At 42.3% G+C, this 144,179-nt stretch overlaps 2 protein-coding genes and 1 pseudogene across 3 annotated transcripts; 2 read left to right on the top strand and 1 right to left on the bottom strand.

Annotated features, from left to right (window-relative positions):
- The first annotated feature begins 3,686 nt into the window (after positions 1-3,686).
- Positions 3,687-30,032, top strand: Siah1 (siah E3 ubiquitin protein ligase 1). 2 transcript variants are annotated; one of them, XM_021169894.3, is made up of 2 exons: positions 3,687-4,201; positions 28,090-30,031. In XM_021169894.3, the coding sequence occupies exon 2, from the start codon at positions 28,092-28,094 to the stop codon at positions 28,938-28,940; it is 849 nt and encodes a 282-aa protein (XP_021025553.1). In that variant the 5' UTR covers positions 3,687-4,201; positions 28,090-28,091; the 3' UTR covers positions 28,941-30,031. The 2 variants fall into 2 exon arrangements, with proteins under 2 accessions (XP_021025553.1, XP_021025552.1); XM_021169893.3 differs by lacking the exon at positions 3,687-4,201 and adding an exon at positions 25,127-25,564 and having other exon boundaries at positions 28,090-30,032.
- A 7,323-nt stretch (positions 30,033-37,355) lies between these two features.
- Lonp2 (lon peptidase 2, peroxisomal) lies at positions 37,356-115,434 on the bottom strand. Its single transcript, XM_021169891.3, has 15 exons — positions 115,082-115,434; positions 107,707-107,941; positions 105,338-105,469; positions 104,406-104,528; positions 102,644-102,807; positions 101,278-101,372; positions 97,488-97,746; positions 87,255-87,396; positions 74,635-74,785; positions 72,859-72,985; positions 68,476-68,609; positions 44,606-44,748; positions 40,392-40,599; positions 39,846-40,036; positions 37,356-37,745 (listed from the first exon to the last, which is right to left on the bottom strand). Exons 1-15 carry the CDS (start codon positions 115,312-115,314, stop codon positions 37,524-37,526), a joined length of 2,559 nt encoding a protein of 852 aa, XP_021025550.1. The 5' UTR covers positions 115,315-115,434; the 3' UTR covers positions 37,356-37,523.
- LOC115031743 (glyceraldehyde-3-phosphate dehydrogenase pseudogene) lies at positions 78,109-80,778 on the top strand (annotated as a pseudogene).
- Positions 115,435-144,179: the final 28,745 nt, after the last annotated feature.

Below are 144,179 nucleotides of genomic sequence, written 5' to 3' on the forward strand. Positions count from 1 at the left end.
ACTCACTTTGTAGACCAGGCTGGCCTCGAACTCAGAAATCCACCTGCCTCTGCCTCCCGAGTGCTGGGACTAAAGGCGTGCGCCACCACGCCCGGCTTCCTGTATTCTTTAAAACCCAGGTCAAGGCCACACAACTCCTCTCCAACATCTTGAAAATGCAAACTTCACCCCTGAACTGACTCTGTTGATTTTCTTATACAAAGGAATTGCAAGTTTCTTCTAAAAAGTGAAAAATGGTTGTTTTATATTTTCTTTTCCTTCAGTAGTGGGGATCAAACCTAGAGCCTCACAAATTGTAAGCAAGTGCTTTACTACTAAGCTACAATCTCAGATATTTTTGAAGTCTTTATAATTTATTGAGACAGGGGTCTCACTGTAGTGATAGCTGGCCTGGAACTTGTTATGAAAATTAGGCTGGCCTTGAATTTACGGGGACCGCCTGCCTCTGCCTCTTGAGTGCTGGGATTAAGGGCATGCTACCCTGCCTGGCTGACTTTTGTGAATTTGAAACAGTCTCACTAGGTTACTTTTAAACAAGAAACTGGGGCTACAAGAGCAGGACACCATGCCTGACTTGCCACATTTTGTATTTTATTCTGGCAGTTTGTTGAGATCAGAGTTGTGGGTTTCTTGTTGGTATTGTGGTACTGCTTTTGAGACAATGTTTCATTCTGTGGTGACCTGGAATTTACAATGTAGTAGTCCAGGTTGGCAATGAACTCTTACCTCAGCCATGAACCATTGTTATTCAAAGTTATATTCCATAATCCCATCTTATAAGTATCTAACTTATGCAATAATGATATTGCCAAACTTTAAAATGTCTTCTCCAAAATAAACCCCTTTTTGGTTCATTTTACATTAGTTTATTAACACTGGTGACTTTAGAACACCTTCATGTAGCCACACAGGGGTTTTCTCAAGGGGCAGGGGACTTGGGACCTCCTTAAATTCTTGGTCCCCATTCCATGCTTTCTACAAGCATGTGCTCCAAGTTCTCTCCATTTAAAGCATGTTTCTTGTGCTGGGCACAGCCTTTAATTCCAGGTAGAGGCAGGTTTATCTCTGCGGTAGAGGCCAGCCTGGTCTACAGAGCGAGTTTCAGGACAGCCAGGGCTACACAAAGTAATCCTGTCTCAAACAAAACAAAACAAAACAAAACAAAGCAAAACAACAAAGCCCTCAAAAGCCTGCATCTTGCTTCCTGCTGGGGCCTTAGAATGGCACAATTAGAGGACTGAAGTTGGGCTTATTTAATTTTTTTAGACAGTATCTTCCAATGTAACCCAAAACATCTTTGAACTTTTGGTGATCCACTTGTCTCAGTCTCCAAGCACGCCCCACCTGCCCTGTCTGGATTGGGTTTGGATCCTGACTCTGACACCTAGAACCCGACTGATTTTCATGAGCCTTCCTTGCTCTAGATCAAATGGAAACACTAATGGTAGTTATTTCATGAAGGTTTTCTTCTTTTTGTTTTTCAAGGCTGTCTTGGACTCACTGTAGAACACATTGGCTTGGAACTCACAGAGATCTGCCTGCCTCTGCCTCTAGAGTGCTGGAACTAAAGGCGTGCACCACCACGCCTGGTCAGTTGTTTGTTTGCTCATTTCATGGAATTTTTGCAGAGACTGATGAGGTAATATGTGATTTGGCACTGAGGTGCTTAAAAGTAGCATTTGATCCCATTTTCACTTAATCATCCCAGATCAGCTAAGATCCCTTCTCCATTTCCATGGCTACCTCCTGGGTTAGGCTTTCATTTTTGCCTGAACACAAGTGTTCTCTGGGGCTTTCTCCCTATCTGCTTTGTCCTTCCCTCCACCCGCATTCAGGCTTGTACACACCATTCGTATTGACTTTGGGTTTTAAAGATTTCTTACCATTCTCACTTGAGATTGAGTCTTACACCACAGATGGCCTTTGCTTAGAAAACCTTTCCCTCTCCACAGGTAAAAACTCTCATCCTTTAACCACAACCCACTTTAAACTTCAAAGCCTCCATGAATTCTCTTTTGGTGTCAACAGGCTGAGAAATATTGTCCCTTAGGAAAAGCACTAGAGTGCCTTGGTCCTCAAAGCATAGCTTTCTCTGAACTCCACAGGCCTCTAAGCCCCCAGCGACCTTATACCCCGGTGGCGCACGCCTTTAATCCCAGCACTCGGGAGGCAGAGGCAGGCGGATTTCTGAGTTCGAGGCCAGCCTGGTCTACAAAGTGAGTTCCAGGACAGCCAGGGCTACACAGAGAAACCCTGTCTCGAAAAAAAAAAACCAAAAAACAAAAAACAAAAAACAAACAAACAAAAAAAAAAAACAAAAAAAAAAAAAAGAAAAAAACCAATAGTGGAGAAGTGGATAGTCACAGGTTGTCTTCTGAATTGTTTTTCTACTTCCTTAATGTCTCTACCTTTTACAGCCTCCCCCCAATCTGGTTAATTGCTTCTTGTCTTTCAGTTTTGTGGTAGACACCTGTGTTCTCACACACTTGAGTTAGATATTTCATTAGTACCAGGCACTTGTTTCGGGAATTTTTTCTCTCACAGTGGTAGCGGTAAGTTTATATTTGTGTCTCCTGCTAGACAATACTTAAGTGCCTAGCTTAGTTTCTCAGGACTAGTTGGTAATTATCATTTGTCCAACGAATAGGAGAGTGAATGTATGACTTCCTACTTGGTAAGTTTCATGACAAAGCAGAGTTTATGATGGGTTATCTTAGACTCCCTATGTAAATCAAGTATTTGAAATGAACAAGACCACCACTAATATCGACAATCTTCATGAACCTACATAATGCAAGCTCCTTATCTGGCTGTTGAGCTTTGGGGACCAACAGATTTGTAGTATATGGTGCTTTTAATTAATTAACATTCTCAACTGTTTGGGTGTGCTAATGGTCTCAGAGGAAGGGCTACAATGAGATATTAGATCGAGAATAGAAATATCAACACAAGCACAGATTACAAGTATATTGAGGAAAGCTGAACATTCTTTAAGAACAAATTTGAGTTCTGGAAGGGGGCGCAGTTTGTGTTGATGGAAAGGCTGAGAGGAGACTTTTCTTCGTTTCTTGAAATCCCATAGAAAAAGTACTTTTCTCACAGCATTGCATTTCTACAGTTCTTCCCTGAAAATCTGTTCAGGATTTGTAAACGCCTTACATTCGGTTAACCTAGTCAGACAGAGGCATCCATCGAAAGACTAACGGGGACTCTGAGAGATGGCTCAGCAGAGGCCCTGCCACCAAGGCTGGCCCCACTTGCGCTCCACCCCCAGCACTCACAAGTCGTCCTCTGACCTCCACACAATCCCACACCACAGAATCAAATCTAAAGGCTTCTACCCCTTCACTCGCAACTGGGGATTGAGTCTCAGCCTAGGCAAGCACTCCTTACGAATGCACCGGTAACCCTTGAGAGATGAGGTCTTCATTTATTTTGGATAAAGGTCTCACTGTGAAGTCCCAGAAAACTCTACATAGACCAGACTGGCCCCAAACTTGTGAAGATCTTGCTTCTGCTTGCCTAGTGCACGGCTCCGTTTTTTAACCTAAAGCAGCAGGGTGGACAGTCCCCAACATCAGCTTCCCAGATGAGTGGAAAAGTGGACTTAAAGGCGTGCTTCTGACTGGTCAGCTTTCAACGAGCCTACCCGGAGGCGCGGCCCTCTTCTCCTCCAGGAGTGGGGTCGTGGAGGCCGCTACAGACCGCGGACCCGGAGGGAGGGCGGCGCGAACCCAGTCAATCCCACAGGAGCGGCCCGAGACAGCGCAGCCGCCTCGTGGGGATGCTCGGGACGCTGCTCCGGTAACCGAAGCGTCTCGACGCCAACCGCCACCGAGTGCCGGCAGGAGCCGCCAGCCGCTTCTGCGCGTGCGTGGCCGTGGGAAGCCCCGCCCAGCCGGGCTCGGTGCGCGCGCCCGCTCATGGCGGCCGCCGCAGTGTGTGGTACTTAGCGGGCGCGCGCGGCGAGCTCGAGAGCGCGCGGGGCGGCGGCGGCGGCAGGGAAGCCGGGCTGCCGGGCGGGCGGGCGCGCTCTCGAGGGCGGCGGCCCAGGGTGTCCCGTCGGTCTCGGCGCCGGGAGAGGTGGAGGCGCGGCCCGCGGTGGCGGCGGTGACGGTGGCGGTGGCGGCGGCGGCGGCGGCAGCTGGCGACCGGGCGCGTTAGACGGGGCCGGGGTCCGCGGCGCGCTCTCCGCCCACAGGTAAGCGGGCGGCCTGGAGGGAGGAGCCGGCCGCGGCCCGGGGAGGGCCGGCGGGTCCCCTCGCGGAGCCGCGACGCCTTTGTCTCGGCCTCTCCAGGCGGGCCCAGCCGACAGCCGCGGCTCCGAGAGGCGGAGGGCGGGCGGGCGCGCCGAGGCTACGGCCCGCGCCCTCGCTCAGTCTTTGTTGTGTGGCCCGGTGTACGGCCAACATGGCGGAGGTCAGCCGCGCGCTTCGCGGGCCGCGGTCGGGCCTTGCCTCGGCGGCTCCGGGAGGGCGGCCTCCCCCGGACCCGCTCCTTTATTGTGCGGGGAAGAACGCAGCCTCCTCCCTTGTTTATGTCGCCACGAGCGAGCGCGCGGACGCCCGCCTGGGCCGCTCCAGCCTTTAAGCCTAAGCCTTGCTCCGCCCAGCTTCCTTTGCGGGATAGTTCGGGGTCCCTCCAAGCTCCCAGATGCAACTTAGTGTGTACGCCCTGGGCCGCTGCGGACCGTCCGTTCCTGGAAAGATACAGAATTTGTTTGCCCTGGCATAAGAGTCATATTTGTGCATTCGGTAAATGAGGCCATGTAGCTGATTTGTCAAAGTCATGGAAGCCCTGAACGTGGATGTAGGACAGGGATCTTAACCGCTCTTCCTAGCGTTGAGCATTTACCATTTCTTGCTAGGCTATTGTCCAGGGTGAAATGTTAACTTGTAAAAGCGTTTGGAGCATGGGCTCCGAACTCTGCCCTCCTGCTTTGATTCCAATCCTGCCCCACGGGTTTGTGTGACCTTGGGCACGATTTTGGTGCTTCATTTTTCTAATCTGCAAAATGGGTCTAATGGAGAGTATTTGTCTCAAGCCTTTTGAGAACCGATGAGATGGGAACTAGTTGATGTGCAGAGAGCTCTTAGAGTAAGTGCTAAGCTCTTACAGTAAATGATTACTGCTAAAGGTTCTTGCCTCATAAAATACGCTTAAGTTATTTTGGCGTGGATGCGTTGGAAGTCCATAGCCCAAAATGTTTGAAATCGGGTTATATAAAACCGGGTTGGTATTTGGGTTTTACTGTTTTAAGAAATGAAAGGGTTTAGAGGACAGAATGCTATGCTTTCTGAGATGATGGAATTTTGGGATTTGAGCGATACGGGATGTGAATGGGTAAATTACTTATTTACGTGGTGGAATTTGGAAAGTCACTGAAGTTTCCTTTAAGCAGGCTTAGTTTATGGATCAGTTCACTTTCAAGGACTTCAATTACCTAACTTGGAAAAGTAGGACAGTGACTCCCTTTAATTAGTGTCGTTACCTGTGGTGTCACTGTCTCCTTCAGAAGCTGCTGAAGAGCAAAGCCTGCTGTGACAAATGGGATGGCATAGTAACTGTCTAGGAGCGGAGCGGAGTGGCTCGCTCACGTGGTGGGGAATGTGTTTACCTATGGGATAAGTTTGTGACTGGTGACTGGTAGAGGAAGATTTTCCAAAAGTGGGTTCCATAAATTAACCATACGTTTTTGTTTTTAGAAATTTAAATATCAATACAACTTGTAGTCTTTAGTCTCAGTTTTGTCCAGAGCTTTTTACTTAAAGTGGGCTTTAACTTTATTATTTGTGAATTGGTTCAAGACCGCCCCGCCCCCCCATGTTTGCACTAGTTTTGTAACAGTATTTAAAACTGAAACAGTGTAACAAATTTGGGGAATTGCAAATTTGACTGGATAGTTAAAAAAAAAAGAAAGAAAAGATTACATTTAGAAACATAAGCAATTTATTTTGCTTCAGAATATCTGCTCCCTTAAACCTTGGAGGAAATTCCTACATCAGAAAGCTGAACTTGGTGGTAGAAACCTGAACTCACATTAGTTGACAGGAATTTCAACATTTGAGAGGCTGAGGCAGGAGAATAGAAAGGTTTAAGGTCAGCCTTGGCAATCTAGTGAAACCATGTTACCAAAACCAACCAAACAAACAGACAAATAAAAATCACTATAGTCTTAATGTCTGTAATTAAGAAGAATGTGATATTCTATAAAAATTCACATGTTTCAAGCGAAGTACCCAGATGAGCTACTGATTTGAAGAGTAGGATTTTGTTTTCAATGGATAAGGTATTTTGAAAACCAGTCTTACATAATTAAGGTAACAAAACAAGTTTAGTGACTTTGCATAGTTTTAGATGACTGCTTAAATTATACTTTATGGTAGTTGATACACTAAGGTTTTAAAGACTGGAAATTCTCTTAATTGAATGTTTCAGATCTTTTAAATAAAAATAGAAATTTCTATATGCAATTTGTGAAATATTGAAATGTTTGATGTATTTCATTTAGACCTTGCCTTCATCAGATCTTTAGAATCAGAAACAGACAAATCTGAAGAAGAAAATTCCTCCTTTACAATATTGATAGTTACTGGTAGTTAGTTGTCTGCTGGCTGAGGTTGGACGAGGGTTTCCTGGAGGCTGGAGGTAGCTGTGAGCTGCCTGATCTGTACTGGGGTCCTCTGGAACAAGTGCTCTTAACTAAGCCAGCCCCCCAACCCTGAGGTAGCCGTTCTTCTGGCTGCCTAGTGTTACCAGTGTAAATGAGCTTTCTAATTAAACCTCTGAACCTGACTGAAAAGGCCTTCAGAATGTGGTCCCACAATCCTTAATGTGTTAGGAAGTACAGAGCCTTGTCTGAGCGGGCCCTCTCTATTGCTTCCTTTTCGATAGACTGTGTGCTTCCAGGTCCTTCTCTTTCTACTAAATTCACAATAGCCAGGTCATCATCAGCTGAGCTCTTTGTGAACTTTTTCCCACATGGAATCGGGTGCCATCTTTCCATGTGCCCACAATATCCCATCTCCACTGCAGTGTCTTCTGAGCTGCTGCTTTTCTCTGGTTCTTTGCTGCCCTAAATAGGCTGTAATCTCTTTGAGAGTTAGCCTTGTTCACATGTGTGTTCTTCACTCTGTTGGCATATAGTAGGTGCTGAGTAAGTCGATGTAAATGACTGGCAGTTTTACACTGACTTAATAGGCTTTGCCAGCATTACCCTAGGGTTTCACTTTTGCCCTACCTATTCAAACTAGATTATTTTGTTCCTTGAGCACTGTACATTTTTGTGGTACTTTGTGGTTGTGTGTTTTTGCTACTTTGGGATTAGTGTCTCTGAGCTTTAGTTTCCAATACCATGTGAACAGCTGTTAAGTATATTACTCTTCGAACCTCCCAGGGCCTATTCTTGAAGTGCCATTGTAATTGTGTTATTGAAAGGATAGGCCATTAAGAGACAGACCTGGATATGTCTTTTGGCTCTGTCATCTGTCAGTTGCCTGACCTGGCCCCGTCTGTTGCCTCCTTTTCGATGGACTGTGTGCTTCCAGGATCAACAGACATTGAAGAGTACACACACCTAAGATCCTTGAGAGCAGACATACTGCCTACTTCTGCATTAAAAAACAATGTACACATAGAATAAATAATCAAAAATGCAGTAAAATACTTTTAAATGTTATCAGTTACAGTCTAATGAAGAGGTAAAATTGCAAGTTATTTTATGTACTATAAATATAAAAGTAGTCAAAGGTACTGAAGTAGAGACAGAGTGGTAGGGACAACTGCTGCTTGGGGTGGTAACATTTGAAGGGAGATGAGGAACTTTGAATCAGGGGAGCAATCTAGTAAAGGTCTTGAGGCTGCAGGGATTTGGAGTATTCAAGGAGCCAGGAGAGTGTCACTGAAGTGAAGTGATGGGCTGAGGAAGCAGGCAGGTGGGTCAGATTCTATCAAGCCAGCAAGGAAATGTGTATTTAAGAGTACTGATGCTGCACCCCTTTAATCCCAGCACTTGGGAGGCAGAAGCAGGTGGATTTCTGAGTTCGAGGCCAGATTGTTCTACAGAGTGAGTTCCAGGACAGCCAGGGCTACACAGAGAAACCCTATCTCGAAAAACTGGAGGTGGGGGTGGGGGGAAAGAGTACTGAGAAAACTCAAAAAGGTTTACTTACCAGGATAACAGTCCACTGACTTTTAAAGGTCATTTTAGTTGTTTGGAAACTTGATTATTTTTTATAACCTGTGTTAGCTAATTATGATCTGGATTAAAGAGCTGGCAGTAAAGATGAAGAGAAGTAGAGAATTTGAGGTATATTTTGGATACATAATAACAGATCTTGCTGATGAGTTAGATATGAGAGGTAGGGGAAGGGAGGAATAGGATTTCTGGCTAGACTGACTGGGCTGTGTTGCCACTTGTCAAGATGAAGAAGATTGGAGGAGGTGTGATGAGCCAGGATGGCAGTAAAATTTAGAGCTCTGATGTGCCTATGTTGAGATAATCTATGAAGTCAGAGGCAGAAAGAAAACCAGAGGTATACAGTGACAGAAGCTAGATGGGGGCAAGCGGTGCATGCTTGCTTGAGTTGGAGAGAGCTGGTCCAAGAGGGAATGGTAACATTAGAAGTGGGAAGATGGCAGGCTCGATTCTTAAATTCTCAAGGGAGGAAAGTTAATGTGCAAGCTTGATGGAGGGAATATAAATATAAGGGAGTTTTGGCTTTGGTGGTTTCTTCTGTTCTTTGTGAAAGGTGAGGTGAAACCCTGGGTAAATGCAGGTATACCTGTTGTGTGTGGCAGATCAGAGGTCTAGAAATGGGTTCAGACATCTGAGGAGGAAGAAAGAAGAGCTGCTACCAACTGGCTCCTGATTGTTGTTCAAGGAGATCCTAGGGGAGTACTAAAGCAATTGAGTGATGCGCTTTGGTTCTGCTGGGGTTTTTGTTTTGTTTTTGTGGGGTTTTTTTTTTTTTTGTTGTTTGGTTGGTTTGTTTTGTTTTGGAGACAGGGTTTCTCTGTATAGCCCTGGCAGTCCTGGAGCTCACTCTGTAAACTAGGCTGGCCTAGAGCTCAGAGAACCACCTGCCTCTGCTTCCCAAGTGCTGGGATTAAGGGCGTGCGCCACCACTGCCTGGGGCACTTTGGTTCTTAAATATAAGCTTTTTTGATGACACTTTAAATAAGTAGAAATAGAAAGGTACTCAAATCCTGTGTAGGCCTTGAGTTTCCTTAAAGTGAACCACCCCCTGTTGTAACCAGTGCCCTGGGTTAAGAACACCATCAGAGCAAGAAACCCTCTTTCCTCATCTTAATCCCACCCCACAGGAGGCACCTCTTGCCTTTGAATGCCACAGATGGAATTTACTTGTTTCTGAGCTTTCTAGGAATGGATTAACTCTGCATGGGCTCCTTCCCATCTGTTTTGGTTCTTGTGGAGTTTGTTCCTGACAAGGTCACCAGCCATGACATTGCATCCCAGTACTTATGCATGGCGTGTGTGCGTGCGTGTGTGTGTGCGTGTGCGTGCGTGTGCGTGCGTGTGTGTGTGTGTGCGTGCGTGCGTGCGTGCGTGCGTGCGTGTGTGTGCGTGTGCGTGCGTGTGCGTGCGTGTGCGTGTGTGTGCGTGTGTGTGCGTGTGTGTGTGTGCGTGTGTGTGTGTGTGTGCGTGTGTGTGTGCGTGCGTGCGTGCGTGTGTGTGTGCGTGTGCGTGTGTGTGTGTGTGTGCGTGTGCGTGCGTGTGTGTGTGTGCGTGCGTGTGCGCGCGTGTGCGCATGAGAGCGCAGGCTGGGACAGGCTTTGCTTTAAGTCAACAGAAACTGCAGTTTGATAATGCTGATGAAGTCTGACCAAGTGATTCTGTTTGGCAAAGATTTTTCATTAAGTTCAACATATTGGACTTATTTGTATTTTTATTTGTACATTTTTTTTTTTTTTGGTTTTGAACAGAGGTTTTGTTACATGAACCAGAAGGAGAAAAAAATCTGTATTTATAAACAGAGACTGCCAGTGAGAAATATTTCCTTTTCTCCTTTCTCCTTTTCTCTTTCCTTTTTGGTTTTCTGTGAGAGGTTCTCTTTGTAGCTGGAACTCCTGGAACTGGAGTTATAGGCAGTTGTGAGAGGCCATGTAGGTGCTGGGAACCAAACCTAGGTCCTTTGTAGGAGCAGTAAGTGCTCTTAAGCACCAGGCCATCTTTTCAACTCCCAGTTTATAGGTTTTCTCATTTACAACATGTACTTATTTTCAAATTATGTGTCTGTGTGTGGGTTTATGCATGAGTATGCTGTGCCCTCGGAAGCCAGAGGAAGATGTTGGATCTCTTGGAGCTGGAGACACAGGCTGTTGTGTGCTGCCCAGTGTGGGTACTGGGAGCTGAACTCAGGTCCTCTGCAGGAACAGGCATGCTCTTAACCACTGAGCCTTCTCTTCAACCCCAGCCATACATATTTTAAATTTAATTTTTTGCTATGACTGAAATAGGCATTTTCTCTTTAAATGATTGATATCTGTTAGTAATTGTTGAACAGCCATATCAAAAGGAATTGTGCTTATACATTTTGATATCATATAACTTAACTTATTTGTGATTGTAGGTTCATTTGCCCCATGTCCTGTGCTGATTCTATTCTGTACCATTCCTCCCTCTGCTTATTATTATTCTTGTTGCTCTTTTGTGGTACTGGGGGTCAAGTGTAGAGCCTAAGACATGCTAGATGAGTGCTTTACCCTTGAGCTGTGGTACTGGGGTCAAGTCTAGAGCCTAAGACATGCTAGATGAGTGCTTTACCCTTGAGCTGTGGTACTGGGGTCAAGTCTAGAGCCTAAGACATGCTAGATGAGTGCTTTACCCTTGAGCTGTGGTACTGGGGTCAAGTGTAGAGCCTAAGACATGCTAGATGAGTGCTTTACCCTTGAGCTGTGGTACTGGGGTCAAGTCTAGAGCCTAAGACATGCTAGATGAGTGCTTTACCCTTGAGCTGTGGTACTGGGGTCAAGTGTAGAGCCTAAGACATGCTAGATGAGTGCTTTACTCTTGAGCTGTGGTACTGGGGTCAAGTGTAGAGCCTAAGACATGCTAGATGAGTGCTTTACCCTTGAGCTGTGTCCCCAGATACCTGCATTTTAGCAGTTGATTTTTACATGGATAATATATGGTAGTCTTACGTACCACAGTACTCTGTTATCTGGACCACATTTAAACCACTTTCTTAAGGAATAACTGTTTTCAGTTTATGCCTTTCTATCATGGAATTGTAGGCAGTTGTGTTCATATACCTTTGCCAACATGTGAATCAGTAGAAAGACCCTTGGTAGACAGTGTGCTGGATCACAGAAATATACACTTACTATTGTGGTATAAACTGCTTAAGTATGAGAGAGAGGCTTTTACATTAAGTATTCCCCAAGGCTACTTCCCCACATTTTTGCCAAGAGTTAAGACTGAAATCTTTGAAAACAAGTTTCTATATGTCACTTCCTTACTTTTTTGAACTTACACTTTGGTTGAAAAAGTTTTGTATCTAGTGTAAAATTCACAAGTTTTTGTGTTTTTTGTTTGGTTGTGAGACAGGGTCTGGCTGTGTAGCCCAGATTGGAATTCACTGTGTAGTCCTGTCTGGTTAACTTACAGCAACCATCCTGTGTCTGCCACCCAAGCATGGAGACTGCAGGTGTGAGCCACTATGCCTAGCTTCTGCAAGATTCTTGTTTTATTGTGTTAGGGATGGAACATAGGGCCTCTCAAGTGCCAGGCAAATGTTCTGTCACTCAGCTTTACAGAAGCTGGCTCACAGCCCTCTCGAGGGTTACAATTTTTAGTATTTGGTGTTTTGCCTATATGCACCAGATGCATGCCTAGTGCCTGAGGAGACCATAAGAGGGCATTGCATCCTTTGGACCTGGAGTTATAGACAGATGTGAACTGCTGTGTAGGTGCTGGGAACTTAACCCAGCTCAGGAAGAACAGCCAGGGTGCTCTTAACCCTGGGCCAGCTACAAGTTTTTAAAGGACAACTCCCTTCTTGCTTTTCTGGGACAGCAGGCTAGCTGACTATTTTTATGCTTATCTCTGTCTGTTGGTTTCCTGCTGTGGATGGACCTCCCCACTGCTACCCTTACTCTTCCCTGGTCTGTGTGTGCCTCAGCTTGTTGAGACAGGTAGCTTATAATTGGATCAACATAGTAAAAGATGGTGTTACCATTTCCCCCATACTATCTAAGTTCTATTTCTTACAGCTAGTACTCCTTTTGTTTTATGCTTTACTTTGTTTTCGGTGCTTTGCTGTAGCTATCATCATATCCCTTGCTACTCTTCTAAATGTTCAAGTCACTTGTAGGCTGCAGGTAGGTCACTGCCTTTCCTAGCCTAAGTTGTCCTTCTTAAAACTCTCTTTACTGACTGAACTTATTTTAGTGCTGTTTACTGCAGTCCTTGTTTCTTCTTACTTCATTGCCTTAGCTTTGAAGAGCGTGTCCAGTTTCCAGAGAACACATATAGATGGGGTAGTATTTCAAGACCTTGCATCATTAGTTTGCTCTCAACATAGTTTGATTTGAATAGATGAGTCTTCAAGAATTTAAAGCAATACCATATTGCTTTGTCATTGGATGTTGCTGTTCAAAAGTGCAGTGCTTCTGTGCTTTCTACTTATCCATCCAAGAAATGTTTATTGAGGTTATGCTGTGTGCACCAAGTATTGTTTTAAGTATTTGAGGTACATCGTGAACTAGACAAATTTCACCTTCCTGGTAAGGGTGAATGGTCCTGGAACAATAAACATAAGTAAATTGTATAGTATGTACAAAGTAATAATAGTCTAAGGAATAGACACTAGAGAGTGCTGGGAAGTAAGGAAAGAAGAGGGTTAAGATGTTTAAAGGTTTTAGGAACGCACAAAAGAGGGGCTAGTAGTCAGGGCACAGGTTGAGTTTTTTTGGTTAAAAATCTTTTTTTTTTTTTTTAAATTACATTTTAATGTGTGTATGATGTGTACGGGGTGTGTTCACATGTCCATGTTGCATGACAATGTGTATGGAAGTTAGAAGACACCTCACAGCATGTATGTTGTGTAAGGATGTTGGATCTCCTGGAATTACAGACAGTTGTGAGCTGCCATGTGGGTGCTGGGAATTGAACCTGGGTCCTGGAAGAGCAGCAAGTGTGCTTAACCGCTGAGTCATCTCTCCAGCTCCCTTGAATGAGGGTCTTACTGTGTCATCTCTCAGATTGCAGACATGCTCCACCATGGTCAGATTACGGTTACAATTCAAAATAGAGAAACAGGGTTGGTCTTATTAAGGAAATAATGTATGTACGAAGATTTGAAGGAAGTCAAGAAGTTAGCCATGTGGACATCTAGGAGAAAAGTGTTTGAAGACAAGGTCCAATAGAACAACCTAGCCTTGTCATGGAAGAGTAGGGAGAAAGAAGAGATCGATAAAGAATATTGCAGGCACATCATCATATTGGCCATTTATAGGATTTTAGTTTTCATTCTTGTATGAGCAGCCAGGAGAGGGTGTGGAGCAAAGGAATGAGATAATGTGATATAAAGTTGAATTGGACTAAGCTTGCTGTGCTTAGGCATATTAGTGTGGGAGACAGATATGGAAAGAGAGGAAGACTGAATTAGGAAGATATTGTAATCAATCTTCTAGGGGAGAAGATGCTGTCTTGGGCCAGATGATACTGTAAAGATGCTGAGGAATGGTTAGATTCATACTTTTTTTTTTTTTAGGAGGGGAAATAAGATGATTGTGTGCTGAAATTACAGACAGATTTTTTTGTTGTTTTAATTTGTACTAGAGAAACTTTTTACAAATTATTTTTAAAAAATTATAATTAAGATAATTTTTCCCTTTTCCTCCTTCTGTCCTCCCATGCACTCCCGACTTGCTCTCTCAAACTCATGGCCTCTTTTTCTCTGTTATGTGTGTTAAATGACACATAGATAAACCACGCTCAGCTTGTATAGTGCTAACTCTGTGCATTGTGTGATCTCAGAGTTGGCCACTTGTTACTGGAACTCAGGGGAGGCGAATTCTTCCCTGGAGACCGCCAGTTGTTTTCTCCTCTCAGCTTCCCCGATTTGCTTATAGCTCTTTTTGTAGGATTGAGGCTTCCTGAGAATCTTCCCACTTCATGTTAGCAGGTCCACCAGTGGTGTAATTTTTTAGGTCTTGTTTAGGTAGCCTTGTTTATAAGAGAGACAACATGGGTTTAGTTTCTGACATTTCTAGGAGACAGTCTCACAGCAAACTGACAAACTTGTTTTCTTCTATGTCTCATTTTTGTTTGTTTGTTTGTTTTGTTTGTGACAGGGTTTCTTCATGTAACAGTCCTAGCTATCCTGGAACTCACTTTGTAATCCAGGCTGGCTTTTGAACTCACAGAAATCTACCCACCTCTGCCTTCCAGGTGCTGGGATTAAAAGTGTGCCACTACTCCCAGATTCTCTGTCTCTTAACAATCTTTCCACTTTCTCTTCCCTTTTACTCAGTGATCACTCTAAACCTAATCCTTAGGGTGCAGGAATTCTGTTGTAAATGTGTTAGTTGGGACTGGGCACCACACAGTCTCTTGTTCTCTGCTTTTTGATTGGTTTTAGTTTTTTGTAATGGTCTGTTAGGAAGAGAATTTCCTTTGATGAGGGGGGTGAAAACACTTAACTGTGTGTAAAAGGATAAATATTTAGAATGTAGTTAGGAATTATGTTGGTGTAGTAAAGTGGTGGCTGTAGGTTTTTCCTCCAAGATCCATGACTTCACTAGTCCTAGGAAATTGGCTAGGTTTCCGGTACCAGACAAGCTTTCCTTATTGTTGGGTAGACTTCATGTCCATTTAGTGAGCTATTGGTTACTGCCAAGATAGTCATGCCACTGCACTCTTGTGGTTACTGTGTGTCAAAGGTTTCGTAGCTGGGTAGGAGTATTGGATGCTTTCATCCTTTGGAAGCTTGCATGGGCACCTTGTGGTACCAAGAAAGCTAGTCCTCAGAGAGGAGGCTTTCAGGTTAGATCTAGTCCAGGGTTTCTGGGTCCTGTGTCCGAAGTACATACTATCTTCAATAATAGGAACTTACTTTCTGCCTCTGGGAGACAACCAAGGGCAATAGCAATAGCCTGTAATGTTTGGGGGGTCTGTTGAATAGCGCTGGCCAACTCAGAAAAGGTTTCTTTTGAATGCTGTTGGGTTTTTTTGTTAGCTGCACTATGTCTTATAGGGAAGCATTGTCAGCCCAGAAGGAAATTTTTCATTTAAACCATATATGTATATTTTATTCATAGATTTATATGTATGTGTGTAGTATTGGGTAGATAGATAGTAAATGATTCCTTATTACTTTTTCAGACAGCCTTCCTGTTATTCTGTCCTCCTTTTGTGGTTCATCTCCCTCCTCCTGGGCTAGTTCCCTACCAGCACCCCTCCCCCCAGCCCTATTTTCCCATATCTTCCACCAATTCCTTGTAATCTGTTATTCCTCTCTGTTGCTCTTCCTCCTCTTCATGGTTCCCTTTACTTTCCTGGTTTATGAGGTCACTCCAGGTTTTATTTATACTCAATCTGAAGACTTGAACCTAGGATCCTCAGATGAGAGAGAGAGCAAGCTTTCGATGTTGTCTTTCTGAGTCTGAGTTACCTCATTCAATATGATCTTTTCTAATCCATCCATTTACCTGGCTAGATTCTGGTGAAGGCTGTACCTAGAGATACAAATTTAAGTTCTTAGAAATTTTTACAGAATCAGTCAAGTTACCAGTGTAAGAAAAGTGGCTGTGGGCAACTCTGAAGTGCAGGCATTTGGAGAGAAAATCAGCAATCAGACATCACTGAGAAGGATTGGTGAGATAGAAACCACCACAGTTAGTGAATAAAGTTTACAAGACAGGAAGCTGATCTGTAAACTTCGTCATATGTTGGTGACAGTTCACAACTTGCAAACAAAATGTACTGAAATATTATAGTTCAGTACATTCAGTGTGCTAAATTTATTTAAGGCACTTGTGGAATGCATGCAGTCTGGTCAGCATGCAGACAGATTGTTCTGGAGGTCAGAATACCCAGCTGGGGATAGATAGAGTTTAGTTGGTAGTGTTTTTATCTAACATGAATGGGAATGAAGCTCTGGGTTTGATCTACAGTATTTCATAAACTGACCATGGTAGCACAGAGGACCAAGGGTTCAAGATCATCCTGGTGAGTTAGAGACGAGTGTAGGTGACATGAGAGCCTGTTTCCTTTTTTTCTTTTTAAGATTTACTTAATGTATATGATTACACTGTGGCTGTCTTCAGGCACACCAGAAGAGGGCATGGAATCCCATTACAGATGGTTGTGAGCCACCATGTGGTTGCTGGGAACTGAACTCATGACCTCTGGAAGAACAGTCAGTACTCTTAACTGCTGACCAATCTCTCCCGCCCCAAAAGCCTGTTTCAAAGACAAAATGAACACAAAGTTTTATTCAGAGAGCTAAATGCCCGGTCCAGTTTGCCTCATTGGACCCAGAGAAATGTTTCAAATTCTGGTGTTTCTTTGGATTTGGGGATATTTGCATAGACTTTACGAGTAATATCCCCCCCCCCCCCAATTAAGTGTCATGTCATTTTGGATTTCAGATTTACTGATGCTTTGCATGTGTGTCTAGACATTCTTATAAAAATAAAGAGTCCTGCAAACAGCCTCTTGGGGGGTAAAGAATGCCTAAAATCAACATATATTGCATTTCATTTGTTTCACTAAATAACAGAACACAGTGCAGAGCTTACCTAGCCTAAGTAGAAAAGGCAAGATTTTCAAATATTGAGTTAGTTGTCTGACCTTTTTTAAAGCTTTCTTGAGACACTGGATTTAATAGAAAAGCTGTACCACATTGGTAAATGGGAAAAGGAAACATTTATTATTATATTTTCCTATATCCGTCATTTTAGCTTCTGAAGTTTCATTTATCTGTGACCAACTGTCCCAAAAATACATGGAAAATTCCAGAGAGAATACATAAATTTCCCATTTCTATGATGGAATCACTTACTTTCCTACTGAGTCATGAATCCCCCTCCTCTAGTTTGTCCATGCTGTATGTGCTACCGCTCCTGTAGTCAGTCAGTAGCCACCTAAGATATGCCGTCAACAGAAGATAGAGTGGTGTGGCACTATAGTGAGGGTCTGAATAATCCTGGTTATCCTTAAAAGAGGGGGCTGGAGAGAGAGCTCAGCAGTTAAAGAATTGGCTTCCCTTCCATAGGACTCAGGTTTGGGGCCCAGCACCCACATGGTGGCTCATGGCTGTTACTCTACCAGTTGCAGGGTATTTGAAGCTCTCTTCTGGCTTCCACAGATACCAGCCACACATGGTGCACAGACGTGCACAGAAGCAAAAACATTTATACATATAGAATTTTAAGAGAAAGAAAATTTAAACAAGTAGCTCAGAAACGTAAGATTATTAATACTAGCAATTAATATCTAAGAGTAGGTAGAAACTTTTCTTTAAATGAAAAGGTCAAGTTCTTGATTTAATAGGGAAGAATAGATTAAATCTCTTGATTTAATCAGAGAACACATGGAGTAAATTATTGGTAATTGGTAGTCTAAGTGTGCCTAATTTTAAATTAAACTTTGTCATCTCCAAACCACAATATGTATAGGGTGTAATACTATCCACAATTCCTGTCATCAACTAGGACTTAGACTTGCTTATGAATAAAGAAGGAAAAATATTGTATTGGAATAGTAAAGTATTTTGTTCATGGGATGCTAATACTTCATTTTAATTGTGTGTGCTGTCTAGTAGAACCAACTGCAGTGAAATCCGAGATTTGCAGGGTTCCACATACTTTGAGAACCCAGCACTGCTGGCAGTCATTTAGTTATTCTTGGGTTTGGTGTACTGATAAGAGAATATACTGAGCTAATAATGACAGATCACTTTTCCTTTGGCTGAAGAAAGACAGTAGGAAGAGGTTTAGAGGATTCACAGTGATGATGTAACATTTAGCAGGCTTGCTTCTGTCTGCTGTGCCCTCTTTAGTTGGTTGGGTTTTGTTGCTTTTAAGATAGGGACTCTGTAGCTCTAGCTGGCTGAGAACTCAGAGACTCTGCCTCTGCCTGCTCTGATTAAAGGCACATCTTATCATGCCTGGTTTACAGTGTCCTCTTGATGTGTCAAAGGGATTCCTTCAAAACCCTGTCTTTGTCCTTTTCACCTATCCTCCTCCCCCAGGAGAGGGCAACTGCTTCCTTTACAGCATGGGAAATGGAGAAGGCAATTTTCTTAGTCCTCTCTAGGCTGACTCTATGCATACTCTTTGTTCTGTTGATAGAGAGGAAGTTCCTTTATTTCCCGAGGCACAGCACCTTGTGCATAGATGGGCATGCACGCGCTGCAAGCACTGTGTTGCCACTGAGCTACAGCCTGTGTGTGTGTTTTTAAGTTTTTGAGATAGGATTTCACGAAGTTGCCCAGCCTGGCCCTGAATTCACTTTTACTTGTCCTCAGCATTGCATGTAGCTGGGATTACTGGCCAGACCCACCAGACCCAGTTACATAGGGGAAGTTCTTTTCTTCTGACAGACTGGTTCTTGTTTGAATTAAAAGTCTTCCTTCTTCACCTTATTAAGGGTGTTACTTGCTCTCCTTCCCTGTTTTGTTTACTGGACTCTTTAATGCTTATTGCGTTCTGGTATCTTCTACTTAAAAACAGGAAAGTGAAACCTCCATGCACTCTACTCTCTTTATGAGCTTCTCCTTAAGTGCTGCTCTCAAGCCACACCCTCTTCATCCTTCTGGGCGACTCTTATCAAGTTGCATCCAAGTCTGCTTTGTGGCAGTTCCCTCTGGGTGGCCTGGGTCATGGCTGCATGTGCTGTTACTATTTCCTTACCATATGATTACTGCCTTGCTAAATTGAGTAGGGGGAAACACCCCTTTTCTGCTTTCCTCTTAATAACCTTAACCTTAGATAGGCATGGGTTTCATACATACCAAGTTCCCCAGCCAGCAACAGTTGGGTGCCCTGTAATTCAGTTCTATACTCTCTCTCCTGGAAGTTTGACCCTAGGTTAAGCTCTGGGTCTAGAGGTTCACTCAAAAATTGTAGTTTACACGTCTGACCAACAATATGCTGTGCCTGGATATAAAATAGACTTTATAAGACTTCTTTCTCTGAGTTGATAGCTAGGGTGGCTCACAGATCTCTGGGACATACTTTGCTGATGTCCAATTGTAATAAATAATATTATAAATAATATATGGTGAACAGCCAGGAAGAAGAAATGAATAAAGCAAGTTAGAAGGGAAGGAGCTTGGAACTCCTGTGACTTCCTCTTGTGTATACCCTCCAGACCCTTCTACATACCCTTTCCTGGAAACTAAGCCCTGCACTTGTGGGAGTTTTGTGGAGGCTTCATTATTTCAACATGGTTGATTAAATCATTGGCCTTTTGCAATCAACCCTACCTTTAGCCAGCCAAGAAGCTCCCTTCTTTGAAAGGTCAGGTTTTTGAGAGACAGAGCTGTATTCTTGGCCACCAGCTGTCTTCTACCTAACCTGTTAACACCCAGCTTTCAGCCATTCATTAGCACACAAAGATTTCAGGGACTTGGGCACTGCATTCTCCCCTCTCCAAAGTATTGATTAGGGCTTGTATCTCTGTGCTGGATTTAGACATCCATTTCTTGATTAATTACTTCAATAGTAGTTTTCTTAAAGGTTCCTTCCATCATTATTGTTTGAGGTTTTGCATATAGTTAAATATATCTGATTATTATTTTAATACTTTCTGAAAAAAATGGGAATAATTTGAGTTCCTTGAAGAATTTAAGGAAGATAATTTATCCTAACAATGATATACATTTGAGTTTTTATATGTCTTTTACTTTGGCTTTTCTGGCACTGCCTTCTGTTAATAACTTGATATTCCCCTTTCAGTTTTTATACTTAGTTATGGACTCCATGTTGTAGCTTCCATGTGAACGGTAGTACTGGCTTTACTTAGGAGTTTGTGAAAAATACAGATGGCCTAGTGGTGGAGCACTAATTTCTCTGGAATATTTTAGGGTCCTGTGTTACTAGACTCAGGGTTTATAGCATAAGACCCCATTAAGCAAGGTTTGGTCACCCATCCCCAATAAATGAATGAAAAGAGCCAACTTAATGAAAAGCAGAGAAGGGAATTAATTTGTTCACTGTAGCCACTTTGGGAAGAGAGACAACAATAACTGACGCCTCTCCCCAACTAGAATTTAAAGGGATGGGGAGAGATGCACCTAAGTAAGCACTGTGACCAAGGTATTACCCTAACATTGTCTGTAGTCCCTGTCTTCCCTGCAAGGTCATTTGGCAAGTTGTAAAACTTCTTTCTGTTGGAGACAAGATCCTTCTCTTGTCCCTCAATGCCTCAGGCAGTTCATTTCTTGGGATTGGTTTCAATAAGAGAGAGGCAAGGCTGGCTATAATTGGGCCAGATCCTCAGCAGAACAACAAATGAAACCAAATGAGGGGCTTGAGAGATGGCTCAGCAGTTAAGAACACTGACTGCTCTTCCAGGGGTCCTGAGTTCAATTCCCAGCAACCACAGGGTGACTCACAACCATCTGTAATGGGATCCGATGCCCTCTTCTGGTGTCTGAAGACAGCTACAGTGTACTCATATATATGAAATAAGTAATTATTTAAAAATAAAAGCTATATTTAAAAGAAAAAAGAAACTAAATGAAACCCAAACGACATAGTCCAGCTTCAGACCTGCCACATTAGAGCCATGTTTTTAACAAGATCTCCTGATGGATGGAGAGTGCAGTGAGTTTGAGAGCTAGTGTTTCCAGGGGGCACTTTTTTTTCCCCTCAAGAGGGGTTTCTCTGTATAGCCCTGGCTGTCCTGGAACTCACTTTGTAGACCAGGCTGGCCTCGAACTCAGAAATCCGCCTGCCTCTGTCTCCGCCTCCCAAGTGCTGGGATTAAAGGCGTGCGCCACATCCGCCTGGCTCTGTACTCTTCTTTTTTTTTTTTTTTTTAAAGATTTATTTATTTATTATATGTAAGTACACTGTAGCTGTCTTTAGACACTCCAGAAGAGGGCATCAGATCTTTGTTACAGATGGTTGTGAGCCACCATGTGGTTGCTGGGATTTGAACTCTGGACCTTCAGAAGAGCAGTCGGGTGCTCTTACCCACTGAGCCATCTCACCAGTCCCAAAAGGGCATTTTTTTTTTAAAGATTTATTTATTATATGTAAGTACACTGTAGCTGTCTTCAGACACTCCAGAAGAGGGCGCCAGATCTCGTTATGGATGGTTGTGAGCCACCATGTGGTTGCTGGGATTTGAACTCTGGACCTTCGGAAGAGCAGTCGGGTGCTCTTACCCACTGAGCCATCTCACCAGCCCTGTACTCTTCTTTAGTAAACACTTCAAATGCTATGATGTATCACTTCTAAGAAGACTCACTCTTAATCTAGCATTTTATTTATTAACCATATTTTAGTATTTCTTCTACATAGTACTATGAGGTTCTGATAGTTTTTTTTTTCCCCCCCAAAATGAAAGCCTCAAATAGGGAATCTTGGAAGCAGCACATGCTTCACAAATTTGAGTTCCCCTTTCCATGTCAGCTTTCTGTCATGTCCTTTTTTTAACACACACAGAGAGAGCTGAGGACAACCCATTTACCTCCTTTGAGAATGGGTCTCGTTGACCTGGAGTGCACCGCTAAGTGTAGCTAGATTAGCTGGCCCAGAGGCTCCAGGAGTCCTCCTGTCTCCATTTCCCAGTGCTGGAATAGTAAGTATCTCCTCCATTTGGCTTTTTATGTGTGAGCGAGCGGTTGAACTAGGTCTTCATGTTTGCAGAAGTGCATCATGTTTAAAGGTTTTTAACTCAAATCCCTAATATAAAGTGTAAATCCATAATTGTATAGTTATAATTTTATTAGTATTTTTGCCACTTGGAATTTGAACTCAAGGTCATGTATCCATACCAATCCACAATATTTTGGAGACCTGTTGTTTTCTTAGTCTAAAAGGAGAAGCAGAGGGTTCAGTAGGAACTGTATACGTGTTGTTTTATCATAAGATGGTAGTTAAGTCCCATGGCATGAACCCTTTAACCTTAGTAAAGATGGCTGCCAGTCACCAGTCATGTGGCCATTATTTAAAAGATTTTTTTTTTTAAAAAAAGATTTGTGCCGTGCATGGTGGCACACGCCTTTGATCCCAGCACTCGGGAGGCAGAGGCAGGCGGATTTCTGAGTTCGAGGCCAGCCTGGTCTACAAAGTGAGTCCCAGGACAGCCAGAGCTATACAGAGAAACCCTGTCTCGAAAAACCAAAATAAATTAAAAAAAAAAAAAAAAAATTGTTTATTGTATTTATGGGTGCACTGTAACTGTCTTCAGACACACCAGAAGAGGGCACCAAATCCATTACAGATGGTTGTGAGCCACCATGTGGTTGCTGGGAATTGAACTCAGGACCTGTGGAAGAGCAGTCAATGCTCTTAACCTCTGAACCATCTCTCCAGCCCAAGATTTATTTATTTATTTAAAGATCTATTTTTTAAAACAAGAGTTGAATCCAGCTAGGCAGTGGTAGCACACACCTTTAAAAGTAGGGGAATCTCTGTGAGTTTCAGGATAGCCAGTGCTATGCAGAGAGACCCTGTTTTGAAAACAACAAATTGAATCTAAGTCACGTATACAGTGTATTCTAAACCAGAGTTGGATCACATACATAGTAAGTTGTAGCAGAGGCATTGAGAGATGGAAGATGCCTAAGAGTGGGGAGTGGAAGAAGGTAGGGGATTATTTATTTGTGCCGTGGCAGTTGGAAATCAAGTATGGCAATTTTTTCCATTGATCTGTACTGAGGTCAAGCTGTTTATAGTTTGAGAAGGAGGCAGAGAGGGCACCCCCACCCCTAAAACAACAACAACAACAACAACCCAAGCCACTGGAGGGATTTTCTATAAGCTCCAAAAGCTGATAGCTCATAGTGGCCCAGATGGGCTTGGGTTTAGAGAAGCTACTAGAGTTCTGCCCAAGGGAAGAGCCTACTAACAGGCTTAAGGAAGACGTAGAGTAGGCAGCTGAGAGGGGAGATGGAACTTCAGGGGGCAGCTGGGAGCAGAAGCTGCAGAGAAATATCTTAGTAGGCCTACAGTTCCTAGGGGGAGGCAAGAGAAAGCTAACTGAGCTGAGGTGGATGAAGTGTCTTTGTGACAAGAATTTCTATCCAGGGTGAACCCAAACTGAATGGCAAACATGGCAGAGAGAAAAAATTTCCAAATCACAGAGGAAAGGTGTCCCTTCCCACATGACTGGGGCCCATGTAGGGCCAGAGGAGCTCCTGGCACAAAAGTGGCATTTGTAGTAATAGTAGATAAAGCTGGAAGCTTGGGGTAACACTTATCCAGTAGAGAGAGATCCAGCAGAGCAGGGGAAAAGGGAGACAGTAAATGTCCTGGTAGTGAGACCTGGACATGAGTGTGGCAGGTCAGAGCTGAGAGTGAGGTTGAGTGCCCAGGTGGTGCCTCGGGAGGGTGTAGAAGAAAGACCCTTGGAGCTGTAGAGACAGACATTCGGGCATAGACAGAGAGGAATGCTTAGACTGTGTGAAGGAAGAAGTAGCTGTAGAATTTGGGATCAGATCTGACAGATGGCAGAAGCCAGCAGGAACAAATGATCCAGACATATCTTAGGAGACTCATAGCAGCTTGGTTCAAAGAGGAGGAGTCCTTAGGAAGAAAGCTCATATATGCCAATCCCATGATTTCATTGCCAGATGAATGGAAAAAATAAAAAAGGAAGGACATGACTGCTCATAGGTGTGGCAGAGGAGGTTTGTTGTAGACCTGAGATAGAGCATAGTCAGAGACAGGGACATCTGGGAGAGTCCTGAGAGAACATGGCCTTGAGCCAGGCCAGAGAGGGGAGAGGGGAGGGCTGGAAGAGTAAAGGGTAAATAAACAAACAAATAACCGGACCTGGTAATCAAAAAAGCTGGATTAAATAGGGAAGGGGAACTAGGAGAAGGGCAGCCAAGCCTCTGGGCTAGAGGATTTTAGGGTCAGGCAAACATACACATTAACAAATGTATATAAGCTGGAGAGATAGCTCACTTGGATTATATCTAGTGCTTGCTTAGTTTTTCAAAAGGCATGGCACCACATAAAACTAGGTATGGTGAGCAATCTCAGTATTTGCTGGGAGATGGTGAACACTGGAAGAGCAGAAGTTTAGGTCATCTTCAGGCTCTCAGAGTTCAGTGGCAGTCTGGGATCAGTGAGTGATAAAACACCCCCAAACAAAAAACCTAGCAGTGGCTACATACTCTGAAAATATTAAGACAAAATTAAAAGGTGTTAATACTATTTTTTTCTGTTTAGCTTTTTGCCAAAATGGGCTTGAGATGAACAATTGAGAAAGTCCGGGTTGCACTTCTGTTCTTAGAGATGTTCAGTGTAATCTAGTATTAAAGTAAGATGAAAATGAGTGAACACGAAAAAGGTGGGCAACTGGATGATGGGGTTGAAGTTGCTGAAAGTGGGTAAAACCCATTTTATTGGAGCCCTCACTGCCCGCCAGGTTTTGGTTGTGTTGAAGGTTGTCCTAAGCATCATGTAAGACCAGCTTAAACCTTTGAAGCTCCCCTGACACCGTCCAAGTCTGAGGTGCACAGGACTTTATGGGGCAAGGGTAATAAGGTTTGTTTAAAAACAAGGCAAGCTACTCTAGTTTAATGAGGCCAGTTAGGAAAGCTTTCCCAGAGTGGGATGAGGGTACCATCTCAGTTTGGAGGTAGAAGTAAAGTTTTACCTGTTCTGAGTGTGCTTACGATTCTCTGCATTGGAAGGGGGCGTTTGAAGTAGGTTGGCCCACAAGCAGCGGAGTTAGAATTGAGGAAAATGGTAGTTGAGACCTGGAAGTATTGAGTTTGGGGAGAATGCTTTTCACTTTATGCAAACGAGAATTCGCAGGACAAAGACCTTGCCTGGCTGTGTACTTCCCTTCATCCCTGTATGTTTGTTTCCTACCCTGAAGCCTTAAGAAAGCACTGAGATCGTGACCTCCGGAAACATTCCACTAGACTCAACTGCTACCAAGTGTACAGGCTTCAAGTTGCTGGTGGCGCCAGGCAGAGCAGCTCAGGTGGGCTGTAGGGTGGGGCTTAAGGCGAAGTCCCGCCCTCTCGCTTGGCTCTGCCCTAGCACCTGCCAGGTGTTGAAGCCTAAGCTGCAGGACGCCAGAGCCGCCGGCCGGCTTCTGTTGGCTAAGTTAGTGGAGATCACTGGTTTAAGATCACGCAGCTTGGAAAGTTGATGGGAAGTGTTGTGTCTCCTGGGGACAAGCCACTGCTGAACTACTTTTAAGACTGAATGGAAGCGAGCAGCCTTCTGTGCTTAGGAGCCCAGAGCCCAGGAGGGGCTTCTGCAGGCTGGCCTTGGGGGTTGCAGGAACCTGAAGCCTCCATTCTCATGACCTGGAAGCCTGCACACTTTCTGCATTCCTGGAAGGGAGTCCTGCTCACATGCTTGCCAACGGTTGGGACCAGGACCAGGAAGAGGAAAGGTACCAACATAAAAACAACTGTTTCTAAGAGAGAAACCAGACCGTGTGAACCTGTGGATTCTGGTTTAGGCTGCACCGCTTTGTCTGGCTCTGTGAGGTCCGCAGTGAGGGTTCAGTGGAGCTATAGCAACCCCGATTTAAAGCAAGCTTCAGGTGTGTCACGACTTCGGCAGACTTGTCCTTGGTTTCTACTGTAGTCCTGCTTCGAGGTTGAGGCTTGTGGCTCAAGATGGAGCTGCATTCTTGGTAATGGTATAGGAATTTTCTGTGCCTCTGACCACATTTTGTTGCTCATGCTCAGTAGAAATTAGTGTGCTTTCTACAGTGTTTGGAAGGTAATAAAAATGTTATAACATGAACCTGGACTTGTGCTGATAAGTGCTAGAGATATTTTGCTAGATCTAGGCACTGGTCTAGTGTTTTTCTTATGAACTTGGCTATATTGTATTTAAATATAACTGAGGTCTTTGATGTAACCACAGCTGTTTTTGAAGAAATCACTTTTCAAATTATTGTGTTCCTTTAAGTGAGTGAGCTACACTTAACACGGTGGAGGAGGCGGGAAGCCGACCACTTTGGTAATGCCAAACCCATTGTTTCACAAGTGACCTAAAATGGATAAATCATCTGCATAAAGAATTTGCTCAGGTGGTAACTAGATTACAGAGTGCTCTTTTTATCGGGATGCCTGGATCACAGGGCTTCAGATGGTGAGAGCTAATTAATTTTCTATTCTTATCCCATGGGCATGAGCCTTGTGAGGGAGGTTTTTTTTACACTGTGTTGGAGAGGAAACCCAGGGCCACAGGCAAGCTAAATATTTGTTAGTACTTTTTGCCCTTTGAACTTGAAAGTATTGCTTTAGTAACAAGAGAAGAAATGTAAACTTGCAGTGCTGCTCCTGGCTCCCTTATCGACAGTGTCTACTGTCTGCTGCAGTCTAGAACTCCAGTTATATTGACTTGGCTACATTTGTAACCACTGCTTTTGAAATGGTAAAACCTTTGCAGCAGAATGATTATAACTGGCAAGAAATGCTATATTTAGTGTCGTCTCAGGGAGTGCACTGTTAGGACACCGATTGATCTTTTGTCAATTTCTGAGACACATTATGACCTGCTGTATCCCACAGAGGCAGAGTCCCAGGGAAAGGAGCGTATTGTGCTTGGCCCTCACTATCTGGTCCTTTGTCCAGATGACTCAGAAGTCCTGTGGGTACTTAGAGTGAAAGCTGCAGCCACACGAGGGAACCCATGGGCTCAGGGAGTTCTCTGCTCATCCCTACCCAGCGTTTGGTGGTCTGTGGTGTTCTCCACTTCTTATTCCTTTAACCTTGAGATGGGGGCACTGACTGATGGGAGACAAAAATGATACCTAGCTGACTTGAAGAAAAGGACTAGATAGATAGCTGCAGGTAGATAACAGGATGGCAGCAATTCCTTTCCCTATGATGATGTCTGCGCCCATTCCCACACCACACTTCTACTAACAGTGCTAGTCACTGCTGGGAGGAATTGAACTGGCTCTGATGGTCTTTGGCATATCAACTACATAGGACTAAAGCAATGGGTCCTGAAGCTATGAGTAAACTCAGACTTGAGAAGAAATAGATGGAGGTGGAGAGAGACCAAATACATTTTATATTGTATTTAAGGTTTTCTTCTTTTAAAAAATACTTGTTTTCATTTTATGTGTATGGGTGCTTTGCCTGAATGTATATCTGCTCTTCATATGTTTGAGTGACCTGGATTCCTCTAATGAGCTGCCATTTGGGTGCTAGGATTTGAACCCTGGTCCTTGGAAGAACAACCAGTGTTTTAAACGCTAGGCCACCTCTCCAGCCTTCAGCCCTGTATTTATTTATTTATTTATTTATTTATTTATTTATTTATTTATTTATTTTGTGGGACTAGTCCTGTCAGTCCGGCCTCAAACTCAGAAATCCATTTGCTTCTGCCTCCCAAATGTTGGGAGTTAAAGGTGCATGCGACCCTGCCCAGCTGTATTTAAGTTCTTAATACTGTTTTGTAGTTCTTTATTGTTTAGGATCTTTTTTTGAAACTGGGTCTTACTATGTAGTCCTGCCTGGTCTGAAACTGTGTATTCAGACCAGGCTGACCTCAAACTTCCCGATTCCCACCTATTTGTGTGTCTGGAGTGCAGGGGTTAAACGCGTGGCCACAATGCCTGGTGTGGTTCATATTCCATTCTGTGTAGTCCACCCATTTCCAGTGCTTTTAAGAACAGAAAGGTATTTTAAACATGCTATAGAACATGTTGGGAATATGGTTTACTCATTATATAACTCCAAAAAAAATTTAACCTTTAGCTTGTAATTTTTATTTTATTTGTATGTGGTTTTAAAACCAAAAAAAATCCCTATATTTAACTTTATTCTTTTATTTATGATACATTTTGTGATATGTTTTACAAGTATTTATGACATGTATACATACATATTTATAAATGTGTTATATTTGTAACCTTTTCTCCTGCTTCTTTTATTTTCTTGTTTTTCTTTACAGAGATGAGCCGTCAGACTGCTACAGCATTACCCACTGGCACCTCAAAGTGTCCACCATCCCAGAGGGTACCTGCCTTGACCGGCACAACTGCATCCAACAATGACTTGGCGAGTCTTTTTGAGTGTCCTGTCTGCTTTGACTATGTGTTGCCACCTATTCTTCAGTGTCAGAGTGGCCATCTTGTTTGTAGCAACTGTCGCCCCAAACTTACATGTTGTCCCACCTGCCGGGGCCCATTGGGATCCATTCGCAACTTGGCTATGGAGAAAGTGGCCAACTCAGTACTCTTCCCTTGTAAATATGCCTCTTCTGGATGTGAAATAACTCTGCCACACACCGAAAAGGCAGAGCACGAGGAGCTCTGTGAGTTCAGGCCTTACTCCTGCCCCTGCCCCGGTGCTTCCTGTAAGTGGCAAGGCTCCTTGGATGCCGTCATGCCCCACCTGATGCATCAGCACAAGTCCATTACCACCCTGCAAGGAGAAGACATAGTTTTCCTTGCTACAGACATTAACCTTCCTGGTGCTGTTGACTGGGTGATGATGCAGTCTTGTTTTGGCTTTCATTTCATGTTAGTCTTGGAGAAACAAGAAAAATATGATGGTCATCAGCAGTTCTTTGCAATTGTACAACTGATAGGAACACGCAAGCAAGCTGAAAATTTTGCATATCGACTTGAGCTAAATGGTCATAGGCGGCGATTGACTTGGGAAGCGACTCCTCGATCTATTCATGAGGGAATTGCAACAGCCATTATGAATAGTGACTGCCTAGTGTTTGACACCAGCATTGCACAGCTTTTTGCAGAAAATGGCAATTTAGGCATCAATGTAACTATTTCCATGTGTTGAAACGGCAATCAAATATTTCTGGCCAGTGTTTAAAATTTGCATTTGACTTCACAGAGAATAAGGCACCCATCTGCTTGCCAACCTAAAACTTTCCTGGTAGGTAGAAGCTAGACATGAAGGTAAATAAAAAGAAAAGCTGTTAATACAGGAAACAGTTGCATGTAGTAACACTAATATATTTAAAAATAATTCAACAGTAAACCACTGAAAAAAATATATATACCCAAGATGGGCATCTTTTGTATTAAGAAAGGAAACATTGTAAAATATTTCTGAACTTTGTGTTTGTTGTAGATTGATTGTATTGTTGACAATTTTTCGGGGGTGTGTGTCTGTGCACGCATGCGTGCACGTGTGTGGTTGGTTTTCCTTTAACTGACAAGCCATCTGCGTGGTCATGGACCACTGTTTTCCCCTTGTGAGTCAACACATAGTGCTGCTGTGGGTTTGTTTTTGTTTTTTTGTTTTGTTTTTGTTTTTTGATGTGTGTATTTGCTAATTTTTATTCTAGTTTTTCATTAAATAAATTTTGACTTTCTTTTCTGTAATTCAGGTTTTTCTCACTTTTGTACCTTTTAAGTTAGTGTCTTTGATATTCATAATTGCTTAATGTCAAAAGTTTGTGTTCAGTACATACTTTCTTTTCCTTCAATCAATTTATTAGAAATATTTTTAATTTAGCCCTTTTGTGAAAATAGGAATTCCAGAAAGGCAAGGTAGCAGAGCAGCTGTCAAGGCTGAAGGGAGTGCAGGATGCTTTTGTCTCTCTAGGTTACTGTCCTACGGGAGTCACACTGTCAGGTCAGGCTAACTCTTTGAAAGGTTAGCTTAGGGAGTAAACTCTGATTTCTATAAATTAAAAAAAATCAGGCTTTTCCTCTCTTCATATGTCTTGGGCAAATCACATGTTTGAATTGGTTCTTGTATTTATTGGTTTTGCAAAAGAGTGCAGCATCATACACAGTATTTGTAATTAAAGTAAATCATTTGTTTTTTAAAAAAGGCAGTTTGCAAAAAATGTTTTTGGTCTTTTATAATTCTCATTAAAAGATTATCTGGCAAATTAAAAAAAAAATTTAATGTGTTTACTTTAGCTTTAGGTTTTTTGTTTTGTTTTGTTTTTTGTTTCCCTGGAGCTGAGGACTGCATGTAGGGCCGAGCACTTGCAAATGCTCTACCCATGAGCGTATCCCCAACCCGTAAGTCTGATAAAGTCCAAAGGCATTTTCCTGGCCCAGAGTGTATTTAGAGCAGAAGATTGTATGCTACTGTTTGAAGTGTGTTTTATTCTGAATCACAAAAAAGACTGGACATCTCTCATTTTCATTCCCACAAGGACATTAGGAATATGACTAATTAACGCTGATCACTCTTCCTTTGTAAAGAAAAGTGAGTTGTTTTATCATTTCCTAGTTCCAGTTGTGGAGTATTGACTCTGCAGTCTGATTTTCAAGTTTCTACGTACTAGTTTACCTCTACCCATCTTAACCAGCTGTATGACCTTGGGCCCAGTTTCCTAATGTAATAAATGGAGTTAAATCATTAAATCATAGTGAGTATGTGTAGGGTTAGATGAAGAACAAGTATTTAACCTGAAACACTGCTTCACAGGTCATTAGCATCCAACCAATGTGGGGTCCTGGATTTTGCCTTTAGTGTCATGTCCCTAGGTACATTCATGATCACAGCAGAAATCTGGTCATTGGTGAGTACCCAAAGCTTAGAAACTCACTGAGAATTAATTTGGGTTTCTCCTTTATCCTAATTCCAATTCTAGATCATGGAGTTTGGTTCTCTTAGCCATTTTCAGAACAGGTAAGCCTTATATTGAGTTGGTTGTCCTGAACTTATGTAGTTATAGTTGGGGTAAAAGGTAGAGTTCAGCTACGGATTACAACCAGATGTTTACTTGTATGACTGTTTAGAAAAGCTGTGTGTGTGTGTGTGTGTGTGTGTGTGCGAGAGAGAGAGAGAGAGAGAGAGAGAGAGAGAGAAAGAGAGAGAGAGAGTAAACAAGCCCTGGTTGGCCCTGAATCCTACATCATCTCATCTCAGTTCCCCAGGTGCTATGAGGACAGATGAGTGCCACAATGCTTGGATGAAAAGCAACTCAGTGTCTTTAGGGGAATGTCATTTTGTGCTTTCACTGTATTTTGCCTAGACTTTAAAATCTCAAAATGATGTATTCAGTGGAGATTCATATATTCTTCACTGTGAACTTAATTAATTTTACACATAATGTACTTTACAGTTAATTTTACAGTTAATGTATGTACTTGTTCTTGTACACATTTATTTTCAAAGTGTTGGTTGGTTATATAACCCTTACCACATGACCACGCCAGAAATTACCATTTTGATAAGTCTTGAGAAAGGTTGGTCATGGTTCACGCCTGTAGTCTAGAGCTTGGTGGCTAAGGCATCAGACTTAGGAGTTTGAGATCACCCTGCTCTACATGGTAAGCTTTTGTTTCAAAAATGGAAACATAACATGGGCTGGCACACGCCTTTAATCCCAGCACTTGGGAGGCAGAGGCAGGTGGATTTCTTGAGTTTGAGGCCAGCCTGGTCTACAGAGTGAGTTCCAGGACAGCCAGGGCTATACAGAGAAACCTTGTCTCCAAAAACCAAAACACAAGACAAAACTAAAACTTGGGCTGGCTGGCTTGCCTCCCTCCCTCCCTCCCTCCCTCCCTCCCTCCCTCCCTCCCTCCCTCCCTCCCTCCTATTTATTTTGGGCTTGAACCTAGGGCCTCATTATGCCCTGTGAACAAGCATTCCACTGAGCTGAATTCCTAGCAGAAACATTTTGGTAACTTGACCAGTCACTGTATTTTTAGCCAAGATTTTGTTTGATCCATCAAGATTTTTTATTTTTGCTACATATAAATTAGCCTATATATTCTTAGTATCATCTATCAGTATGTTTTGGGCATTAATATTTTAAGTCTTAGTATTTTCATTGTTGCTTTCTGGAGAGGCTTCAGCAGGACCCAGCAGTATGAAGGATTTTGTTTACCCTCTGGCTTTGCTAGTTTTATCAAGTAAAGGCATATTTTAGGTGTATTTACCAGCAGGTAAGGTTGACATGTTAACATTTATTAGCTATTAAATTTAAATTTAAGTCTTATATTCTTGACCCCTACAGAAGAGGAACATAGCAACATTATTTGTTCCTTTGAGATTTGGCATGTAACAGTTAACTCTTACTTACGAGTGGGTGGTTTCTGTCGGTGCCCTTGACTCTGTGGGTGTCTGAGGAGCTCTATGGTAGGTACACGGGCCCCCTCTTGACTTGGTTCTTTTGCTTTTAATCCTGTGTGTGTTGCTCAGGATCCAGCGAGGGCCTCCCATGCTGCAGCCTCGGCTCTTAATCTTGAATTTGTCATGTTGAATTGAGTCCTGGGCCACTTTAGTGTGTGTCAGTGGCCGTGGGAGTTTCCCTTTGCTTTAATGTTTAAAAACTGTGTATATAACTGTGTATATAAAGGCTCACATTTATGAAGTGTACACTTAGATGAGTTTAGTTCAGAAAAAGTAACAGTCATTCCTCATTTCCTGTCCTCAAAGAATTCTAGAGCTCTTTAAACTCAGCAACATCTGCAATGATAAATAAATAAAATGTAGAATTTTTACTCAGATTCCTGAGAGGGAATTCTGGTAAGTAATCCAGATTTAAGATCAAAAAGTGGGCTGGAGAGAGAATTCTGGCTGAGAGCACTGGCTGCTCTTCAAAGGACCTGGGTTCAGTTTCTAACACCCATGTGGTGCCTCATCATTTCAAAGTCCAGTTCCAGGAGATCTGATGCTTTCTGGCCTCCAGAGGGCACTAGGCATGCACATGGTACATAAATATACTTGCAGATAAAACACTTAGACCCATAAAAAATGAAAGCTAATTGTTGAAAATTATCAAAAAAACAAAAACCACCCATGCCCAACCCAACATTGGATCACACTAAGCACACCTGGGGTCAGTTAGTGATGTAGATGGATAAGGGTCGGATCAGAAGGGCAGAGTGAGGAGAGGGTTTATTCCTTACAGGGGCTGTCACTATTTGAATACATTATCCTAAAAAACGGTAACCCAAACCAGCACGTGGGAGACTGTAGGAGGACCATAATATTCCACTGCAGAGGCAGTTAAGAAGCCTGCCTGGGCGGCTCAGGAAGACCCTGCCCCAAAAGAGAAGTTATGCATAGTGTCATAGAAGCCTGTAAGCCTGTAAAACTAAGCAGTGTTCCACGGTGGGTATGTGTGCAAAACACAAGGCGTTCTCAGTGTCCTACTTGCCCGGTTAAGCTAGTTCTATCATTTACCAAAAGAGACATTTATCAGGCTGGCTTCACTCAGACAGTATTTAGCTTTTATACTGAACATTATAGTATATCAAGTGAAGTCTTATTGACCTTTTCCCCCTAAAATTAAAAATCTTTTTTTTTTTTTAAATCAAGCCACAGTCTTGGTAGTGCAGCCTTGCAGTACTGGCTGGCTTGGAACTTGCTAAGTAAGAACTTGGACTCACAGAGATTGGTAGGGATTAGAACCGTGACCAGCTCATCTGTTTTGTCTTTTGTTGTGTGTGTTTTGTTTTTTAATAAAGAATAATTTTCATTGTAAGGCACAGTACATTTTACTACAGCAAAGAAATGAGCGTTAGTGTTGAACCTTGATCATCAAATTGGAGACTGACTCTGCCTTTCTTGTCTAAGGAGCTTCCAGGTGCTCTCATGGGAAAGGGCTCACACAGTAGTTTCTCAATAAACAAAACTAGTCAGTAATCCCAGCTGAACTTTACATTGGAAGAATTGTCAGAATTGACACTTGTATGACTTACTAGTAGTTTAACTCATGGAAGTGTTTTATAGGAGGAGATAGAAAATGCTTTTGCCCTCATCAGCCTGACTTGAGTTGGTTTTGGTGGAGGGGATGATGTGTCTGGTCATGAAGCATCCTCCACAATGCCTGGTGTCAAAGTCTCGGCCTCCAATAGTAGTACTGAAAAGTGGATGACTGATGAACGCCACTGATTCAGTCTTTACCAGTGGATGTGTGTTGGGGGAGGGCTAGTTGGAGGAAGTTACATTGCTGGGGGATGCATTTTGGAAGGCTTTGTCTTGTCTGCATCTTCCTCACTGGCTCCTCTGCCTTTGCTGCTGTGAGGAGGTGAACAACTTTACTCTGGCATGCCCTCCCTTTCCACTAGTGTTCTGCTTCAGCCCAAGCCCATGGCCACAGTGCAGCTTTGTGTGGGATCCTGAAACTACAAGCCCAAAGAAGTCTTTTTTTCTCAGGTATTCTGTCACAGCAATGAAAAGTATTGGAAATTAATGGTAGACATCACTAACCACTGTGCCTAGGTGAGAATCAGAATGTACCGTAGCTCAAGTGGCTACACTGTTGGGAGTTGGCACTGCAAATGAAATTCTTTGTGTCCCCAGGTATGAAGAGGGTGTGTGGTATGACCACGATACAGAGTGGCTTTGTGTTTTAGAGATTGAAGTTGTGACCTCCCCAGTGTTAAGCAAGTATCCTACTGAGCTATACTTCTAGTCTAGAATGCAAATTTTAGTTGCTCTCAGGGAAGAGGAAAGAAAAATCATATTTTAGTACATACACTGGCCTGTTGTTTAGATTCATGTACATTTTATATCATTCATAATTTATCATAATCTAGTATATCCATAACTTTATCTCTAGACACTAATTGGTATGATATATTTTAGGAACAAATAAAAAGGCATTTGCCCCTAAATTTTGCATATAACATATTATGTGACTCAGGAATTCAGAGTCTCTGTAGTTTGTAGAAAAGTCTAGAGGAATAATAAATGGGCAGAACCAATTGAAACTAACCTATAAAGTTGATAAGCAAGGTACACAGCTTTGATACCTGAACATTTCTGTGCATGTGAGAATGCCAAATGGGGCTGTAGCTGGGATTGAGATGTGAATACTCAGCATATTCAAGGCTCTATTTAATCCCAAGTACAATCCTACACAAACACACACACACATACAGACACACCTCAGAAAGTTGGACAGAATTATTGTATATCATTTGTTTGGTGTTTGATCTGGAGGCAGAAGTCCCAGGTTAATCTGTTGGTAAGTTGAATGGTGAGGTCCATGTGCTCCTGCTTCCAAGATGGCGCCTCAGTGCTAGCCTCCTGGTGGAGGAGTACACAGGCAGAGTAGCTAGCTAGTTTTCTTGGGCCCTTTCCTATTGAGTGTGGAACACATATGTCAGGCCATTCTGATCACAGCACCACCAGAGAAGTTCTACTGGGCACACATCCCAAAATAATTAGAAAAGCGGGGATTTGTACATTCCTGTTTATAACCAACAGTCACAAAACAAAAGATGAATGGATAAACAAAATGTGCCATATGTATATAGTGGATGTTCAACCATAAAAGGCAAATTTGATACATGGTATTGGGATAAACGTGACACTTGGTGAGATGTGAGACCTGAGGAAACATGCTGTCACTCTCTACAGCACTTAGGAGAGTCAAGAGTGGTTGCCAGGTCTGGAATGAGGGAATGAGTTTAGTTTTTTTTTTGATTGTGCTGAAAAAGTTGTGGACAGTGGGAATAATGAATGTCACAGATGTCCCTGAATTAGATACTTGTAAGTGGTAAATCTTTGGACATTTTCTCCATTCAAAAACTCCTTCCTAATAAACCAAAAACAGTGTTAGAAAAACAAAAATCTTACTGGCAAACCTCAAATGGGCACCTTTAGAAACAAAAGATGGGCTGGAGAGATGGCTCACCAAATGAGTGCTTGCTGTTCTTGCTGAAGACCCAAATTCAGTTCTCAGTTCCCAAACCAGGCAGCTCAGAAGCACTTGTAACTCCAGCTCCAGGGGATGCCTCCCGCTCCTGGTCTGTGCGGGTATTCATATGTGCATACACCCAAAGAAAAGCAAGACACAAAGACTGACGTATGACAGCACAGAAGACGTCCTGTGACATTTCCTAAGTATTTAGAAGGCCAGTGCTGATGTCTAGGACCCAAAGAACCCCAAGCCTTAACAGGTGTTCTTTGTTGCCACCTCAGGCAGGGAGGAGGCAGAGCTGGGTGTGGAGACTCCTGGCTGGAGGCTGTCAATTGTTTCTTCCCTCCCTGTTTCACTCCCCTGAACGGCAGCATTACTGAGGTGGTTACCTCACTAAGGGTTGTGAATGTCTGTCTAGACCCACCTTTCCAGTGCCCCAGTGTCTTGGATCTGACATTTCCTCCAGAGGTTTTATTAGCAGGCCTGACAGGAGTTCAGGTTACTTGCAGAACCCATTCTCATCCAGGAAGTGTCAAAAATATTTTTATATTATCTCTTAGGTTTTGTAATGTAAGGTTCTGACTCTAGAATTAAAATTGCATTTATGTTGGATTCTTGTTGAATCAGCAATACTACTAAATTTTTTGTTTTGTTTTGTTTTGTTTTTTCGAGACAGGGTTTCTCTGTATAGCCCTGGCTATACTCACTCTTTGTAGACCAGGCTGGCCTCGAACTCAGAAATCCACCTGCCTCTGCCTCCCGAGTGCTGGGATTAAAGACGTGCGCCACCAAGCCCGGCTTAACTACTAAACTAAACTATTATTTCACACATGGACATGTTAGAAACTGGGTTCAGAAAACTAGTAAGCATAAGAGGCTGCCTTCATCTTATGGTACCTTGGACACATCATCCTATGGTCACAGGACAGGCATGGGAAGTTGACATGCTTGGAATTTGGCATAAGTAGAAGGGGGAGCAGGAAGGAGGATTCTGAGTTTAGGGGCCTTCCTAGAACATACAGCTTTTGTGGGGGGAGGGGAGCTGTACTTTGAGATTACAGGCACCCAAAGCTCTTGTGATGCTGTAATGACTGCCAGCACATGCCCCTGCCCCATATAATTAATGTTCTCATTGCTGCTTCCCTTAGCCTAAGACCTGTATTCTCATGTGCAGTCAGTCTCATCCTAGACCCCTTTAACACAAACACAAGGATAGTTGCCTAGAGTTTTGTTTTCGCTAGTTTCCCTTCCAAGTGATTGGTTCCAGGATCAGATAAAATCTACATGTAAGTCTCCATAGCTAAGAGTGTATGCCAGCTGGTTTTTGTTTAACACAGCATTTCTCTATGTAGTCCTGGAACTTGCTTTGTATAGACTAGGCTGGCCTTAATCAAGAGAACCACCTGCCTCTGCTTCTCTCCTCGTGTGCCTGTGCCATACCTAGCTCACTCAGTTACAGGCACACCAGGCACACTGGTGAGAGGGGTTCCTGGATCTCCACTTTATACTGGAGTCGGATTCAGGTTTATAGTGGGCCTAAGGGTTGACATTTCTAAAAAGTTCTTTGTTCTAGGACCACAGAATACCTCTGTCTTTCCCAGGGATACCAAACCCACTGGAGACCAGAATTGTAGGTTAAATTACTTTATTAAGCCAACATTTCTGTAATAAACAACAACTACTTAAACAGACTCATTGCTATCTTGATTATATCCACAGATTAGGGAGATTTTGCTTAATCATTTGGTGCCTCAAACCAGCCTTGCCTCGTAATTAAATTCAGCTAATGTTCGGGCCTATAGTTTGCTGTCAATGAGACCAGGTCTGGTCTTGACAGGAAAGCCACCATCAAAAGCTGCATTTAGAACTTCATCCAGGCAGCTTGCTGTAACAAAACTTAGATCCTGTCTGACGTTGCTTGGGATCTCTTCAAGGTCCTTTTCGTTCCTCTGCGGGATTATGATCTGCTTCAGTCCTGCTCGGTGTGCTGCTAGGACTTTGTCTTTAATTCCACCCACCTGCCAGGCAAAAGAAGACAACTCTCAAGGTTTCTGTTCACCGCCGAGCACCTACCTTTTACTGAACCATCACTGACTTAGACATCAGCCCACCTCCCACCTTGTGATAGTATGAGCTGGGAGGCCACTGAGGAGCTTAATGGTAACCTATATTAAAAACTTTTAAGGAGAGAAAACCTGTAACCTTGATGGCTCTCGATATTTTTTAATTGTCGTTTGCAGCCTTGTGTTTAGGTTGTTGTGTTTGGTTCTACTATTCCTAGCTACAAGAAAGAAGTTTGAAGATTTTACCATAAAGAAATGACAAATGGAGGAAATATACATGCTGACTTAAATGTTATGCAATGTGTACATGCATTGAACATCATGCTATCTCAATACATACCATTTTCGTTTTTACAAAATAAAGATTTTTAAGTTAACAAAACAGAACTGCTCTTACACAGGAAGCTCAGTGTCACAGGACTATTGTCTTCATTACCACAAAGCAAGGCTTTTGTGCCACCTAAAAATGAGAAAACTCCAAACAAAACTCCTGTAAGGTATTTGTTTTTGTTTTGTGACACAATCATTATAGATTGGCTTGGCCTTGAACTCCTAGAGATCTGTCTTTCTCTGTTCCCTGCCCCCAGTGCTGTGATTAAAGGCACATGCCACTAGTCCTCACCCCTCTTGTGGCTAAAAATAAATAAATAATAAAAACAAAACCCTAAAATCTATGCCCATAATGATTCCTTCACAAAAGATGGAGTCTAAATTCTCTTCCGCAGTGTGAGCCTGGCCTTGTGACTTGTCTGTGTGGAGCACACTATGCTGGAAGTGATGCTATGTGCAGTTCAATGATAAGGTATAAACAGAGAGCTTCTGCCTGGATTGTTATCGTGGATCACTTGCCCTACACAGCCTGGGGAAAACCCCAGGGTGAAGACGACTTGGGCCTCCTCTGCATCATGCAGCAGGTCCTCCTCCTCCTCCTCAGTTACCCAGGAGACTGTGGCCTGCATGCAGTTAGACCCTGAGCCACAAGAAGGCTGCCTACAGGCTCAGCACTTCAACACTTACTCTAGCCTAATTGGCTAGACTGTATGCTGCATGTAAGATGATATACATATATACACACACAGAGATCACATATATTTTAGTCATTTTTTTAACCAATTCTAAACAAAAATCTAAAATGTTCCCCTTTTTTTAGCCTTAGCAAGTATTTTTTAAAAATTCTATTTTTTTCTTCATGGTCCTTGCATGGTTGAATGAAAATATTGGAGTACAATAATTTTAGTGGTGAACTAAGTCTTACATGAAAGACTAATAACAAGCAAGTCCTCTGCTACCGAACCATATTTCTGGCTCTTTTTTTACTTTGAGGCAAGGTCTCACCAGGTTGCCCACACTGCTTCAATCTTCCTGTGTTGCTGGATTTTGCAAGTGCCTGGCCCCTTTAGTGAGTCTATAACCTACTCTCATCTGTGTAAGGACTTTAGCAGGGAAAAGACTATTTGCTGCTGCTGCTGCACCTCCTCCTCTTCCTTGTCTTGCTATGGCTGTCAACACTTTGTCCTGTCAGACAAGTCCTGGTACCTAGTCACAGAAAGCCCTAAGTCCTGGGTATTCCCACAGCATTTGCATGCAGGTCAGGATATGCACTGGAGCCCAGGAACCTACAGATCCAGGCAGGATTTTTGAAATTGTTTTGCTATAAATCTTGCCAATTATGGTACTCTTAAGATTCCTACAAGGTGCTAGGATGTCTCAAAGGAACTTGAAAAAGCATGGAATGAGCTTGAAAGCCAACGGTACACGCAGCACACTTCACTGCTAAGAAGAGAGAGAGACTGCAGGCATTCTGATGAACCGCTGATTTTCCTATAACCACACTGATATTTCTTTCCCCTTAAATATCTCTAGATCACAGGGAAACTTGGGAGATGGTCAGGTGTTCTTTACTTGACCAAAAGTTTATAAGTTAGTTACAGGTATTAAAATTTTAATGTTTAAAATTTTTAACCAAAGTTTTTACAGAAAGCTACTATTCATGTAAATTTAAAATTACTAATTTAAATAAATATTACAAGTACATGATCTGTTTTCTATACTTACTGGAAGAACAAGCCCTCTCAGCGTAATTTCCCCAGTCATGGCTACATCTGAGCGCACAAGCCGCCCACTGAAAAGTGAGGCGAGACAAGTTACTATGGTAACACCAGCAGATGGTCCATCTTTTGTGACAGCTCCAGCTGGGAAGTGCAGATGGATGTCTGTGTTGTCAAGAAGATCAAAACTTCCAAAAGCTTTAAAAAGGGGGAAAAAGAAAGGATTTTAATATAGAAAAATTAAGTCCAGTTTTTTTCTCTGAATAAAATCAAACACAAAAATGAATGCTTTGTATAAATGGATGCTTAAAGATATTAATGGATAGTGTACTTTGAGTGAGGTCTGGACGGTAAGATTCCTTCTCTTTTAAGTGTGATTTAAAGGCTTGTTTTTGTATCTAGTTCAGGGACTCAGCCAGATAGTCTAACGAGATCACAACCCTGGACTTTAGTGAATGGTGTCATCCTTGTTTCAGAGTTAGTTAGATACTTCCTGGATTACGGTCCAGGGCCCTCCTTCCCAGCTGTGTCCCACTGCAGTTAGGCCATGTACCATTAGTCAGGTGGTATTTCTTTGCATTGCTTCGAAGCCAGCTAATGGCGAGATGGGCAGACTCCTTCATGACGTCCCCGAGCTGGCCGGTCAGTGTTAGTTGGCCTTCACCATCCATTCTGCTTGCTTCCACAAACATGATTTTGCCACCCAAGGGAGTCCATGCTAACCCTATTGCCACTCCAGGTTGACTCAAACGCTCAGATACCTTGAAAGATGAGAATATTAGTTATGCCAACATGCAGAAATTGTTTCCAGAGCACTTTAATCACACCGTCTTGTAAGACTGCAAACTTAGGCACTAACTTCTGACAGCTTATTACCTGACATTATTTTGAGTCACATGTCTCACTATCTGGATGTTCTTATTTAGCATTCACCAGATGTATATAGCTCTACACATGGGTGAGGAACTGACCTCCAAGAGCAGTTGGGTCTAGGTACATATGCCTTGATTTTCAGGGTATCTTCAGTGGGCTGTGTATCTCTACACATCCAAAGCCTGGCTGGCTTTTTAGTATGTGAGCTTCAGGGAGCAACCATCTTCTCACTAACATTTATCTGACAAGTGATAGCTCTCACAGGCTTTCTGTCGCCACTCCTTGGTGATATCCTAGACTCAGGGCAGTGCTACCTGGATGCCAGTTTAAGAGGAACAAGCTGCTTAGCTGGGACTATGAGTCTAGTTAATAAACTACTGGTTAATACACCCTAGGTATGAAGATACAGATTAACCGTTGGAAGACAGCAATGCTAACTTTGACTGCACCCCCATATCTCCAGAGAATAAGCACAGTGTGCCACCAAGGACAACCCAATGTGCAACTTCTCTGCTGTCAGGTGCCTGGCTTCACTATGGAAGAGCAAAGACTGGCCGCTTCCTGGGAGCGAGCTGGGTTGCTCTAGCAGCTGTGTGCAGTGGAAACCATGACATCAGTAAAGCCACTGGGTAGGTGGCCAACTTTAAGAGTTCACTTTGACCTTTAATTTCACAGGTAGATGGCAGTTTACCTAGCTTTCAGCATCAGCCCAGCTCACACCACACACTTCCCTCTAGCACTGGCACCTGCTCTGTTCTATATTTGAAAAAGAAAAGATTAATATGTAGGTCAGTGCTGTTTAAAAACAACACAAATAGATGAGAGTGTTCACAATTTAAAAAATTAATATTGAGTCAATTTTCTTCTTCTTTTCATTACATGGCTTCTTTCCAGAGCTGGATGGACTAACCCTAAAGAATAATCTTCAGAAATGTGAAGTCATGTTTAACATAATAAGCCATTTGTTACACTTTTATTAGCTGTTAATCACATTGTTACAGTTGAATCCTCAGAACTATTAACGATGTTGCTTCAAGAAACCAGGCAAGGGGCTGGAGCAGTGGCTTAGCAGTCAAGCTCACTTCTTGTAGAAGATCCAGGGTCAGCTACTAGTACTCACCAAGTAGCCCAGCCAGCTGCCTGTTAACTCCAGTTTTAGGGGAATCCCATTCCTTCTGGCCTCCATGGGTACCAAGTGTGCAAGCAAGTGGTGTATATGTGTGTGTGTGCAAAGGAAGAGAAGCTCGCAGATCAGTTGGCCTGATGGGTGGTATCAAAACCAAGAAGGACGCTGCCTCAAAAACAAGGTGACTCAACTAAACAACTTCAAAGCCCTGGTTACCCACCAGCACTTACTAACTTCTCATTTCGATTACTGATTTGTGGAGTCACCAGTTTTAGATGGTTTTCTTAGGGCTAGAAAGATGGCCCAGCTGGTAATAAAGGTGCTTGCTGCCAAGCCTGATGACCTAACTTTGATCCACAGAGGAGCCCATATGGTGAAAAGAGAGAACTGATTCCTGAAATCACCCTCTGACCTCCACATGCATACTGTGGTATGTGCCTGTGTGCACACACAAAACAGACACAAACCTTTTCAGAATGTTTTTCTCACTCACTCTGTATCAAATTAAAATAAAAGTATCTCAAGTTGACCTTCTTCTAAGGCTTTGTGCCTTAGGCAAGGAGTGTACCACTGAACTCTAACCCCAGCCCGAGAGTTACTTTGTTACTTCCCACTCACACCAGCGAGGCTAATGTGTAGACTGGGGAAAAGCTTAAAGCTTAATGAATACTCCACAGGGTCTCTTAGTGCTTACATCCTTTTTTTTTTTTTTTTTTTTTAAAGAAAAAAACTGGAAATGTTTGTGTATGTGTACATGTACCTGCATGCCATGGCACACGTGTGGAGGTCAGAGGACAACTTTGTGGTCTTCTGCCATGTGAGTTCTGGGAACTGAACCCTGCCTGGATCTCAGACATGGATCTCAATCTTTATCTTGCCGAGTTGTTTTTCTAGCCCTATTGGTTTTAACACTTCAAAGATCAGCACTTAAGGAACATTTGCATATCTAATTGTGGCCAAGTTTTTATTTGCTTTTACATCACATGACTGAAACAGTGGTCTGTTCAAATGTGCAGAGTTCTCTGTGACCTTTTTAGTCTAGGGGAAGACTTATGGACTCACCAAGATTTTACATTCACTTGGCATCCTAGTCAGGCTCTGGCAAGCCTTACAGGGATATGACTGCGAGTATGTTCCAGGGCTGACAGAGCACCTCAAGGGAAAGGACATTGGTCAGAGTGCAGGGGGCCTGGAGAGGCAAGGCCCTTGTCTAGGGAGAGGATGTAGGCTTGAAAACAAGAGAGTGGGGTTTGCAAACTGCCTAAGGGAGTCTTCCTTTACTTCTGAGTTGGTAGAAGTATTCACATGTAATAGCTAAGATGACATCAGAGAGTGCTGCTGAGACGTGTTTACAATTCCTCCTTTTTGTTCTTCCTGCTATGTCTCTGTCAGAGCTCCTGGAATGGCAAAAATGCATAGGAGTCCAGAATCTGCTGAGAAGGTTATATGTGTAACATGTATCAAGCCTTTGTTTTAATATAGTTTAAGTGCTCAGATTGCTGCTGGAATGAGCTTTTTCTGTTTTTGTATTTTGTTTTGTTTTTTGAGACAGGGTTTCTCTGTGTAGCCCTGGCTGTCCTGGAACTCACTCTGTAGACCAGGCTGGCCTCGAACTCAGAAATCTACCTGCCTCTGCCTCCCAAGTGCTGGGATTAAAGGCGTGCGCCACCACTGCCCTAGAATGAGCTTTTTATGGAAAGTCTAGAGAAAGAGGCCATGAAACTTGGGTTTAGAATCGCTGTCTTCACTTATGAACTAACAAGCGAGAAAGCACATCAACTTCTTTTCTCAACCAAAATTAAGCTCAGTTTTTTAAAAATTCAAATTCATGGTATCTTAAGAATATAAACAACCCCAATAACACCGTGGGTTGTATGGTTCATGTTGAGATTCACTGGCGAGAATAAACAAGGACTGTTCTGGCAACTGGGAGCTTTGTGGGGAGCCAGTCCAGAACGTAATACATGGCCACTGTGGATGAGTTCGGGGAGTCTTTCTTCTCCCTTTGTTGTAAGCCCTTGGGAAAAACTACCATCACTGGTAATGATTTTGAAATTTTGCTGGAGACACTGCCTTATGCACAATTTAACAGCCCTCATAGACATCTTTACAAATCTTTCCTGGGAATTTACCTGTGAATCACCTCAACATCTAAATACTACAAATGCCTTCAACACCCTATTTTATAAGCTACTTCCATCTTCTGCTTCAGCTCATACTGGCTTTCTGGCCTTTGGTGACGTAGGAAAGGAAAAAGTAGAAAAAAACAGAAACAGAAATAGAGCAGCATATAATTTAACCCTTGAGGGTTATCTACCGGGTTGGAACTGGTAGTAGTCTGTGTTTTTCAAGTAGTTGGGATCAGGGCTGATTCGCTGCCTCCTTTCTAAGCCCTTGGTGGGCAAGACAACAGGAACTTCTAAATAAATGTTTCTCTTAGGTTGCTTGATTAATCCTTGATTAAACTTAATCCTTGATTAAGATGCATATGATAAAAGACAGAACTCTTCTGCGTAGGCAGGTCAATGAGCATGAGCACTCATGAAGTGGAGGGATGACTCTGGGTCAAGCCAGCCTGGGTGCCCATAAGAGGTCATGACTTGGGTCACTTCCATTCAAGAGCCACACTATCACATTAAGCACCTAAGTGCAACACTACACAGGGAAATTTTCCATTAAATTTTCCAGAACTTAGCTTCAGAAACCCCAGCTCTAGCTGTCCGACATCAAGCAAGCACCAGTGTAAACATAGATATGAGAATCATCACCTCCAGCTCATACAGGGGTGGCCCCAGGATGTCTTTCAGGGCATGGGAGTCGATCAGAATTGGCATTTCAGGTGGCAGGGCCAAATCTGCAGTGTCACTGATGGATTCAGGTTTTGCATCTTCCAGCACATGTTCTTTGCAACCTAAGAGAAACATTTATTTAGAAGTTCCAAGTGAGCTGTTGGTTTGAAAATTCATTACTAGTAAAGAGAAATGGGAGGCACAGTGAATGCCACCAGATTAGTCCTTCATGTGTTTACAGGCACAGACCTTTTACCTGTACACAGGCAGAGGAACTGGTCTTTCAAAGCCCTTAGGGAGTATTTGCCCATCACCCACATGATAGCTCACAACTTTCTGTAACCCCAGTTCCAGAGGGTCTGATGCTTCTTCTAGCCTTCTCAAGTGCCAGGAACATATGGGGTGCACAGACATTCATGGAGGCAAGAAAGGCAAAACATCCATGGACATAAAAAACTAAGGAGATGACCCCGCCTCAAACCTCTATGGTGCTGGTGAGATGGCTTACTAGGTAAAGGCATCCGCAGCCAAGCTGGACAAGTTTGGTTCCCAGTCCCGACATGGTTGAACAAGAGGACCAACTCCCTTAAATGAAGTAGTCCTCTGACTCCTGTGTGCATGCACACATACACACCCACACAGAGATTTTAAATTAATATACTCATTTTAGACAGACTCTCACTATGTATCTCTGGCTGGTGTGGAACTTGCTATATAGACTAGGTGGGCCTCAAACTAATAGAGAACTGTCCTTTCTGCATGCTGGGAACATGGTATGTACTACCATGGTAGGCATAAAAATGTTTAAAAACTGTAGAAAACTGTGCCTCTCTTTGTATCATAGCTAGCGTGCTGATAAGTTTTTGTCTCTTCACACAAACTAGAGTCACCTGGGAGGAGGAAACCGCAAGTGAGAAATTGCCTGCATCTGATTGGCTTGTGGGCATGTCTGTGGTTTTGTTTTCTTGATAAAAGACTGATGTGGGAGAGTCCATCCTGCTGTGGGTGGGTGCCACCCACCACATGCCATCCAGGTAGCCATGGATTATGTAAGAAAACAGGCTGAGTGAGTGAGCCCAGTTCCCCATGGTATCTGTGTCAGTTCCACCCCCAGCTTCCTGCTGGAGCACCTGCTCCAATTTCCCTTGATGATGGACTGTGATGTGGAAGTATAAACCAAATAAACCCTGTCCTCCCTCAAGTTGAATTTGGTCAAGGTGTTTATCACAGCAACAGAAAGCAGACTGAAACACTAGTCTTGTTTTCCCTTGGGCTTGTCTGGTCTGCTATCTTACAACGTACTTAAACTGTTTCATCTTTTATGACCCCTCTCATACTCCCAGTGAAAGTGATTATTGTGCACACTAATAAGAAATATACAATGATTACAGTTAGCTAAATTGCATTATATATATTTATTTTGCTATGATTTTCCCATTCTTTTCTTTTTTTCTACTCTTACAGATCATGAAATTAAGGCACCCTCCTCTTAACTTTCCTTCCAAAGTGACCATCAAATATGTGTAAGAGCAGCACAGCAGCCTTACACTAACTCGATTGTGCTAACTGGAGTCATTATGAGATCATTAAACGACACAGGGTGACCTTTAGGGTGAGGGCTCTTCTGGCTATCTCTTCACACACGAATCATGGGTAACAGGAAATTTGTTGACAAGAGGACAAGTTGAGCTATGAAAAATCTCAAGACCCTCACTACCTATTTCTATGGGGTTATAAAAATTACAAAGCAAATCTGTTGTAGATTCCACAGTGCAATGCACATGATCTGAAGTGTGAAGTCTCCTTACATATGTCATCATACCATGTCTGTAATGCACATGATCATCCCAGGCTTAGCTCAATGGATCCTACAAAGTCTTTTCATCTTCCTAACTTCCTCCATAGGATTTCTTTCACAAAAAATGTGCAATGGTCGGCTATTCTGTGGCTTGTGAAATGGTAGACTTTCTGTGAGTGACTGTTTTCAGCAGCATTAGATCTTAGAGGAGAAGAGAAAGTAGGTTATCATTTGTCATACAGGGAGAAAAGGTTACGGACCACAGAGTGCAAGGAAGAGACACAGACAGCTGTCAGCTGCCTTGCTGTGACATGCTCTGTGAGCTCTGCTGAGGTGGGGCTGCTGTTGTTGGATTTCATTTTACTGTCACCAGAAGGGATAAGGGCACATGGGTGAAGTTCAAGACAATATGGAGCCACTGCCTGGGGACAGCTGACCTTTTTCAAGTGTGGTCTTGGGCTTGGTGCTTAGTGCACAGAGGGAGCAGGGGTAAGAGCTCTTTACAGAGGATAGCCCTTTAGACACTAGTAAGCTCAGAGCTCATCTATACTAAAAACGTTCCATAATTCAAACATATGGTGTGCTCACCAGCATTTGTCTATTTTCTGACCACTGGCAGGAGGAACCAGTCTCTATGCTCTGCTGCTGTGGAGCGCACATGACCATGCGTTCTCCAGTTGTAAGCCAAAAGAAACCTCTGCTCCTTTAAATTGCTTCTTGTTGGGTACCCACAAGAAATCTGGCAAAGTGGAGCTGTTGTGACAAACAAGGCTGTGGTTGTAGAAGAAATCTGGAAGAGTTTGGCGCAGTGGGCTAGAGATGCTGTAGAGTGCTGCAAGCGTATGGCCATTTTGATGGACACTTGGACAACTACAGTGTTAATTAGGGATGTGGAGAGAGAGAGAGGTGGGCTGATGAGGTTTTAGAAAAAACCAAAGGCTACTGGGAACTGCACTAGGCCCTCAGTGTTACATTCTGGCAAAGAATGTGACTATGTTCTATCTGGGTCCAAAAACTTTGAGTAAGGCTAAAGTCATAAGTAAGGGTCTAAGTTTGAGGTGGAGGAGATTCAAAGCATAACACCCAGGCTCCAGCATGCTGACTGACCACTGGTCTTTGCCAGATTTACAAAACAGAGCAGAAAGGTATTTTAAAAGCCATGCAGTTTGGTGAGGAGAGGAATATGAGTAAGTTTAAAACTGTGAAGAGAGTTAAAGTTGTGGGCAGGGATGGTGCACAATGGTTAGAGATTAGTGCCACTGCAGAGCGCAGAGGGACTTGGCATTACATGGGAAAATGGAAAGCTGCCCTGAGGTAAGACCTCACTCACAGAGAGCTGCAGCCATATACAATGCAAACTCATCTGAAAAGAGAATGGCTGAACAGAGGAAGCCTCTAGGACCAGGGGTACTCAGAGAAATATTCCCAGGCAGAGGGCAGTAAAGCTGTGGTCCAAAGGAACTAGGTTTTATCTTAAACTGGTAGTACAACTTGGCATCGTCTACATGGTACTGGTCAAAATGCAAGGATTATAGGCGCATAGAGGCTTACACCAAGATTCCAGAGAGTCACCAAAGGCAGGCAACATTTAGTAACACTGGGTCCCTGCATGGAGCTCCTGAGCAGACTGTGTGAAGCTGTGGGAGTGAAACCCAAGTTGTAACAGAGCCTCAGATACCCGAGATGCAGAAACATTAGGCTGAGGAAAGCTGCACTTAGAGAATAGTGCACTGTGGGCAAGCTGGCAGCACAGTGAGCCAGTGGCACACAAATGGTACTCATGTTGCAAGTATGGAAAACTGCCTTTCTTAGGAGGTTGTGTGGGTGAACACCAAAGGTCCAGAAAGTTGCTTAGCCCAGGCAGTATGTATCAAGGTTGGAAATGAACTCTAACCTGTAAGACTTAATAAAACCTTTCCTCCCCAAGTTGCTTTTGGTCATGGTGTTTATCACAGCAATAAAAAGCAAACTATTCCAACACCTCCCATGAAAAGTCTTGCATCTGCATATACTCCATATTGTCCTTGGTTCCTCATCCAATAGTGATTGAGGTCAAATGGGCCAATGTTATTAATTGGTTTGTATAACGTATACAGAGTTGAGGTATTAAACAAACGGTGGTGGTTGATCTTACAGTTAATATTCCACTTAGGGAACAATAAAAAAGTGATTCTAGGTATCCTGAGTTCTTGGACTAAGGAACTATTTTCTGAACTGCACACTCAATTCTGCTACAGTAAAGTCCCACGTGAACACTGCAAATAAGTCAAGTGAAAGAATATAGCTGGGCTTGCAAGATGGCTCAGCGGGTAAGAGTACTGACTGCTCTTCCAAAGGTCCTGAATTCAAATCCCAGTAACCACATAGTGGCTCACAACCATCCGTAATGAGATCTGATGCCCTATTCTGATGCCTCTTAAGTCAGCTACAGCGTACTTATGTATAATAATAAATAAATCTTTTAAAAAAACAATCAGGCTATAGAATTACAAAAAATATAGCTGATAATAAATAAACCAGGCAAAGAAATAACTCCAATGTGTACATGCCTAGGCAGTAACATAAGAAACATAAAACCCAAAGCCAACTTTACGAATTACTAATCCAGGGGCTGGTGAGATGGCTCAGTGGGTAAGAGCACCCGACTGCTCTTCCGAAGGTCAGGAGTTCAAATCCCAGCAACCACATGGTGGCTCACAACCATTCGTAACGAGATCTGACTCCCTCTTCTGGAGTGTCTGAAGACAGCTACAGTGTACTTACATATAATAAATAAATACATCTTTAAAAAAATTAAAAAAAAAAGAATTACTAATCCAACAGTAAAGGTGAAAGTGAGTCAGATTGACTGTCAACTAGAGAATGACATAATGATCGCAAGAATGTTCAAAACAATAAAAATAAAAGAATAAGCACCCGATTAAGGCCTAAACAGCTGAATGAAACATGGACCATAATGCAGGCTATAGGAATTATACTAAGACAGACAGACTGAAGACAGAGCAATCTGACATGAGGGAAATAAAGAAAAAAAAAAGCCATCAGTCAAGTGAAAATCTCTGTGGAAAATGTCACCGATACAACAGATCAAAGAAAAGGTAAGATACCTGTCTTAGTCAGGGTTTCTATTTCTGCACAAACATCATGACCAAGTAGCAAGTTGGGGAGGAAAGGGTTTATTCATGAACAAAAACTAATAGATATAAAGGCTCAGGTTAAAGTTAGCACAACAAAGGTGGGTGACTTTAGCACCTCATTCTATTAGTTGGAAGTCTTCCCAACAAAAATGAACAGACAGGACAGAGAGGTTGCTCAGCAGTCAGAGTACCTGCTGCTCTTCCGGAGAGTCAGGTTTGGTCCCAGCAACCACACAACAGCTTGCAACCATCTAAAACTCCAGCTGCAAGAGATCTGGTGCCCTTTTCTAGCCTCCATGGGCACCAGGCACACACATGGTACATAGTATATATGCAGGCAAAACACTCATACACATAAGATAAAAAATTAAAAATTAAAAACTAGAGAAATGTGTGAATGAAATGATTACAGAGCAAATGGACTTGACAGACACTATAGTCCATTCTACCGAAGCACTGCAGGATATACATTTTCTTATTTCTCTAAAATAAATCATGCATTCGGACACAAAGCAAGTCTCAACAAATACATGAAATCTGAAATAATTCCTTGTCCTCATGACAATAGAATAAGACTACAGCCCAACAGCCAGAGAAACTGTAGAGCATTTACGACTCCTGGAGATGAATATCCTACTGTATGATGACTGGTTCCCTATAAAAATCAAGTAGATAAAAATTTTTTAGAATCAAATGAAAATGAAAACACAACATTCCAAATCCTATGGGATTCAAGGAAAGCTGGCCTGGGAAAAGAAATGTATAGCTCTAAGTGTTTACATTAAAAAATCAGAGAGGTTGCAAACATACAACGTAGTGAATGAAAAACCTTAGGGCCCTGGGAAAATCCCAGGACAAGAATCATTAAACTCAAGATCAGTGCTGAAAGTATGATATGGAAACAAACAAACAAAAATACAAAGAACCAACCCTTAGTCAAACAAACTAAAAGAGAGAGAGAAGACCCAAATTAATAAAATTAGGGATGGTAAAGGAGCCATTACAATCAACTCCAGTGGAATTCAGAAAATCATTTGGTCTTATTTTGAAAGAATATATTTTACTAGATTGGAAAATCTACAAGAAATGGATGAATTTCTAGATGGATATGATACATAAAAATTAAGCCATGTTGAGATAAACAATTTAAACAAATCTGTAGCAAGCAGTGAGGCTGAAATAGTAATTAAGTCTCTCTCAACTGAAAAAAAAAAGGCCAGGTCCAGATGGATTTTCCCAGACCTAGAAGATCTAACAATGATACTTCTAATACTAGTCAATAAAACAAAAAAGAAAGGAATATTACCAAACTCTTCTTACAAGGCTAGTTTTATCCTGATACCAAAGATAACATAAAAAAAAGGGAAGAAACAAAGAAATGTCTCTGATGTACTTAGATGCAAATGTTTTCAACAAAATACCTGCAAACTGAATTCAAGAACACATCAAAAAGAACACGTTCACCAGATCAAGTTGGATTTAAATACAGCTAAGATGTACACCAATGGAAAACAAAGTGAAAGAGAACTCTGGGAAACAATCCCATGGTTCAATACATGTAAGCAACAAATGTTGCATATTATATAAGGAGACTCAAGGACAACATGGTTGCTTCCATAGATACAGATGAGGGACCTGACAGAACCCAACACTGCTTCATATTAAAAATTCAGAAGAAGCCCAGAATAGGAAAAACATATATGACAGACCCACGGCCAACATTATGTGAAATTAGGAAAACCCCAAAGCAGCTCTACTACTGTGCAGTTTTTCTATTCGTACGCATTGCAGCATAGTAAGACTAGGAGTCACAGCTTTAGCAGCAACAGAAGGGAACAGACAGATACAGACAGGAAATAAGTCCAAGTGCCTCTACTGTAGGTGACATGGTTCTCTATGTAAGAGACCTAAAGGCTCTAACCAGAAGAACCCTTAACACTGATAAGACACTTTTAGCAGAGGAGCAGGATACAAAGTAAGCACACAAAAATCATTAGCCTTCCTATATACCAATAGAAAACAAAGTAAAAAAGAATCAGGAAACAATCCCATTTACAACAGTCTTTAAAAATATGTTGGCTTGTTAATAGTGTCAGTGGATGTAGTGCAGGCTTCGGGGGAGAACAGTCACCAGTATTATCCAGTACTGAACCCTGGAAGCTGCAATACTGGATACAAACTAGGCTCATCAGGGAAGAGGCAACAACAGCTGAGAAAATGGTCCCATCAGACTGGTCTGTAGGTGATATGACGTATTTTCTTGATTAATGACTGATGTGAGAGAGCCCATCTAATTGTGATTGTACCACACCCTTTGGGTAGGTGGTCCTGAGCTGTAAAGAAAGCCAGATGAGAGCTAGAGAGATGGCTCAGAGGTTAAGAGCACTGACTGCTCTTCCAGAGGTCCTGAGTTCAATTCCCAGCAACCACATGGTGGCTCACAACCATCTGTAATGGGATCCGATGCCCTTTTCTGGTGTGTCTGAAAACAGCAACAGTGTACTCAAATACATTAAATAAATAAATCTTAAAAAAAAGAAAGGAAGAAAAGAAGAAAGAAAAGAAGGAAGGAAGGAAGCCGGATGAGCAAGATATAAGGAGAGAGCCAGTAAGCAGTGTTGCTCATGGCCTCTGCCTCAGTTCCAGCCTCTGGATTCTTGCCTTGAGCTCCTCCTGCCCTGACTACCTGCTGTGATGGGCTGTGATGTGGAAGTGGAAGAAAACCACACACTTTCCTCCCCAATCCTCTGGTTATGTTCTCATCAGGCCAGTCGAGATTCCCAACTAAGGTGCCCCACTACAAGAGTGGCACACAAGTTACAGGATAACCATCAGCTTCTTGAGTGGATTTGAAGCCTGTTGTTCCACAGGAAGGAATTTACGCCTGATATCATAACCCTAATTACAAGTCCCTGGCCTGGGAGGTGGTAGCCTTATTTCTGTTACACCTTGGCCAGAGCAGCTTCTTCTGCGATGGGCAGCAGTTAGCACAGTGACTGTTGAGTGCACAGTGCTAAAGTGGACACGCACATCCACATCAAGCCTCTGCTGTGACTCGCTGTCTCATGGAGATGACAGGGTCACTGCACTCTGGGACACACAGCAGCTATGGTCACCTGCACAAGATCAAGCCAAAAAGAGGAAGTCGGCATCCCTGCAGGCAGCACTAACTGGACTCTGTGCATTAAAAAAAGAAGAGGGTGTGAGAGCAGGAAGGGGATGTGTTGTAGGCGCTCAAGAGAGGGTGAGAGAGGAGATGGGGTGGATATGATCAAGGTTCAATGTATACACGTCAACAAATACAGCAAGTAGGAGAAAAGCTAGGTCGATCTCACCCCATCCACTCCCCACTTAAACTGGTTTGAAACCAAAAGGAAGTTGAAGTTTTAAAAACTGCTTTACTATCTTAGACTTTATAGCTAATTCAGGATTACAGCCAAGAGGTCAGAGAGAAATCAAGGCATTGAACTGTATTGGGAGCAGGGAAGCACACAGCACAAGGTGCTCCAGTGTGGATGCTGGGAGTGACAGGTGCAAGGCAGAGCAGGATGTGGGTGACTTTCCCACGGACCAGGCACACTCTGGAGCTGTGGGAGGAGAGGTCAGGTTTTTCCCAAGCAGCTGAGATTGCAGACAGACTTGGATCTGCCCTCTTCACCTTTCCCTCTGCCACAGAACATGGAGCTATGAAAAAAATCAGGAGAAGGGCAAAGCAGGGGAGGTACTGGAAGGTGAGGAGGGAGGGGGTGGCAGCATAATTCAGCTGCTAGGTAGGTAGGGTGCCGGTCTAACACATGCAATCCTGGCTTTGATCCTAGTGACACATACAAAGAAAAAAGTGTGGTGACACATGCCTGTAGTCCCAGCACAGGAGGGGAAGGTCAGAGTATGCAAAGCACAAGGACACAGAATTAGTTTCAGGCTGGCCTGGGATACAAGAAACTCTGTCTTTAATGGGTGAGGTAAAGAGAAAAATTATAGGGTATGAAGCCTCAAGAAATTACAGATCTCTAAAAACCCAGAGAAATGCCCTCCAAATAAATCTTCCATTTAATTTGGCATTCCGTAAGGTGATCTACCTTGTGGGCCAGGAGTGTAGAAAGCTTATTACTGTAAACAAAAATTCCTGAAAAGAAGCTATGTCTCACTAGGAATAAAAACCTCCTGGAAGGAGTGTGTGTCTGCAGAGAATGACAGACCAATTGGAATTTCAGTACTGTGGAGAGATTGGAATTCCATAGGGTCAGAGGCTAATTACTTTATGTTGGGATAGTTTTAGCTTTCTGGAACAGCCATTTCTTGCTGGACTCCGTATCTGAACTAACACTTTGTGATTCATCATCATCATCATCATTCATCATCAAAAACTCTTAGAAGCTATTAACCTATTGGAAAACTAGCTTCCACTAATCCAAGAGCTACGAATGTCATCAAATAACATCTTGAGCCTACAGAAAAGAGTCCCCCATCTTAATGTATCTGCCTCTGAGGTATAACCACCAATGTATTTTAAAGTTAGCTTAATTTATGATTTTCTTTGTTCTATACAATGATAAAAACCCTGTGAAACTGCTCCTACATTGGAACATGGAATTTTTGGCAACATAATCTGTGTTTCTGAGCCATGGTTACTGATAACAGTTCTGAAATAAATGATCTCCTATTCCCTTTAAGAGAAGAGTTGTGGTGTGAACACCAAAAGTCAGCCCTAGGAATGGGGACCCGCACATGTCTTAGCTTGGGACAGAACATCTTAGTTATCTTTTTTTTTTTTTTTTTAATTCTCTATACTGCTTGCCCAACCTCAGTCCCACAAGTTCAAGAGCTATATTTTGTGGTCTTTGAACATAATATTTCAGAGACCGTGAAAGGTGTATTTGTTTCTAAAGAAAGTAGGATTTCAGTGTTTGAGGGCAGGTGAAGGCTGAGACAACAGTTTTTTACTGGGGGGTTGGAGCTCAGGTGGTCAGGCCTGGCAGCAAGCACCTTTACTCTGAAAGCTACCTTTCCAGTCCAATATACAAGACTTTAACTGTGATGAAGGCCAGTTTGTTTTTATTTTTTGTTCCCTGTTTCTGATGTCTTATCCACAAACCCAGTCAACTATATAAAAAAAAGTGATTTTTTTTTTAAAGTTCTACTAGGGTTCTTTAAAAAATAAGTTTTATAGCATTGGCTCTTTATTTTAGAGCTTGGTCCATTTCTAGTTAATTTTGGTGTTAGGATTCCAAGCGAAATTGTTTTTTTGGAGGCACACTGACATCAAGTTTTCTCAACACCACTTGTTGAAGAGCATCCTTTCCTAATCAAACGAGCTTGGAAGCCTTGCTAAAATACAACTCACTACCCTAGCATTTGTTCTTTATATCTCCATTTTATTACAATCGTCTGTATTTATGTTCTTAGACCAATAATACTATTTTAACTACTACAGCAATGTAGCAAGTTTTGAAGTCAGCAAGCCAGAGTCAGAAAAAACGGTTTGGCAGTTCTTTAAAAACTGCAACACAAAATACAATGCATCTTGTGATTCCATTCCTACATACACTGAACATGAGGACGTCACGTGCATGGCAGCCTTATCCTCACAAACCCAGAAAGGAAAACAACTTTTTCTTTCTTCCCAAGATGTAGCTAATCCTTCTTTCAATTCTATGTGATTTGAAGACTGTCTTTTCTCTCTTTTAAATAGGCTGTTACCCTGGGTATGGTGGTGCATGCCTATAACCCCAGCAATTGGGAGGCTGAGACAGAACTGTTAGTTTGAGGTTAGCCTCAGTTGCATAGTGAGATAGTAAACTCTTGTTTCAAAATCAAACCCTCAAACCAAGGCCATTAGATTTTGGAAAGAACCGCTGAGTCTGTGGCTCAATCAAATCCGAGGCATCCTAACAATGTTACGCTTCCTGCGCACAGGACTCTCCGGGTATCAAGCCTCTTTTCAGAGTAACTCACTAAGCCTGTCTTGGTCACACTGGCTTTGCAGTTCCCCAGTCAATTGCTGGTGGTTCTTCCAACAGGGCAGCTGTGCTAGTTAGTTTTTGTCAAATGGTACAAACTGGAGTTACCTTGGAAAAGAAGCCTCAATTGAGGAGCTGCCCTATCAGACTGGTCTGTGGGGCATGGCTTGATATGTGAGTGGTGGCACCCTTGGGCAGGTGGCCCTAGGCTGTGTAAGAGAGCATCTGAGCAAGTCATAGAGAACAGTTCAGTAAGCAGCTCTTCCATGGCTTATCGTTCATTTCCTGCCTCCAGGTTTCTGCTTTGAGTTTTTGCCTTAGCTTCCTTCCACGATGAACTGTGATTTGAAAATAAACCTTTTCTCCCCTCAGATTGCTTTTGGTCATGGTGACCATGTTGGTTTTGGGAAGGATTGTGGAAGGATTTTGGAACTTTGGGCTGGAAAAGCCATTGCTTAGAGCTTAACTGTTATGGAATGTTGAGTGATATACAGATAATGGAGACCTGGCTTGTGAAGTTTTAGAGGGAAGCAAAGCTTCGACGGGACCATTCATGTGACACACTGTAAGTGAAACTTTGCTTTCTTGTGACACATGATGGTAGATAGATCACCTGGGCTAAAGAATAAACTGCCACTAATAAGAGACTAAAATCACTGACATGAAATCTGGGAAGTGTTTCCTCAGGGTCAGCACAGAGACTCTGTGGTCCAGAGCAGGCTGTGGATGCATCTCAGGCTGGCATCTGAGCTTGGTACTGTGTAAGTGCCTCCCATATGGTACTGCTGGTTTTGGTGGCATGAAAACTGCAGGGTTGAATGGGTCACGGAGAGCCACAGAGGCTTGGCAGTTTAAGGGATCAGGAGAGGGCATAGGTGAAGATGCAGCCTCTGTTGCAGTGTATATACTGGTGATGCCAAGACCATGGGATGACAACCAAGGACAGTGACAGCTATGTAATGGAGCTAGCCTGATTCTATGAGATAAGCTGTGTATACAGAGGATAACTGACTTAGAGAAGCAGAACTGCCCAAGCCTTTTGGAGCCCAGAAGATACTGAGTTCAAGCTGTGGAACACTGAGCTATTTCTACTGCTGGGTTTTGGTTTGTTTGTTTTGATTAACTATACTCTCGCTCTTCTGTTCTAAAATAAGAAAAGCATACAACTTATTTTGGATTCACAGAAGCTCATAGTTAAAAGACTGGATTTTAAAAGAGGGGTTAAGACTTTTACATCTCTTAAAGTTCGTAAAGACCATATACTTTTAAAAGTTAGACTGGTTTTATATATGATATAAATATAAGCAAGATCTTGGGGACAGAGAAAGGAATGATTACGGCTTAACAGTGACAGTCAGAATGTCAAATGGATAAGGACCCAATTGTGCTGGTGAGGTTTGTCGTCTTGACACAAACTGAGATTGCCTGGAAAGAACCTCAATCAAGGGTCTGCCCTCATCAAGCTGATCTGTGGGGACATTTTCTTATTACTGCTTGATGTGAGTTGTGCTACCCCTGGGCAGGTAATCCTGCGGTTATATAAAGCAAACTGTGCAACCCACAGAAAGCAAACCAGTAAGTAGTGTTCCTCTGTGGTCTCATTTTCAGCCTTGAGTCCCTGTCGGGCTTCCCTGATGACAGACTACATCACATGCAGTGCAAGCCAAGTAAGCCCTTTCCTCCCCAAGTTGCTTTTAGTCATGGTGTTGATTACAGCAACAGAAAGCACACTACAACAGTAGCCAACCTAGAGCTTAGGGTATCATTCTAGGATTTCAGAAAATTAGCAACAGCCTTTTGATGATCACCTCAAAAGCTACTCAACTGAAGGCTTTTAGAGCAAGTTTACACTTGGGCGTCTTTTGACCATTCACCTACACTGGCAGCGTGCATACATCTACATGAATTCAGATCTTGTTTTGGCTTGGAGAGAAGGGTATATATGGCAACTATAAAATCAACTACGGTTTTAAAGATAGTTCAATCAACCTTGCTGTAAAAGTGAGACAGCAGGGGCTGACGAGATGGCTAAGCAGCTAAGAGCACATGCTGCTCACACAGAGGTCTCCCATGGCCTCTAACTCCAGCATCAGAGATCCAGCAATTTCTTCCAGCCTCCATGAGCACCCTCATACACATGCCACTCACTCGCAGAGACAGAGACATATAAAAAATAAATCTCTTAAAGCTAGCCTGATCTGCATAGCAAGTTCTAGGACATCCAGAGCTTATACCCTCTGTCCCCAATAAACATTTAAAGAGTGAAATGCTTTGAGCACGTGTCTAGCATGTATGTGTGAGGTCATGAGTTTGAATCCCAAAACATTTAAAAAAGAGGAGATAGCTCAGTTAGTTACAGACCTTGCTGAATAACCAGGAGGACCTGAATTTATATCTTCAAAACACCTGTGTATAGTGGAGTGTCTGTGTTTCCAGCACTAGGAGGCAGACAAGTAGTAAATGAACTTCAGGTTTGGTGAGAGGCCCTGTCTCAAAAGAGCAGGTGGAGAACAACAGGAGAGGTCTGCTGCTGTCTTCTGGCTTCCACAGACACATGCATCACCAACTCCATCTGCCTCCTCCACACACACAATTTTTAAAAAGTGAATATATAAGTATATTTGTTACTTTAGAAGTGTGATGGTTCATATATGCTCAGCCCATGGAGTGGCACTATTAGAAGGTGTGGCCCTGTTCAAGTAGGTGTGGTACTGTGGGTCTGGGCTTTAAGAACCTCATCCTAGCTGCATGGAAGCCAGTATCTGCTAGCAGCCTTTAAATGAAGATGTAGAACTCTCAGCTCCTCCTGAACTATGCCTGCCTGGATGCTGCCACACTTCCACCTTGATGATAAGGACTGAATCTTTGGTCCTTTAAGCCAGCTCCAATGAAATGTTGTCCTTAGAAAAGTTGCCTTGGTCATTGTGTCTGTTCACAGTAGTAAAAGCCAAACTAAGACAATAAACTAAGACAATAAGATAGCAGAATTATGTGTCTTAAACCAGACACTTAAATAGAGAATATTTACAGAGGAACCCAGAAAAGGCAAAACTGAATACTTTTAAAAATCAGAAAAACCTGAATATATCCAACTGCATAATTTGTGCTGTCACTTTAATCAGGTTAATCTTTTCCAGAAAACCCTCTCCTTAACTAAAGGAAGCATGCCAAAGGAAAATGACAGTGGAGTTACTAACCGGGGCGGGCTAAGCAGCTGAGCCTGCACACTTGCAGTTTTTTTTTTTTTTTTTTTTTTTTTTTTTTGAGACAGGGTTTCTCTGTGTAGCCCTGGCTGTCTGTACCTCAAGACTGGCCTTGAGGATCTGTCTACTTCTGCCTCTCAATGTTGGGATTGAAGACCTGTGTTAGTTACCACAGTGGGCTTCAATTAAAAAAATTTTTTTTTTTTTACTTTTTAAAAGAAACAAGCTAGCCAAGAGCCTGGGGGGACTGGGGGATAGTTTAGTAAATAAGCAAGACCTGAGTTCCAAATCCACTTGGAAATAATGATGATGATGAAGGAGAAGGAGGAGGAGGAGGAGGAGGGGGAGGGGGAGGGGGAGGGGGAGGGGGAGGAGGAGGAGGAGGAGGAGGAGGAGGAGGAGGAGGAGGAGAAGGAGAAGAACCACCACCAGCACCAGCACAGTTTAAAAGGCTGACAAGTCAGCTCACAGCTGAAGGTGCCTGCCTCCAAGTCTGATGACCTGAGTTTCATTCCCCAGGCCCACCTGGAAGAAGGAGACAATTCCTCAGATTGTCCTCCGATCTCCACTGGCACTCAGTGGCATGGCATATATGCATGCACACATAAACACAATGCTGTAAAAATTTTAAAATATTTTTCAAATATAAAAATATTTTTAAAATACTTTTAAACTAGCAATAGATGGAGAAATCTAAGAATACCCCATAGAACCTCCATGCTAGTAATAGTTTTTTCTTTCTGTTATTATTTTCTTCATTATTTTGGGGTGGTAATAGAACCTAAGTACTACTAAGTATGTCCATTAAACATTCTATTCAATAATCACTGCAGTACATTTGAATCTGCATAACAATTATGGAAATAAAAATATCTGCAACCCACCTTTATCATTCATATGAATTTAGATGTCTAAGTAAATTAATTTTGTTTCAATTTATTAAAACTATTTTTAAAGCCTGGTGTGACCCCTGAATCTCCCTTGTAATACACGATTCTGTAAGGGGTACACCTTGCCCTGTTAATCCTTCAGTGTTCAAAACTTACTCCCATAGCTGTGGCAGAGTCCTGGACACTTGTGGGGGGCAGAAATGTACCCCAGATGTTGGCTATGGAAGACCAGCTTGATTGGAGGTTAAGCTGGGTGAGCTCAGATGCATGCGTTGCTTGCCGTATGACTCTGAACAGGTCATCTCCTCTGATAGCCAATTCCTCCTTCATAAAACGGAACAGCTCTGTACTGATTTTGTGAGGCTTCTATGATATGTGGAGATAAGGGCATATAAACTGAGTGACACAAGGTAATTGCTTAAAAAAAAAAAGATATTTAAACCTGGTCTGCGAATATAATTCACTGACAGAGTTCCTGCCTAGCATGTGTAGGGCCCTAAGTTCAATTCCCAGCACCAAATAAACAAAAACTAAAACAAACAAACAAACAAACCCTAAAAAGTGAGGAAAGCAATTGTAATCCCAAAGCTGGGAGAAGAAAGAACACCGACCCAAATCATCATGGCCACGTTAATTAAAGCAAGCTCTTTCATTTGTATACAAGGGCAGCCTTCCTCTAAGGTGGGGCTTGGGGAGGGGGGGCAGCACTGGAAGTGAAGAAGACAAGAATTTTATAGAGCTCAGGGGTAGGGAGTTTCTAAATGGGAGATTTGTCAGGAAAAAATAGGCAGGGTTAAAGGAGCAGAACATAACAAGTTAGTCCTAACAACCTCCTGAAACAAAGACATGATTGTCATTTCTGGGACAGGCAGTACAGAACCATTTGTAGTTAGGGTTACAAGTGGGGCATAGCCCAATCCTTGAGATTCAGAGGCTTAATCATAATCAGGAGTGAGCCTAGTTTATCTTGACTATAAGGTGGCTTTTAAGACTAAGATGGAGGCAGGCTTGTTCTTCAGCAAAAATAAACAAATTTTATTTAGGTGGGAGAGGGCCTGGTGGATGACTTCCAAATAGCCCATCCCTATCTCCTAGCACTCACATCTTTATTGAGTCATCCTTCACAGCCTATCACAGGTGGTATGTGTAACCCAACGAGTGTGGTACCAGTTTTATAAAAGGTGGCCGATGCTGCCTCTAGCTTTTTCTATTTTTCTTATCTAACATATTACATCCCACTGTGAGAAGCCAGCTGCTATGTTCTAAGCCTAGGGAGAGGCCCCTGTGGAAAGAAAAGAACTCTAGCCAGCAGTCGGAGGGCCGGAGGGCGCTGAGCTTGGCTGACAACTCTGAGTGGGCTGCTACTCCCAAGGTGAGCTTGCCACTGCCTGCGCCTCAATACACAATCTGAGGACAAGTCTTAAATCAATGACTTAGCTACTCTTTCTGCTCCTGGATTCCTGATCCATAGAAACCATGAAATAAATGCCTGATAAGTAGTTTTAGAATGCTTGATATTCTAATTTGCTGAGTTTGTGGGTAACTTGCTCCAAAGAAAGTAACTGAGTAACAAAGTAAGAAAGTAAGAAAGGAAATCCTCAAATGTGGAGACTAGTCAGAAAGAAAGTTGAAAAAATAAGCAATTTGAAATTCAAGAGACAAATCCTGCAACAAGCAGAAGAAGCCAAAACAAACCTTACTACCTAGAAGTATTGTATATACTAGTTTAAGTTATTTTTCTGAGACAATGTCTCATATTGTTGCCTAGGATAGCTCAGATTCCTGTTAACCTCTTGCTTCCTGCCTCTGGAGCTCTTGGAGTACGGATACGAGCCATGGGACCTAGTGATATATTACATCTCATTCCTATAGTAACACACTAGGGCAATAGCAGGAGAATGGAAATCGTCAAATTTGGAGACTACAGAAAGGGATTTGAAAAAACAAAAATCACCTGATTTTTCTACAGGAACAGCTTCCTGTTTGGTTAGGAGGGAGATACACTTAAAATACCCAAAACATGTTTTCAACTTGAAAAGTCAATGGCAGGAAGCCACCACAAAGACCTCTCTCTGCCAGCTAGCAGCCCACCACAGGACCAACTCTTCCTGCAGAACTGGAACCTGAGAGGAGCCAACGCAGTGAAGTGGGGTGAGGAGTCACACAAAGCACAGAGCAGCACTTGAGGGCATCTGCCCTGAGTATGTGAGCTCCAGGGTGGGTTACCTTCCTTCACCTCCCCCATCCCTGCTTAGAGACAAGGCTACAGTTACTTGTAAGAATTAAAGTGAATGAATGAGGAGCTGTAAGGTACAGATATCGAATTTTTTTCATTTTCATGCATTTTTAAAATTGTGATGGTCCCCAGGAAGGATGCATTGAGGTATTAAGACACAGTAAGTACATTAGGCAGAGGCACTGTAAGTATACCTGGAGGACGGGGGTGGGGGGTGAATGGGGGCTAATACAAAATCAAAATGCACCTCAGGCACCAGGATCCTCACTGAACTGTACACTGTCCTCATCGGAGAGAGGTGGTGGCTTCACCAGACCCGCATTCTGTGCTGATCAGAGGGCTCAGCAGTTTATTATGGGAAGACAAGCTTGTCTTCATGGAAATAAAATCCAACCACTAGCTCTTTCTGAAAATACAGCACTTAAGATCCCATGGACTGGGAGCTATGCTGCCAAGTTTTAAGAGGAGCCTGTTAACTGGATGACAAAGGTAAGGACCAGTGTCTGCTGAGTGTCTATGGTGGAATTTAAATCAAATCAGGACCACTTACATGCTAAGTGGTGGGTGGCGTAGCCCCCCTACTTCTGCCTTTTGGGCAAGAACGCACTCTAGACATCAGCTGCCACCCTCTAGACCTAGACCTGTCTCCTTCCCTCTTTCCTTATTTGGGGACGTGGACTAGAATCGAGCTCTGTCACAACTTAGGAATGTTTAGAAGGTGAGTTGTGCCTTCAATCTTGAAGGGATTTAGTTAAAGTGACTCTGAGAAATCATTTTTTCAAAACAGCTTTGACTTCCTTGACAAAGGAGCTGGAAAATCTGCCATTTAAAGCCTTCCCAAATGTGACTAGCTCCTAACTAGAGCATATTCAGGGCGGATTCCAGAAACCCAGGAGGAAAAACTGCAAAGTGAAGGCCCAACTAGACTCACAATCGAGAACTCACAAGGAAGGGGCCAAGTCAGCAGTAAGAACCGTTTCTCAGAGAACAACACATCCTGGCAGTAAAGATCATATTTTAGGAATAAGGCTAAACCAGAAATAGAGTAGTCCTACAAAGTCTAAAACAAAGTCCTGACAGTATCAAGAGTGGTCTGCAGGTACCTAGTGATTTGTGAGGAGAAAATATCACTCTTTTTAGAGGGCAACGATTGCCATTATGAGGAAGGAAATAACCAAAAAAGAAATCTTAAGAAACAGAATAAATTTTAAAAAGAAGAAGGAGAAGGGGGAGGGGGAGGGGGAGGAGGGAGAGGAAGAACAAGAAACGGGCTGGGACAGAACTCAGTGTGGCTTAGCATGTGAGATCCTAGGTCCCACACACTGCTCTGAACAAACAGAAGACATGATATGAAATAAAACAAAACAGAAACAGAAGACAACAGCAGCCACAGCTGGCAGGTGACAGACAGACTCACAGCTGGATCGGATGACAAATTGCTCAGACAGGTAACCCTAAACCCATGTTGAGTATCCAAGAAAACAGGGAAAAAGATGGATTAAAAAGATGAAAAGAGCCGGGCAGTGGTGGCGCACGCCTTGGGAGGGGTAGGCGGATTTCTGAGTTCAAGGCCAGCCTGGTCTACAGAGTGAGTTCCAGGACAGCCAGGGCTACACAGAGAAACCCTGTCTTGAAAAACAAAACAAAACAAACAACCCCCTCCCCCCCAAACCAAAAATCTGAAAAGCAGCTCAAGCAGGGTGCTATCTACCTTAACCCCTGCCTGTGGGAATCAGCAGCAGGGGAATCTCTGAGATCAAGGCCAGCATGGTCTACAAAGCTTATTTCAGGACAGCCAGAGCTACACAGAGAAACCTTGTCTCAGAGACCAAAAGAAATGATTGACTGATAGATAGATAGACAGACAGACAGACAGACAGACAGACAGATAGATAGATAGATGAAAAAACAATTTCAATGAAAAACTCACTGGGAAAAACATATAAAACATATATGCACATATACATACATACATGCATTTACATCTACATATATTTATAATTAAGTGACCATTTAAAAAGTAAAAAGCACATTTCTGAAAATTATAATTCCATAGGTTTAAATAACGGAAGTTAGCAGTAATAACCTGGAATAGAGGGCAACCAAAAATATACAAACTAAATTACAAAGCTAAATTAATAGGGAAAAAAAATTAGTAAAAGAGAGGTATAGGTGCTGGAGAGATGGCTCAGAGGTTAAGAGCACTGCCTTGCTCTTCCAGAGGTCCTGAGTTCAATTCCTAGCAACCACATGGTGGCTCACAACCATCTGTAATGGGAGCTGATGCCCTCTTCTGGTCTGAACAGTGTACTCACATACATCAAATAAATAAATAAATAAATAAAGAGTGAGGCAGGTATAGTTTTTTGTTTTTGTTTTGTTTGTCCTTAAAACTGATGAAAGAACTTAGTCCACACTTTCGAAAAGGTTGGAAAATTCTAGGATGAATAAATGTAAGCAATGCCTATCAGACCTGGTAATACAAACCCAAAACTCAAGCTACTCAGGAGGAGAATTGCACGTTCAAGGCCAGCCTGGGCAACTTAATGAGAGGGGTGGGGGGAGAGGGAGGAAGGAGGAAGGAGGAGAGAAGGGGAGGGAGAGGAGAGAAGAAAAAGGAAAAGAGAAAAAGAGGTGAGGATATAGCTTAGAATAGAGGCCTTGGCTCACATGTACAATGCTCTAGGCCCAGTACCACAAACGAATGAAGAGACAAGTCACACTTTACCACATGTGTATGTGTCTGTTCCCAGAATCCAAGGGGCAAGGCACAGTAGTTACTGAAGAATATGAGAAAGATTATGAATAAAATGAGGATCAAAGTGGACGATTTCTCTGCTAATGCTAGCTTCTGAGGTATTTATGTAATTGGGCACACATGACAGATAAGTGACTAAACAGCAGCCATTTGTCTAACTCTACAAAGCAATACCTGAATATGTAAATGAACACATAGAATATTTGTCTTAGCAAAAGACAGGTAAATATCAGAATAAGACTTTAATTATGTGTTTTTATTCAACCCAACTAATAACTCAGGAAGGAAAAAAAAATGGAATATCCTAATGCCAGGTGGAAAGACAGGACTTAATGCTTTTATGGATGGCCTTGCTTGACAACTAGCTGAAGCACTGATGTTCCACTTTTGACACTAACCAACTATATCCCTCATCTGCCTTCTCAAATCCTCCATTTCTATGTGGCCAAAGTAATTCTCACTACAATCTCACAAACATAAAGACAACTGTTCACAGACCACAGCTGCTGGATCTGCCCCAGAAAGCTTGTTAAAACACAGACAGTTCCTGCCTGTTTTGAAGCTTGTGGCCCTAAGTTACTTTTCTTCCTGAGTCCAGCATTACTTCTAACATTAAAAATAGCTCACCCACTGAATTACTTGAAATTACTGAAACAAGTGTTTTAAATAACTCCTACTTTAAATAAATCATTTTCTAATCAGAAATGCTCAGTTTCTGAGCTCCATGTGAACTTTCTGGTGTGAAAACCCAATGCAAATTCTTTTGTAGAAATGTTCCTTTGGTTTGTTGGAGGTCATAAACACCATTTATTATAATTATATAATATACTATATATGTTTTAATTGTGATATTCCTTGTAATTATTCTATTAACTCTGGAAGTCAGTCTTTTGTCTCATGATATCAGAACCTCTAGGCTATGTCTGTGCCTCTGGTAAGGACTACAACCAAAGTATCTGAAACAAATGTCTTCTTAATTAAGAAAGCATTTAGGTATCTTAGCTCAACTACTCAAATTTACTCAGCTACTTGATCATGTACAAGATGACCTGCAATTAAAGAAAACAATGACAACAGAAATCTAAGTAAAAACTCTCATAAAAACTATATGTTCAGGGCTGGAGTGATGGCTCAGTGGTTAAGAACACTAGCCGTTCTTCTAGAGGTCCTGAGTTCAATTCCCAGACACCACATGGTGGTTCACAACCATCTGTAATTGGATCTGATGGCCCTTTCTGGTGTGTCTGAAGACAGCAACACTGTACACATACACATAAAATAAATAAAGAAATCTTAAAACAAATAAACAAACAAACTATATGTTCAAGCCAGGTGTGGTGGCACTTGCCTTTAATCCCAGCACTTGGGAGGCAGAGGCAGACAGATCTCTGAGTTCGAAGCCAGCTTGGTCTACAGAGTAAGTTCCAGGACAGCCGGGGTACACAGAGAAACTCTGCCTCAAATAAACAAACAAATAAACAAACACCCAAGCCCACCAAACAACAAAAAACTTTACATTCATAAACAGTTCCCAAGCTTCTTGAAGAAGTTCTTGGATATTTGTAAAGGTAATCTAAGAACAAATATTAGCGATATGCTAATGATTATTTACAAACATTAAACTGCATTATAACTATAGAAAATTCAGTTTGACACCTCTGAATGTGTTAAAAATTCTAAGATCACCATCTAAATCTTAAACATAAATTTCCAAATGTGTTATATAGATACATTTCAACTTAGCCTCTTCTACTGTATCACAGATACAACAAAAAGACAGAGGTTCAGAGGCCGTGGGCTGAGCACAGGAGAGAGAGAGCAGGAAGAGCATAGCTCCTAACTAAAGAGGAAAGCTGTGCCCTGCTTCTGCATGGCCTTCTCTGTTCATGGGCATTTATTAGCCTAGGACAGGTTTTACAACTACAATTTCTACAAAGTGTAGTCTGAACATGTTTTCAAAGTTCAAAGTTCCTCTATCAAATTCTACTAACTTTCTACTACAATGATCAGAAATGAAAACTACAAACTGCTAAGAACAAGGAGATCTGAGCCATGACATCCTAAAAAGCTCAGGAAATTGCTGTATCCCTGAAAGTATGAGCAAGAACTGACCCAGCCTGCTTTGTCTTATTACAGAATGCCACAGCCTAGGCATATAATATAACTTATTATAGTGAACAGAATGTGTGTGACTCATAATTTTGGAGGCTGAAAAGCCTAAGAACAAAGAACTATGCTAATGAAGGCCTATGTACAGTGTGGGAGAAAGGACCATATGACAGGTGAGCTCCTGAGAGACAGAGGTAAAGGAGGCCCAAGCCCATCCATTCACCAGGAGTCTACTACTGTGGAATGCAATCCACTTCTTCAAGACAATGCATTCATCCAGCCACAAGGGAAGGGCCTCATGACTCACTCAGGATAGAACCCAGGGCCTTCTGGCTCCATGCAAGTGCACCACCGCTGAGCTACTTCCTAGCTTCTCATCATTTCTTAAGAGTCCCCACCTCACAAGACTGTTGCACTGGAGGCTAAGTCTCCAACATATGAACTTGGGACACAGAAACCATACAAAGGACAACAGAAGTTTTATGTCCTTATAAGAAACAATTAGATTTCAATATCCATATTCTACATAGTATAACTATATTGCTTCAATTCAGCTAAACTTGAGGTTTATTCTTAAGAATGAACAGTGAGGTGCAACATGGGAGCAGGTAAGATCACACAGAATCAAGAGGGTCATGTGAGAACCTCCCCTTCTGTGCACCGAAACACCATCTGGTCTACCAAGACTTCCACACAGTACGGCTCTTTTCTCACATTTACCTAACTGCATTCTGGAAAGAGTTTTGGAAATGGTAGAACTCTAATCTGTTTCCTAGGAAGTAATGTTCAGTTCCTTACCACTAAATGTTACAAAAGCAAGTTTTGGCAAATTACATAACAACATGCTGTGATGACAGCTCTCCTTAAGAATCTCCTTCAGGGCTGGAGAGAAGGCTCAGCAGCTAAGAGTACTGACTGCCCTTCCAGAGGACCCTGGTTCAATTCCCAGCACCCACATGGCAGCTCACAACTGTTTGTAACTCCATCTGGCAACCTCAAACAGTCATACATGCACACAAAAACATACCAGTGTGCATAAAATAAAAATAAATAAAATAAAAAAAACCTTTCCTTCTGGCAAGAAGATCACATACTTTAACTGGGAAACAAAGGAAACGCATGCATTTGAATAACTGCAGTAGTGATACTCTCCTCAGGGTATGACCTCCAGAATTATTCAGAAAAAGTTGTATTATATTTAATTATGTACCTATAAAAAAAGCTGTGTGAGACAAACACATGAGTCTCTTCTAGTGTATTGAGATATGTGTTGGCAGACTTAGACAGCTTATCATCATCGCCATCGTCATCAGTATTTTTAAGACAGGCTCTTACTATATAGAACAGGCTGGCCTTGAACTTGCATCAGCCTTGGGAGTTCTGGGATTATAGGTGTGATTAGATTTGGCGTCTAAAAACATTATTTTAAATTATTTTAGGATGTAACAATTGCCTGCACCAATTCAAAAAGAGAACACGAAACCACATGTAGAGTGTGCCCACTGTAGCAATCTGGAGAAAATAACTATGTTATTTAGGTAGCAATACTGAAGACTACTGAGGAACAGTTAACTCTTCGCTATTTGTAAAAGAGTCTTGAGAAACCCGTAAACCTTATGTTACTCCATACTCAGTGGATACACTATTGCTGAAGTTGTATACACTTTTGCTTCAAGGACCGAAACCCTCTTCTTGCTCCATAGGAAACTGATAGCACCATTCTGGCCTTCCCTAGAATACCAGAACAAAGCCACCAACCTTCTCCGTCAGCCACATCCGAACGGTCCAGCTTGGCTTCCTTATGCTGGCCTTCTGCAACTTTCACTGCCACAGCACGGCAAATAGCCCCAAACTTTCTGTCCAGAGAACGGACTCCTGCTTCTCTGGTGTATCTGTTAAAATAAAAATGTTTTACTTTTGGATAAATACCATCTGTAAATAAGGAAAAAAGGACAGCCAGTTCCCTAAAGAAACAATGTGGATTTGAAAGTCACACACACACACACAAACTCAAGTCCAGATTCTGTATTTGGGAAAAAACATGTTACTCATTTTGAGTATGGCTTATTTCATGTAACATGAGTGATTTCCAGGTGTATCCATTTTCCTGCAAGTGCCATAATTTAATTCTTCTTTACTGCTCAGTAAAATTCCACTGTGTCTGTGTACCACATTTCCTCCATCTGTCTACTGATGGGCAGGCAGGTTGGCTTCATTTTTTGACTACTGTTAGTCCAGCAATCAACATGCATATGTAAGAATCTCTAGTGTGCTGACCTATAGATCTGCACATCTCCACCCAGGATTAGTATAGCTGGACTATCTGGTAGTTCTAGTTTGGATTTTATGAGTAACTTCTATACCATTTGTTCTCAACTTGTGGGTCGTGACCCCTTTGTGAATCTAATGACTTTTTCATAAGGATCGCATATCAGATATTTACATTATGATTCATAACAGTAGCAAAGCTACAGTTAGTTTTATGGTGGGGAGTCACTACAACATGAGGAAACTGTATTAAAGGGTCACAGCATTAAGAAGGTTGAGAACCACTGCTGTACACTGACATACAGCGTTTCTTGTCAGCCTCCCTACATCCTCGCCTACATCTGTTGCTTCTCTGATGACAGCTGTTCTGACTGGGTGAGATGGAGTCTCTGTACAGTTTTAATTTGCATTTCCTGATGTCTGAGGATGCTGACGACTGTTTAGATCTTCATTAGCTGCATGTGTTTCTTGCTCTGAGAACTGTCAGTCTATTCCATTCGTTAGTCTGTTTCATGATTTATGATTTGGAGACTTTTGTTCTGGTTTTATTTCTGTCTTGGGTTTTAGAGGGTTTTAAATTTTGTTCATTTGTGACAGTGTACCAAATAGCCCAGGCTGGCCCACAGCCCATGAAGATGACTGTTGAGTCCCTCGACCTTTATCTTCTCAGTGCTGAGAGTGCAGATGTCACCAAGCTCCAGTCGGTCTCTCTGATTCCTTCAGCACTATTTCAAGAAAAATAAACTTGGAACCAAATTACATTGATAAATTGTGATCAGTAAGCTCCTAAATATATCACCAAGAAATAAGTGGTATTTAATGTACTGCCAGATTTATTTTAGGTGTCTGTTACACAGCCAAAGATTTGATTTTAGATAAAAGGCCAGCAGAAAGACTGGAAACAGGCAACCTTAGGAGGTAGGAGTTGTTGGTGGTGGTGGGGGGGAGCTCTAGAATGTACCAGAGACCTGGGAGGTGAGACTCTCAGGACTCAAAGGGATGAACCTTAGATGAAATGCTCTACAGTGGAGAGAGGGAACTTGTAGAGTCCACCTCCAGTAGAAAGACAGGGCACCAAGTGGAGGGATGGGGTTGCCATCCCTAGACCTGACCTAGAATTGTTCCTGTCTGAAAGAACTACAGGGACAAAACTGGAGAAGAGTCTGAGGGAAAGGAGGTCCAGTGACAGGCTCAAATTGGAATCCAACTCAAGGGGAGGCTCCAAGACCTGACACTATTACTGAGGCTATGGTGTGCTTACAGACAGGAGCCTAGGATGACTGCCCTCCAAAAGGCCCAACAAGCAGCTGAAAGAGTCAAATGCAGATATTTTAACTTAACTGGTTGAATTAAGGAAAAGCTGGAAGAAGCTGAGGAGGAGGGCACTCCTATAGGAAGACCAGCAGTCTCAACTTACCTGGACTCCTGAGATCTATCAAACACTGAACCACCAATCAGGCAGCATACATCAGCTGATAGGAGGCCCCCAACACATATACAGCAGAGGACTGCTGAGTCTGGACTCAGTCAGAGAAGATGCACCCAACCCTCAAGAGACTTGAGGCACAAGGGAGTGAGGAAGTCTGATGGGGGTGATGGGGACATCCTCTTGGAGATGGGGGAGGAGGTATGGAATGTGGAGTAGAGAGAGGGTGGACCTTGAGGGGGATAAAGTCTGAATTGTAAAATAATAATAATAAACATGCATGAGACTATCACAAGAAACTCATTTCTTTGTATCCTAACCAGAAAATTAATTTGAAAAAATAACTAATGTGGCTTCCTCAGCATCAGCTTAGTAATGGAGCTGCACAAAGGACTGCAGGATTCCAGGGCTCATTCAAGAGACAAATAACCAGAGAGGCAAAATCTTAAAAGCAAGTTAACAGAAATGTCTGTGGGGAGGGGCAGGCAACACTAGAGACTAAATCCAGGGCTCCATGTGCATAAAGTAAACATTCTATCACTGATCTGTGTCCTTAACCCATGGGGAGTATTAAGAAAAGCAACATTTAATTTGAGGAAGAGGTCTGTTTATGGTGTGTAGACCTGAAAATATTTACTTTTAATTTCAGAAGGAAATGTTCCAGAGACCTCAGATGTCTCTGTAAGGTATCTTAAATTCTTAGGACAGAAACTGTGAAACATACAACAATAAGGATTCTCACCAGGAAGGGGAGTGCAGTAAGCGCCTGCCCGAGAACTACAAGGTTCCAATCAGCTTGACAGGGGAGGGAGGGAGGGGCTAAGAACAGCAGCTTCACTACAGCTCACAGCAAAGGATGAAAAGCTTTGGCTGCGAGAGTGTGTCCCGCATCTGGTAACTCAGTGCCTGGAGCTTAAGTGCACCTGTGGTGTTCTGCTTAAAGTATTAGAAGTATTAAGACTGTTCAAGAAAGCCCCTAATGTCTACAGCTTTTACAATCTCATGTTTTGATAGTAAGTGTGTAAGAGGCAGTAATAGGGAACTGCAAATAATGAACTTTTCAGCATCAGTCTCAGAAGTAGTCAAGTCAGGTGTCGTCTCAATCACGCCCCCTTTTCAGACACTAGCATAAAGGTGCAGTTGCTTGTTAGAAGCCCAGAGTGATGTCACTGCTGGAAGACTTTGGCTAATCATTCAATTTATTTCTTCTGGCATTATCCACACAGTACATGTCAAAACAAATTAAGAAAAAGAAACTTTTGGGTCTGATTTAGACCTACTTTCTGAATATAACTAAATAGCCCTGGAGAAAAGTTGGCACAGATCACAAGCAGTGAGAGAGGCCCAACAAGCATGAAGGGAAGCTTCACATTTCTTGAAAACAACAGTTACTAGGAAAGGGCTGCTGGAGTTCTTGGCAGACCCATGTTGTTCAGAGGGTGCAATCAATCTGTCATAGTGAGCCAGGAAAACTGCAAAAGGTTATGGCCAACATAAATTCCTATCAGGGTATATTTTTCATTCAAACACATGACCTATAAATGAGATGAAGTAATACTTTACTTGTTTTTTGTGGTTGGAGCGAAGGAAAAGTTCAGGTTTTCCTACATAGCTCTGCCAGACTCTATTCAGAAAACCTATGCAGTACTTGTCACAGGCTTAAGTTCTTGGTAGCAGCTTGGGAAAGAACATTCTCTCTCACTCCAGTGTTAAGTCTCAACATTGATAACTTCAAGGATTTGTTTTTTAAAGTCTTATAGAGAAGAAAAGGAAAAGATAAACCTAAAAGAAAAAAAACCGTGTCTGAAAGTAGCAGCTTGACTTAAGGGTTTTTGTTGTTGTTGTGTTTTGTTTTTGCCTTTTCTCCCAAGACAAGGTTTCTCTGTATAGCCCTGACTATTCTGGAACCTGTTCTGCAGACCAAGTTAGAAGTGGCCTAGGACTCAGAGGTTTGCCTGCCTCTGGCCCTAGTGTTTAGATTAAAGGTGTGTGCCACCATGTGCATAAAAACCACTTCTATATTTTTCAGGAGCTTGGTTCATAACTATTAAATTAATCCCTTCGTTTGCTATTGTGGTAAAGTAGAAGTTCCTGCTCAATGAAAATCATTTTCACCAAAATGGTTTCACTATGAAATTCCTCCTCTTCAGAGCTAATCATAGCTGTAGCAATGTTTTCAGCTGTTTGAGGAATTCATGCTCTAAGATGCCAGTTAAATGTTTCTTCAGTGCACAGACCTTCAGTAAATTACTGGCATGAAGAAAGAGATCCCACCTTTAGCTGGGTGGTGGTGGCACATACCTTTAATCCTAGCACTTGGGAAGCAGAGGCAGGCGGATCTCAGTGAGTTCAAGGCCAGCCTGGTCTACAGAGTGAGTTCTAGGACAGCCAGGGCTACACAGAAAAAGCCCATCTCAAAAAAATAAAATCCCATCTTCAAGACTGACCTGGTAATGATGGCCAGAGTGGTGTGCTGGGGGATCTGAATCTGCTGAGGAGTCAGCCCATGTTGCTCCAGCTGCTTAGGGATCAGGTGCCTGTGGGCGATCTCTATCTTCTCCTCCTGTGTGTACCCTGGAAAAGAAGAGACCTTTTTCTCTAAGTATCCACCAGGTTTCTATACTGCCAAATTTTCTTTAGTTTTTAAGATTTATTTACTTTATGTATATGAATATTTTGGGTATATGTGCATTTGTGTACCATGCACATGCCTGGTGCCCATAGAAATCAGAAGAAGATGTAGTATTCCTCGGGATTGGAGTTATAGATGTTTGTAAGTCACTATGTGGGTGTTGAGAACCAAACATTGCTCATGTGCGAGAGCAACAAGTGCTCTAAGCTGAACTATCGCTCAAGCCTTTGCTACAGTCTTTAATGGATTAAATGCAGATTCATTAGATCTGAGATTTAGAATGAGCTGAAGTATTATTTCAACTAACACTGTAACCAGAATAAGGAAGTTTAAATCAGTATATATGTATATGTATATATATATGTATATGTATACATAAAACATATTTAAGAGTCTTTATGTTCTTAGTGATCAAGAAGCTCCAGTGAGCACAGATTTACTTTATCTTTAAATTCTGTAAGAAAAAAATCCCATCTAATGTACCCTCTCTGTCTTGTAAACAATGGCTTCAAATATGGGTTGATAACTCATCTTTTGGGTAGGAAGAAGAGGCCTGAAAATATCCACATGCTAGAGGACAGGATGACCAGAGTTGTTGAAGGAAGAGGCAGCATCACAGCGCTCACCTCTGATCACCTCACTGTGCATCGCTGCAGCTCATGAACTGGCTGCCTTCCTTTGTAGTTTCTGAAGCTCATGGATTACTTTAGCCATATAAATACACAAAAGCAACATTTTACTTATCACATTTTAAAACTAATTAAAGAGGTTTTCAGGTAATTAAGAAATTCAGTTAACATTAGGAAGAACAAAAATGTTTAGAATGCAAAATACATTATCACATTTAAAATGTGAATATATTTAGAGTCTACCCTGTTTTCACTTAGTGAATACTTATTGATGTTAGATCTTTTATAAGACAAAATAATTTTGAGAAATTAAGTAAAGTGAAAGGGTTAGGATCTGAGTATAACTTAAAAGGGTATTATTTTTTTTTACACTATAGTGAGGAGAAGATATGGTTGAAACACAACCAAATGTGTCACTATTTGACATCATTTCTGAGAGGAAGAGCGCAGCCTGAAGGCACCATGAGCTTTCTGGGGAGAGTGAGGCCAGCCAGAGTCATCCAGTGGAATATTAGAGTCAATTATTATGTAATATTTTTTTAGAAAGAAAGGCAGACCCATCAAAGCCTGATAGAGAGGGATGCTGTAATAGGATTTTAGATATTGGCTTTGTATAAATAAGTCTTTTTCATCTATGATTTGGGGAACTGCTTCGGAGAAGACCATCTGACATTCTAAGAAGTTAGCATCCCTGAAGGCAACATTCAGGTGAACATGAAATCAATGCTAGCTCTTTCCTGATGTCTTCCAGAACGCACACTCTAGTCTGTCATGGTACAAACAAACAAATTCACTCTTGTTGTTCAACACTGACTCTACAGAAAAGATGGTTTATACCCCTTGTGTAGAACTTGAAGATTAGTGACAAATTAACTTCCGGACAACTGAAAGTCCACAGCATGACTGATTTTAAAGGGTATGCTCAAAGGAGAAGGTGGGCTATATACGTATGAATGGAGTACCTGGAACCTGAATGATCTCCATCCTGTCCAACAAAGCAGGTGGAATAGTAGCAGTTGTGTTGGCAGTAGCTATGAAAAGAACTTGGGAAAGGTCAAAGGCCACATTTAGATAGTGATCTGTGAAGTTATGGTTTTGTTCAGGATCCAACACCTAGGAAAGAATGAATAACATTTAAGAAAACTTAGTTCCAACACCAATTTAAAACCCATAAACTGTATCAGAAAGTTGACATTTCTGTTCAATAGTTAGCTGATAAACACAGAAATAATTAAAAAATCCTGACCACCTCATATTCTAAATCCTTTATAAAAACATGCCACACATTCTATTGTCAAAATAACTGAAAGCCAGGAAGGTATACCAGCACACAGACATGAACCCTGCACTGCTGAGCTGTCCTCGGATCTCTTCAACACCAGCTCATGTGGACCACAAGCTACCTACCCTGCAGAACCACTTTTACTTTTGGTACCATAGCTGAAATCTAAAGTAAAAGCCAGATTATTTTAAAATTCTTAGGTAAATTAATAATCAGTAGATTCCTCTTCAAACATTATCTGAATGTCGATTATAAATCCTTTATCTGGAAGGGGAATTCCACATAAAACAAACTTATACAAATCATTACTATATTTTATATAACACAATGAGAAACTGACTTCTTAAAACACCAATGAAGCTCAAAAATGGTTAACCTGATGCAATATCTAATTTAATAATTAGCCTTAATCATTTGGTTTAACTTTTTGTTTTGTGTGAATGGACATGTGCATGTGCATCCCACCATCCTCACGGAGGTGAGATGGCAGCTTGCGTAACTCATCCTTTCATCACATGGGTCTGGGTGGCAGCAGACATCTTTACCAGCTGAGCCAATCCCCTGGTACCCTTAGTAATTAGTTTCCTAAAATGACTAACGTTGTATTAAGGAGATAATCTTCAGGCTCATGGACTCCAGGTTACAGGCACTCATGTCCTCAAATCCTCAGACCTGTCCTAAACCTTCAACATATATTCACTCAGAGCTCTCTAGGGCATACATATTCAAAATGGAAATTGCACGGCTTAAATATGCATCACGGGCCAGCTCCCAGCATTCAGGAGGCAGAGACAGACAAATCTCTGTGTTTGAAGCCAGCCTGGTCTACAGAGTGAGTTCCCAGACAGCCAGGGCTACACAGAGAAACCCTGTCTCAAGAAAATAAAGTAACAAAATAAAAAACAAAACCAAATAGACCAAATTCAGTTTGTTAAAATATTCATCAGAAGTTCACCATAAAATAGCCTTTGCTTGCTTCTGATTCCCCCATTAAAGTATAACTCATAAAAACAAAGCCACAGGGCTGGAGAGATGGCTCAGTGGTTAAGAGAACTGACTGCTCTTTTAGAGGTCCTGAGTTCAATTCCCAGCAACCACATGGTGGCTCACAACCACCATGTAATGGGATCTGATGCCCTCTTGTTATGTCTGAAGAGAGTAGCAGTACACTCACATAAAATAAATACATCTTTTTTTTGAGGGGGGAGGGTTCGAGACAGGATTTCTCTGTGTAGCCCTGGCTGTCCTGGAACTCACTTTGTAGACCAGGCTGGCCTCAAACTCAGAAATCCACCTGCCTCTGCTTCCCAAGTGCTGGGATTAAAGGCATGTGCCACCACCGCCCCGCTAAAATAAATAAATCTTAAAAAGCAAAAACAAAGCCACCAGTTAATTTTAAGTCAAAGCCTTTACTTACAACCTTGAACTTTAGAAACTCATCGAATATCTAGATTACATTTCTCAGAAGATCCTAATCTCACATTTTCTAAGACTTAATTTCTAATATTGTAAAATCAGTACAGTACTTTCACCTGTACAAGGAAAGGTCTACTAATGAAATGTTCTTGGTTCACACTGTCAGACTGTTCAGATGAAGTAATTCTTTCTCTGTAAAATGCAGACAGTGGGCGTGATGGTTAATATTGGTGTCAACCTGACTGGATCTGAAATCGACTAAAGGAAGCCTCTGCACGCCTGTGAGGGATTCTCTTGATCACACTAATGGGGATGGCACATACAGTGTGATTATCTGGACACAGAACTTTTATAGGAAGTAATTAAGGTTACAAGAGGTTAGGAGTGAGGTCCTCATGCCATCTAACTGGTGTCTTTTTAAGAACAGGGTGTCCCTAGCTATCCATGTGCACAGATGACAGACCTTCAAAAGCCACAGAGGCCCTAGGAGGAAACCTGATAACATCCGATTTTAGACTTCCAGCCTTCAAAGCTGTCAAGTTTTTAGAAGTCACCTGCACTAGTATTTTGTTGTGGTGGCCTTAATAGATGACCCATTCTTGTTTTGCATACAAGTAAAATGTTTATGTATGTGTGCACATATGTAAGGACATACTTTTACCATGTTTTATGAAGACAACACAGAAGCTATGGCACACATATGAAAGGACTGAAAACAGAATTCATAGACAAATGTCTGAAAAGGAGTAGTTTGAAGATCCATGCTATCTAAAGAAGAGATAAACCACAATAGAAGTGTCAAAAGCAAGCACTGAAGTCATTTGGGGTTTCTCCAAGGGGATGAAGCAGAGCCAGGAACTCCAAACTGCTGTGTCTTCACAAAGGCAGCAAGCCAGCCTGCTCACAACAAAGGCCAGACCCATCTCCTCAGATGTTCCCTTCCAATCTAGATCAAGCTGAGTGCTGCATAGTCCAGGAAAACACTGGATCCCTGCAAATGGTTCAAGTGCTGTGGTATTTAATATTGTTTTAACCCCACCTCCCTTACCCAAATTGACAGAAACCCAGGAAACTGCCAGCTTTGTAACTAGGAAAAATGTGAGAACCTGTAGCCTAGCAACCCTCCATAGGGCAGAGCAGAATTAGAGCTCTCTAGCCTCGCCCCTGGAGAACTGCTGGTATTTAGCCCACATGGCATGTTCTTAGAACAGCTCTTTGACCTGAGAGAATACTTGTTCAATCAGTTCTACTCCAGCAACCAATGGCAACTGTTTGATACAGTAATACCAGGTGGGACTAACATGGCAACCAAAAAACCCTACAGAGGGTCCGGGATGTGGTCAGTGGCAAAAATCTGTACAGCACTCGCAAGGTTCTGAATTCCTCCCTGGCATCACACACACAAAACAAAATGAACAAAACATTAAAAGGAAAAACTTGGGAAATAAGATGCTTGTTGGTTGCTTTGTTTTTAAAGCTTTGTATTTATTACTGAGAATCCAGAAAGCCGTAAGACTGTGCCATATATGATCAGACAAGGCACTGTGACCCAGCTAAGACTCCCCTCCTTCTCATGGTGTCCTCCTTGCCCACCATTTGTTAGTGAAATCTGAATTTACTTTCTAATGTGGTGGTATATAAGCGTTGTGTCTTCCAGTTGAAGGAGATACCCATACTATGTTTTCCCCCCAAAGATACCACGGGGGAGAACACAAGGTCAGGTCCCAGAGCAAAAGGGATGGACCCTCAAGGAGGCATAGACTGGTTACAGGTCAAACAGGAGCCACAGAGGTTTGCCAGTAGCAATATTCCTTTGAGGAAGACAGTGGAGAATCAGTTAAGCTTGGTGACAGGCCATTCCTCCAGTACAGAAGTATCCTATGGACGGCATTATACAAACACTTGCATCTAGCTTCCTGCAGATTTGGCAGGATAATTAAGTTAGCTATAGGATCTCAAAATACTAGCTTTTCCAAAATTTAAATATTTATAAAAATGGACTCTAACAAGCACCGAGTTTAAGAAATAGTTTAGGTGCCTTCCAGTCGGCACCAGTGCTGGGACACCTTGGGTCCAAACTTGGCGGGCAGTCCCACAGTCTCCAGAGGACTCGTCACCCCACAGGCGCCCTAGAATGCCCAGGATCTTAGGATCACTGGCGAATGGAACACAACATCTGTTCCAACAGAACTGGGTGGGGGGAGTGGGGGTGGGGCGGGGAGCTGAGGACAGCTGGAGCAGGAACCTGCCAGACCAGTGGCTCAGGTTACTTCTGGTCAGTGTTGGTATACCTTGGTTTCAAACTCAGCAGACAGCCCCACCGGTCCCCAGAGGAGGTACCACTTCCAGGCACTCTAACACGCCCAGGATCTTAGGATCCCAGCAGCTTGGTCACACCAGGATCTCAGGGTCTCAGAGGAAGCTTGACTGCCAAGAACTCTGACACACCCAGAATCTCAGCATCACAGGATCCCAAAGAAAACTGGACTATGAGAAGTTCTGACTCAACTGGGATTACAGGAAGGACAGGCTCCAATCAGATATATTGAGGGCAGAGAGCACTTGAGATAATCAGATGGCAGGAGGCAAGCATAAAAACAGAAGCAAGGTAAGATATCAAGGTTACTTGGCATCATCAGAACCCAACTCTCCCACCATGGCAAGTCCTGGATACACCATCACACTAGAAGAGCAAGATATGGATCTAAAGTCACTTCTTATGATGATGATTGAGGACTATAAGAAGGACATTGACTCCCTTAAAGAAATGCAGGAGAACACATCCAAACAGGTGAAAGAATTGAACAAAACAATCCAGGATCTAAAAATGGAAGTAGAAACAATAAAGAAATAACAAAGAGAGACAACTCTGCAAAGAGAAAACCTAGGAAAGAGGTCAGGAGCCATAGATGCAAGCATAACAAACAGAATACAAGAGATAGAAGAGAGAATCTCAGGTGCATAAGATTCCATAGAAAACATGGACACAACAATCAACGAAAATGTGAAATGCAAAAAAATACTAACCCAAAACATCCAAGAAATCCAGGACACAATGAGAAGACCAAACCTAAGGATATAATAGGTATAGACAAGAAAGATTTCCAACTTAAAGGGCCAGTAAATATCTTCAACAAAATTATAGAAGAAAACTTCCCCAACATGAAGAAAGATATGCCCATGACCACACAAGAACCCTATAGAACTCCAAATAGTTTGGACCAGAAAAGAAATTCCTCTTGTAACATATTAATCAAAACAACCAATGCACAAAACAAATAAGAATAATTAAAGCAGTAAGAGAAAAAGGTCAAATAACATATAAAGGAAGACCTATCAGAATTATAGCTGACTTCTCCCCAGAGACTATGAAAGCCAGAAGATCCTGGGCAGATGCCATACAGACCCTAAGAGAGCACAATGCCAGCCCAGGCTACTATACCCAGTAAAACTCTCAATTACCATAGAAGGAGAAACCAAAGTATTCCATAACAAAACCAAATTTACACAATATCTTTCCACAAATCCAGGCCTTCAAAGGATAATAAAGGGAAAACTCCAGCACAAGGAGGGAAACTACGCTCTAGAAAAAGCAAGAAAGTAATCTTTCAACAAACCTAAAAGAATATAGCCGCATGAACAAAATTCCAACTCTAAAAACACCACAATGAAGAAGGCTGGGGTCCACTTGAAGGGTGGAGCCAAAGGGTCATCATCTTCGCCCCTTCTGCTGATGCCCCCATGTTAGTGATGGGTGTGAACCATGAGAAATATGACAACTCACTCAAGATTGTCAGCAATGCATACTGCACCACAAACTGCTTAGCCCCCCTGTCCAAGGTCATCCATGACAACTTTGGCATTGTGGAAGAGCTCATGACCACGGTCCATGCCATTACTGCCACTCAGAAGACTGTGGATGGCCCCTCTGGAAAGCTGTGGTTCGATGGCCATGGGGCTGCCTAGAAAATCATCCCTACATCCACTGGTGCTGCTAAGGCTGTGGCCAAGGTCATCCCAGAGCTGAACGGGAAGCTCACTGGCATGGCCTTCCATGTTCCTACCCCCAGTGTGTCCATTGTGGATCTGACGTGTCGCCTGAAGAAACCTGCCAAGTATGATGACATCAAGAAGGTGATGAAGCAGGCATCTGAGGGCCCACTGAAGAGCATCCTGGGCTACACTGAGGATCAGGTTGTCTTCTGCAACTTCAACAGCAACTCCCACTCTTCCACCTTTGATGCTGGGGCTGGCATTGCTCTCAATGACAACTTTGTCAAGCTCATTTCCTGGTATGACAATGAATACGGCTACAGCAACAGGGTGGTGGACCTCATGGCCTACATGGCCTCCAAGGAGTAAGAAACCCTGGACCACCCACCCCAGCAAGGACACTGAGAGCAAGAGAGAGGCTCTCAGTTGCTGAGGAGTCCCTATCCCAACTCGGCTCCCAACACTGAGCATCTCCCTCACAATTTCCACCCCAGACCTCCATAATAACAGGAGGGGCTTAGGGAGCCCTCTCTACTCTCTTGAATACCATCAATAAAGTTCGCTGCACCCCACCCCCCAAAAAGAAATAGAAACAGTCATTAATAGTCTCCCAACCAAAAAAAGCCCAGGACCTGATGGGTTTAGTGCAGAGTTCTATCAGACCTTCAAAGAGTACCTAATTCCAATACTCCTCAAACTATTCCACCAAATAGAAACAGAAGGCACTCTACCCAATTCATTCTATGAAGCCACAATTACTCTGATATCTAAATCATACAAAGACCCAACAAAGAAAGAGAACTTCAGACCAATTTTCCTTATGAATATTGATGCAAAAATACTCAATAAAATTCTCACAAACCGAATCCAAGAACACATCAAAATGATCATCCATCATGATCAAGTAGGCTTCATCCCAGGGATGCAGGGATGGTTCAATATACGAAATCCATCAACGTAATCCACTATATAAACAAACTCAAAGATAAAAACCACATGATCATCTCATTAGATGCTGAGAGAGCATTTGACAAAATCCAACACCCGTTCATGATAAAAGTCTTGGAAAGATCAAGAATTCAAGGCCCATACCTAAACATAATAAAAGCAATATACAGCAAACCTATAGCCAATATCAAACTAAACAGAGAGAAACTTGAAGCAATTAAAGTTTCATTAAAATCGGGACTAGACAAGGCTGCCCACTCTCTCCCTACCTATTCAATATAGTACTTGAAGAGCAATTCGACAAAAAAGGAGATCGAAGGAATACAAATTAGAAAGGAAGAAGTCAAAATATCACTATTTGCAGATGATATGATAGCATATATAAGTGACCCCAAAAATTCCACCAGAGAACTCCTAAACCTGATAAACAGCTTCAGTACAGTAACTGGATCTCCTAAGCCTGATAAATAACTTCAGCGAAGAAGCTGGATATAAAATTAACTCAAACAAATCAGTGGCCTTTCTCTACACAAAGGATAAACAGGCTGAGAAAGAAATTAGGGAAACAACGCCCTTCAAGATGGTCACAAATAATATAAAATATCTTGGTGTGACTCTAAGAAAGTGAAAGATCTGTATGATAAGAACTTCGAGTATCTGAAGAAAAAAATCTAAGATCTCAGAAGATGGAAAGATCTCCCATGCTCATGGATTGGCAGGATTAATATAGTAAAAATGGCTATCTTGCCAAAAGCAATCTACAGATTCAATGCAATCCCCATGAAAATTCTAACTCAATTCTTCACCAAGTTAGAAAGGGCAATTTGCAAATTCATCTGGAATAACAAAAAACCTAGGATAGCAAAAACTATTCTTAACAACATGACCTCTAGCTGTACTACAGAGCAATTGTGATAAAAACTTCATGGTACTGGTACAGTGACAGACAGGTAGATCAATGGAATAGAATTGAACACCCAGAAATAAACCCACACACCTATGGTCACTTGATCATTGACAAAGGAGCTAAAACCATCCAGCGGAAAGAAGGCAGCATTTTCAACAAATGGTGCTAGCTCAACTGGCGGTTAGCATGTAGAATGCGAATTGATCCATTCTTATCTCCTGGTACAAAGCTCAAGTCTAAGTGGATCAAGGAACTCCACATAAAACCAGAGACACTGAAACTTATAGAGGAGAAAGTGGGGAAAAGCCTCGAAGATATGGGCACAGCAGAAAAATTCCTGAACAGAACAGCAATGGCTTCTGCTCTAAGATCCAGAATCGACAAATGGGACCTCATAAAATTGCAAAGCTTCTGTAAGGCAAAGGACACTCTCAGTAAGACAAAACAGCAACTAACAGATTGGGAAAATATCTCTACCAATCCTAAATCTGATAGGGGGCTAATATCCAATATATATAAAGAACTCAAGAAGGTGGACTCCAGAAAACCAAATAACCCTATTTAAAAATGGGGTAGAGTTAAAGAATTCTCACCTGAGGAATACCAAATGGCTGAGAAGCACCTAAAAAAATGTTCAACATCCTTAATCATCAGGGAAATGCAAATCAAAGCAACCCTGAGATTCCACCTCACACCAGTCAGAATGGCTAAGATCAAAAATTCAGGTGACAGCAGATGCTAGGGAGGATGTGGTGAAAGAGGAACACTCCTCCATTGCTGGTGGGATTGCAAGTTGGTACAACCACTCTGGTAATCAGTTTGGTGGTTCCTCAGAAAATTGGACATAGTTCTACTGGAAGATCCAGCAATACCACTCCAACTTTTAATAAGGACACATGCTCCACTATGTTTATAGCAGCCTTATTCATAATAGCAAGAAGCTGGAAAGAACCCAGATGTCCCTCAACAGAGCAATGGATACAGAAAATGTGGTACATTTACACAAGGGAGTACTACTCAGCTATTAAAAGCAATGAATTCATGAAATTCTTAGCCAAATGGATGGATCTGGAGGATATCATCCTAAGTGAGGTAACCCAATCACAAAGGAACACATATGATATGCACTCACTGATGAGTGGATATTAGCCCAGAAGCTCAGAATACCCAAGATACAATTTGTAAAATACATTAAACTCAAGAAGAAGGAAAACCAAAGTGTGGACACTTCAATACAGAAGTGGATGCTCACAGTCATCCATTGGACGGAGCACAGGGTCCCCAAAGAAGGAGCTAGAGAAAGTACCCAAGGAGCTGAAGGGGTTTGCAGCCCCTAAGAGGAACAACAATATGAACTAACCAGTACCCCCAGAGTTCCCTGGAACTAAACCACTAATCAAAGAAAACACAGGGAGAGACGCATGGCTCCAGCTGCATATGTAGCAGAGGATGGCCTAGTCAATCATCAATGGGAGGAGAGGCCCTTGGTCCTGTGAAAGCTCTATGTACCAGTATAGGGGAATGCCTGGTCAAGGAAGTGGGAGTGGGTGGATTGAGGACCAGGGGGAGGGGGGAGAGGATAGGGGATTTTTGGAGAGGAAACTAAGAACGGGGATAACATTTGACATGTACATAAAGAGAATATCTAATAATAATAAAAAAGAAACAGTTTAGGTAACAGTCTAGGATAGTACATTAAACAATGGAATCTTAGTAAGTGTGAGAACAGTCTAATACCGTCTCCTGGAACACACTCTCTTGGCTGTTTCCTTCTCATTCATTATAGATGACTTCCTAATTTTTGTGTACCTTCTGTGGCCCACTGACTACTCCTGAGTGTGTGAATTTCCACGTGTTTGTGACGTCCTCCAATGTGCACAGTCATTTCTAGCTGCTGTGATGTTTTAGGAGAGCATACAGTATGCTTTTATCCTTCTAACTTTTATTACAGCTTGCTTCACAGTGCAGCATCTGTTCTGTCCTGGAGAGGGTCCCATGTGAGCTTAAGAAGAATGTGAATACTGCTTTTGGTAGAAAGAGTTCCACAGATGACCACAGGGGGCTGGGTTTTCCATTCCTCCTAGTGTCTAATTAGTTTCCAGCACAATTGAAAGTACACAACAACAGAAAAACACAACAGAAAGTGGGCAAGACTCTAATACAAGATACAGACAATAAATAGTTTAGAGAGACGCAAAGTTAATTTTTAAAAAATCTATCAATACCTTTTTTTTCACAGAATTACTTCTACGTATCAAAAGCAGGGTGTTAAAAAGGAATATGTAGAGATGTTTTGGTATGACTAACACATGAAAAGGTTCCCTTTTTAAAAGATAAAGCTGAAGTTGTTCTCACAGAAAGTAACACAAAAAATAAAAGGGATGAATTACAGGAATGAGAAGGCATGGCAGCTATAGATCTACCACCTTTGGAGATGGAGCAATTGCTCAGTGCTTAAGGGCATTTGCTGCCTTTGCAGAGGACCCAGATTCTCAGCATCCACTTAGTGGCTCACACCATCTGTAACTCCAGCCACAGGCATCCAATGCCCTCTTGTGGATATCAGACACAAACATGGTACACATACATATGTGCCACAAAAATTCATACAAATAAAATAGAAATAAAATGTTGGGTTCTAACAAAACAGAGCAAAAAATTACCAACAAAAGAATTAAATAAAGTCTTTCAAAATGAAAAAAGAAAAATCTGAAGACTCTTTAAAGAATCAGCAAAAATGTCTGAGACCCATAACAGATAACAGGCAAGTTATTATATATATATATATATATATATATATATACACACACACACACATATATATACATACATACACACATGTATACATATTATATATCATATTGTATAAAGCTGAACAACTGAGATCAAGAGATGATTCTAAGTTGTTGTAGAGGGCAAAAGCATGCTTGTACATACAGATAAGCACTGGAGAAGTCAGGAAGTTAAACTCTCAGGTATCCTTCAAAGGAAAGACGTGCCTAACCTGACCTCCACCTGGAATGCTGGGAATGGATGTAGTTTTACAACCTTTTCCTCTAACACCTTAAGCATAACTTCTAGGCCATAAAACTCATCCTTGTGAGAGATGTCGTTGGTGCTTTACAACAGCCTGTGTGATTTCTATGTTATATCAGGGTCAGGCCAAATCCGGACTCACACAGGGATTAAGTTTGGCTTAGTCATTCTCCCTAGACCAGCAGTTGTCAACCTGTGGGTCTCAACCCCTTTGAAGGCTGAATGACCCTTTCCCAGGGGTTGTTTAAGACCATTGGAAAACACAGATATTTACACTAGGATTCATAACAGTAGCAAAATTACAGTTATGAAGTAGCAATGAAAATAATGTTACGGTTGGGAGTATCCCAACACAAGGAACTATGTTAAAGGGTCAGCATTAGGAAGGTTGAAAACCACTGCTCTAGACCTTTATCTTCAGCACTGCTTCTAGGTCAGCAAGAACTCTTCTTATAGATGAAGCCATAAGCACTGTGTAAAGAGAATCAATGTAAACATGTCTTAAGCCTTGTACTCACCAGGCTGAGTTAACTGTTACCTGAAAAATTTCACCAACATTGTGCTATGTTTAAATATGGCAAAAATATATGAGCTGAGGCCAGACTCTCAAAGTCTTCACCCAGCACCAGTAATTTAAATTTAGCTGATCCCAACTTCATTTCTATGTAACCCTGATTGTTTTCCTTGCCATCTGTAAAGTCTCTCAGGGACCATCACACAAGTTTTCAGAGAGTAAGGCAGGGCAGAAGCATAGTGACTTCAGACTTACCAATGGCAACACTAGAAACCAGGAAGTCACTGGGGCAAAGGAAAACCCTACAGAGACATTATTTCCAACTAGAACTCCATGCCCAGTCAGATTTCCTGAGGAAACATGAAGATGATTTACATTTTGCGTTTATAAAATACCACCCACATAAGCTTTCTGCAGAAGCTCCTCTTGAGTTAACAACACAGAGTGAGGTAAACCAAAACACAGACTGGGGAGGCAGGAAATTCAACATGCTGGGAGGTGAAGAACAACACAGGGAGGCTCCATGTGCCACAGGTAGAAAACAACTGCTTCCAACTGGAAGACTCACAACAGTAAAACCTACAACGCCCGAGTGGCTGCCGGTCCTGAGAGCAGAACACAAACGGTGGATGTGAGCAGAAGAGAGGTGAAGCGATTTTCAAAAGCAGGTCTAAGAAAAGAATAGGAAGAACAGGACTCCTGGCTCAACTCTGGAAAAGGACCACATAATCTGTAACTGCTAATGACCAATAGTGAGGTAACTAAAAAAGAGAGAACAATTTATAAAGGAAGATGTGGAATCAAAAACGTGAAGGCAAAAATCTCAGTTTCCTTTGGCAGAGTCTGCACAGATGAAACAGTTTTGTTCTGCAGCCCTGAGCTCCCTCTTTTGCCCCTCCCCAGCCTCTGCTTCACTCTCCCTCTTTGGGATCTTGCTATGTAGCCCAGCCTGGCACTGAATGCAGCCTTATGAATAGCAAGAATCACAGGCATGTACCACTGTGCCTGACTAAGTCAAGCATTTAGAAAATGGAGCAAATTAACAAAGGTTTTTGGAGGCTAAAGCACAGGAGGATGGGTCCTGGGAGAAGACGACTTTATACTTTCTTTCTGCAATAAACTTACTAGTATTCTGTGAATAAAAAACAAGTCTAAAGAATGGGAATGGGTGGGTAGGGAAGTGGGGGGGGGTATGAGGGACTTTTGGGATAGCATTGGAAATGTAATTGAGGAAAATATGTAATAAAAAAATATTAAAAATTAAAAAAAATGTCTAAAATTTTATTTTACTTCATATAAAATAAAAAGATATCACAAAGAGGAGGAAGTTTGTGATTTTTATGTAGATGTAACTAGCTCCAGACTTCAGTCTATGCTCCATTGTTTTTCCTGTAACTAACTACAGACCAATCTATACATGGCTTAGATATGGCCTATGCTCACTCATACTCAACTGTGACTTCATAGGGAATTTTCTAGACCTTACCTCAAGCAGCGCAGCTGCAGGATCCCCCTGCAGGCTTTTCCCCAGCTTGTCAACCTCATCCAATAGGAACACTGGATTGTTAACCCCAACAGTCTTCAAGCCATTGATGATACGACCAGGCATACTGCCCACATAGGTCCGCCTGCAGAGAGCAAATCATAGCAATGAGGATCAAGAGGAAACAACACTGAGAAGGCAGGCTTTGCAACTACAAGTTCTTAGCTCTCATCAGCACACAGAAAGGATGCTCTATGTATGTAAAAGCATTACCATATACCGAAAAGGTATTAGGTTCATTCTAATTTCCTACTTGATTCTAACTAATTGCAAGTTGTCCATGACTCTGGAAGAACTATAAGTCAAATAGTTCTGGTTGAAAGAGAAAGATTCAAATCTTTTGTTTTTAAAAGCAATAATGTGATATTAACTACAGTAAGTAGATCTGAGGTCGACGGTACTTATACTCCATTCCCCTGGTATATTCCTGCCCCACATGCACTATGGTATAATTCAGTTCAGTCCTGTATCTGAGTGCAAATGTTAGAGGCTGTGTTGTCACATTTGAATCAGTCGTTATGTAATTACAGCAGATGTAAGCAAGTTTACACAACTGAAAGAGGCGCCTCTCCCTTACAGAGCTGGCAAGCTTGCTAAAGCTCTCTACTGATTTTATTATAGCCTTGCCTCCACCAGGCAGATAGCAGATGTTGCTTCTGAGAGGGTTTCAAGGGCTGTCTGCCTGCAAGAGAATGAGCACCAGTAAGTGGAGCAGCAGTAGTTACATCATGGCCCATCCAACCATAGAGCTGATTTACAGAGCAAGCCTCAACTGTGCCACGTGACTGTACAAAGTAGGACAGTTCACAGTGACTTTTGAAAAAGCAAGAACGCCTGAAAAACTGTCACAGAAATGGCTTTTATCTAGGGAAGATGACCAGCTCTGGAGGTAGATACAATAGAGTCTGTTTACAATAAGAAACTAGCATATTCAAGGCTTCAGAAAGAGGGTCTGGGGATGTAGGGCACTTGACTAGCAAAGCACAAGGCCGTGTTCATCCTCAGCACCACCTAAGCTAAGCAGGATGATCGGAAGTTCAAGGCTATCCTTGGTTATATAGCAAGTAAGGCTGGCCTGGAAAAACAAGACCTTGTTTTAAATTGATGATGATGATGAGGAGGAGGAGGAGGAAGAGGAGAAGTCAGTATCACCATTGCTGTCAACCTTTGTAAAAACCAGAGGTGATGAATGATTCCAAGGAAACAGTGTCTTCCAGACACAGCAGGACTGATGCACATATCAATTCACAGAGACTGTGACAGTATGCACAGGTTCAAGCCAGCTGACAAAGGGGAGTAGACACCCCTCTGGGTTCCCACCCCTAACCAAGAAGCTATCATCAGTTGATACCTGATGTCAAAGGGAAAAAGGTTTCTCTAATGGAGTCTCCCTCAGTATATTAAGCAGGCTTCGTTCCCAGGAATAGTTGGCCAACATAAGGCAAACTCAATAGTACTTTTGGAGACCTTTTGTCTCATTATGCTTTGTTTGTGCTTTTTTTTTCTCTTAGTCTTATCTGGTTTTTGCTTGTTTATGTTGATTTTCATTGTTGTGGTCTGCTGGGGTTTTTTGTTTTTATTTTTTGTTTTGTTTTTGTTTTTGTTTTGGGGGGGTCATAAAGTTGATTAGGTACAGAGGTAAAATTTTGGGAGGAATTGAAGTAAACACAAAATATATTATGTGAAAATTTTTTTAAAACTTTAAATATTAATAATAAAAATTTTTGAGAATGGAACATGGGAAAAACAACATAAGAAATCACTGAACTTTTTCAAATTCTTTTTCTAGTGAACACAGGCTCTCCACTACTCTGATTGTTAAGTGTGGTAGAAAAGAAAGTTGTTCACATTTCCAATTCTCTAAGGGCCATTTCAGTTTTCCCCCCACTGATTTATTTACTCACTTTTCCCCTCAGTTGCAGCCTCCCCTTCTCCTACCAGTATCCCCCACCCATACCCCTCCCCTTCTCCTACCAGTATCCTCCACCCATACCCCCTCCCCTTCTCCTACCAGTATCCCCCACCCATACCCCCTCCCCTTCTCCTACCAGTATCCTCCACCCATACCCCCTCCCCTTCTCCTACCAGTATCCTCCACCCATACCCCCTCCCCTTCTCCTACCAGTATCCTCCACCCATACCCCCTCCCCTTCTCCTATCAGTATCCCCCATCCATACCCCTCCCCTTCTCCTACCAGTATCCCCCACCCATACCCCTCCCCTTCTCCTCTGAGAAGTAGGGAGGTAAGGACCATTTCTTGCTTTTCTGTTTTTGATATGATTTTAAAAACAGGTACTTATAATTCTATACCTAAAGTCAAAGGAGAAAATGTTATTCCAGGACCCTTTCTAGAGCAGTGCAAGCCAGTAAGTCCTTGGGACTTCTCACGCTTCCCCAAGCCCACAGAAAAGGTCCAACCCTCTCTGTCCACAACTAAGATTAATCACAGTCTATCAGTCAGCAGCTTTCCCCATAGCAGCCAACCCTCTCTTGCTTCATTCATAATCAAGACCCTCCAAACCTGTAGGGTTTTCCTTTCTTTCTTGTCTGTTTCTGAGACAGGGTTTTCTGTGCAGTCCTGGCTGCTGTAGATCAGCCTGTTTTCAAACTCAGAGATCCGCCTGCCTCTGACTCCCAAGTGCTGGTATTAAAGGCATGTGTCACCATGCCTAGCTTTCTTTATTGTTCTTAACATCATGTTCCCTGTTATGGTATAGATATGGCTTGAGTGTCCTTCAAAGACCCATGTGGTAAAGTTTAGGTCCCCAGGTGGCCATATCAGGACTTAGTCAAACTTTTTAAGAACTAGGGTCTACTTGGAGGGCATGCTAATTCTAATAAAGGAATTAAAATATTCCTAACAAATTCTGAGCTAATTCTTAGAAGAGGGCTATTATAAGAGAACACCAGTGGACTTCAACTCCTTGTGTCAGGCTTCCTGGTATCAGTGTAATCGCTTGCTCCAGTATCAGCTCCTATGATGTGATGCTGCCAAAGACAGTCCTTGAAAGAGCCTATCCAATGCTGTTGGGACTTTCAATTTTAAAAATTGTGAGCTAAAAAAATTTCTTTTCTTCATTATAGTGTAAAAAGCTAATTAATAAATACACTTCCCATACTTTCCTTGCCTGTGTATTTACTAAAAATTCTCTGAAGAGAAAGATTAGTGTTCTTGTCTTATTTTGGTTTTGGGACAGGGCCTCACAGTGTATCCTAGGCTGGCCTGGAATTTACTATGTACCTAGGTAGCCTCAAATTTGTGGTCGCTCTTCTGACTTATCATCCTGGGTTACAGGCGTGAGCACCACCATGCTGAATTCCCAGCGGGCCTCAGAAATCTCTCCTGAATTCCCTTCACACAGTCATTTCCAATACCGCAGTGCCTACACCACCGGCTGGCTCTACAACCCGTCTGCTCCTCATGTACTCCTAGTCCATCATGGCTGTAGCCCCTATGAGCAGCAGGCAGATGACAGAAGCCGAGTCATACATACTGCAGAGCACAGGCTGAGCACAGCTGTTAGCACTCTTCTCCCTCAGGGCCTCCAAACCACCACTGGTAAGGAGGAACTTGGCACAAATTATTTGACCTAAGACTCACTTTCCTCATCTATAAAATGGGACAGCAGTGCCAATGCCAATCTCATGAAGACTGGGGAAGAAACTCTTTAAGCCACCTAGCAGGGATCAACAGCGCAGACTCTGGAATCGGGTCTCACTTGAATTGTGCTTTATTCTACAAATGTCTTCTTAATAGCACCAGGCATGTACAGTATTGTTACTATTCCTCAGCCGGAAGTGACATCTCTAAAATTCAGGGCACTGGTCTAGAAATCAAGTCAGGAAGATAACCATCACCATCAGAACAAACCCAGTCACCACTGTTAAGGTGACGAGTCTCTGAATGGCATCATAAAGCTAATACTCCACTGCACCCGTCTCTGTGACGTCACATCAAGTGGAAAATCCTCACTAGGTGACACCCAAATCTATCACCTTTACTGACACGCTTGCATCTAAACAGCGTGTGGCTTGCCAACTGTCTAGTTCCTCGAACACCGCCGGAAAGTGTACTGCTTTCATGAGCAGAGAAAAACACTGATTTACTATGAACTGATTAGATAAATGGGTTTTTGGTAGAAAGATTAACTACTACTTGTAGTTATTAGAGGAGAAAAACTTCTAATTTAATTTTTTAAAACTACCTTGGAAATGTAGCACACGAGTGTCTATCTATATATGCTCAATTGGTTTGCATATTTTATTATTCAGGACTGACTTCTGTCAGATCAAACATTATGGCAGCACAAGTAATTCACTTACTGAAGATACAGAATAAACTTTAATGAAGCCTGGGGAATAAAGACATGGGTAGTGAGAATGCACACATACACAAAATAAAAATATTCTCTCTCAAACCTAGTGCACAATGCAGTATAAAAATACTGCAGCATCTGCCACAGAAACCACAGAGGTGGGAAGAAAGTGAAAGCAGCCAAATGCTACCTCTGGGTGCTAACAGTGTGAGCAAGCGTGTGTGTAGACCAGCACTCCCATGATGAACTGAGCCCCAGAGCACAGCTGCCGAAAGCCAAGGGAAACATGGCCACTTGAAAACATGAATTCTGGCTGGAGATAAGCCTCCACAGCAGAGGGCTTGCCTAGCATATGAAGACCCTGCATCCTGCATATTTATCACCACAATAAATAAGGTAATAAAACCACAGGAATTCTGTGGAAACATTCCATAGTATCCCACTAACAACTACCTATTTTGTTTTTATGTATCAGCTAAAATTTGAAGAATGCTTAAAAAGTACTCCAATGCATTTGAATATATATGTGGTAAAACAAATTATTAAGAAAAGCACAAGGGGGCTGGAGAGATGGTTCAGTGGTTAAGAGCGGTTAAGAGTACTGACTGCTCTTCCTGAGTTCAAATCCCAGCAACCATATGGTGGCTCACAGCCATCTGTAATGAAATCTGATGCCATCTTCTGGGGTGTCTGAAGTACAGTGTACTTACATATAACAAATAAATAAATATAGAAAGAAAAACACATGGATTCATACTTTCTTTTTTTAAAATCACTGCTTGCAATTCACATATTAATTAGGACTCTTCAGCTACTATGAAATATATACAAAACCGAAACTGTTTCTATACACCAAAAATTTAAATTATAAGGTTAGTATTTTTCATTTCCCCAAAAAGTTACATATCAAAACAATTACAAAGACTATTCCAGTATCATGTGACTAAATCTCATGGTGATAGGCCTTAATACGTTGCCAAAAATGTAGGCTGCTTCAAATCTAACATAATGCAAATGGCTGGCCAGGGATCAGGAGGACAAGTTTTTACTCTGTTTATCTAAAGGGCTCTTATCATCTATAAGGCACACCACTATAATGTGCACAAAAAATTGTAATATGGAGGCTGGAAAGATGGGCAAAATACTCATACACATAAAAATACACACATATATGTAACTATGCTCTAAATCTGAAAAAGCAATGCGTTTAAAAGAGACTTGATGGTCTTTAGAGGAATAATGTGACTTAAATATATCATGTCTAAACAAAGTTGATTTTTACTCTTCTGGTAGTCTTTCTAAATCTTTATAAAGAGAATCTGGACTTATCTAAAGGGCTGAATTACAAAATATAGTTAGTTTTTAATCTTACATCAATTCTCCAAACACATAGAAACCATGTTTAGCACTGTGCCAAATAAACAAACAAACAGCATGAGGTAGTACAAAGAAGTACAAGATATACAATAAATCCTCTGTGTCACAACTCTTCACACACACACACACACACTCACACATACACTCACACACACACTCACACACACACTCACACACACACTCACACACACACACACACTCACACAGGTTGACTGTTATATCCAAAATGTTTTGAGAACAGAAGTGGTTCGGGGTTTAATTTTTTTCTTTCTGGTTTTATAATATTTGCATATATACATAATAGATGTCTTGGGACTGGTATCCATATCAACACAAAAGATTCACCTATATATCATACTCACACACATAGCTTATGGGAAATTTATACAATATTTCAAACCTTTAAATATCCATACATTATCCATACATTAAAAATATTTTTATAATTTTATATGTATGGATAGTTTGACTGAACGTATGTCTGCGTACTATATATATTTGCAATACCTTAAGAGGCCAGAAGAGGACACCAGATCCCCTGGAACTAGAGTTATAGGCAGTTGTGAGCCAACATATGAGTTCTAGGAATCAAACACAAAGCCTCCGGAAGAGCAGTCAAGGCTCTTCACCACCCCTTGTCCTGTAAGAGCACCTATATTTTGGCTGAGACCTAGTGTATGAAGTTAGGTGTATAGTGTCTCACTTGGGCATCATGTCAGCATCAAAAACTCTTGGTATTTTAGAACACTCCAGATTTACAGATGAAGGATGCTCCATTTATATTTATGCTATTTTCAGATGGGTTAGAAATGCCACAGACCTACATTGTTTAATCACTAAAAGGGCACAATAAATATCATATGATTCATACAAGAAGAGAACTATCATTACTGGTTGTATATATTAATTGGAGAAACCTAAACTTGGGCCTGCCTTTACTTCCTTTTCTCGTTGCTATGACAGGAACTTGACAAGAAACAAATTAAGAGAGGAAGGATTTATTTTTGGCTTCCAGTTGGAGGGACAGACAGTCCACAATGGTAAGGAAGGCATGGGAGCTGGAGTGTGAAACAGCTCATGACATTACACTCGCTGTCAGTAAGCAGAGAGACATCAATTGAGCCATCGTTTTTATTCTATTTACATATTTATTTAGACAGGGTCTCGTTATGTAGTTCTAGCTGTCCTGGAACTCACTTTGTAGACCAGGCCAGCCTCAAACTCACAGTAATCTGCCTGCCTCTGCCTCCTCAGTGCTGGGATTAAAGGTCTGCACCATCATGTTTGCCCCACTCTCTCCTTTTTATTCACTCTGAATGGTGATGCTCACATTTGGATTGAGTCTTTCTACAGAATTAACAATCATGAAACTCCCTTGCACACATACCCAGAGGCTTGTTTCCTATATGAGTCTAGATCTTGTCAAGTTAACAGTCAATATTAGACACCACAGTGGCTTACGATAAACCTCTTTTAGAAGGGCTATATGCAAAGGCAGGCGGTTAGGAGGATATGAGCACCAGAGTGTATCTACTGTACTTCAGTTAAAAAAAAAAAAAAAAGAACCTACTGACACATCTATTTTTGTTTTGTAGAGAAATAAATGGTTTATTTATAACTTTCCTATTTCAGTTAGAGATGAAAATTTGTCAACAAAGAAGTCAGAGGATTTTCATCTCCTTTAAAATTGAGCCACTGATATCTTGCAACAACAGGACTTTATTATCTGTACATGTAGGTAGCAAAATTATTTCAAAAAGTCAATATCAACAGTGATCTGGGATATATTGTAAGGATAAGTGTTATATTTAAATCAAAGAATAACTAATAAGAGACAGACTATGGGCTATGAGATAGTGAGACTCAAGTTAAAGTGCTTGCTGGGCAAACATGAAACCCTGCGTTCAGATCCCTAGAACCCATGCAATGCCGGATGATACAGTATTTGTCTGTCAGTCCAGCCTCAGAAAGTAGAGACAGATCACTGAAGCAAGCTAGCTAACAAAACTAGCAGAACTGGCAAGCTCTGCTTCAGGTTTGACAGAGATTCTGCCTCAGAGAATAAGGTGGGAGGGAACTGAAAAAGACCTTTGACAACTGAAAGGAAAAGTATTGGCTCAGGACAGGGCAGGCAATCAGAGCCAAAGACAGATGATGGAGGACAAGGGAGAAGGGGATGGGAACAAGGGAGAGGGAGGAGGGGTATTTGTTCTAGAGGACAAAGAACTGCCTCTGGATAGAGAGGAGACAGACATGGCACATAGGAAAATGATGGACTAAAAAGTTAAAAGGAGAAATCCCTTATTAGGATGAGGTATTTAATTTTAATTGGACATGTTACTTAGGTGAGCCTAAGGGGGCTTTTGATTGCTAGACTTCAATACTTTCATAGCTGAACCTTGGAAGTTAGCCTCATGAGGAGGAAGTGACCAAATAAGTGAATAGACCTTGGTGGCTACCTTTAGGAATTTAATCTAATAGTTTTTAGCAAGGCTGAAGGAATGGGGGAAAGCCTGCCAGAGAGAGTGTCACGATCAAGCTGCCCAGAGTCCCTCAACAATCAACCTGGAGTATACACACATACATGCACATGTACACACATGCATAGACAACACACCCAGACATACATACACATAGAAAAAGAAAAATCCAGATTTACACAAAAACAATTTTATAAAATTCATTCCCTAGAATATTACTTCCTACTGGATTTCTGATAATTCATTTATTTAAACTAAAAAACTCAACAACAGGAATGGTGATTTTGTGACTTACAGGCAGAAACACATGCTGAGATAAAACTGCCTGAGTGGATTAACAGCTAAGTTTCACTTCAGGCCTCCTTTAAGATGCAGAAAACAAAAGGCTCTCCTTCTCATCGGGCCACCACTTTATTACAGAACTGTAAACCAAACCTTTCTTTTTCTCCTCTGTCTCCCTCCTACCTCTTCATTTTTCAACTACTAAAATATAGTCTTTTGTTGTTTTTAAAAGCCAGTCCCTGACTTACTGGCACCTTCCTGTTCTATAGGCAGGTGCAGCCGGCAAATGGCGGGAAGTCCATGCATGGGAAAGTGGCGGCTAAGTGAGAGAGACAACACAAAGCAGCCACTTTCTCTTTTATTCTGACTATCTGTTACTCCAGTTCAACATTCTCATACATACAGGCAAAACACCAATGCACATTAAAAACAAATTTAAAAAGGGAAATAATCCAAAATGACAGAGTACAGATTAAGTCACTTGACTAGGGTAGGTCTCATGAGTTTTGTCAAAATCAGATTTCAGCTCAAATTCTTTGTGGCTGGTCTGTAAATAAGGGTGCCTATTTCATTATGAAAGGGGACTACAGCCTCTAGTGGCACTCAGGAGAACAAGACAGTCTAGGCAACAACATGATCTGCAATTGCCAGAAGGAGTGACCTAAATCAATCCCTCAGCCTGATGTGTTCCCTCATGCCTTGTTAGAATCTTTGCATGCTTTTTCAACGCGCATTCTTCACTTGTGAACAAATAAAAGAGAAAAGGCCTGCCTTTTTTTCTTGCTTGCTTGCTTTCTTGCTTGCTTGCTTTCTTGCTTGCTTTCTCTCTTTTTATTTAAAAAACAGGGTCTTGTGTAGCACAGGCTGGTCTCAATCTCGGCATATAGCTATGGCTAGTCTGTTTCCACTTTCCAAGGGGTAGGATTATAGGCATGGGGCACCAGACCCAGAAAATAACCATGTCTTGAAGAAGAGTTCTTCCCAGTTTCTCGTCATTACCTAAGGTCAGTGATCCCTGCTAGAAAGTCATTGGGAAAATGAATGAAAAAACACCATATTCTTTCATTAGCAGCTCAGGGTTTCTGTGTTTCACACTCTCTGCATGCTAGGCTGTACCCCCGAGGTACACAGCAGCTTCCCCACACTTCTTACACATATACTCTAGGTGTGTGTTCTCATAGCCTGCAACTGCCACAGAGCCCCCGGGCCATATAGACCCAGGCTTCCCTAAAGCCTCTTCCAGTCAGTTCCACAGGGAGAACCATAGAACCAAACAGTGGAAAGGGAAACCATATCTGATTATAATAGTGTAGGTTGATCAAGTCTAACATACTTAGTCTATTTTTTTTTTAAAAAAAAATCAGAAAGTGAGTGAACATGAAAGGGTGAGCTGTAATGGTTATGCTAAACTTTTCCATTAGTGCAGTCAGGTTTTCATAAGAGAAAGACTACAGGCAGAATAAACTTACTCAAAGATTACTCACCTCCCCATATCTGCCCACAGAGCTGCAATTATTCATTAAAACATTAAAAGAGTTATGACTATTATTTAGGTAATGCTACTAGGTCAAAGTAAGTAAAAGTCAACATAATATCCAGTCACAAAGTAAGTTACAATTCCATAATTTTACTCAAGTAGGACCGTAGAAAGCCAAGGCATATACTAGTTAGTCCACTAAACAAATGTCAAAGTTAAAAGAGGCTGAAAGCACTGTGTTACCTGTGCCCTCGAATGTCAGACTGGTCACACACGCCCCCAAGTGCAATCCTGTGGAACTCCCGACCCAGAGTCTTGGCCACCGATCTCCCCACACTTGTTTTGCCTACTCCAGGTGGGCCAACAAAACAGAGGATTGGGCCCTTCAAGTTATTTTTCAGCTGTCTCACAGCCAAGTATTCCAAAACCCTCCTCTTCAGTTTTTCCATGGCATAATGGTCATTGTCCAGAAGAATCCGGGCTGCCCGAATGTCCAGGCGATCTGTCAAACAAGCCAATAGAAGTTATTTTAGCACTTGGAACTTGTAAGTAACAACAGATTTGGATCACTCTATGTCTTCAAATGTATTATATTAACTAGGGACTTGGGTTTTTTGTTTGTTTTTCTTTTGTCAACTTGGCACAAGCTGAAGTCATCTAAGAGGAGGAACCCCTCAACTGAGATAATGCTTTCATAAAACTGGGCCATAGGCATGTCTGCGCTGCATGTTCTTGATTGATGTGGGAGACCCCGCTCCATCTCTCCTCAGCCAGTGGTCCTGAGTGCTATAAGAAAGCAGGCTAAGCAAGCTATAAGGAGCAAGTCAGTAGTAGCACTCGTCCATGGCCTCTGCATCAATTCCTGACTTCCCTGGACTAACAGCTATAAAACAAATAAGCCCTTCCCTCCCCAAGCTGCGTTCAGTCATGAGCAATAGAAAAATAGCTAACACAGAATCCTCCATTTTGTTTGATTGTTCTATTTAAGATTTAGTGTCTCCAGAGACATCCACCCGTTAAAATCCCATGCTCAAATCACATCACTTGCAATGACTTTTTACATAAACATTATTTCTCTGGGGGATATAGTTTCTATATATTTTATTGTGCTGGAAGGTTTTCTTTGAAAAAGAAAGGGGGGGGGTGGGCAATCAAGATGGCTCAGGGGATAAAAGCACTTGCTGCAACAAACCTGACAACCCAGAATCCACATAAATGTGAAAGGAGGGAACCAACTCCACATAGTCATCTACTGACATCATCCCCCTCCCAGTAATGACAAAATTTGAAAGATTTAAAGAATATTTGTCTTATTTAGTAGTAGTATTAGCTATGCTCTACCCCTAAATCTTGACACTAATGAAATAGAAGAAAGCAGATACCTATGAGCTCATTCTCATAACAGTTAGGATGTATGTATTGTCTCAGGTGATGTGAGTGTGAGATTACACATGTATTTTTCAAAATGAGATTTTATGGAGTCTTCTGTAAAGCACATTTCTTTTGTTCTCTCATTTAATCTGTTAAGGAATTTTCAATAGGAAATATACATCTCAGCAACACTTTGTGGGTACTTTATAGTTTATTATTCAATTATCCACACCCACTTAACCAATTTCCTATACTGAACTGCACTAAAAAACACTTTAAAAGGTTCAAATGTAATAACCACATGGGGTGTTTTACTGAGACTACATAGATAATAATATAACATATGCAAATCAATAATGTAATATATTACATTAGCTGAATGAAAGTCATCTCAATAAATGCAGAAAAGCACTGGACAAAATTCATTTTCTTTGCATGATAAAAGTCAGCAAACACTGTGGTGGATGCTAATGACCAAGAAAGCAGGAGGCCAGAACTGACCCGGGTAAGGTACCCAGCCAAAGATGAGCAGCCCCACAGCACATGAGCAAAGAAGGGAAGCAGGGAGGAGGCTGGAGCTGACCCAGGATAAGGTGCCCAGCCTACTGAGAGGGAGCATAATTTTTCCTTGGGGTTGTGGCCACTGGTATGTTGCTCATGCTTCAGTGAATGGGCCCACACCTAAGTGCACAGTAACAGCACTAAGCAGATTCACTGGGTTACACACTAATCTAAAAGTATAGGTCTGGCATAAGAACGGAATAGTACAGAGTGCAGTACTAACCCATACATATGGGTCAACTAACTTACAATGAGGCCTTCAAGACTGCACTCTAGGGAGAGGATAGTCTCTTGAACAAATACTGTGGGGAAAACTGGATAGTGCATGCACCTGAATGAAAACCCTAGAGCTGTTCTTGGCAATGATAATTCTGAAATGACATCAGGAGTAAGTCATCAAAATCAAAATCAAGAGCTGGGTATGGTGTGCACGCCTGCAATTCCAGGATGCATGCTGGGGAAGGAGCACTGTCATGAATCTGAGGCCAGGTACAGCTTATGCATCATGACCCTGCTAAAACAAAGCAAACAAAAATCATCCTAGTCCTATCAGAATGGCTACTTAAAACAAAGCAAAGGAAGACAATAACCACCAAATTATAGCCAGACTTGTGGCACAAACCTGTAATCCTAGTATCACCCAATACAGGTGGAAGGCACGGAGATCTTCCTTAGCTATACAGTGAGTTCTAGGCCTATGTGAGACCCCCATCTCCAACAAATGATAAAACACATTATAACAAGTGATAGTGAAAATATGGAGAGACAGGAGCCCTCATATACTATTACAGGAATATGAATTGGTAATTTCAGAATTAAAACGGTACAAAGGTTTCTCAGCAATTAAAAATAAACCTACCATATGACTGAGCATTCCCCATTTCTGGGTATATGCTCAAATGATTGAAATCAGGACCTTGGAGAGTACCTACATGCTAACACAAGATGAAATGTGCTGTTATTCATAATATCCAAGAAATGGAAGCTCTTCAAATATCCACTGAGATGAAATGAAGAAACGTGTTATATTCATGTAACTACTATAAGTTAGCCTTTAAAAAAGCAATACAACAAAAGAAAACAAAGCCAAGGAAATCTCATGACTTTCAACACAGAGTGCATTCTAAGAGAAATGAGCCACAACAGACAGACTGCATGCTTTCACTTATTGCATGGAATTTACAACTCTCAGAAGCAGACAGAGTACAATGGTTGCCTGGGACTGGGGGAGAAAGGGTATGGGAGGGTGATGGTAAAATGCTCTTGATGTTCAGTTAGACAAGTGTGAGTTCTGGAGATCTACTATGTGGTACAGTGTTTCTAAGCAAACAATAATGTTTTGTATTCTTAAAGTTTGCTAAGAAGAAGAATCAGGTGGATCTCTGTAAACTTGAGGCCATACTGGTCTACAGAGTGAATTCCAGGACAGCCAGAGCTACATATTGAGATCCTGTCTCAAAAGCCAAAACAAACCAACCGAAAATTTGTTAAGAAGGGGGCTAGGAAGATGACTCCATAGTTAAGAGCACTGGCTGCTTTTCCAGATGACCCAGGCTCAAAGCCAGCACCCACAGGGCTTTTCACAACCGTAATTCTAGTCTCAGAGTATCTGTCAAAGCTCTTTTGGCTTCCTTGGTTACTGCACACGTGTGATGCATAGACATACATGAAGGCAAACATCTATACACATAAAACACTTTTAAATGTGGCTAAAAGCATTTGTTGCATGGTTTGACCACCTCTCCCTCTCCAGCTCAGACTCTGTCTCTGTCATACACACGAATTAGAAGAAAACAGTGAACGGGACCTGACTTTGGGGGACAATGGGTATAATTACAGTGCAGGTGATACTGATGACGTCATGAATGCTATTCTGAATTTCATAAAGACATAATCATGTGTGCAACTGCCACTACATCTCAGAAAAGTGGTTTAAAATACTTAAAATAATTTATTGTTGTCTGGTTTTTGAGCTAGTTTCCTGACGTAGAGTGTAGGAATGCAGGCATGTACTGCCATGTCCTGAGGGAATGTGCACAATGAAATCTGCATGAGCTTTCCCGTGACTGTGACTGAGAAGCAGATGGCACTGTGAGCTCACCAGTTGTACTTTTGTTCCAAGGAAGCTCCACCATAAGTTCCAAATAATTTCTAGTCAGAGCATATTCAGGCATTGACTGAGGCATTTTTTTGAGTCTGTGGGGAAAAAAAATACGTACCCAATAGGTTCAAGAGCACAGTAATTCCACAATAACAGAAATAACAAGCATGTCTCCTTACCACGCATACTTTTCAAACCTAAATAAAGGCTTTAAAGAGCTGGCTGACAAGTTGTTTTTCCTTTTATGTACAGAAAGTAGGTGCTATAGTAAACTCAGAGGTTATCCTGAATGTGCAATCCAACCATTTCCTTTACTTTTCTTGTATAAGGAAAAACTGAATGTCCCCGCTCCCTTAGAGTTAACTTATTGATCCACTGCAGTACTGGGGACAGAACCTGAGGCCTTGTACGTGACAGGCAGAAATGCTACAGTTGAGCTCCAGCCACAGCTGTCCTCTGGGATTTATAATCTAATGAGAAGCGAAAACAACAGAGGTGGGATATACCTCAGTAGTAGAGCACACGCTTAATGGCCACGAGGCCCAGGGTTAACCCTGAGAACAACAAAGTCAGCACAGAGCTTGACCTGTGCACAACACTGTAACTAAAGCAAGAAATTTGGACAACTTTTTTAGACACTGAAAAGACAGCTTCAATAATTAGATGTGAGAGCAGAATGCAAGTAGAACACACACATCACCCCTCAGTCTTTGAGGAAAAGATTAGGAAGAGTGGTGTTAATTCAGAAGTATTATGGATGTCTTCATAGGTGAGCATGGTGGTATATGCCTATAGTCTATTCATTTGAGAGGGTGAGGCAGGAAGATTTAAGTTCAAAGCCAAAGCCAGCCTGACCTACACAGAGAGATCTTTTCCAAAAAAGCTAAGGAAAAAAAAATGTTCAAGACTCAGGCTATGCAAAGCAATGGAGAAAGAGGGAGAACATTCCACTGCTCTGAGAATTAAGGAGGGTGGGGCTGGAGGGACGGCTCAGTATCTAAGTGCACTGGCTGCCTTCCAGAGGACCAGGGGGTTTGATTTTCAGCACCCACATAGTGGCTCACAACCATTTTTAACACCAATTCAAGGGATCCAATGCTTTCCTTCTGACTGCCTCAGAAATACCCATACAAATAAAAACTAAGTAAAATTTTAAAAGGAAAAGGATTAGGAAGGATAAGAAAGACAAAAGTTGGCAATGAAGTAACGTGCATAGGTGGCCTAAGAACTGATCACGAAATAAGAAAGGAGAAAGAATAAACAATAACTCAGCCTCTAGTCTGTGACTCAAGGTAGCATAATCAAGTTTCCATAAGCAATGATTTTTAACATTTAACAAGCAATGAGAAGATTAATGAACCTTTACCTTTTTATCTCCTTGACACAGACTTTATGAGCCTGTTCTGGCATACTAGATGTTCTTATTTTTTTCTCCAGCATAACAATGTCATCATTATCTTCTTCCTCCTCCTCATCTTCTAAAGTTCCTGGGATGTGTGGAATCCTCCTGATGGGGCGTATTGCTATAACCTAAGTAGAAAATATATGCCAAAACAAAGTGGAGCTGAGGCAGGAGGCCTAAGAATTGAAGGGCAGCCTAGCAACAAAGTGAACCCAGTCTCAAAAATAAAACAAAATAAAACAAAAAAACTAAAAAATAAAACAAACAAGAAAGGAAAGAAAAGAGAAGTAATGAAGGAGAGGATAAGGGAGTGGGAGAGAAAAAATGAGGGAGAGTAGGGTGGGGAAGGAAAGCAGTATTAGGCTAAGGTAAGGCAAGGGTGGGTGCTCTATAAACACCTATGGCTACAGTCTATGTCTTTGGGAAATCAGATTCAGAACTACTAGGAGGCAGAGGTACACATTCATACCACAGGAGTTAAAGCAGACCAGCACACAGTGGACAAGCTGTACACACCACAAACAAAAGTGACTACAAGTGCTGGGCAGTGGTGGCACACGCCTTTAACGCACGCCTTTAATCCCAGCACTTGGGAGGCAGAGGCGGGCGGATTTCTGAGTTTGAGGCCAGCCTGGTCTACAAAGTGAGTTCCAGGACAGTCAGGGCTATACACCCTGTCTTGAAAAACAAACAAACAAAAAAACCAACAAAACAACAACAACAACAACAAAAAGTGATTACAAGTATCACAAGGAAGTACAGCTGTCCTGTGCACTTTTCTGCATTTTCTCACATGCATTTCCACTGACACTCAGTAGCTACCATTGCTGCTCTCATATTCAAATGTCTCTTAGCATTTCCACCCCTTCCACACTAACTTCAACTTCCTGTGTCTCTGAACTGTCCTGGGTGAGTGGCATCTTGCTTACTTGACTCCTATGATGCTCTGCTTCTCCAGCAAAGGGCTATTAACTCCACCCCTGCTCCCTCACCAGTTACAGTGCTTCAGTGAACTTCTGGCTTCTACTTCGGCTTGCTAAAATTGTTCTTTTTCCAATCCAAACCCTTCTCTATGCCAATTCAAACAGACTTTCCCTCCCTCAAATGGTTTTTATTTATATTTTCTTTTCCCATGATCTTGCTATCATATTTTAAAAGTATGGTATATTCTTTGAATTTTCAACTCATTAGTATCATGAACTAACTCCAACTTTTACTAGAGGAAAATAATATATAATCATTTTGGGAAAGTTGGTAAGAACTGAGCTGAGATTTATATGTTAAAAGTAAGTCCAGGCAATTAAAGGAACTGCCCCAGACACATCAAAAGCATTTGAGATCTTCTCAAAAGCAATGAACTTTGTCTTCTTTCCTTTCAAATTCTTCCAGTTTATTTTTTGTTTGCTTGTTTATTTGTGAGCTAGGTTCCTGCTATGCAGGTCGGGCTGGCTCCCATCTCCTACACTCAAGGGATTAGCTTACTTCTGTCTCCTCAGTAGCTAGAAATACAGACGAACACCTGGCTTTCAAGTGTTTCTTTCCTCAAAAGAGCTAAATCTCATATTACAAAAAAAGACATGTAATAAAAGAATAAGCTGGGTATGGTGACACATGCCTATAGTATTGTCACTCTTGAGTCTAGAACAAGTGAACAGTTGCCTTGAGTTCAAGTCCAGCCTGGAAGATAAAGGAAGACCCTGCCAAGAAAGAAAAGAAGAGGACTTACCCTCTTGTCGTCGTCTTGCTTAGGTTTGCGAGTCTTCTGAAGTAACTTCAGACCTTCAATCTGTCTAACAAGCAGAGGTATGGTCATCTTGAACCGATCCTCCAGGCTCACAGCATCTAAGATCTAGGAAGCATGAGTCGATGAATAGCACCCTTTCCAGAAGCGCCTGCTCTAACTACAAGCAGGCAGACTAGGGCCTTAAATTACAAGAAAGGCAACACTATAATCCTCATGGCTCTGGCCCTGCTGTGGCCCTATCAGTGTGGTGTGGCAGGGCTGGGAAGTTGTCACTAAGCTGCTGAGGTAGAGCTGTCTAAGGAGAAGCTCTGAGGCACTCTGTGTTGTCTTGGGCCTCACTTCTATTCCAGCTTGAACCTCTTACGTCCCAGCTACTTCACACACTTGGTATACTTTGGCCACACTGTTGCCTGGATCAGCCACAGCCTTGTCTATTTTCAGTGTATATTCCTCTAAACTAAAAAAAAAAAAAAAAATTCAAAAATTCTGTTTAATGATCATGATAGGAATAATGCTATGTCATGGCCAACACTACCAAATTATCTATGCTATTAGCAAAGAGGAAATGGGCAAAAATTTTATAAGACACAAACAAAAATATTGATTTTTATTTTAAAATGAAGTCATATACCCCACAATCAAGAACCAAACATATAGCTGGTAGCACAGGCCTGCAATCCCAGCTACTTGGTGGACTAATGGATAGAGATCTCAAGTTCAAGGCCTATCTGGACTAGAGTGACTTCAAGGGCCTAAGCAACTTAATAAGACACTATCTTATAACACAAAGTAGAAAAATAGGGCTGGGCATATAGGAGGGCAGTAGAGTGCTCGGCTAGTGTGTGAGACCCTGGGCTCAATCCTAGTACTAAATGACAGGTAAGCCTTCCCTGAGGTTCCGGAAGGGCACATACCTGGAGCTTCTCTTTGTTGCTTGTTCGAATAATTGAAGTTAGAATGTCTGGTAGAGCTTCCCTTGGAAGATTATCTAAAAGACGTCTCAATTTAGCAACTGCAGGGACGGACATATCCAACATTTCAACCAACTAATTGAGAAAAAAAGAGTCTAATGAAATGGGGCAGTGGCATGTGTGAACTAAAATAATCAGATTTTCATACAGGTTTAATGTTTGGGTCTGCATCTTTTGTTTTGAAAGATCACCAATCCATACACAGTGGGCATTTAACAGGCAACAGAGAAGTCAGAGGGTCCACAAGATAGCTCAGCAAGTATAGGCTCCACTCCCAAGACTTGAGCATGTGGCAGAAGGAGAGAACTGGCTCCTGATCCCACACAAAGGCTCACACAGTGATAGTTATCTGGGAGGCATACACAAAACAAAACTTCCATGCTAGAAATTACAACAGATTAAGCTGAAGATAAGCTTCCAGCAACTGTCAGCTATTAGGACAAGTGACAGAGATTTCCCTTTTCTTGTGGACACACAGTAGGTAGGCCTGTTCTTTCTCACCTCCTCTGAATACAGGGACAGCTGCAGTCTTGCACTGATCTTTGAAATATTCCTTCTGTACAGAAATGCTAAGTCAATTAAAGAGTGGCCAGATTTCTGTTTTCTGCCTCAGCATAAGGAAGAAAACTTGAGATTAATTCCAGTCTAGCTTGGTCCTTAAGTGACACTGAAAGTGACATGTTTAGTCACGACGCCTTAGCAAAAAATTAACCTTTGTTATATGAATTCTCTTTTCAGGCTACTCATTAAAACCTGGTTCAAGCTATCTAATTTACAAATGATATATCAAGTCTCCATGTATCCAACTCTAAAAGGATTTCATAGGCCAGTATCAATTAAACAGCTCTGAAAACACTAATGAAGGGAACTACCCATTACTTTTCAAGAATCAGGGGAATTAAAGTATAACTGCATGAAGATAATGTTAGGTGGGAAAAATACATAAAAACAAACAAAACAGCCATTAAAAACCAAAAATTCAAAGAATCAGTCTCAAAACAAAAATTACATCCATTCCCCTAGCCCTGTGACTGGAAACTATTTGCCACTCATGCAGGAGCTGCCACAGGGTGGGATTCGGGCTGGTAGGAGAGCAGGTCTGTAGGGCAGTTTCAACACAGATGATGAGCAGTGGTAGCACATGACTGAGCCGGCCAGGGAAGGAGGAGTAACCCCACACAGCAGCTGGAAAGCACACAGAGCCTACCACTCAGAGAAGAAGGAAGGGCAAGAGGTAAAAATCACAAGAAATAACAAATGTGGGGCTTTTTAAAAAAATTTTTTTTGGTTATTCAGTATGGCTAGAACTATTGATTTCTATGTAGTAACTAGAGCTGAAGTAAGACAGGCCTAAGACAAGGCTTGCAAAGAGCCTTTACGGTACTAGGAAATCTGAACTTTATGCTCAAGAGAACCCTCCCTAGCCTTGGGCCTACAATTAAGATACACTGCCTATTCCAGTTCACATACCAGAAGTTCTCTGTTCCAGTACATTCTCCCTTCAGCCCTGACGTTACAGCTCTAAGTGGAAATTATGTTTCTATTACTGTTTAGCACATCAAGAGTGAGTATTACTTAGAATGACCATCAGTTGCAGACGCCACAGGCTGTGCACATCAGCTCCGCACTTCAGCCATCAGTGGTATCCAAAATCAAGACCTTAGATACCAGCTAGTCCTCATAAATTCAGTCAGGGTGGTAGATTACAGCAGCCAAGAAGCAGAAGACTACGTTTAATGATACAATTTTGCATTTTATTATGGTTTTTGAGTAAAACAAGGACGAGAGAGGCCGTGTTTTATGTAGAGCTGATAAAATCCTGACACCTAGAAGTAAGGAGTGCATTGCTTCATGCACAGCCACAGCATGCTTTCTACCAGCATGCTAGCAGGCCAGAGGTGCAACCATACTGAAAACTGGTCCACTGTGGCTTCATCCTTACAGTCTCTAACCTGTGCTGTGTGACCTGGACCTGAAACACTATAACTTCTTTACTCTGACTAGTAATTTAGTAACAAGTCTATTGTACTTTCATTTTAGCACTAATCACTTGTATTTAACAACTACCAAGTTGGGAGGCACTGGAATTATAAAGAAACTGTAATCGTATCTTTTGGAACACCTTTAGAAAGAGTTGGCCAATATACCCAGGATGATTTAAGCTAACTGGACCATGCTATAAAATACCACAAAATCGTTTCAGTATATGCATCTCTACAGCCCTACAGCTTCATTACCCAACAGAGTTATCTGACCTCAAGACAGGAAAGAACCAGCAGGAGAAGGTTTTAAGGGAAAGCAGAACCACCCACCTGCACTGCGTATCTGTAGAATTGCTCTGACAGCTCTCCCAGCTCCTCCCTGGTTTTGCAGATATTGGGAAATTCCTCAAGTCGGTCCAGCTGCTCCACTTCAGCCACGGGATATGGCTTCTCTTTTAAGACCTGCACAATCTGGAACCGGCACAGGCCTGTGATCAATAAAGTGTAGTGTGGTTTGGGCCAATTACTGCCCACAACCTGAACTGCCAGGGCAGCCGTTCCAATTCTGAAAAATACACAAAATATTGGCATTACACTTAACATGGCAGAACAGATATTCCCTTCAAAAGGTGCTGGTTTGGCCAGGTGTGGTGGCTGCATACAAAAAGTAGAACTGCCCGAGTGAGTTTAGAAGTTTGCTTGGTTAGATGCAGCAAAGCTAGATGGACCGAGCCATCTATGCTCTTTGACACTGGACATGGAACTAGAAATGTTGGTGTTTGACTTGCTGGATTTTGGTATAGTATTTTCTCACTATGGCCTAATTTCTCCCTATTGGAAGGGTGATATGTATCCTCTGCCATTGTATGTTAGAACTATGTAATTAGCTTTTTGATTTTGCAAGGCATTACAGTTAAGGGATTGCCTTGAGTCTCAGAAGAAATTTTAGAGTTTAGACTTTAAAACAGTGTTTTGAGACTGTCCAAGAGTATACAGGAACTTACGAAGTTGGACCGAATGAGTTGTGCACTATGATTCAGCCATGAGACTATAGGTGCTGTGGAGTAGACTTCGTTTGTTTGAATGATGTCCCCCATTTAAATACTTTGTTCCCTTTGGTGACGCTGTTTGGAAAGTCTTCAGAGGAAGTGAGTCACTGGAGGGGGCTTGAAGTTTCAAGGCCTCCCGCCATCCCCAGTGTGCTCTTGCTGTTTCCTTGTGGTTTGAGATGTGAGCACTCAGGTACTCTGGCCACCATGCCTGGTGCTTGCTGCTATGCTTCTCACCATGGCAGTGATGACTCTTTTCCCTTTCAAACTGTAAGCCCAGATAAACCCTTCTATAAATTCCCTTGGTCGTAGTGTTTGAATACGGCAATAGGAAAGTAACTAAGATACTGCTTACCTCCAGGCTTTATATGAGAAAGTAAGCAAGCACAGGGACTAGTCACTGAGTCTCACTTCCTACCACAGTGTATACACTGTCTTTACATGGTTTGTCATGTGATGGCTAATCTAAATGTCACCTTGATGGCACTCTGGGCACGCCTCTGAGAGATAACTCTGATTCAGTTAACTGAGGAGGTTAGGCCTGCCCACTGTGAGTGGCACCACATTCCCTGATCTAAGAAACTGCTTTGTATAAGTAAGAGACAATGAGCTGAGCACAAGCATGCTTTGCTGTTGGTGTCTGGACTTGAGATGTGATGTGACTAGCTACTGCACACTCCTGCTGCTCTGACTTCTCACCTAAAATGTGAGCCATATAAGTCCTGGCCTCCTGAAGTTGCTTTTGGCAGAGTACTTTTATCACAGCTCAAGAAAAGTATCTACAAAACTCATCCTTCTAAATAGTCTTATCCTTTTACTAGAATATGTGCCTTCTAAGATATGACCAAAAGTTCGACTTTGCATCTACAACTTCAGGTCCAGAGTTACGCCTCTGGGTGAGCGGTGCCTTTCCCTTTAGGCAGCAGCCCTGCAATAAATGCATTTCTCAGTACTCTGATTTTGTTAAAGGTCAAAGAAAATTTGAAGCCCCCAGTTGTAATGTACCGTCTGACTCTGTAAAACATTATAGAATGTTTCTCCACATAAGGTCTGACTAGGGGGGCTTTGGTTTGTATGATCTGGAAACTGCCTTGGACAATCCAGGTGCTCCAAAAGAATGAGAACCGTCTCTTCAGTGGAAAGAAAAGCTAAATGGAACACTCAAGAAAGGCAGTTTTCTAAGGGGGAGGGCAGGATGGAATTATCTAAACTTTGCCCTAGTGCCCTTTGTTGTCACTGCTGTTTCCATTCTACTTAAAAGCCCTCTAGTCATATTAATATTCACAGCCCTCCAAGTCTTTTCTGTAATGATGCTAGCTTTGTTTTGCCCAAACTGGGGAAATGTTAGGCTCTCCACTCCTCTCTTCTATCCCCGCCTATGAAATCTACCCTTAAAACTACCTATTCAGAGCAAATACCACCATGAGGGGTAGGTGTAGAATGCTTTGTCATTATAAAAAGCTTCCTTGAATATTATTTTGCTATATTTCCCATTACCCATAAGAAGGTGCTAATATTTCCTTGTGACAATTGAGTAACTGAGATTCAAAACTGGGGAAACAACATGGCTATCCATAGTTACAAAGAGGTCTGTTAGCAATGGACTTCTTTTTTTTTTTTTTTGGTTTTTCAAGACAGGGTTTCTCTGTATAGTCTTGGCTGTCCTGGAACTCACTTTGTAGACCAGGCTGGCCTCGAACTCAGAAATCTGCCTGTCTCTGCCTCCCAAGTTCTGGGATTAAAGGCGTGCGCCACCACAGCCCGGCAGCAACGGACTTCTTGACAGAGGTCTTAGGACACACCACAATGGATGATATGAATTTGCACTATCAAGTAAATAAAGACTTTGGAAGATCTAAGTAGATTCTTCATTACATACCTGCAAATATAAAATATTAAATCCAAAAATGTTATCATTATCTGACAGTATTTCTTAAAAGCCCAAGAATATTGATAGGTGCAAGAAGGAGTAATGCATGGGTAAAAATGGATCCTTCCAGCTATGAAACTGTGTGTCTGTTAAAGTAAGTATACTAGGATATATAAATGCCAAAAAACTAACTTAGGGTCTCATAGATGGGTAAGAAAGTCAACAAATTAAACAGGAGTTGGGGACTAGCATTCTGAGGAAAGGAATCCATGGGCCCTGAACAATGTTAGGTAGGGCCCAGTGAGATGACAAAGCCTGTAGACATGTGTTAAATTCCAGGGACCTACATGGTGGAATGTGAGAAATGACTTTCTCAAGCTGTCTGACCTCCACATGTGCTACATGGAGCACAAGTAGACTCACACCGCAGACTCAAAGTAATAAAAGCTTTTAAAATGAGAGGTTGAAGAATGACTGACACTGTGAACAGTGTTAAATGATTGCCTGTTTTCATTAATGAAACAGCAAGTCACACAGGAGCCACTAATTATACAATTCAGTTAAGCAAAGAAATACAGGCAGTCCTTACTTAGGTGGCATGAAAGCCAAGTTCCATATTCCTTTGGAAGACTCCAATCTAGCAACATGCCTGTATACTAAGCATGAAGAAGGGGCTGTCCTATACAGAAAAGCCAACAAACAGGTGGCAGGGAACACAGGAGAGCAAACTTGTTCTGCTAGACCTTGGGTACTGGGGCTGATCACAAGGAGGCTGTAAAAGAAATTAGGCACAAACTGTGCCCTCTATTCATCTCTGGAAGTTACTAACATCCAGAAAAGGAGGGAACTGGAAAGGAAAGACCTGTGTATAGAAACAGGTGAACGCTAGATAGCTCAATGTTCATACTTTTAAAGGACAGAGCATTTGAAAGCCATAACAGAGAAAAGATTTCAGAATCTACGCTGAGCAATAGAGTATGATCTTTCTATACAAAGACTTCTCAAGTAACAAACAACATTTCTAGTATGGCTATACAGGGCCTGGTGAATGCTCACAGTGCTCAAACCCTGAAGACTTTTGAAAGTAACTCTCTCGTGTAAACGATTGCACTGGGATGTAGCTCAGTGGTAGCGTGCTCTGCTTAGCATGTTGAGACCCTAGATTTAATTCCCCAGCCATGTAAACAAGCCAACAGCACTGCCAGTTAACTCTGAATTACCTAAAACAAAAAGACCATTTGAACATTAATATGAACATTACCATATCACTTGAATTATTGGTTACTTTCAGGCAAGGAAGATTTAGTTACTGTTATTTGCAGATATTTATGTGAAAACAATTAGTAACTCTCAAAAATCTTGCCACAGCTGGGCAATGGTGGTGCATGCCAGCATTTGGGAGGCAGAGGCAGGCAGATTTCTGAGTTTGAGGCCAGCTTGGTCTACAGAGTGAGTTCCAGGACAGCCAGGGCTATACAGAGAAACCCTATCTTGAAAAACCCAAAAAACAAAAACAAAAAACAAAACAAAACAAAAAAAAACCTTGCCAGAATAATATAGAAAATTACTAACTCAAACCTAAAATATGACCAACTTTACTTTTTAGAAGATTTTCCTTTTAAATTTACATGTATATAACTCTGTGTGTGTGTGTGTGTGTGTGTGTGTGTGTGGTGGTGGTGGTGGTGGTAGGGGAATGTATGTGTACATCTCAAGTATATGCCAGTGCTTGTAGAGGCCAACCAGATCTCCTCAAACTGGAGTTCTGAGCAGTTGTGAACCACCCAATCTGGCCCTGGATAAGAATTGGTAAGCCACCGATCATTAAGAAACTGTTCTACAGCCTGATCTTATGGAACATTTTTTCAATTGAGGTTCCTCCCCGCCCCTACCCTGTCCTCTCTCAGATAACTCTAGCTTGTAGCAGGTTGGCCTACCGGGACATAACAGGACAACTGACCCCTTGCCAACCTGACAAACATGTCACTTTACTTTCCCTTTCTTGTGCAGCCCCAAGATTGCATATTAACCTTAACATCACAATACAAAACACTTTACAAACTTTAAAAGTCCATCGTCTTTACAAGTCAAACACGTTAAAATTCAGTTTAAGCTTTTTTTAAAACCTAAAATCTCATTTTACATTTCAACCTGTTAAGTGTGGGCTCCTATAAAACTAAATATAAGTTAAGTACTTTCTTACTTCATGAGGGAAGAACCAGGGCACAGTTGTAATTGAACAGAGCAAAAGCAAATTCCAAAGGTCTAACTAGCACAATGTCCAGTTATCTGGGATTCCCTCATGATCTTCCAGGCTCCTCTAAGGAGCTAGGGCCATTTCTCCAGCACCACCCTCTGAAGCACACACAGACAGTTTTGTTTGTCTGTCTGTTTGTTTGTTTGTTTTAATGTTCCTGTTGGCTCCACTCCACTGCTGCTTCAGTTTTGGGTGGTCACCCCATGGTATGCTTTGTTATACAACCCAGGACCACTAGTAGAGGGGTGGCACCACCCACAATGGACTGGGCCATTCCCCATCAATCACTAAATAAAATGCCCTACATTTTATGAATTATCTTATGAAGACATTTTCTCAATTGAGGTTCCCACCTTTCAGATGACTCCAGCTGTGTCAAGTTGACATAAAACTAGCTGGCACAACATCTAAATGTCTGATCAGGTTTGTTTAATCTACCAGTTCAAGAATTAACAGGAAAGAATAAATTCAAGCTTGCCTACTGCCTGATTTTATAAAAACATATTTTCAATTGAGTTTCCCTCCTCAGATGACTTTATGTTGTGTCAAGGTGACATAAAACTATCCAGCACACATTAGAAACATACCAAGGTAGCCCTGATAACACAGGTGTGTAACACTGACTTCTTGGAGGGCTAAGCAAGAGGATCACTGGTGCAGTACTTGAGTGAGCTACAGAAGAGTTCAGAGCCAGCACAGAGTACTTACTGAGACTCAGTATCAAAATAAAAAATACAAATAAGAGCTGAGGCTATAGCTTAATGGTAGAGTACCTACCATAGGTTCAATCTCTAATGCCCGCCCCCCCAAGAAATAAAACAAGCAAAAAATTTAATCCCGAGAATTTCTGCCTCAACTAAGTGGTTGTAAAATAATATGGGAGAAATAAACAGAGGTTTAAGGAATGAGGTAATATGTTAGGAGACTAGTACTAAATATAATTTGCTACAATAAAATAGGGAAACTTTAGTGTCCAATCCTATTTAGGCAACAGCCAAGAATAGTTCAAATAGGGGTCAATTTTTTTCAGGATGATACAATGTAAACTATTATTGAGTTGTTGTGCGTTTGTTTCATGTTTTACTGTTTATTTTGTTTTTAAAGAGCGATCAGCCTCCTTTGGAAACATGAAGAAAAGCTACAAGTTGTCTAATGTAGTCAATCACACTTATGAAATTCATTCAGAGACAGGAACCCTTCATTTGAAAATAAGGAGGGGGAGGAGGCTGTCCAACCTGGAGAAACATCATCAGTATCAATATATAGAGCAAGAACTTGAGAGAAGAGCTTAAAGATAACATCTGCTAAGACACACTATAGACTAGTACTGTCCAATAAAAATACAAGCTATACTCGTGATTTTAGTATCCACAGGTGATTTTAGGTGAAGTGGTCAGCATTGCAACATTTATTCTATGTAACATTAATCAAGATTTTCACACGGGCAGTGGTGGCTCATGCCTTTAATTCCAGCACTTGGGAGACAGAGGCAGGCAGATTTCTGAGTCTACAGAGTGAGTTCCAGGACAGCCTGGGCTACACAGAGAAACCCTGTCTCGAAAAACCAAAATAAATAAATAAATAAATAAATAAGATTTTCACATTTTCTCAAAATATAGTGTGCACTGTACATTTATGGCACATTTAGGGTGACCAACTGCCTTGAACTGCCTAGAATTGACAGTCTTTCTGGGCACGTATGCACTCCAATGTTAAAACTCATATTAGAGCATGCACACTTCAAGTGCTCTATACCCACAATCACTGTGCAGTCCAGGGAAGCATGGCTATCCATAAAGCATGGTGCAAAGCAGTCTGCACAGATGGACCTTCACGACACACCTAAGAGACATGGGAAGTCACAGGGGAAGAGTCAGACACAGGTGAAATTTACCACCCAAGTCAACGAACCAGAGCCGGGACACAGGGCTATCCAGTGACATTCCCCGGGCCTATGATAAAAATGCCAGGAAGGAGCAAAGGTGAGCCTAGAGGCTGGGAAGGCTGTAGTGGGAGACCCCAAGGAAAATCCTAACAAGAATGGCCCTTCATGAAGGGGAGGCCGTTGGGGAATAGAGAAAATGGGTAACAAAGTGTAAAACAAAGCACCCAAAAGTTAACTGCGTAGTTTAGGCATGAGCAGGAAAAAAAGAAAGAAAGAAAGAAAGAAAGAAAGAAAGAAAGAAAGAAAGAAAGAAACCTCTAGATTTATAATGTTTCAGATGGAGAACATGACCGGAGGTTGACTGAAAGGAAAGGGGACAGGGTGAAAGGTGGTATGGGGGAGGGGCCCGGGCGCTGGGCGGTGAAGAAGGCTCCGTAGGACACTAATTCACATCAGATAAGCACCAGCAACAGGCAGCAAATGAACTGCACAGAGTTTCCACCCGTGTATGGCATTGCTCCGTGACTGATCGGGCTCACTAACGGTCACTGGTGAAAAGCGTCCCTCCCACTTTTCACGCTGGGGAGACTTGAGCCACAACTCCGCTCACAGGCTGCCGGGGCGCGAGTGCCGGGCGGGCCTACCTGTGCAGTGGTGGCAGGTCCTGCGTGTCGCTGGCCGGGTCGGGTGTGTTGGGGATGACTCCTAGGATGGTGCTCTGCAACGACGTGCCCTTGAGCAAGCGGCTCCGCACCAGCTGCAAGTTGCGGGCCGTGTCCACACTTGTGCGCATAGTGGAGCCGGGCAGCAACACACTCTCGTGGGTCAACAGCAGCGGAAGGCGGCTGGGGATCTGGATGGGGCTCACGGAGGACATGGCCACGGCCGTCAACACCAAAGGTGTCAGGAGGACTCCCAAGTACGAACTCTACACTTCCTCCGCCGAGCTCACCGCAGCCGTCACTCGACGGCCCGCCCCCAGGCCTGAGTGCGGCCGCTTCCGGCACCGCCCCTTCCCCAGGCGCCCGTCCCCAGGCCTGAGTGCCGCCGCTTCCGGCCCCGCCCCTTCTCCAGGCTCCCAGGCTTCAGCCGGGACGCTTCGGACTCGTCCCCAGGCCATGTGCTGCTGTTTCCGGGCCCGCCCACAACCCTTCCGGAGGCCGCAGCGGCTAAGCCTTCCGGTCTGTCCCCCACCCACCCCCCATGCTGAAGAGTAGCGGCTTCTGGCTCCGCCCCTAGACCCAACCCCCTCAATTTCTGGCTGCATCCCCAGGCTGGTCCCTACATCAAACACCTCAGCTCCCCGCTAGCCCAGAGATACCCAATTTCTGTCCTTCGCTCAGCCCTTCTCTCTGAACCAGTGATGCCAGACGACAAGCAACCTGGTGCACAGACAGCATGAACAGTGCCTGCATTTAAATTCGAAAGGAATGTTGAGAAGGACGGTGTGCACTAGACATTTTTAAACCTTTTCATTGAATAGATTTTATATTTTAACAAGTATCCTATACCTCTCACTCGGTTTTCCCTATTATGTTGCATAACCAAGGTTCACATAACCCAGGACATTAGTATTACCATTACCTAATCCATAGACCTTCCCCCAAGCTGGTGGGTTTTACTATCGTCCTTAATTTTTCACTTTGTCTATCTCCTGGATCTCTTAAGTCTGTGATATTGCTTCCATCTTTGCTTTATTTTATTAGTATGTTAAACAGATACTTTTTAAAAAGGGGCATTCTATTATTTGTAGAAGGTCACAATTTGGATGATAGATTCTAGGTTGTGGTGTGAGTCACAGAGATCTAGAGGGAGGATGAACTGGTAGGTGATGATCTTGGTTGTGACACACTCATCATTCCTCTTGGGTATGCATTGTGTAGATATCTTGAGATAGACTCTGGGAGTAATATAAAGAAAAAATATATACAAGAGCTTACCTTTTTATTAAGAGTCTTATCTGGAGAGTAGAGGACTTATACTCTGAGATTCCTGGTGTCTTTTTAAAAATGGTACTTGGAATTGGACCAAGGGCTCTGAACATGGTAGGTATTTTATGAGGAAACTATGACCATCTTAAAAACCTTGGGGCATATTTTTGTAAAAAAACTTTATTTATTTTTATCATGCATACATATCCTAAAAGCAACAAGTGTTTTGTTTGCATACTAATGTCTGGACTTATTTTTGTTTAATAAATTAATTGTATTGATTTTATTTTCTTGGTCTCCTAGAACAGGGTCTTAACTGAGTCACACACATGGCCAAAGAAAAAGAGTCACTCCAGGATGAAATATGGCCTTGCAGGCAGCCAAGAGGTCTAGCCTCTGGTAGACTGAACCCCAAACAGCTGTGAAGAACCATGTAATTGTCACACAAAAGTTGTTTTTAGAGTAAAACAGGAACTTCATACCAAAACCCGGGTCTAATCTGTGTGTTTCTTGAAGGAGCACCAAAACCTTGCAACTTCAATTCTTACTGTCCACTGTTTGCTGTACCCGACTATGCAAGCTGTTTCACATTTGTCAGGGCCTTCTTGTGACTAAACTCACTGTTTTCTATAGTGATTTTTTTGTAATGTCTAAGTACTTCCAGAAAATAATTACTTCATTCTGATGTTTACCCTAGATACAATGACTCTACTAATTGTCCCACTCCAGGGCTTGCTATGCAAGATTGATTTCCAACTTGAAATCTTCCTATCTCAGCCAGGAGTGCTGGCATTAGAGATATGTTCCATCATGTCTACCTTAGACTTTGACAAATACAAATTCATATTGCACTATAAAGGTAGGGTGTGATACAGTGTAGTGGTTTGAATGAAAAAAATGTCCCCCTTAGTATCAGCTGTTTAAATACTTAGTCCCCCAGTGAATGGCACTGTTTAGGGGAGCCTTGGAAGAAGTGTGTCACTGGAAACAGTCTCTGAGACTTTAAAGATCAGAGACATCCCCAGGTCACTTTTTTTTGCCTGTATTTCTGGTTCAGGATGTGAGCTCTCAGCTTCCTTTTCTGCCACTATGCTTTGCTCTACCTACCATCATGGGCTCTAATGTTCTGGAAACTGAAACCTAAATAAACTCTTTATTCTATACGTTGCTTTGGTTAAGGGGCCCACATTTAAGTTGCTTGCTTGTCCACATGTTTCTATGATGGTGTGCATCAGCCCATTCAAGAGAACATCGGGAATGCACATGTGATGTCTTCAGTAATAGTGTGGTTTTCTTGGCCCTTTCTTTAACCGGATTTGCATGAACGTCATTCATTTATCTAATATGTTACTAGATATATAACATAATATATGTTAGATGCTTACTTTATACTGAGTAAAAAGGTATACTTTATACCTGAGTAGGGTGCAAGGATCCATCAGTCAACAGTATAGATAAGGCTCAGGGTTTGTTTCAGAGTGCTTACATGCTATAAAAATAGACAAAAATCAAGCCAACAAATAAAAAATGACAATTCCAGAGAAGAGTAAGTAAAAGAAATATAAAGCTGGGCAGTGGTGGCGCACGCCTTTAATCCCAGCACTTGGGAGGCAGAGGCAGGCGGATTTCTGAGTTCGAGGCCAGCCTGGTTTACAGAGTGAGGCCCAGGACAGACAGGGCTATACAAAGAAACCCTGTCTCAGAAAAAAAAAAGTAAAAGGAATATAATATAAAAATATGCAATGATAAGAATGGGGCCAACATGGGATGGGGACCTTTAAAGGTTTCTCTGAGCAGGGAGGTTTTTGTTTTGTTTTTTAACTCTAAAGGCTGAGAGTGAATTGGCTCTGCAAGGGACTAGAAAAAACCTTTCCAGTCAGAGGCTAGGACTAATGTAAAGATTAAGGAGCATTGGGAAGATTAAGGTGTGTGTGTGTGTGTGCGCGCGTGTGTGCGTGTGCATGTGCGTGTGTGTGTTTTCCAGTTCCTAGAAGAGAGAAGCCAGAAAGACTGATAACAAGGATTCAGCAGGCAACAAGATGGACAGACACTGTTTTTAGCAACTTCTGGAACTTAGTGAAAGACAGCTCTGAAGAACAAGGAAGGCTGATGGTGTGGTGGGCCCAGAAGGACAGAAGGAACAAGATCCAACCCTAAACTGCTTGTGCCTTTAACCTTTTAAGTTAGCAAACACAGTCATAGGTGTCATCATGACATTTCCATTCAGATATGTCAGGATATTTTATAACATTCGTGTTTGTGTGTGTTTTGCTGTTGTTTTTAGATAAGATTTCACTGGAATACCTTCCCTCACTGAGATTCTAGGCATGTACTATCATTTGTGGCTCTTGTTGCAGGAGGCATGAATAAATCAGGCCATCATATTATGTTACAGCTGAAAAACAAAACCTCTGACTTGACATGGTCTGGCTTTACTTGACTCTAATTGTTCTTCTTTGTGATCTGTTACTTGTTGATTAATGCAAGGAAGATAGAACTTCAAGCTATCTTTCTAAGACCTTTATTGGTTCAGTGATGTAGTTAGCTTTTTACCTAGTGAGCAAAGGCTCAGGTTCAGAGCAGCGAGGGTCCTAGTCGTTTCCATGTGATGATTGTGTCCATCTAGCCACTGCCTTCATTGTCTTTGGAGATCTAGGGTTAGGTTTTCAGGCATGCTTTTTGGCTCACTCACTTGGTTATTGCTGGGCCTCACCTCGCCCACCTCTGCTGGCAACTTACTTCCTCCAAGACATTCCCATGATTCCCAGGTGTTCACAGTCTGGATAATCCATTAGGCTCACCTATACATTTAACTTACTTTATTCTTTTTCTTTGCTGTTGTTTGAGACAGGGTCTCCTGTAATCCAGGCTGGTTTAAACTTGCTGAATAGGTGTAGGCTGGGATGGTCTTGAACACCCACTAATCCTGCCTCTATGTCCCAGTTGCTGGCATGGACACCATGGTTAGTGACTTACTTCCATCTACACCACAGGAAAGCTAACTGCCACCCAGGCACAGCAGTATCGGTGCATAGAGCACTTAGGAGCAAATTTGTGAAAGATGTCTGGATAGAAGGGGGGAAAATCACCATTATGAAAGTGATTTTTAACTTAAAAATCACTGTGTGTGTGTGTGTGTGTGTGAGAGAGAGAGAGAGAGAGAGAGAGAGAGAGAGAGAGAGAGAGAGAGAGAGTGGGCTACAAAAGTACCCACCACACTCATGCAGAGATCAGAAAGAGGCTTTTAGGAGTCAGTTCTTGCCTTCCACTTAGTTCAGGGTCTCTCTTTGTCTCTGTCACTGAGGTGCACACTGCAAGCTATTGAGCCTTCGAGCTTCTGGGTGATTCTCCTGTCTCTGCTTCCCATCGTGAAGTAAGAGTGCTGGGGTTGCAGACCCACACTACTGTGTCTGACTGCATGCTCGGGCCATCAGGGTGACACAGCATGTGCTTTCCTTGGCAAAGCCATCTTAGCAGCTTGCTGGAGCCTGCTCACAATGGCTCATGGGAACTGCTCACCAAAGCATGAGGAATTTGACACTTTAGTTTTATAGTACAGCTACTAATTTTAAATAAATTATATTAAACTTAGAGTTAAGCAAATTATAACAAAACAAAGGTGCCTTAGTTAGAGTTTCTATTGTTGTAATAAACACCAGGACGAAAATCAACTTGAGTTTTGGGTTCACTTGGCTTACGTATCATTGGTCACAGTTCGTTGACAGAAGCCAATAGAACTCAAGCAAAAGCCATGGGGGAACTCTGCTTACTGGCTTGCTCAGCCTCTTTTCCTCCCCTCCCCTCCCCTCCCCTCCCCTCCCCTCCCCTCCCCTCCCCTCCCCTCCCCTCCCCTCCCCTCCCCTCCCCTCCCCTCCCCTCCCCTCCCCTCCCCTCCCCTCCCCTCCCCTCTCCTTTCCTTTCCTTTCCTTCCTAAGCAATTTTTCTTTTTTTCTAAACAGGGTCTTACTATGTAGCCTTGGCTGGTCTGGAGCTTGCTGGGTAGACCAAGCTGACCTGCTTGTCTCTGCCTCCCAAGTCCTGGTATTAAAGGCACATGCCATCATGCTGGCCATCAGCTTGCTTTTTTATACAAGTCAGGACCACCTGCTCAGGGGTGGCACTGCACCCAGTAGGTTGGGACTTTCTGCACCAACCATTAACTAAGAAAATGCCCTTACAGAGTTACCTACAACAATTTGCTGGAGGTATTTTCTCAATTAAGGTATTTTCCCAGATAACTACTGTTTTGTCAAGTTGACAAACAAACAAAAACAAAACAACAACAACAAAAACCAAGACAGGATGAAGGTAATATTCAAATTTTATCATCGCCTAATTATTTAATAATAAAATATTATTCGTAGTTTTGAAGCTCACCTCTACATGATAGTAACAGTGCAGAGGAGCTCTTCCCAGTTCTACATTTAATAGGATTTAATTGCTTCCTTGGAATCAGCCACTGTGGGTATTTACATGGCAGAAACTAGTGAAGAGTACACAGAAAGTCTTGATTATTATTTTGCTCATATTGTGGGCTTAAACAGGAAGTGTAGGAAATGTTAATAACATAAAGTAAATTCAGAAGTATGTTGTCTACAGCCACCACCATGGGAATAGTTGTGGGAGAGCTTCAGTATTAGAAAGTATTCAACAGTTACTAGTGTTATGACAAGTGCAGATGCAACCAACATGATGTCTTTGGCATTTTACTTTTCTTTTACTCCTTAATGTGAAGTGAAGTTTCAAGCAGCCCTGAAATTGGACTGCACACACTGACTGTAATGGCTATCTAGTCTTGGTTGTTGGCATGATACACTTGAGAAGAGATTGCCTTTGGCCACGTCTATGGGGGCATTTTCTCAATTGCTTTTGATGTAGAGGTGCCACCCCTGAGCAGGTGGGTCTAGGAAGTACAAGAAAGGGAAGTGAGAAAGCCAGGAAAAACTAGCCAGTAAGCAGCACTTGCCTGTGGCCTCTGCTTCCGTTCTTGCCTCAAGGTTTCTGCCTTGAGCTCTTGACTTGGCTTCTCTCTCATGGAAGCCAACCTGGAAGCCAAATAAACCCTGACTCTTCAAATTTGTTTTTGGTCGGTGTTTTATCACAGCAACAAAGATGCAAACTAGGACAATGACCAATCGCTTGCAGGTTAGTTACAGACATGCTTATCAAAGCTCCTCGGATACAGCAGCTTGCCAGGGCTCATGACTTGCAATCTGGGCTCTTCTGCCTCCATCCCCCACCTCTTCCTCTCCACTGAGAATCTCTGTGTATGAACAAACCTCACAGCAGTAAGCCTGAAGAGCTTCAGTGGATTGAGTAAAGTCAGTTTTTGCCTCAGTGTGTTATGACCTAGGCTGAGGCATGTAACCAGAGCACTGCCCCCACCCCCAAATCTTACAGAGTGAACAGTACCCTCTCTTACCTAAAATACCCCTTTTTAAAATTATGATGCCTATGGGCCCACATTCTACCCACATGTAGCAAGTAAACATAGTTTAGTGCCACAGCAGGGAACTCTGTCTTCCACACTTCTCTTGAAGTCTGCCAGAGTTTTTGTGACCTGCTAAAGGGAGTAAAATGAGATAAAGACAATCTTCTCTCAAAGCAATGTGTGAGTTTGTGGTCTGTTTACTTGGAGCATAACCCAGTCTGAATGGCAAAGGCTGTATCTGAAGCCCAGGACTCAAAAAGTAGATTGCAGAGACTTCAATGCTGGGTGAAAATATCAGGTTCTCTGTAGCCTAGGCAAGCCTCCTGCATCATCCTACCAAGTTCTGAGATGGCAGGCTTTTCTCCCTGTGTCTGCCTCTGAATATGGCTTCATGCGTAGGCCTGTGGTGAGTAAAAGCTGTCACAAAGATAGGAGTCTGGGAGAAAGGTGGCAGTGGTGGCTAAAAAAACTTCCCTAAATGACTCCCCTGGGGCTTGGGAATTGGGGCTAAGCATCTTCCCAATAGAGAGAAGAGTAAATGACACTATGGTAGTTGACTATACGCTGGCCTTCACAATTACCTGACTCCTAATGCATCCTTGTGGCACATGTTCCGTGGCTTATGCATATCTGATCTTCTGACCATCTCTACTACTGAACCTATGCATAAAGCATGGATTCCATTGATTCGTCTACTTGTGGTACACATCTTTAAAATCACCGCTGCCATAGGAACTTGGACATTTCCTCTTTCTATTTGCCTGGAGTTGTTACTACTGTCTAGCTGATAGAATCTAAGCTCACCTGGGAGACACACCTTGGGCAGATCTATGAGAAAGTCTCAGGACTGGGTTAGCTGAGGTGGGAGAACACACCTTGCGTGTGAGCAGTAGCATCCTTGAAGATTCTGGGCTAAAGAAAGGAGAGAGAATGCAGCTCCCGTGTTCATCTCTCCCCGCGTCCTGCCATGTGACCCTCTGCCTCACATTTCTCCTGCTGCATCTTCCCCATTTTTAGGACTGTATCTCCTCCAACTGTAAGCCCAAGTAATCTCCCTTCAGTTCTCTCTGGTTAGGTGTTGGGTCACAACAGGAGGAAAGGAATACATTCCTCTTTTCTAGGTCTCACTTCCCTATTTGTTCAACTTATCACAAGCACTATCTTTGCCCTCTTTCTACCTACCCTATGCTTTACTTTAAAAATAACAGTAGAGTCCTTTCTGATACCCATGATTTCTTAACCAGTGATCCCCAATCCCACAGGAATACAAAACTGTGGATGTTCAAATCCCTTATAAACAAACAAACAAACAAACAAACTCAGAACCCTACCCTACACAAATCTTTAGAGGTGACTTTAAGTCATTTCTAAGTTACTTGTAATACCTAATACAATGCAAATATTGGGCACACAGTCATTATATTGTTTGTGGGGTATAGGATCAGGCAAGCAATGTTTACCTGTTTACTATAGAGACATCCTCCTCCTCCTCCTCCTCCTCCTCCCAGTCTCTCAAGTGGGACCTATGATGGGCATGGCCAGCTATGTTTGTTCTAAACGAAGTCCTAAAATACTGTCTTGAATTTCTGTTTTAGTTATCAAGAGAGTAGCCTGGTGTTTGAGGCGTCACTTCTTTAATTACTGATCTGCTTTTAGTAGGTTTAATCCCAAAAGGTGATGTGGTCCCATATCCTGAGGGTAACTTCCCTGAAGGACCACAGTTCTCAATACTCATATGCTAAACCAGCCCAAGATTTCAGATCTATGATTCCACACAGTCATTTCCCCTCTACAATCATTCCGCAGCAGCCTATGGCACATCAGGGAGAGAGCCATTATATATGCTTATTCATTATTAATTAGTTCATTAACAGGAACCATGTAGAACCTAGGGTGCTGGGCACTGTAGGAGACTCCAAGGGAACCAACAGCAGTGAACTGAGCAGCAGACATGGAAAAGAAAATCAGCTGCAAAGTAAACTCATAAATAGTCATGTGACTCCGCTGCTTAAGAAAAACGCTGTGAAGTGTGAGGGAAGGAGGAGGAAGAGGTCAGGTCTTCCTCTCCACTGAATCAAACTCTTTCTAACTGAATACAGCCTTGCTTTCCAGATCCTCAGAGCATAACCCCCCCCCCCCCAGCATGCACACATTCATGTGCTCGTTCTTTATGGATGGGAACTTACTATTGACTACTCTTCCCGTCTGATTGCTCACTTCTTCATCACTGAGAATCCTTCTTATGATTTTGAGTCTCCCTTTTCTCCAATGTAATTTCTGTGAATTCATCTATCACCAAACTTCCTTTTCTTTTCTCACTTTTTAAAAGCTGAGTTCCTACACATGGTAGCTGGGCTGTTACCCAACAGAGTCAATATTGAGAGCCAGAACAAAGTGTAGCTTTCAGTCTTAGATGGTTCTTCAGTTTACTCTGGTGGCTTCATCTTGCACATTTCAGTTGGCCCTTGTTCTGCCTTTGGCATCACAGAAGGCCCCTGTAGCTAGCGCTTGGTGCTGCTCTCCCTCCATTACACCCAAAGTTACACTTGGGCAAGGAGTGATTACCCTTATCCAGAATGCACAGCTGTAGTATGAGGAGTCAGAGAGTAGAATAAAAAGGCCACAGGGATTCATACCCGACTCCACACCCAATCTCTTAAATTTGACATGTTTTCTGCCCAATATCTATCTATCCATCCATTTATCTATCATCTGCCTACATACCTATATATCATATCTATCTATAGTTAAGTTTTCTTCAAACTGAAACATAACATCTAAAGCAATTTTGAAAATATAGTATTTATATATACTCTCTGATACCGACATTTCTGGTGTGTGATGTACACATGCATGCAGGTACTTACACCTATACACGAGCACATGGAGGACATAGGAAGAAACTGGGTGACTTCCTCTACTGCTGTCTGCCTTATTTCTTTGAGAAAGGAACTTGCTGGCCCTAGGGTTCAACCTACGTTTTGCTAGGCTAGTGGCCAGCAAGCTCCAGTGATCTCTCATTCTTCACTGACACAGTTCTGGGGTTACCAGCATTTTACTTGGGTGCTAGGGATCTGAGCTCAGGCCCTTAGGCTTGCACAGCCATCTCCCCATCTCTTTGTCTGCAGTTTTAAGTCAAAGGTTTGGGTTATCCTGGTCCTAGGTTGAAGGTAGGCTAATGGAATAATGAAAGGATGCAGCCAAGAAACTACAGATCTCTTTGTGCCCAGGTCCCCATGATTCCCAACCCCCTCAGTGTTCCCCTAGGGCTGGCCTTCTCACCAGCCCTTGGAGGTCTTGAGAAAAGCCTGTAGACTATGTCTGGAATGCTGCCATGGGCTTCTAGTTCTAGTGATCACAGGTCCTTTGAATACTGTTTGATTTACAAGCTGCCTCCATTGACATCAAAAGGCCTAGAATACAGATGTCTAACCTGTATTCTGTTGTCCTGCCGACACCACAGAATCATGTACAGTGCCAGCTCGCAAGCACCTGCTGGCCCTCCCCCAGCTTCTCACTTCTCTTCCCCTACGCCACTTCCAGGTTAATAGTATCACCCCAACTTACACCCCAGTAAGACTAGTGCTTCTCCCTGATACTTCTACATTAAATTTGTCCAGCCATGGACAAATCTATCATCTATCTTGTTTTCCTCTTTTCCCAGTCTCTGTTGACACTGGCAGTCGGTGATCTTATTTGAACAGGATTTCACTGATGCCTGAGGTCCCTGCTCCTGCTACCCTGCTCAGGTTCACCCTGCCCACTGTCTCGAGGTAGTTATCCCAGAACATAGATTCCACTTTGCTATAGAAATTTCATAAGGGAGTTTTAAAATATCTTTTAAAAAAAGCATACTAAGCTTTTGGCTCAGCAAATCTGCTGGTAGCTATTTAAGGTGTGGAGATTTTCACCCAAAAGTGAAAAGAACCACGCCCAAGGAAATTCACGTTGTGCTGCTTATAGGACAAAAGGATAAACACAAGCCAGGTGAACATTGCCAGAGTGCCTGTTAAATAACCTGTGGTGTCACCTGACCGTGGAATTCTAAGGAGCTATTAAAATAGTATTAACCAACCATATATGGTTCCCACCTGTAACCCCAGACTCAGGAGCCAGAGATGAGGAGATTGCAGTTCAAGACCAGTCTGGGCTTATACTAACTTGCAGAGTAGTCTACACTATGTAGCAAGACCACAGTTCAAATTCAAAACAATAATGAACAAACACAAAACAACCGTAAGTCTAAATACATAGACACCATGCTAATGCTGTTTCCTAGGAAAATAGCTAAGAGTCATGGATGAGAGAGAAACTTTTTGGTGTAGGTGTATTTTTGTTTCTGCTCACAGTTTTGCAAATGGTATGCATTGGTTTAAAACAGTGGTTCTCAACCTTCCCAATGCTACAACTCTTTAATACCATTCCCCATGTTATGGTGACCACCAGCCATAAAATTATTTTCATTGTTACCTCATAACTCTAATTTTGCTACTGCTATGAATCATAATTTAGATATGTTTTTTGATGGTCCCACAGGGTTTGCAATGTGAAGACTGAGAATGGTTGATTTAAACGTAGTGAAAGGAGGAAAAAAAATGAAAAAGGCCTCTAGTGTTTACTATGTAAGATCAAATCTAAATATCTTAGCATGGAATTCCACAACTTCCCTTTGATACTTGGGATGATCTTCAGTGGTCTGAATTCCAGGCCACCTGCTCCTTTAAGCACTTCCAGTTACTCCAGTGCTGTTCCCAAATCAGGCCTTGGGGACACAACAGAAGTAGAGAAAAGTGCTGCAACTCAGACAGGATTCTGTGCTGAACGTTTAAGCTGCCTCCCTAGAAGCTGGAGGGACACCAGCTCCTCCTTCTCTGAGAAGTCAAATCTATCCTTTTGCAGTGCGCCAGCAAGAACAACGCTGCAACAGGATCCTTCTGCACACGTTTATTGGGAGAGCTTGATTGCAGAGGCGAAGAGACCCCAAGCCCAGAACTGGTGCTGCTTATATAGGCCTAGGAGAGGCGTGTCTCACACCCGGATTGGTTGTGCTTGGGTTATGCTTACCACCTCATTTGCATGCCTACATCTGATTGGTTAACTTGTCTCTCATCTGATTGGTTAACTTGTCTCTCATCTGATTGGTTAACTTGTCTCTCATCTGATTGGCTAACTTGTCTCTCATCTGATTGGTTAATTTTGGTTAATTCTCAAAACCTCATCTTGGCAAAAAAAACTTTACTGCCTATGTATGCATGGTGGCCAGCGGAAGCCAGCGCCACCCTGCAACTGCACATGTGGCTTCCCACACTATCCTAGAAGCCATTGCTTCAAGGGCAAGCACTAGGCTCTCCTTCTGGAAGAGAAGAAGTCTGGGCTTGTACTGTTGAGGGAGTTGTCAAGGAGAGAGGCAGCTTTGTTCCACCAGAGCTGGGGAGACTTTGGAGGAGGAAGGGGGTTGTTCTTGGTGTTCTTCTGACCAGCACTTTCTCTGCCAGTGGGAACATAGCTAGGGCCCCACACAGTAGGTCTGATTTCCAGTTGTAATGCTTTTCTGATGATTTCTCTTTACACCTATTTTTAATTCACATAAGATCCTTCTTGAAAGATGAAGTGCTATTAGGTAGAAGCTAGGCCCTGGTTCTCACTCCCTTCTCCATGCTCCCAAAAGTAAGACTCAGACTAAAAATATCTTTACAAATCCCTTGGACATATAGCTAGGCTCTTCTCTGACTAGATATAACTTAAGACATCCCATCTATTCTAGCCTCCATTCTGCCATGTGGCTACTTATCTGTGCTCAGGTATCATGCATGTGTCTTGCCACATCTTCCTGGCAAATCCCCCCCTGCCCCCCGCCATGGCTCTATCCCAGAATCCTTTTTGCCTCTCAGATGTCCCACTTCTATTTCCTGCCTAAGCCGTAGGCACTTTAATTGACAGGTGATGCATCCATACAATATATAAGATATTCTCTCTATAGTATTACTCTCTCAACATTACTTAGTTGTAACTTGAATGTTTCAAAATCTACTTTTAATGACGATTTTTAAATGTGTTAAACCTCCCTTTTAGCCCACCACTCACGTGAGGTAGTGGAAAAGGAAGGACGTGGTGGTGGGGGGGGGGGAGTGGACCTATTTAGAAAAGTTCTTTGGAGCAACTCCTGTCTATGTTATCTGGAAATCAGCAGTTCAGTTCACAGGTTAGCAGGCAGTGGCAGCTCGATCCACTAGCAAACATTTTATGGATACACCAGCAGTCCAGTTTGTTTGAGCTGGGATAGCATCACAAATCAGCAGTGGTGGCACTACATAGCAGAGAGAGCCAGGCCTCAGCCTCAGCCTCAGCTCCAGTCATCTGGGAGGGACCCCGAGGGATGCCAGAAGTTCTCGGCTATGCCTCTGTCAACAAAGCAAAACTCAGTGAAGACAAGAGACCAAGAAGCATTTCACAGCTAGCTCTAGGAAGCCTAGATCAGCCTCTATCACTGTCCACTGAGTTCTTTTTATATACCCTCAAAACATCACATGTCCTCCATGTGTCTTGCCTCAGCATGTGCATCTGTCTCAGCTGACATCATTCTGCCAATCAGCCCTAGTCCTCAGAAGTGACACAGAAACCACAGCACACCACCATTAGTTTTTTGGTGTGTTTCTCTCAATGGAGTTCTGGCAAATGAAGCTCAACTATGCACTGTAAGGTGGACCAATACATGCATATCATTAGAGAAGAATCCCTCATCAGGTGTCCTTTCAAGTGTTTGCTTTAGTAGAACAACCTTTCTCTTGTGTCTGCTTCAGCCAAACATTCCTTCATGAGTCCGCCTTAGCTTTTCACCTGTGTCTACTTCAGCTAAACGTTCCTTCACGTGTTTGCCCCAGTAAGACACCATCCAACTGACTTTCCAAAGAACCCTTAAGTCTGAGTCTCAAACCAGCTCAGTCTACCCAGCACTGCCTATGTTATGTGGAATCTGAGACTCCAGTAATGTGAATGTGGTGCTTGGGAGAGCCTCACATGACTCTAGGAGGGCCCTCTTATTATCCTTCTCTTAGAAAAGGGATTCTAAGTCACTAGGGATAGAGAGCTTGATCCTCATATGTAAAGCCTTTCCTTCAATGGTCTCATCTATACAATGGCAGTAAGCTACTGCCCTTCTCTGGCTGCTGTGAGGTTTGAATGAGTAAACATATACTGTTTTGAATACTGCCAAGCTTAGAACTATGTGTTACTCTAGGAGCACGGTCAGCATTGCATGTGGATTTGTTGGATTAGTGAATAAATGGAGGCAATGAAATTTGGCAAAGTCATGCAGCTTGTCCAAGATCACATGTAAGTAGCCTTGATTGACAGGAGGGAGAAGAGGATCTCCTACTTCTTCCCTACTTTTGAGACAGGGTCTCTGTAGCTCAGGCTGCTCTTGAGGGCATAATTCTGTTTCTGGCTTCTGAGTGTTGGACTTACAGACATGAATCTTGTCCAGCCTTTACAGAGGTCTTAGTAGTTCATGGTAGTTTAAAACTTAAACTCTGGTTTCTGCATCATCATTGCCTGTCTGTGGGATGGGTTATCCAGGAACTACCTGCCACTCCAAGTGTATAAGGAGACCTTATATGTGTATGCTGCACAGTTGTTGTGTGTAATATTAAAAAACAATCCACGCTATCACCCTCTGGCTTCAGCGGTGTCACCGCCTCTATGGCTAACCCCATGTCGTGTCCACCCAACCTCTCACAGTTCACTTGCCTCAGAATCCACTCACATTCCCAGTCATCTAATGTCCACAGCTGGCTGCTGCCAAACCAACAAACAACCCCAAATTCCACTGACTAGCTGGGGGTGCACTCTCGACCACCCAAGCAGGAGCAGGAAGAGGGGTGGGGGGTCGCTTTGTCTCTGGGTAATGCACCTGTTCCCAGGTGCATTGACTGGGTAAACAGTTCAGCAGGAAGATCAGAACAGAATGGGTTATTAGGTACCTATCACAAGATTTATAGCTATTCGTTCTCCGCTGACCTCAGGATCTATGTCTATTTGTACTCAGCTGGGCTAGTACTTTCCCACAGAGGCCAAGACTTTATGCCAGCAAGCACCTAAGGCAGTTAATGTTCAAACAAAGTCACTCCCAACAGTGAATGATCTTAAGAACTGTCCATTTTAATTAATTAATGATAATTCCCTTCTTTTGTACTAAGCAAAATTAAAACACAACTTTTTAAAAATTTATTTATTTATTATGTATACAGTATTCTGCCTGCATGAATGCCCGCAGCTCAGAAGAAGGCACCAGATCTCATTTGAGTTATAAGCCACCATGTGGTTGCCGTGAGGTGAACTCATAATCTCTAGAAGAACAGCCAGTGCTCTTAACCTCTGACCCATCTCTCCATCCAGAAATATATCTTCTAAATCTCAAGGTGTAAGATTAACAGGTGTCTCAGACTGTGGACATATTTTGGTTTGTGTAGGGGGTAGTTTTATGCTAATGCCTTTGCTCCAGGACTGGCCTTGCCACCAGCTCCCACCCAGCATCTCTTTTGCTCTACCTACCTTTAGCTCCAGGAGGTGACCTCTCTACCAGCAGCCCTCTCAGCTTCCCTTAATCCAGGGATAAACACACACACACACACACACACACACACACACACACACACACACAGTTTGTTCCTTTATAACTTGCCTTCTTGGCACTTCTTGCTGGGTACTGATATCTCCTGCCTGAAAAAGCATGCCCCTACCAATTCATTATCTTTGTCTCTCCCCCTGCCCTAAACTTCAGTGGTTAGTCCCTCTAGCCCCTGCCAAACATCCCTGGCCACCCACCTGTAGTGGAGGCCATAGGTCCCAGCTCCCCTAAGACCTCACATGGCTGCTGCATTCTTCTTCCTCCAAAGCATGGCAGAAACATTCTTTCCTTCTTTGCATCTGCCTTTTTCTCCTGGGACCCAGAAGTCCCACCTATACCTTCTGCCCAGCAATTGGCCCTTGGCTTTCTTTACTGACAAATCAAGAACCAATTAGAGAATAAGACCTTAGCATCAGAACGGCCCCCTTCAGGTCTGTGCTAGGGAAGTCCTGCCCACATGTTTAACCATAACTGTCTACACCTGTCCTTTAGACCTGCTCCTTTATTGGTGCCTGTCTAAGGATTTGGACCTGAAAGATCAACTTTGCATCAGCTGGCTTACTTTTCAGAGAAGGTTATCTGGACTAGAGGGAATAAATCTAGTTTCTGGAGAAAAGCACTGGTGTTTTGAAGAAGAGTGGCCTCCATAGACTCATATGTTTAGATTCTTGGTACCAAGTTGGGCTTTGAGATTTCAAAATCCCACCACCATTTCCATCTCTCTCTCTCTCTCTCTCTCTCTCTCTCTCTGCCTCCTACATGTGGAATAAGGATGTAACCACTCAACCACTGCTTCAGAAACATGGCTGCCCGCCTGCTGCCATGCTTCCCACCATGATGGTAATGGCCTCTAACTCTCTGGGACTGTGAGCCCCAGTAAACTCTTTCTACTGCAAGTTGCCTTGGTCATGATGTCTTTTCACAGCAATGGAAAAATAACTAAGAGACATTAACCCAGGGTATGATTGCCTCACGAGTTCCAACCACCTTTTAGTGCCATCATATTGGGGGACCAAGTTCTAGCATATGAATGTTTGGAGGGAAACCACACATAAATCACAGCATGTAGAGAATATCACATGAACTTGAATTTCCTTTGCTGTCTATAAGAAATCATAGATTGGTGTTGTGGCTAATTAAAGAAAAAAATTTTTAAGGTCTTCTTTGTCTTTTGAAATTCATGGGTGCATCCCCGCCTTTTAAGTTACAAAAAAAAGAGATGAATCCCTAGGAAGGCAAATTTCCATATCTCATGGTCTCAGCTTAAGAGTCACATCAGACAGTTTTCTTGTGGAGGATTGTGTAGAGAAATGGCTGCTTTAATGTGGGCTTTGCCCAGCCAGTTTCCCATGACATTAGCTTCAGGAATTGTATTTTCTTTCATACTTTTAAATTTCTTTTTTTTTATTAGGTATTTTCCTCATTTACATTTCCAATGCTATCCAAAAAGTCCCCAATACACTCCCCCCCCCAACTCCCCTACCCACCCACTCCCACTTTTTGGCCCTGGCATTCCCCTGTACTGGGGCATATAAAGTTTGCAAGTCCAATGGACCTCGCTTTCCAATGATGGCCGACTAGGCCATCTTTTGATACATATGCAGCTAGAGTCAAGAGCTCCTGGGTACTGGTTAGTTCAGAATGTTGTTCCACCTATAGGGTTGCAGATCTCTTTAGCTCCTTGGGTACGTTCTCTAGCTCCTCCATTGGGGGCCCTGTGATCCATCCAATAGCTGACTGTGAACATCCACTTCTGTGTTTGCTAGGCCCTGGCATAGTCTCACAAGAGACAGCTATATCTGGGTCCTTTCAGCAAAATCTTGCTAGTGTATGCAATGGTGTCAGCGTTTGGAAGCTGATTATGTGATGGATCCCTGGATATGGCAGTCTTTAGATGGTCCATCCTTTCATCACAGCTCCAAACTTTATCTCTGTAACTCTTTCCATGGGTGTTTTGTTCCCAATTCTAAGAAGGGCACGGTGTCCACACTTTGGTCTTCGTTCTTCTTGAGTTTCATGTGTTTAACAAATTGTATCTTATATCTTGGGTATCCTAAGTTTTTGGGCTAATATCCACTTATCAGTGAGTACATATTGTGTTAGTTCCTTTGTGATTGTGTTACCTCACTCAAGATGATGCCCTCCAGGTCCATCCATTTGCCTAGGAATTTCATAAATTCATTCCTTTTAATAACTGAGTAGTACTCCATTGTGTAAATGTACCACATTTTCTGTATCCACTCCTCTGTTGAGGGGCATCTGGGTTCTTTCCAGCTTCTGGCTATTATAAATAAGGCTGCTATGAACATAGTGGAGCATATGTCTTTCTTACCGGTTGGAACATCTTCTGGATATATGCCCAGGAGAGGTATTGCTGGATCCTCTAATAGTATTATGTCCAATTTTTCTGAGGAACTGCCAAACTGATTTCCAGAGTGGTTGTACAAGCTTGCAATCCCACCAATAATGGAGGAGTGTTCCTCTTTCTCCACATCCTCGCCAGCATCTGCTGTCACCTGAATTTTTGATCTTAGCCATTCTGACTGGTATGAGGTGGAATCTCAGGGTTGTTTTGATTTGCATTTCCCTAATGATTAAGGATGTTGAACATTTTTTCAGGTGCTTCTCAGCCATTCGGTATTCTCAGGTGAGAATTCTTTGTTCAGTTCTGAGCCCCATTTTTTAATGGGGTTATTTGATTTTCTGGAGTCCACCTTCTTGAGTTCTTTATATATATTGGATATTAGTCCCCTATCTGATTTAGGATAGGTAAAGATCCCTTCCCAATCTGTTGGTGGTCTTTTTGTCTTATTGACGATGTCTTTTGCCTTGCAGAAGCTTTGCTGTTTCATGAGGTCCCATTTGTCAATTCTTGATCTTACCGTGCAAGCCATTGCTGTTCTGTTCAGGAATTTTTCCCCTGTGCCCATATCTTCAAGGCTTTCCCCCACTTTCTCCTCTATAAGTTTCAGTGTCTCTGGTTTTATGTGAAGTTCCTTGATCCACTTAGATTTGACATTAGTAGAAGGAGATAGGAATGGATCAATTCGCATTCTTCTACATGATAACAACCAGTTGTGCCAGCACCATTTGTTGAAAATGCTGTCTTTCTTCCACTGGATGGTTTTAGCTCCCTTGTCGAAGATCAAGTGACCGTAGCTGTGTGGGTTCATTTCTGGGTCTTCAATTCTATTCCATTGGTCTACTCGTCTGTCACTGTACCATGGAGATCTTTCCATCTTCTGAGATCTTCTTTAATTTCTTTCTTCAGAGACTTGAAGTTCTTGTCATACAGATCTTTCACTTCCTTAGAGTCACAGAAGGTATTTTATATTGTTTGTGACTATTGAGAAGGGTGTTGTTTCCCTAATTTCTTTCTCAGCCTGTTTATCCTTTGTGTACAGAAAGGCCATTGACTTGCTTGAGTTAATTTTATATCCAGCTACTTCACTGAAGCTGTTTATCAGGCTTAGGTGTTCTCTGGTGGAATTTTTAGGGTCACTTATATATACTATCCTATCATCTGCAAAGACTGATATTTTGACTTCTTCTTTTTCAATTTGTATCCCCTTGATCTCCTTTTGTTTTCTAATTGATCTGGCTAGGACTTCAAGTACAATGTTGAATAGGTAGGGAGAGAGTGGACAGCCTTGTCTAGTCCCTGATTTTAGTGGGATTTCTTCCAGCTTCTCACCATTTATTTTGATGTTGGCTACTGGTTTGCTGTAGATTGCTTTTATCATGGTTAGGTATGGGCCTTGAATTCCTGATCTTTCCAAGACTTTTATCATGAATGGGTGTTGGATCTTGTCAAATGCTTTTTCCGCATCTAACGAGATGACCATGTGGTTTTTGTCTTTGAGTTTGTTTATATACTGGATTACGTTGATGGATTTCCGTATATTGAACCATCCCTGCATCCCTGGGATGAAACCTACTTGGTCAGGATGGATGATTGTTTTGATGTGTTCTTGGATTTGGTTAGCAAGAACTTTATTGAGGATTTTTGCATCAATATTCATAAGGGATATTGGTCTGAAGTTTTCTATCTTTGTTGGGTCTTTTTGTGGTTTAGGTATCAGAGTAATTGTGGCTTCATAGAATGAGTTGGGTAGAGTACCTTCTGTTTCTATTTTGTGGAATAGTTTGTGAAGAACTGGGATTAGATCTTCTTTGAAGGTCTGATAGAACTCTGCACTAAACCCATCTGGTCCTGGGATTTTTTTGGTTGGGAGACTATTAATGAATGCTTCTATTTCTTTAGGGGATATGGGACTGTTTAGATCATTGACCTGATCTTGATTTAACTTTGGTACCTGGTATCTGTCTAGAAACTTGTCCGTTTCATCCAGGTTCTCCAGTTTTCTTGACACCAGATTTCTTTCCTAGGCTTTCTATCTCCAGAGTTGCCTCAATTTGGGTTTTCTTTATTGTGTCTACTTCCCTTTTTAGGTCTTGGATGGTTTTATTCAATTCCATCACCTGTTTGGTCTTGTTTTCCTGCAATTCTTTAAGGGATTTTTGTGCTTCCTCTTTAATGTCTTCTACCTGTTTAGCAGTGTTCTCCTGCAATTCTTTAAGGGATTTTTGTGTTTCCTCTTTAATGTCTTCTACCTGTTTAGCAGTGTTCTCCTGTATTTCTTTAAGTTGTTATTAAAGTTCTTCTTGATGTCCTCTACCATCATCATAAAATATGCTTTTAGATCCGGGTCTAGCTTTTCCGGTGTGTTGTAGTGCCCTGGACTGGGCAAAGTTGAGTGCTGGGTTCTGATGATGGTGAGTGGTCTTGGTTTCTGTTAGTAAGATTATTACGTTTACCTTTCGCCATCTGGTAATCTCTGGAGTTAGTTGTTATATTTGTCTCTGTTTAGAGATTGTTCTTCTGGTGAATCTTTAGCCTCTATCAGCAGACCTGGGAGACAGGCTCTCTCCTCTGAGTTTCAGTGGTCAGAGCACTCTCTGCAGGCAAGCTCTCCTCTTACAGGGAAGGTGCACAGATATCTGGTGTTTGGACCTCCTCCTGGCCGAAGATGAAGGCCCAAAACGGGACTTTTCCCAGAAGCTGTGTTGCTTTGGCGGGTCACACAAGCTGTCAGCTTGTGTGGTGCATACTCTCACCTGTGCAGACTATGTTCGGTGGAGTCCCGGAACCAAGATGGCTACCGCCAATCTAGAGGCAAAAGCCTCCCGGGCCGGGTGGACACCTGTCCTCTGTCCAGGAAGGTGGCCAGATGTCTGGGGCCTGAAAAGGGTGCTGCCTCAGTAGCTCTGTGACTCCTGCCTGTCCCAGATGCTGTCAGCTTCTGTGGTGCATACTCTCACCTGTGCAGACTAAGTTCAGTGGAGTCCCGGAACCAAGATGGCTCCCGCTGATCCTGAGGCAAAGGGCTCCCAGCCGGGCGGAGACCTGTCCTTTGGCAGGGAGGGTGGCCGGATCACCTGAAGTCTTAAGATCCTGTGGCTGGTGTTGTGAGTAGCTGGCGGGTGTCAGCCGACTCTGCGCCCTAGCTACCCAGGTGCTGGTCGGACCGGAAGGGGCTTGTGCCCCTACTCAGGCCGGTCTTTTTAATTTCTTTCCTTGCCTATTATTTTTTCTTTTTAGGGAATAAATATTAGGATTTTAAAGTGCTTAGAAGATAATTCATGACAATCGATGTATCTACCAATCATATCAAATGATAAAACATTTATTTTCTCTAAAATTATTCCATTCCCCACCACCTAATCTTTCTCTGTGGCATATGTCTGCAATATATTCATAGTTGTACAATATATTTATAAATATTCAGGTGTGAATAAGTTCCTTTTGTGTATGTTTAAAGTGTATATATTAATTTTTTGTTTGTCTTTTGGTAACTTGCCTTTTTAAAATTCTTTTATCATATATTACATCCCAACTGTAGTTTCCTCTCCCTTCTTTCCTTCCAGTGCCCCCCACAAAGTCCCCTTTCCTTCAGATCCACTTCTCCTCAGTCTTCCTCCAGAAAAGGGCAGACCTCCCAGAGATGACAAAACATGACACTTCATGTTGCAGTGAAACTAGGCACATCCCTTTGTATTAAGGATAGATGAAAGCCCTGGTAGGAGTAAATGGGTCCTGAAAGCAGGCAAAAGAGTCATGGACAGCTTCTGCTCCCACAGTAGGAATCCTACAAGTCCTAGCTATGGAGAGGTGTTCCTCTTGCTTCATATCCTTGGCACCATGAGCTGTCACTTGAGGTTTTGATCTTAGCCATTCTGACAGGTGTAAGATGGAATCTTAGAGCCATTTTGATTTGCATTTCCTTGATGGCTAAGGATATTGAACGTTTCTTTAAGTGCCTCTTGAGCATTTGAGAGTTCTCTGTTGAGAATTCTCTGTTTAAATCTTTACCCCATTTAAAAAATTAAATTATTGTTTTGTTTATGTTTAATTTATTGAGTTCTTTATATATTTTTGATATTAGCCCTTTGTCAGATGTGGGGTTGGTGAAGATCTTTTTCCATTCTGTAGGCTGCTTTTTTGTCCTATTGATGATGTAACCCAGACCCAGGAAGACAAACATGTTATGTACTCATTTATAAGTAAAAGTTAACCATACTACAATCCTTAGATCCAGAGAAGCTAAGTAACAAGGAGGGCTCAAGGTGGGACACATGCATCTCCCTAAACATCATGGGTAGGTGAGTGGTGTGGGTGTGGGGTTGGAACAGGAGGGATCAGGTTGAGGGAGGATGGAGGTAAAGAGTCCTGGGAGAGACAACTAGAATTGGGGGTGGCATCTCAGGGACAAGCTAGAAACTTAGTGCAATGGAAACTCCCAGGAATACATGATGGTGATCTTAGCTAAGACTCCTCAAAATGGGGGATACAGATCCTGAACTGGCCATCTCCTGTAATCAGGCAAGACTTCCAGTGGAGGAACTGAGACACCAATCCAGCCATAAAACCTTTGGACTACAATTTTTCCTGCCTACAGGATGTGCTGGGATAAAGGTGGTGCAGAAATTGTGGGAGTGGCCAGTCAATGATTGGTCCAGCTTGAGACCCATTCCATGAGAGGAAACCTACCACTGACACTGCCTGGAGGACCAGGACCCAGAGTCAGGATAGCCCAGAGACCTAGGCCAGAGCAAAACACGATTGGCAAAAAAGTCAATAAAATTATGTCTAATGATATTCTGCTATACTTATATGTTGGAACTCATTTTAAAAATGAGTGAAAAATGCTTTGGAGAACCATGAGAAAGGCTCAAGGAAGAAAGGCAGAGGGCCTTTTATCATATGTGCATTTTCTTCCCTGAATTATTCTTAGTGTGATTTCATGCCTTCTGTGACAAACACTTACATTTACTCTATAAGACATGTTTATTCTTGTTGGATGTCAGAATGTAGCTATAGAACCCAATTTGGTCAGTGTATCCTGAATCTGGATATGCTTTTGTGCTTTCTCAAATAATATACATATTATTTGATATATATTTGTATTTATATAAATAATATATATTATTTGAAATATATATTCATATATATATGAAATCTATAGTACATGATGCCAGGCAATTGTGTTTCAATTGTTCTATCCTGAGAAAGTTCTAGGAAAGGTCTGTTCTGTTAATATTTAGTGTGTGCTTATTGAAATTTATTTACATATTTTTCTGATCTTGTTTTCCTGGGCTCAAACAACTTTTCTTGGACCATCACTTTTGTTGTTACATTTGTGTGTAAGAGAAGTTGAACCTGAAGTAAGGCAGACTACAGCATTGCTGTAGTCTGCTTCATTCTTTCAGGTCCTCAGATCCCAGGTCCAGTCAAGAACTTCACATCAGCTGAAAAGTTGACACCCACAGACTGGTTCCTAGCCCAATCATCATCAGAGAGGCTTCATCCAGAAACGGATGGAAACAGATGCAGGAAACCACAATTAAACATTAGGGACTACAATTACCACAGTCAACATAAACACGTAAAAACGATTTACTTATTTTTATTTTAAGCCTACTAATGCTTTGCTTGCATTTATGTTTGTGCCCTGAGTGCTTTCCTGATACCAATGGTGGCCAGAAGAAGACATCAGATCCCCTGGAACTGGGGTTACAGATGCTTGTGAGCCACCATGTAGGTATTGGGAATAGACAACTGGACCTTTGGAAGAGCAGCTAGTGCTCTTAACCTCTAAGCCATCTCTCCAGACGCTCAGCACAAACACTTTGCAGACTTTCCTGAAGCTTGGAGATGTGCTAATACTGCGACTCTTGTGAAATTCACAGACTCGAGGATGATGTGCAGGATGTTATCCATGTTTAATGCTTTTGTGCATGTGTTGTTTTGATCAGTGTAGAATGAAACTTCATTAAATGTGAGTTTGGGGCAGCAATTGCATCATTTATTAACTTTTAAAGTCTTTTATCTCCTATCGTCAGGCGCTATCAGTAACTATGTCAGAACTGATAGCAGTGGACAAGGAAAATTACTTTAAAGTAGTTTTTACTACTTCATATAAATCTCTTGCTCCAGTGTCTTTTAGTTGCACTAAAGAATCCGTGTATCCAGTGATGGAATATTCCCCATCAATGCCTCTTATTAGAGACAAGTTGAGCTCTCCATATTTGTAGCATTAATACTGGCATCAGTTATCACTGCATACATTTTAAAATTTAAAATTAGCTGCTCTACCCCAATGTTTCTTTCACTACCTCGTCCAGTTTCCTCACCTTGCCTGGTTATCATCTAGTAAAACAAACCGAGTTATAAAAATAACCTCCATTTCCAGGGCATAGTGCATGTGTTACACAATGCACACATTGCTTAGTAAATTCATCATCAGCAACTCATTTGATTTTTTTTTCCTTTTGAAATCAAATACCCTAACACACGTCACAGAGATCTGTGTGAATCTATGATAGAATCTATTTTCGGAACTTTTGTTGTTGAGGAGACAGACCCTTTCACTCTTCTGCTATTTTATCCTCATGGCATGATCCTGGAGACACTCTGAATTTGGGTGGCATGTTTTTTGTTTTCATGAGCTAAGCGTGGGCCTTTGAAAACTTGCACAAAATTCCTCACACATAAAGCTGCATGCCTTATGATTTGTGTTGGCACTAAAGTAGCCATTTTCTCACTTTTTGTCAAACAATGTTCTTTCATCTGGAGTTTCTCTAATTTGGGGTTGTTTCTTTTAGAGACATTGTAGGAGCCACGTTGGCAGGCAGGAGTTAGTTTTCTGTAGGTGGTATGGGCAAAGGGCTAACAGCACAGCTATTAGCTGGTTCTAGAAACCTGAGAACAAAGAGAGCATTGTTTCACTAGTCCCAGCACCAGATCAGCCAAGGAGACTGGCAACTACAGCAAGGTAGGGGACTAGCAAAGGTCAGAGGCTGGCCCATGAGCTGGGGCACCAGCCAAGAGGACAGGTCAGAGCTGGGCAGACAGGGCTTTAGTGTGTAACCACCTCCCTAACTGGGTGAACAACAAATGCTGTGTATGGTCATCTTCCTAGCTGGGCCAGAGGGACACACATCGACTGTGCCCTTCCATTGGATTAGCTCATGATATGCCCCAAGAACTAAGACATTTCAATAGTAATAGCCCCAGTCTGTTTAGTTTCTACCATAAACTTTAATAGTTCCAGACAAGAAGGTCTGTGGGGTTTCCCCTTTTTTGGACCCTTCATCCTCAGGAATTTCATCCACTTTCTCAGAAGTCTAGTGTTGCTGTGATCACTCCTCCTCTATCTGCATCTTTACTCTTCATTGACAGAAAATGAGAATTTGAGAGTGACCGTCTTCTCTTAACCTTTGATTACCATAGACCGTCCAGTACCTTAGTCCCTGGGTAAAACCCTTCTGGGCTGAGAGAGGTCCCTTCAAAGTCAGAGATGTGAATTTCTGGGATTAAAAAAATAATATTGATGTCATAGTGAGATTGTTCACCAGGTATAGACACTTGATGCCAAGCTCATGACCTGAGTTTGATCCCTGGTTCCCACATGGTGGAGGGAAAAAATAAAATTCTGGAAGTCGACTCCTACATGCTTACCATTGCATGCCCACATTTACACACACACACACACACACACACACACACACACACACACACACACACATGCACAAATGCAATACAAAATGATAGGCAAAGGGCTATATTTATTTTTATATGGGAATTAATTGGAAGGAAAATGAAAATTAGGGATTAGGTTCTTGCTCATATCAGCAGCGGATGCAGTAAGAAGGGCAGTATCAATTGCAGAGCTCAGTGGGTAACATTTGAGTTGTGTTCAAGGTGTGATAATATCCTTAATCAAATAAGAATTCGTATGTGTGTTCCAGATGATATAAAGTGCCCACCATTTGTAATCACTGTGACTCAGTTTCCAAGTCATTGCAGCATAGCACTCCTCATGGAAAGGGTGGCAGAGCCCTATGTTCTAAAAGTGAATCATCAGACTTAGCGGAAGGGGAACAGCCTCATTTGAAAATCAGGGTCCCTGACACATTTTACCTCATAGTGCCTCCACATGGTGTGAGCTTGGTATGACTGCCACCACATTATATAGGCAAGGAGGGAGAATGACAATGATATTTGGTAACTTATCTGGGGTCACACAGCTGGGAGCCAGACCCTGAGTTGAGACATGAATTCAGGACTCTTTGACTTTGCTCATCTCTCTCAGTCTTTCAAGGTGGATTGGGTGGTTCCACCCAGTGATCTACAGCCTGGGGTAGGGTAAGCATCCTTTTCAGTAGCTGCCTCCCTCCTTTCTGAGGTACCCTGCATCCCTTCATCTCCCTCTCAGGTTGCATGTCCATTGTAATGTTACTTCCCATGGTGGGATCATTAGTTATTACCTTCAGCTTCCAGTGTGCAAGCCACTAGCTGGTACAGAGGGTGAGGTAGGCTGCATCTCTGGGTTTTTTTGAGGAGAGATTTCTTATTCTTTGAGCTCCATAGGGCAGTTCCAGATCAGAGAGATATTGGGACTGAGGCATGCCTGGCTTGCCTCCTAGCCCTGGCCTCCAGCTTTGCAGAACAGACCATCACCCCACAGTCCTCTTGAAATGATCAGGGGGTTTCTGTCCACAGAAATCTGGGAACCTGTGCATATCCCTTCAGGGAAATTTCCCTCTAGCTTGGGTTTAGCCTCTTCATCAAAACTTCATTTAAAATGTTTTATCTGGTAAAGGGATAGAGCCTTGGTGTGCTGTGCTGTGTTGGGCAGTTTTATGTTCCTGGTCACATTACAGAGTGCCTAGACAGGCTAAGGACCCTGGCTCAGGACCCATGAGCCATGTTTCCCACTTAGTTAACTTTGGGGTTGAATATTAAATGGACAAGACAATGTGTTTTTGTGTGTCGTTTTAATTGCTACCATCTGTAGTGGAGGCCATAGGCCCTAGCTTCCACTGAGACCTCACATGGCTGTTCTGTTCTTCCTCCAAAGCATGGCAGAAAATCCCACTCTCTTTCTTTGTGTTTGCCCTTTCCTCCTGGGACTTGGAAGTCCCTCCTGTACCTTCTGCTCACAATTGTCGCCAGCTTTCATTACTGACAAATCAAGAACCAATTGGGGAACAGGACTTTTACATCAGAACCACTCCCTTCAACAGTGGAAGTAACATTAAGTATTTAGAACGTTCAAGGCCTTAGTGTTGCCAGGTAGAGGCTTCCATTCCCACCGGAAGGGACAGAGGAGATGGGTGGTCACCAGTGATCAGTGGTCAGAGTGAGCTGAAGCAACACATGGACAAATGGACACCAGTTGACAAAACTACATTTCACACATTCAGGTTGCCGTGTGGGAGTAAGAGCTTCTCCATGACCCTCCACCCTTCAGACTCTCTGTGAGCACTTCTCCTTGGCAGGCTCTAATCTGGAGCCACACTAGCAAGGGCCACAGGGACTTGAATTTCTGTACTGCTTGCATCCCAGTGAAAAGTAAACTATTGAGGCATCAGGGATGCACAGTGGGGGCCCGGTCCATGGCAGGGCAGTGGGGAGAGTATGCAAGAGAAGATAGCCCACACACTGATTAGGGGGCTCAGCATGTGTCCGGATCCTCTACCAAACCCTCTCTCTTGCATTAGAGAGAAAGATGCTCCTTCAACACATTTCTCTACATGCATGTGGTCTGCCCCTCTGTTCTTTTCTTTTAAAAAATATCAGTGACAACTAACAGACCAGGATGACAGCAAAACCAGGCAATCAGGCAATCCTTGGCTGCCCTTTGCCCAGCTGGTACAGAGCTACAGTCCCACATCGATAATTTGCACAAGCCTGTTTCCCAGGAACCTTTACCAAGGCCATGAAAACAGTGTCTATCTCCTTTCACAAGTTTGAGAATGTGATATAGGCCTGGATGTTGAGCCCAGGCCGTCTCCCAACCTCCCACAAGTTCTATTTTTTAATCAATACATTTTATTTAGGGAGAAGGTTTTGTTTTATAAATAAACTGATTGAAAGTAATAAGATAATTCCTGTACACCCTTCCCTACCTTGATCATTTACTTTCTTTTATTTTCAACGTATGGACATTTATAAAAATTAATGAACCAATATCACTACGGTCTAGTGTTATAGTCCAGGGTTCACATATACATTTTGGCTAATGTATGTACCCACCATTGCAGCACTATAGAGAATCAATCCACTGTCCTAAAAATTCTGGGGTTGACCTTTTCCTCTCCCTCCTTACTCTCAGATCCTTGTCAACCAATGGCAGTTTTTCTGTCCCCGTAGTTTAGCCTTTTCCAGAGCACTGCAGTTGCTGATAGACTGTTAGGCTACTAGGCAAGTCAGATGAGGACAGCTTTTCTTCTGCTGCTGGCAGTGTGAGTCTAAGTGTTCAGTGTTCCTCAATATGGTCTCTTGGCTGAGCACTGTCATGTATAGTTGCTTATAATTGCCCTAAGTGTCATTTGAATGTGTGTGGACACCTGCATTTGACAACTGAGAAGGCCGAAGTTTCAGGTGTATTGTGTCCGAATTCATATGCTTGATATGGTTATAGCATCAAGCTGTCCAGGGAAGCACACCTTCTCTCAGAACTATCATCATCAAATATTACCAGTGGCAGATTTGATGATGACCATTAGGTTCACAATGATGACTGAACAATGCAGAATGGGGCTTGGGCTATGGTGGGCTTAGTATAGTCAAGAGAGGATGGTGCTGATGTACTATGGTATATGTTTACTATTGGTTGCGACACACAGCTCATAGGAACAGGAAAGACTAGCCCAAGCCCCATTCTGGGAATCCCTGAGGGATTGGCTTGTTTGCCTTTTAGTTTCTTCTAGTGATTGTGAAATTTCTGATTGTTGTAACTCAAGTATGTTACAAAAGATCCTAGAAACAAAACTATGATTCTAATTGTACTAAATTCATTTGGAGGCATCAGAAGGCAAGGCAGCTTTTAATCTGACCCCGACCCCGATGTATTTCCCCACTTAAAGGAGAGCTCTGCTTAGTCAACAGGACCTGGCTACTCTCCAGGAGAGCTACTTGAAGACATTCCTGAATATAGTAACATGTCTGCACTTCTGTATTAAGTCAAACCTTCCTCTCTCTGCTCTTTTTTAATATTGACCTTAATAGATACTGCTAACTTCTCTCTGTTCCTATTTTCTGCTGGCCAGACTTTTACCACTGTGACAGAGCATTTGACCCTAACAACTTTAGGGAAGAGTTATTTGTTTTGGGTCACAGTTCATAGGTTTCAGACTGCTGTAGCTGGAATTACACGGTGGAGCAGAGCAGCCCACATCAGCAGCCG

Source organism: Mus caroli, unplaced genomic scaffold (genome assembly GCF_978045245.1).
Source record: "Mus caroli unplaced genomic scaffold, Mus_caroli_1 scaffold_10, whole genome shotgun sequence".
Lineage (NCBI taxonomy): Eukaryota > Metazoa > Chordata > Mammalia > Rodentia > Muridae > Mus > Mus caroli.

Excerpts from the sequence above, each read along its gene's own strand:
- Siah1 (XM_021169893.3), top strand. The coding sequence starts at position 25,372 with ATGGAAGCGAGCAGCCTTCTGTGCTTAGGAGCCCAGAGCCCAGGAGGG. Across the intron at positions 25,565-28,089 it reads CAGGACCAGGAAGAGGAAAG|AGATGAGCCGTCAGACTGCT; the intron begins GTACCAACATAA and ends TTTTCTTTACAG.
- Lonp2 (XM_021169891.3), bottom strand. The coding sequence starts at position 115,314 with ATGTCCTCCGTGAGCCCCATCCAGATCCCCAGCCGCCTTCCGCTGCTG. Across the intron at positions 102,808-104,405 it reads AGCAAGACGACGACAAGAGG|GTTATAGCAATACGCCCCAT; the intron begins GTAAGTCCTCTT and ends TTTTCTACTTAG. Across the intron at positions 101,373-102,643 it reads TGTGTCAAGGAGATAAAAAG|ACTCAAAAAAATGCCTCAGT; the intron begins GTAAAGGTTCAT and ends TTTTCCCCACAG.